Source organism: Sphaerodactylus townsendi, linkage group LG06, assembly GCF_021028975.2.
Source record: "Sphaerodactylus townsendi isolate TG3544 linkage group LG06, MPM_Stown_v2.3, whole genome shotgun sequence".
NCBI classification, from domain to species: Eukaryota; Metazoa; Chordata; class Lepidosauria; order Squamata; family Sphaerodactylidae; genus Sphaerodactylus; species Sphaerodactylus townsendi.
The window spans coordinates 18,347,483-18,491,661 of NC_059430.1; the positions used below are offsets into that span (position 1 = coordinate 18,347,483).

The 144,179-nt window shown below is 45.4% G+C and overlaps 1 protein-coding gene across 8 annotated transcripts; it reads right to left on the bottom strand.

Moving 5' to 3' along the window:
* Positions 1-10,749: 10,749 nt before the first annotated feature.
* Positions 10,750-118,717, bottom strand: LMO3 (LIM domain only 3). Of its 8 annotated transcripts, XM_048500731.1 has the most exons (5): positions 114,792-114,916; positions 106,907-107,038; positions 99,088-99,301; positions 27,018-27,143; positions 10,750-11,230 (listed from the first exon to the last, which is right to left on the bottom strand). In XM_048500731.1, exons 3-5 carry the CDS (start codon positions 99,291-99,293, stop codon positions 11,125-11,127), a joined length of 438 nt encoding a protein of 145 aa, XP_048356688.1. In that variant the 5' UTR covers positions 99,294-99,301; positions 106,907-107,038; positions 114,792-114,916; the 3' UTR covers positions 10,750-11,124. The 8 variants fall into 8 exon arrangements, with proteins under 8 accessions (XP_048356688.1, XP_048356687.1, XP_048356690.1 ...); XM_048500730.1 differs by lacking the exons at positions 106,907-107,038; positions 114,792-114,916 and adding an exon at positions 118,313-118,717; XM_048500733.1 differs by lacking the exons at positions 106,907-107,038; positions 114,792-114,916 and adding an exon at positions 115,874-115,895.
* Between the last annotated feature and the right edge of the window lie 25,462 nt (positions 118,718-144,179).

The window sequence follows — 144,179 nt, forward strand, 5'->3', positions numbered from 1 at the left end:
CTATTTGCTTGGGAGTGCTCCTGCAAAGACTCTGGGTAATGCCTAGCCTGTAGCCTCTGTTTGCTTACTCGGACTACTCTTAGAACAGGAAGAGGAGCAGCAGTAGCAGTTTGGATTTATACTTTCTCCTGTAAGGAGACTCAAGGTGGCTTACAAGCTCCTTTCCCTTCCTCTCCCCACATCAGACACCTTGTGAAGTAGGTGGGGCTGAGAGAGCTCTGAAGAACTGTGACTAGCCCATAGTCACCCAGCAGGAATGTAGGAGTGCGGAAAAACATCTGGTTCACCAGATAAGCCTTTGCCACTCAGGTGGAAGAGTGGGGAATCAAACCCGGTTCTCCAGATTAGATGCCACCTGCTCTAAACTACTACACTGTGCTGGCTCTCTTTACCATGCTTACTGCTCCAGCCAGCCCAGGGGCGTAACAAGGCAGCCCTGGGCAAACTGTAGCCCTGGGCAAAACCTGAGTTGGATGCCCCCCCCCCCAATGGGCGGCCACTCTACCACGACCAAAAATTTTTTTGAACCAGGACATTGGTGCCTACAGGGGGTGAGGTTTGTAGACATATCAGCACCAAAATTTCAGCATGTCATCAGAAGACTGTCCTTATGCTACTCCCCAAGTTTGGTGAGGTTTGGTTCAAGGAGTCCAAAGTTATGGACTCCCAAAGGGGGTGCCCCATCCCCCATTGTTTCCAATGGGAGCTAATAGGAGACGGGGGCTACAGTTTTGAGGATCCATAACTTTGGCCCCCCTGAACCACACTGCACCAAACCTGGGGGGTATCATTAGGGCAGTCTCCTGATAAGACCCTGAAAGTTTTGAGACTGTGCCTTCAGAAATGTGCCCCCCCCCAGTTTTCCCCTGCAACCCCATGGACAGTAATACAGAATAACTTCAATGCAGAACAAAAGATTCTTGGGCAAATCTTCTGGGATGTTCCTGCAGAGGGCGGCATTTTGATGGGAGTCGGCACTCATATTCAATCAGGGTATCATCTGGAAACTGTCCTTATGGTACCCCCAAAGTTTGGTGCAGTTTGGTTCATGGGGTCCAAAATTATGGACCCTCAGAAGGGGTACCCCATCTTTGCTAAGATGGGGCTACCCTTTTGAGGGTCCATAACTTTGGACCCCCTGAACCAAACTGCACCAAACCTTGGGGGTGCCATCATGACAGTCTCCAGATGATACCCTGAAATTTTGGTGCTGATATGTCCAGGAATGCCCTCCCTGCAAGAACATCCCGAAATTTGCCCAAGGATCTTTGTTCTGCATTGAGTTTTCTGCATTGCTGTCAATGGGGGTTGCAGGCTGGGGGGGCACATTTTTGAAGGCACAGTCTCAAAACTTTCAGGGTCTCATCAGGAGACTGCCCTAATGATTCCCCCCAAGTTTGGTGCAGTTTGGTTCAGGGGGGACAAAGTTATGGACCCTCAAAACTGTAGCCCCCAACTCCTATTAGCTCCCATTGGAAACAATGGGGGATAGGGGCACCCCTTTTGGGAGTCCATAACTTTGGACTCCCTGAACCAAACCTCACCAAACTGGGGGGGTAGCATAAGGACAGTCTCCTGATGATACGCTGAAATTATGGTGCCACTAGCCTAAAAACAGCGCCCCCTGCAGGCCAAAAATGGAAAACCACTAAAATACCCAAAAACGAACCCAGCATTTTGATGCCTCAGCATTTACGCCACCCAGCATTTACGCCAGTGAGCCAGCCATCAGCCAAGCCGTGACAGTCACTTATGTTGGTGCTGGGGAGTTGTGCAGCGGCACGATGCCTGGGCGCCATTGCAGCCACAGTGTTGCAGGAGGTCATGTCGGCATCCAACAAGGCATTGACGGAGATAGAGCCAGCTTCAGTTGACTTCCTGAGCTTTGTTGGGGTGGGAAGTGAAGGATATGAGCAATGAAATGGGTGGGAAAGTAATTGCAGCCCAAGCCTCATCTTGAAACCAACCGAATGCAACTCAAGGCAAGATTAGAAAATACATCTCGGATGCCATCAACATTTTCTCTGTGGAATGCCAAGTGGTGTCTGGGTAATTAATACTACTTATAGGCCAGTGGTGGCGAACCTATGGCACAGGTGCCAGAGGTGGCACTCAGAGTCCTCTCTGTGGGCACGCGCAAACAGAGTTGCCCCCCCCCCCACATCTAGGCTGGGCTGGGCTGCTGGGCTCAATTATTAGCATTAAACCTAAGACCTAGTTTTGGGGAAGCAGTGTAGGTAACCCTGTTAAGCACTGTTAAACCCCACTGATTTTCATGCGAAGAACTAAAGCGCGATCCTTTACCTGGGAGTAAGCTTGGTTGCTGGCAATGGGGCTTGTTCTGAGTAAACACTCCTAGGGTTGTGATTCACCCATTGGAAGAGTTGCACAGTTGCTTCAAAGCAAAGCCACCAACTACCACCAAGCTTACTCCTGAGTAACACACGCTTCGGAGCCAACCGTTTTTTTCTAAACTAAAACCTCAGTATTCAGGTTAAATTGCCGTGTTGGCACTTCGCGATAAATAAGTGGGTTTTGGGTTGCAATTTGGGCACTCGGTCTTGAAAAGGTTCGCCATCACTGTTATAGGCTATCCAGTCAGTAACTCAGTGCAACAAGTTTGCAAGGGATTGGCTGGGATGAAACCACTCACTGTTAGTCTGACCTGAGCACAGATGGCAAGTGGGCTCACGAGGAGTCTCTTCCCCCATTGTCCTGAATCCTATTCAATCATTCGTTTCTTCAGCTGTTACTTGGAATTCAGGCACAAGTCCCCAAAACTATGAGGAGGAGGTTCGAGGAAAGGGTCATAAAAGCTTGGTTGAAAAAAATGGCAAGATATTTCAAGACGGACACATCTGGCATGCTGAGAGGAGGGGCTGGAAACCGATCATATCCACAAACAAGGGACTCTACAACCGTGTGGTTAAACTGAATATTTCAAACCTTTCTTTGACCAAGATTTTCAAGGGACTGCTAGGTTTAACGGTGTAGCAGGAGTGTTACAGTCAATCACCACCTTTTAAGTGGCGTTCTGCCCAGCTTCTAGTTATTTGAATAATTCTTTCAGCAGATCAAAGAAGCCTGGTGAGGAAAACGGCGAGCAAAGACATATCAGGGAACAAGCGACGGCATCCTGCGTAAAAATGAAGCACAATATTCCATCGCATTTTTCACATTTCTCTGTGAAACTTACTTCACTTGTGCTCTACCCATTCCATTGTTGTTGGTTGAAAATTTTTGCCTTTTGCTCACCGTTCTTTGTCACGAGCTACTATGAGAAGATGATGATCTCCAAGCAATAGTTTGGGGATCAGACAAGCTTGTAGTGCCCTTCTGAGTTACTGCCTTTGTGGAAGAAGGGAGTGGATTCTGAAAAGAGCTGGCGCTTTAACATGGTTTATGTGATACAACTTGTTATGTTTCTGACTGGTGTCATGTTGAGAATTGATCACTGCATACCATGATATGGTGAAAAGGATTTTTTTTAAAAAACCTTTCTGTCACAATGTGCTTCCCCATCCTTGGCGTTCTAGAGCACAGGTGTCAAATTCACGGCCCTCCAGATGTTATGGACTACAGCTTCCATCATCCCTTGCCAGCATCATGCTGGCAGGGGATGATGGGAACGGTAGTCCATAGCATCTGGAGGGCCAGCGAAGCTTGTGCACCTAGCAAGTTCTAGGAGCTTCGAGTATCCCACATGAATCATTTTCGGCCCTTTCCCCCACTTTTTTTACCTTAAGCTCCCGCGCTTACTTCCTCGAGGAGAGTAGCTGGGTTCCTCGGCACTCCCCACTCAGTAGGGACGGGCGACAGCGCAGCTGGCTGCTGCCAGCTGTTATACAAGCTTCTCAGCGCACTGCATCCCAGACACTCTCTCTGAACGGCGCTTGACGACTCCGCAAGACAGAGCTGCTGGGTCGCGGGGACGCCATCAAGGCTAAGCGCTGGTTAGATGCCGCTGCAAGACTGAGAGCAGCTGCCACAGTATAGGGGATGGAAGCGAGTGGGGAAAGGCCCATTGCTAACTGCCTACAAGAAGTTGTGGAAGGCATTATTTTGAAGAACCCTTGATAAACACACTGCCGTGATCCTTCAGTTCTTTCAGCTTCAAACCAGAAATCTCTGGCCAAGGCATGTGGTGGGCTTGTAAAAAAATCAAGAAGTATTGGATGGAAGTCATATGAAAATACAAAAAAACAACAACTTAAAACAAAAATTTCCTTTCACTGCTAAAACTGCACTATCAGGCATTTTGCCTGGAAATCTTTCAAAGAAGCTGAATTAACCATGTTCGAACTTATTGACAGCTGCAAGAGTAGTAGCTGCATCCCGTTGGAAAACTGAAAGAAATTTTAACACAGGACTCTGGGAAGATAAAAGTTAGAGAATATGCCATAATGGTCAAATTAACAAATCTTGTAAACAGTCAAAACAAGAATGTAATGAGAAATGGGAATTGTATTTTTTTATATGAGGCTAAATCGACTATGTAAGAACAATAATAGTAAGAATATTAATTTGTTATGAAGATATAAGTATCTGATTACTAGATACTTATTGCTGTTTTGGAATTAAAGGTAACAAATCTTAAAACTATGTAATGTTCTCTCTGAATGATATTAGAGTTGTCATTTTAAGATCCAATGTTCTAGAGTTAATAGATATATAGTTCATGGGTAACTGTCTTTTCTTTTTTCTCTTTCTGTTCTTTTCTGTTTTTGAATTATGTTTGAGAAAATTAACTTAAAACGCTTTTTAAAAAAGAACTCTTTGGCCAACAAATACCGAGTCTCTTTACTGAGAGCTGAATGCAAATGTTCAAACTGCCCAGGGCAAAAAGATCACGTGAAAGGGTTCCAGAATTCTCAAGGCATCAAGCTACTAAACTTTACATGTCAATTACATGTTGTAACTCACATCGATGAATGAGAAAACAAATATTTCCATGATAACTGTTTCATCTAGGCCAGGGGTCGGCAACCTTTACCACCCAAAGAGCCATTTGGACCCGTTTTCCACAGCCCCAAAGATCTACCGAGCCGGAGAGGCGGCTCTGCACGGAGCCGCCTCCGGTTCGGCACCTCCACTCACCTTTCCTTCCAGTGCTGGGAGGCAGAGGCGCTGAGCAGGGAAACCCCCTCTGCCGCCTGCTCCCTGGGGCAGAGGGGGGATGGCGGTTGCAGGGATGGCAGAGAGAGGATGGCAGCTGCTCTGGAGGGACACACCCACGCTACCCTCCAGGGGTCGGAGGGCAGCGTGGGCATGTCCCTCTAGAGCAGTGCTGGAAGGAGAGGTGAGGGGGGGGGGACTCAAAAAGCAATACCCTCACGCACGAAGCTGCCTCCGGTTCGGCCCCTCCACTCACCTTTCCTTTCAGCTCTGTTCTGGAGGGCTGGAGGGACATGCCCACGTTATCCTCCAACCTCCAGGCCACGCGGAGCCACAGTATAAGGCTGAAAGAGCCGCATGCGGCTCTGGAGCCGCAGGTTGCAGACCCCTGATCTAGGCTACATGTAAGTGTGCCAGGGGTCACTTCTGACTCAGCCACCCACCCACCCATTTTAAAGTCCCTGGCCTCGGAGAGCTCCACTCACGCTGCTGGCTGCATGGCTACTTAGGACTTTTAAGGGAAGGGCACATATGGGGTGCTTATATTTGGGATAGTTCACAAACTGGCGGCTGGATGGGGGAAAGGACCACATAGGAAAGTGGCAGAGCAAGTGGTAGGTAATGTGCATATTTGTTGCCCGCTGTAAGCAGCATTGTGTAGTGGTTAAGAGCAGGTGGATTCTAATCTGGAGAACTGGGTTTGATTCCCCACTCCCTTCACCTGAGTGGCAGAGGCTTATCTGGTGAACCAGATATTCCTGCTGGGTGACCTTGGGCTAGTCAGTTTTTGAAACTCTCTTAGCCCCTCCTACCTCACAAGGTGTCTGATGTGGGGAGAGGAAGGGAAAGGAGCTTGTAAGCCTCCTGGAGTCTCCTTACAGGAGAGAAAGATGGTATATAAATCCAAACTCTTCTAAAGGGTGTCATAAAGACATGGGGACAGGGACATAGGTATAGATTTTTATGGGGGGGGGGTTCAGGGGGCGGGGCCAGGCACCTACCTGCCCCTGGTGGTGTGGCCACGCCTCCCCAAGCCCCGCCCCTGGCCTCAGTGCTTATAAAGGCAGCTCTCCGAGGCCAGGGACAGCAGACCCTGCCCGGCCCCCCACCAGCTGGGCTCCCAGCTGGCAGCCCTGTCTGCCCTCACCTCTGGGCAGAGGCATAGCTAGGAAAAATGGAGCCCGGTGCAAAATCTGAGTTTTGCGCCACCCCTCCCCCTATGGACAGCCGCAGTGATGCTGGAATACACCTCCCACAGCATCACTTTCAATAGAGAGCCCAAATTCTTCTTTTAAATCCACCTTAAAGGGAGAATAAAATAAAATTGTAAGTTAAAAAAAATTGAAAGTGATGCTGTTTTGGGGTGGATTGTCCCCCACCCTGAAACAGCATCACTTTCAATGTTTAAACTGGGGACCTCAGATTCTCCCTTTAAATCCATGTCGAAGGGGGTGGATTTAAAAGGAGAATCTGGGGAAATATGGGGGTGCCTGCTGTCAGGGGTGCAATTGTTAAGCTAGCAGCACCAAACTTTCAGGGTATCTTTAGGAGACTCTCCTAATGATACCACCCAGGTTTGGTGAAGTTTGTCTAGGGGTTCCAAAGGGTCCAACCTTATAGACCCTCCAAAATGTAGCCCCATCTTCTTAATAGCCCCATTGCCAGGCTCACCAATGGGATGGGGCACCCCTTTGGGGAGTCCATACTTTGGATCCCCTGGACCAAACTTCACAAAAGCCCTGGAGTGGTATCAGTAAGAGACTTTCCATGATACCACTACCATTTGTTAAAGTTTAATTGTGGGGGTCCAAAGTTATAGACCCTCAAATGTGTAGCCCCATCTTCTAATAGCTCCCATTGGAAACAATGGGGGATGGGGCACCCCCTTTGGGAGTCCATAGCTTTGGATCCCCTGGACCAAACTTCACAAAACCTGGGTGGTATCAGTAAGAGACTATTCTGATGATGCCTCCCAGGTTTGGTGAAGTTTGGTTCAGGGGGTCCAAAGTTATGCATCCTCAAAGGTGTAGCCCCCATCTTCTATTGGCTCCCATTGGAAACAATGGGAGATGGGGACACCCACTTTATGAGTCCATAACTTTGGACACCCTGAACCAAACCTCAGTAGTATCATCAGGAGAGTCTCCCAACAAATCCCTGAAATTTTGGTGTTGCTAGCCTAAAAAATGCGCCCCCTGCAGGCCAAAAACAAAAAAAACACTAAAAATACAAAAAACCAAAAGGGGGCGGAGCTTCGAACATGCAATGGGGGGGGGTTTGAACCCGAGAAACCCCCCCTCACATATGTCCTTGATGGGGACCAAAGATTGACAGACGAGCAAGACACTGCTCCACACAAAATGGATGCCTCAGAGAATCTTGGGCAGGAAGATGGTTGGCAGATGAACGTTCATCCTGGCCCTAAGGTGTACCTAGCTGGACAATGGGGCAAGCTAATCTCCGCTGTGTCCCCATAAGGTGATTTAATCAGTGTTCCAAGCAGACCATTAATTATCCTATCTGCATCCACCCAGTAAACCACTCATCACACCTCTCCTATCTTATCATTGGAACCTTAAAAAAGCACACACTTCTTTGGCTTTCCTGCCAGCTTAATTCATACTGCCGTAAGATCCATTTCTGGTGATAAATATTGGTCCTTTGGCCATTCATAGTGTGTGTTTTCTGGACCTGATCGCTCCACTTCTGTGTGGGTTCTTTCCATAGTTCCTGGAGATGTGGGTCCTTTCGTTGGACATCCCTTTAAGTCTGATAACTATCATCCATCCCTGAATCCCTACCCAACTTCCACCCTTTTTTGATCTTAGCCCTTGTATGCTTTGTGTGCGTGTGTGTGCACACTGCCTACAATATATTCTTTGCTTTCGATAATTCTTATTATTAATGAAACACACTTTGTTAATTCTACAACTGACTGTTCATTTGAGAGTTTATACTGAGGATCACTCTGGCATACATAGATTGTCAATCTCTGTGACGCCTCTTGCTCTGTCTCCACAGCTAATTCCCCTAAAGACGGCTAATCTAGGATAACACCAGGGCCATCCAAACCCTAGAACAGTGATGGCGAACCTTTTTGAGACCGAGTGCCCAAATTGCAACCCAAACCCCACTTATTTATTGCCAAGTGCCAACCCGGCAATTTAACCTGAATGCTGAGGTTTTAGTTTAGAAAAAAACGGTTGGCTCCCTCTTCCTCCGCACCCACCGCTCAAGCAGGGGCCAGCCTGCTCTAGCCTCCAGCGAGTCCCACGCGCACCGCTCTGTGCCTCTCTAGCATCTCTGCCTCCTCTGCGCCCCCCCCACCCCGGAAGCAGCCACCTGGCGCACAAGCACCAGACCCGCCAGCCGAGTCCTCCCTGCTCACCGTGGTGCACGCATGTCATGCTCAGTGGCCCAGGCCAGCCTAGAGGTGTGTGTGTGTGTGGGGGGGGGGGTGATTTTCTGCCCCCCCATGATGAACTCTGTGTGTGATGCCCACAGAGAGGGCTCCGAGTGCCACCTCTGGCACCCGTGCCATAGGTTCGCCATCACTGCCCTAGAACCAGCCCTGAGTATAGGCTCCAGAGTTTGAAAACTAGGTTTCTTGTAACAGGCCAGACCACAGACCCATCATGAAACAGTAAACCCCTGAGTAGCCAACCAGGAAAAAATAACCACAAAGGACTGCTCAGTCTGGGACACCTTGATGTACGGCCACCAAAATGGCAGAAAGGGTTGTAGAAACTGGCTAGGCAGTAACGAGTGAAAAAGAACATAAAAAACATCTGGTTAAATGCCTGTGAGAAAGCACACGAGATAGTTGTCCCCTATGTACTGGCATTGGATTTATTGACATCAATAAATAAAAACGGAAAAGCACTAATTTGAGATATTGCCATCCAATCCTTAGATTTTATTTATTTTAAAACTGCCCCACCCCCGACAACTCGAAATTAAGAACAATAAATTAAGAAACAAAGAATACAATATCCAGTTGATTTTTGATTCAAACATCTACAGTGTAAAAGATGCTAAAACCTTTACGCGGTTTCTTTTCAAGGGGGAGGGGAGCCTTCATTTCCCATCCCCCAAAATGAACAGCCAAATGATGGTGATTATTTTTAAAAGGTCATACAATCTTTCTAAAAGCTGTATGCAGCTTTGGACAAGTCTCCAGCATGAAGCAATTTCCATAATTGTGGGGCAGTCCCTAGGGACGGCCTCTCTTTCAGCCCCAAATTGGTACAAGGATGGTGGCCTCTAGAGGACATTCTCACGCAATCTTTTAGGACTTTGCCAGCTGAGGGGAGGAAAGCAATTTCTTAGGTATGCTGGACCCAAACCTCTTCAAAGTTTAGGCAAGACCGTGATTTTTTCTTTTCTTTTAAATAATGTTTCTGTACAGGAGCAGAAACTGCTATCCTACATTAAAATAACTTCAGAAATATACATATAAATATATTACAATGACACCCAAAGGCACTGATTTGCATTGGGATTCAGCTCCTCATTCCCCATTATATTGGAAACAAGCGATTTGGGGAGGGAGGGAGGAGGAGTCTACACAACACAATAGCCCCCAAATCAATGCCTGCTTCATAAAGCCAAAAATGCCGATTGATCAAAGCTGACCTGGTCATGTGGATCCCAAATTCCACAGTAAAACAAATACTGATGAATTAAGTAAGGGGTGGGAGCCTATGGGGTGTCTACTGAAAAACCTGGAATATCAGTCAGCATTGGCCGCTGCTACACTTAAGAGTCCAAAGTTAAGTACCGTATATAATCATGTATAAGCTGACCTGTGTATAAACCGAGGCACCTAGTTTTGCTGCCCAAACCTGGGAAAACTTATTGACTAGCGCAGGGGTAGGGAACCTGCGGCTCTCCAATTGGCCATGCTGGTAGGGGCTGATGGGAATTGTAGTTCCTGAACATCTGGAGAGCCACAGGTTCCCTACCCCTGGACTAGCGTATAAACTGAGGGTGGGAAGCCGGGAGGCAAAGGGAGCTCCTTATTTGGGCAGTGACTCCCCCTGATGTCACTGCCCAAATAAGGAGCTCCCTCTGCCTGCCGGCTGGGTTTGACCAAGCCCAGCCAGCCAGGGAGCCTCGGGGTTCCCCCTTTACCCTCCGAGGAGGGCAGCAACAAGTGGCTTGTGGAGCCGCAGGGAGGTTGTCCTGGCCACGCCCCCAGCCCCGGCAGAGGCCCGAAGAGCCAGCTGGTAAGTGGTGACTCGTGTATAAGCCGAGGGGGCATTTTTCAGCCTTAAAACAGGGCTGAAAAACTCGGCTTATACGCGAGTATATACGGTACCAAGCCTAAATTTTATATTTTCACTGCAGAGTTAAACAATGCATTTAAATAGTTCCTGTTTACATCACTGGGGTTTAGGAATACTTAACTTTGGCTGGATCTAATCCAAGAGTCTAATTGTCGACAACGTCTGAGAAGCGTCATCGGTGGAGAATGATGGATGGAACTGGCTCTGATTTTTTTTTCTTTTTACTAGAAAGATACAGCTCTTTCAAAATAGCTGGTAGATACAGAAAGCATAAATATACAATAAGTTTAGACACAGATTGTACTAAATGCAACAATACAAATAAGCAAACGGAAAACACAAATGGTAACACAATAAAACTGTATTACATTTGTGCTTCGAATATTACAATACATTATATACATTGGTCCGAAATAAGCATCTCATGCCAAATGACACAAAAAGGGGGAAACGGAAAGAAACGAAACCCCAAGCAACAAGCCAAAAGGAAAAGAACCCCCAAAACTCCAGCAGTATGTACATTATCTTTTAATAAACATTCAACTGTGAACGGGTGCAATTTCCACGACATACATTTGCAGTCCGCCTCCTATTCCACATGACCCTCCTGTCTCTCTATATCTACGCTATTCAGTAGGTTCCGCCATTGTTTCGTATACATGTTGAGCAAAAAAAGAAAGAAAAAGTAGTGCTTCTATGTTCTTTGCGTCGTGGAACCGGATCAGCGAACTTGCGGCGCGTAACCTTCTTTCATTAAACCCTCCTCATAGTCCGTCTGGCAGAGAATCATGTTGTTCTTTAGGAAAAATTTGTCTCCCACACAAAATCTGAAAAGGGGAACAAAAAAAATGGTAATTTTAATTTATTTTTTAATGTTTTTTTATTGTATAGAATGTTTATATAACCGTTACATACAATATATTTATTCCAACTATACATTTCCCCTTTTTTCCCCTCCCTCCCCCTTCTTTTTCCCAATTGTTCAAGCAAGCAGCAGAAGGTTCATTCTCCGTGTTCTCTTCTCCCAGATTTCTTCGTTAAATCCGGCTTCTCTCATCCAGGTCTCAAACGTTGTCCGTATCTTCACAATGTCTCTTAATTTCTCTTGCCATAGCATATTTTTTGCCATCATCTCAAAATTTTCTAACTGTATTTGTTCCCATGCATATTCCAACCATTTTGAGATTGTCCATTTCTTATTATCTTTCCAGCCCAATGTTATCACTGCATGTGCGGCTCTGATCATAATTTTATACATTGGTCCCAGAGTTCTATTTACCCTTTTATCTTCTATTATTCCTACCATTAATAAATCATTATTTATATCAATGTTCACTTTAACTAATTGTTCTATATACTTCAAAAAAATTTCCCAAAACTTTTTTATCACTTTACATTCTATCCACATATGGATGTAGTACGCTCCCTGTTCACCACAATGCCAACATCTTGGGTTCAATCCCTGAATCATATAGGCTAGCTGTATTGGGGTTCTATACCATTTAAGTATTACCTATCTTTCCAGTTCCACATATTTTTCAATCTTTATCTTATTCACACTATCCATGATTCTTTCTATTTTTTTCATCATCAAATAGTTTTTCTTTCTCCCATTTCTGCTTCAACATTCTCAACATAAAATCCTTCTCTTGTTTAGCAAAGTCAGGGGTCTTCCTTTGACAGGACCGTGATGTCATGTTACTTCCTGTCTCAGGGTACCACCTGGGGATTAAAGGTGGGTCCTGAGTCTGGGAAGGAAGAGTGTGTAGAGAGCAGAGGGCCTATAACATCCAGATGTAAAGTTATGTTGTGCACTGCCCAGAGCCCTCCGGGGGTAGGGTGGTATACAAAAAGTAGATTGAAAGTGAATTATTCTGCACTTTGGGAGGGTTTTAATTAGGGTTTTTATTGCTGGACGCTGTATTATTATTATATCGACCACTGTGTTTTAGTTTAATGGGTTTTGAGCTGGTATACAAAACCCAATACCAAACAAACAAACAAACAAACATCCTCTAGATCCTCTGAAGATGCCAGCCACAGACGCAGGCGAAACGTCAGGAGAGAATGCTGCTAGAACACGGCCATACAGCCCGGAAACCACACAGCACCCAAACAAACAAACAAACAAACAAACAAACAAACAAACAAACAAACAAACAAACATACATACATGCAGAAGGGGCCACAGAGGTTTTTTTAACTTTGGCTTGACAAATATTGTTGAAACAATTAACTCAGGCTAGAAATGAGGAATGCCCTGAATCTGGATATGTAAAACTCAATATTTTACTGGGCCATCTCTGAGGCAATGCCGGATAACATTAGGCACCGCACCACCACACCCCTTAACGGAGCCCACCCAGATCCTCACCCTGTTGGGCTTCTTTCAGGGTCATGTGAACCATCCCCCTTACCTGCAGACTTAAACAAGTTGCACATTAAGTCTTGTATGTAAGTATAAAGGGTCTGTTTTGACAATGGTTACTTCAAAAAAGAGAGAGTCCTTTCTAAACATAGGTTGAAGGAAAAGAAAGAAAGGGGTCTCTCTCTGGTATGCAGAAAAGTTCCATTAATTAATGATTTTGCACAGTGCGTGGTGGGGGGTGATGGGGTGGATGTCATATTGTGCTTGTGGCGAAGGTTCTCTTTGGGAAAAAAAGGGCCATATTGGATGGAACTCCTCTCTGCATGCCAATAAAACCAATGAGAGTAACCCAAATGAACCACTTAGCATTGATGCGGATAGATGAAAACTAGTTCCCGTCAGCTAATTACCTGTTTTGCTCTGGAAAAGTATTGTTTAATTCGGTAATGGATTGCAACGTTCTTTTTCACCATATAACTTCCAAGCGCCGACATCTTGGACAAAATTAGGAGCCGAAATAAATGTGCGCGTTGTTTACGGTAGATTTAACAACAGGGGAATAGGCTGTATATGTATTTAATTGTAACAATTTAACCTTCAAATAGCAATGTCTGGTGTAGTTGACCCAGTAAAACGACACGTAATTACACACGTTGCCCCCCCCCCGACCTTTGATAGGCAGTCCCCCCACTCCCGTTTTTTTTTATCAGGCGGTTTCTAATGATGTTTGAAGCAGAAATCTGAGGGAATTGTCACAGAGTAAATTGTGTATTGAAAGGAGGCCTTTAATGTTTTGTGAAGTTGTGAGGTTTTAAATGGAGCAGCAGTCGGACTGATTTACATTTGTAAAGATGGGAATGCTAGACAAACGGCAAACCCATTTATTTTCCAACTGGGTAGCTTTGGAAATTTATCCTTATGCTCGCTAAATAGAGTGAGGGGAAAATGGCGCAATAAAAAAGTGGATTGAAAGGAATTAGCTTTGGTCCTGAAGGAAAATTGGGTTGTTCATTTGTGGAGCGCCGCCCCCCCTCCCCCCCCCCCGGTCTTTCCTTCAGCCAGGGATTAATGCCCACTGACAGTCTTTGACTGAAAATACAGACGACGGAATAGTCCTGAAACCCTCAAGTTATTTACGGTCAAATTAGCTTCATATAAACACAAGTTACCACTCTGAAGCAACCCCCCCCCCCCCAGTTTATATTTATATTTCATTATATTCCGCCTACATCTTAACTGAACAGAGCATATGGAAATGGATGGTGGCTGGGGAAAATCCCAGTTCTCTTTCAAGCTATTTTAGCATCTGAATATTTTTTTGCTTTCCGACTGCGAGAGAACATGAAGACTCAACAGCCTTTTGCTCAGTATTTGCATCATGCTTCCTCTAACAAATTTCTATATCACTAGTGGTGTGCAACTAAGCTAAAATACCAAAAAAACAAAACAAAAACAAAAACCCCAACCCCAAAACCTCCCCAGAACCCAGTATATTGATTTGGAGAAAAGAAGTCAGTTTTGGTTCTGTCTCCATCTCAATTCCTATGGGCTTTTTTTTGGCTGTCAAGTCACAGACGACTTATGGCGACCCTGTAGGGTTTTCAAAGCAAAAGACAATTTGGAAGCGGTTTGCAATTGCCTGCTTCTGCATCTCATCCCTGGTATCTCATCCCTGATGGACTACAATTCCCATAAGCCCCTGCCAGCATGGCCAATTGGCCATGCTGGCAGGAGCTAATGGGAATTGTAGTCCATGAACATCTGGAGAGCCACAGGTTGCAGACCCCTGAGCTATACCATGCTGCCTCTTATGATCTATATTGGTTGTTCACATTAAGATCTGGGGGTCACTTGGAGGCCACTGAGCGTACGGGGGGGGGGGGCAGTCCTTTTTAAAGACAGAAGATGAGCTCCTCTAATATTATTTGGCTAAGAAGAAAACAAAGACTTCAGCTTTCTAGGAGTGGGGCAGGGATTTTCTATCTCAGGGGAATGGGTCAGAACGGGCTCCCACCTCTTCTGAAACTACGGCCGAACTCCCACGGCCGAAAATTCAATCTAGACACAACCAAGTTTCTAAAGAAACGGCACCTTTTCATCCAGGTTCCAACATCCTCACTGCAGCATGTTTCTAGTGAAGACGGGGATGTGCCTGCTGTCAGAGGTGCAATTGTTAAGCTAGCAGCATCAAAATTTCAGAGTATCTTTAGAAGACCCTCCTGATGATACCACCCAGGTTTGGTGAAGTTTGGTTCATGGGGGCCAAAGTTACGGACCCTCAAATGTGTAGCCCCATCTCCTATTAGCTCCCATTGGAGTGTTTTTTCAAAAAGGTGCATTTACAAGCAGGTCCAGGAAAATCCCGTTTGGGGGGGGGGGGGGGGGCGCCAGAAATGGGACTGATCTGTGTTCCGTGAGGAGATCTCAAAGGAACCTGGATATTTCGGGTGACTATCCCAAGATTAATCGTCAGTGAGGAAATCACCCACTACTGCTGCATGAGACAACAGATGCTTCTCCCTAAACAGAAAAAGGTAGTAATGCGAATCCATTTGAAGATCATTTGCTGAATGAAATGATCGAAGAAAGAAAGGAGGTTCTTTGTTATGGCTTTCATGGGAACAGTGACCACATGCCTTCCTTAAGAGTATCATCTCTAAGCATCACCTTTCTACTTCCATGGAACTCTTCAACATATATACTTCTTACATCTTCATATCGGCTCCTTCCGCACATGCAGAATAATCCACTTTCAATCCACTTTGCAGCTGGATTACTGTGCGGAATAGTAAAATCCACTTGCAAACAATTGTGAAAGTGGATTAAAAGTGCATTATTCTACAAGTACGGAAGGGGCCAGCGGTGGGATTCAGCAGGTTCGCACCGCTTCGGCAGAACCGGTTGTTAGAATGGTGATTGCAAACAACCAGTTGTTAAATTATTTGAATCCCACCACCGGAACCGGTTGTTAAATTATATGAATCCCACCACTGGAAGGGGCCATTGTCCCTCCTCCGAGAAGCTCAGGGTGGCATATATGGTTCACCTTTTTCAACTTTTATCTTGAAAAGGTGATGCATTAAGTTAGGCTGGGTAGACTTCGCCTAAGGTCACCCTGGGAGCTTCGAAGCATAGATGAGTTTTCATTCCATATCCCTCAAGTCATATACCAACACTGGAAACTGTCATGCCAACCCACTGAGGAACCCCTGAACATCTGGTATGGAACCTCTGCATGGTGCAGAGGATTATAACATGTGTGCTGGAGACTCGCTCAGATGCACCATCCAAGCCTGCGGGACCTCACCTGCCTCAAATGAGACAAATTAATGAAGACGAGGTCTATCAACAACTCTCAGCCATCACAGCTAAACAGAAACTATGTCAGATTAAATATCCATTGTGGCAGGCAAGAGGAGCAGGGAGAGACACAACAGCAACGAAAAGCTTCTGAGTTCTTCCTTGGGACCTCTCAGTGGTCCACATTTTTACCAGCATTTTTGTGGTTTAAAAGACACGGAGATTTTCAAAAAAGCTGAACCCTCATGGGGCCTTTCCCCACTTTTCCCTCGGCTGCCGTCGCTGCACGCAATTCCCAGCGCGAGGCATCCCTGGCGCGCACCCAGGCGTCTCCACGACCCCGCGAAGTGCGGGGTCATCAAAAGGTGCCCTTTGTAAGAGCGCCAGGGATGCCTCGCGCTGAGGGGGCGCGACAGCGGCAGCGTCGGGGTGGCTGCGCTGTCACTGCCCCTCTCATGGGGAGTGCCGGGGGACCCCGCGCTACTCTCCTCAAGTAGCGCGGGGCTTAAGGTAAGTGGGGAAAGGCCCATAGAGGTATGGGGACTTTCCCCAGCTTTTTAAAAAATTTCTTGAACTTTTTCAGGTTTATTAAATCTGATTCTGAAAAATTCCAAGCCACCTCCAAAGTTACTGCAGGTCTTGGAGATGGTGGGCAGTGCAGGGATTAATGCTGAACTTCAGATGCAACAGCAGCAGGGAAGAGCCAAAGGGGGACTTTGGTGGCAGTGGGGCAGAGTTGATCTTCTTTTTGACTCGCCTAAACTGCTGGCGTTTTCTAGGAGGGAAAATCTTTGCTTGTATTTTTCGCTTCGGCTTTGAAGGACCCTTGGTGTGATTCAAACAGGGTCTTGCGTTCTTAAAGCGATTCATTTTCTAACTTAACCTGCATCTTTGACATGCTAAAAAGGGGCCAAAACAGGCCAGAGAAAATATCTCTGGTTTGCCTACATGCTATGTTTGATGTGCAAGGAATTATTCAGCATGCAAATTCCTTCAGTCATACCAGTCTTGATTTCCAGGCTAAAAAGACATTGCCCAGAAACGGGTTTACATATTCACCGGCTGGTTCAAAGACCTGATCTAGACATGCAGAAAAATGAGGTAGGAATGCAGTGGCAGAATAGACTGCACTACATTAGGCAGATGATGAAAGACTGTGGGAAATTCACATTTGGGAATCCCCCACCCGCAATTTGCTGCACATAGAAAACCAGCAGACTGCAGAACGAGGGGAGACGGAAGCTTTCTCCCTGTTCTATGTATGCACAGAGGCTTCTTCCCAAAGCAAAGGAACATTTAAAGTTGCAATCTACCCCTACTCTCTGAAGTGGTACATTCCATTCTACGATGCCAACATTTTGGTATGTTATTTGAATGAAGCCATTCCACGAAGACAGAAGCAGATTAAAATACAGTTATATGCAATGATGCTTTCTAAACATTCAAGACATACAAAATAACTACCGACTTGTGTGTGTGTTAAGTGCTTTCAAGTTGCTTCCGACGAATTTCGACCCTATGAATCGATGTCCTCCAAAATGCTCTCTGGTGAACAGCCTTGCTCAAGTCTTCCAAATGTAGGGCCGTAGTTTCCTTTATAGAGTCATCAACCATATACATTTGGGATCCTCAATACGGTGCTTGTGGGCACCTGCCAATCATTTTTAGAAAGTGGGCACCCCCACCTCGGGCATGCGGAAGAGTTTCACTAATTAATGATTTTTCATCGGGGAGGGGAGAATGTCATATTCTGTGGCTAATGTTCTCTCTGGGGACAAAAACACATATTGGATGGAGCACCTCTCAGATTCCAATTAAACCAATGAGAGTAACCCAAATGAACCGCTTAGCATTGATGCGGATAGATGAAAACTAGTTCCCGTCAGCTAATTACCCATTTTGCTCGAGAAAGTATTGTTTAATTCAGTAATGGATTACAATGTTCTTTTTTGCCATCTAACTTCCAAGCAATGTCATCTTGGTTGCAATTAGGAGCCGAAATACATGTGCGTGTTGTTTACGGTAGATTTAACAACAGGGTACGTAGGGGAATAGGCTGTATATGTATTTAATTGCAACAATTTAACCTCCAAATAGCAATGTCTGGTGTAGCTGACCCAGTTTAACTACATATAGTTACACACGTTGACCCCCTGACTTAGACAGGCATTCCCCCCTATTTCCCTTTTTAATCAGTCAGTTTGTAATGATGTTTGAAGAAGAAATCTGAGGGAATTGTCACAAATTGTCAACTGAAAAGAAGACTAAAGTTTTGTGAAGTTGTTTCAAATGGAACCGCAGTTGGAGTGATTTACATTTGTAAGGATGGGAATGCTATCTCCCTTCTTCATATCTTACTTATCACCTATCTGTAGCATGCAGAAAGGAAAGATCTCAGAACCACCATCATTCAAGGCGGAAGACTAAGTCAGTGAAGAAGAGGAGGAGTTTGGATTGATATCCCACCTTTCTCTCCTGTAAGGAGACTCAAGGTGGCCTAACAAACTCCTTTCCCTTCCTGTTCCCACAACAGACACCTTGTGAGGTAGGTGGGGCTGAGAGAGCGCCGAAGAACCCTGACTAGCCCAAGGTCACACAGCAGGAATGTAGGAGTGCGGAAACACATCTGGTTCACCAGACAGGCCTCAGCCACTCATGTGGAGGAGTGGGAAATCAAACCCAGTTTTCCAGATTAGAATCCACCTGCTCTTAACCACTACACCACAGAAGATATCTCCAAACCCCAGGATGTTCAACTATGGTATGTTCAAGCCAAAACAGATATGCCTGTTGAATGTCTTCAGCTGACTAGATTTGCAAAACTACCTACCGTGTTTCCCCGAATATAAGACAGTGTCTTATATTAATTTTTGCTCCCAAAGATGTGCTATGTCTTATTTTCAGATGTGCTATGTCTTATTTTTCTGTGCTCTATTTGTCAGGCATGCTTCCAAACAAAAACTTTGCTACGTCTTACTTTTGGGGGATGCCTTATATTTTGCACTTCAGCAAAACCTCTACTACGTCTTATTTTCCGGGAATGTCTTATATTCAGGGAAACAGGGTAGTACAATAGGCCTTTCTTTCTGTTCCTTTTTTATTTACCATAAATAATCAAAATAGGAAAAAAAGAAGTCAAAACAGCTATAATAGTTAACAACGAAGACTAAGAGAAAAAAATGTTCATATAATATATGCAATGATCTAATAGACAATTAATACAGGTATCTTATTGAAAGTAGAATGTTGACTGTATTGAATGTTTTTGGGGAAAGTCAGCGTCCTGTTCTTTGCAGAATAAAAAGTGATTTCCATGTCACACTTTTTACAAAGCACGAACAAGTTGACACTTCTGTATTTTAAAAAAGGCCAGCTGGGAAACATCAAGATCATATTATTTCTGGAATAAGGCACGGGAGTCTGCTTTCTTGTATAATATTGCTCGTAACAAAACAAGTGTGTGTGTGTGTGTCTGTGGTGGGAAAGGAATGGAATCTGACTCAAAATTTGCCAAACAGGCACAGTGCAAATACAACCTGTTCATACAATGAATATCTGGAAATCAGTTCCTCAAAGACCTAAGCCGGTTGACAAAGATTTTGGAGCTCACATTTTTAATTTGATTGAATAATCTGAATTTAATTGCAGTACCACATGTTTGGACTTAAAAGCCTGGGCAGGTTTTGATTTGGAATCAGCAACAGCATACACTATCCAGTAGCAAACTGTCATACTGCATTAGAAACCTAAGATCAGAAGAAAGGAAGCTGTAGTAAAGTATTTGACACTCCTATGTTGCAGACACTCCTATGTTGCAGACTAGCTTCTCTTCGCTTCTGAAAAGCAAGGGAGACATCACTTGATCTTAACTTATTGGAAAACATTCAGAATCTTTTTTTATACTATTTTTAAAAGCTCATTATGAATATTCAATCTGGGTGCACTGTTTTGGAACTTTTCCATTGCATTTCCTGTCATGAAACATCTACCACGATTTAGGAAACTCTCTGGCTGCATTTCTACTTTTGCTCTCCTTCTATACACTAAAGGAAGATCAGATGTTACATAATTCTTCTCTCCTCCATTTTATCCGCACAGAGGCCCCTCCCGCACACGCAAAATAATGCATTTTCAAACCACTTTCACAACTGTTTGCAAGTGGTTTTTGCTATTCCGCACAGCTTCAAACAGCACTGAAAGCAGTTTGAAAGTGCATTATTCTGCATGTGCGGAATGAGCCTATAACTCTGTGAGGTAGGTTAGACTGAGATGTGTGACTGGCCCAATTCCACCCAGCAAGTTTCCATGGCAGCCCTAAATGGTTTGGGACAGTTGTGCTTGCGGAATCGCCTCTCCCAATGCAACCCCCGGAGGGCTCTACATTCTGGTGGATTCTAATCTGGAGAACCGGGTTTGATTCCCCGCTCTGCCACTTGAGATGTGGAGGCTTATTTGGGGAACCAGATTAGTGTGTGCACTCCAACACATGCCAGCTGGGTGACCTTGGGCTAGTCACAGTTCTTCAGAGCTCTCTCAGCCCCACCCACCTCACAGGGTGCTTATTGTTGGCAGGGGGGAGGGAAAGGTGATTGTAAGCCCCTTTGAGTCTCCTTACAGGAGAGAAAGGGGGGATACAAATCTAACTCTTCTTCTGCTGGAAACAACTTGCTGGTGGTCCCTGGTCCCGGAAGTTTCTGGCTGCCCTCAACCAGAGCCACAGCTGTTTTGGCTCTGGCACCAGCTTGGGGGGTCTCTAGCAACAAACAACTGGGCCTATGGGATCTGGCCCAATTCCACAGGGTCTGTAAGAGAGGGAGGGGTGGCATGCAAGGGAAGAGAGGGAGGGAGAGGAAAGGGATGGAGTGGGAGGCATGCAAGGGAAGAGAAGTGAGAGAGGGGAGAGAGTGAGGGGAGGCATGCAAGGGAGGGGAGGCAGGGGCCCCAGCATCTTGATATGACCTGCCAGGCCCACAGTTGAGGCAGAAATGCTGGTCTCTCTACCCCTATTTTTATTTATCTTACTTTTATTTCCTTAGTTGTTTGGCTTCTCATCTCTTGGTTCTACTGTCTTCGTTATGTCCCTCCCCCTTTGATTGTCATTCTTGATGGGAATGAATTAGTTGAAACGACAACAGTATTTTGATGGATGGGTTTTTTATTGTATGGTGTATTTCAATTGATTGCTTGTTTTTTTGCTGTTCGCCACCCTCAGCCTGACCCCAAGTTGGGAAAGGACGGGATATAAACCTAATAAAAGAAATAAAAATAAAGAAGTGGGGGTTTGGAAAAAAAAAACCTGTTTGAAAACACTTTTTTTAGTAGGAGGAAATATGTCGAAGCGAGTCTTCCTATGACTGAAATATCTGAATGGCTTTTCCACGGTTCCTTCTCCTGCGGTAACTAAAAGCAATATCAATGTACGAATACTTTTTAAAAATTTAAACTGTACTTCCTTCCCTCCAATTACAGATGCTGATCTGCCAAAATTATTTTGCTTTTAAAACATTCCTAGACTACCCTTTAACTGAAGTTCCCAAGGCAGCTCATGCCAAGACAAACAGTACAAACAGATATGCCTTGGGACGGTTTGTGGCTTTCAAAAACCACCCTGAAATTCAGCAAACCCATCTGTTTATTTCTGACAAATCGCTGTTAATAAGTCTGCTGATTTCAAAACTTCTGGATCTCAGGAAAATTGAGGACTGAAATATCCTATATCACTGCAAATCCTGAGCAGAACTTTCTTCACGGGAGCAAAGCATTATATTGAAAAGGCAGCTATTTGGCCCCTTCCGCACATGCAAGATAATGCACTTTCAATCCACTTTCAATGCACTTTGCATCTAGATTTTACTGTGCAAAATAGCAAAATCCACTTGCAAACAATTGTGAAAGTGCATTGAAAGTGCATTGTTCTTTATGTGCGAAAAGGACCTTTGTCACCAAAGATGGCACCCACATTTGTGTATCTCCTCCTTCCTCTCTCCAGTGTCCACTACAACTTGCCTAATCCATTCAACATCACTGGCTATCACTGATAACAGCAGGTTGTGACATCGCAACACGAGCCAAAGTGTGCTACACTGAAGTGGCGTGTTTACCGTCAGTGGTAACACCCAGTTTTGCCTTGACAAAGCAATCTCTACTGGTTATGTGGTTGTTACCCGTGCTTCGATATACTGAACCATGATTTTGTCCACATTCCGGGTCTGTGCGTAGGAGTGTATGTAGAAGAAAATCTTCACCCATCAGACCACGTTTTGCTGCCATCTCCTGTTCTGCGGTTGGGGGCGGGCGGGCGAGGGAACCAAAACAAAATCATCTGCTTTGCTTGACTGATAAAGATTAGCTGACTTCTTGCATTAAAGAAGTTTGTCTTGTATGGAATGAAGTGACAAGACAATAACTAAGTGCTAATTGTGCATAACCGGCGCTTAAAGATATGCAGCCCCATTACGGCACGCAACAAATGAAGCGAGCAACAAGAACGTATTACGGCACTTTTAATGATGACACCAGAACAACGGTTTGGCGCAAAAGGGATGGGAAAGGCTTTCGAGTTTCAATTCGGGAGCCTGTAATTATTTCTTACTTGAATGGATTCTACTGGTAGGGAAATAAGACTGACCTTATTTTGCATGCAGCCTCTTTAGTTCTGCACCAAAACAAGGCTGATGTATAGGAACTGTAAATGGCCCTGTAACTTCTAATTGCTTTGCATTATTACATAGCTTAAACAGTGGTTATTACTTGTCTGATATTTTAATTTTCTGCGCAACGCGATGAAAAAGGTCAATTTGGCTTTGTTTTAGAATGTAATTGTAGAGAGCTATAATTATGACAGCTGCGCAAATCACATCGCGTGAGGGATACTCTCAACTGTAAAAAAAAAAAAGGAAAGCAAAAAAGTTACTGTGATGCTATCAAGGAAGGCAAAGACTGCTTCTCCCAACCTATTCGCAAGACCTTCTAAATCAGGGGTTTCGAACTCATTGGTTACGAGCGCCAGTTTTGACACGCGATTTGGTCGGGCTGGGCCACGCCTGGGCAGGGAGTGGGCGCCTTGGCTGGAAAGTCCCCAGAAGGTTCTCCAGGCCAGATTAGCACTGGGGACACAGGGTAGCTACCTTGGCTACCAAGCCCCCAGCGAGCTTGCCAGATGGGATCAGGAGCAAGGGGAGGGGTAGTGTTGTCTCAACTGGTTTGCAGGCCTGATAAGCCCTCTCAAGGGGCTGGATCCAGCCCACGGGCCACATGTTTGACATCCCTGCTCTAAAGGACCTTTACAGCCCTGGCCCCTGCCTGGTGGAACACTCTTCCTCCAGCTGTCCGGGCCCTGCGGGATCTTGGCGATTTCTGCAGGGTTTGAAAGACGGAGTTGTTCTGCCGGGATTTTGGAGTGTCCAGCTGCTGAAAGTGCCCCCCTTCCTCTTCCATTTTTATGGAATTAGGGTCCATTACCATCTGTTGGACCCACCCTTTCTTTTCTCCTCTCGGGAGGGTTTAAGAGGGATTTTGCGGGCATTGTTATGTTATGTATTAATTGCTGCATTTTAATTTATATTATCTAGAGATTAACTTATATTTGATTTTATGTTTATCTGTATTTGAATTTTATGTTGTTCACTGCCCAGAGCCCTTCGGGGGTGGGGCGGTATATAAATTTGAAAAATAAATAATAAATAAATAAATTTTAAAAAATGTCATGGATGCCAAGGAAACACTGTAGAAAGTTGCATCCTATCCACCTGGCATCAGACAAAAGGTGTTGGGGATGACACCTGGGCCACAGAGTATTATTTCCGTTTGAGTGGGGGCTCCAGCACTGATTTTCCATGTAGCCACACCTGTCATGTGTCCATGGGCCTTTTCTTTGTTTAATCTATTTCTGCGCGCTTAGACATGTAGATAACTTGGCTGACCCTGCTTGATACTCCGGATGGGAGGAGGGAGTAGTGGAGGCCACGGGCGCAGCCCAGCAGGAGACTATCGCTGTCCTGGCCTTGGAATACTTGTCTTCAAAAAACTAAGTTTTTCACACCTTGTTTTCTCCCATTCTCTAGGAAGTTGGGAGGGGGAAGTTCAGGGGAGACAAAGGGGAATAAATATGACTGTAAAAGGCAGGATCGCCAGAACTGGCTTTCTGAAGCTGAGTCCTTGTTGCCAACCCAATAAAGACTACTGATTCATTAAGAACATAAGAACAAGCCAGCTGGATCAGGCCAAAAGTCCATCTAGTCCAGCTCTCTGCTACTCACAGTGGCCCACCAGGTGCCTTTGGGAGCTCACATGCAGGAGGTGAAAGCAATGGCCTTCTGCTGCTGAGCACCTGGTCTGCTAGGGCATTTGCAATCTGAGATCAAGGAGGATCAAGATTGGTAGCCATAGATCGACTTCTCCATAAATCTGTCCAAGCCCCTTTTAAAGCTATCCAGGTTAGTGGCCATCACCACCTCCTGTGGCAGCATATTCTAAACACCAATCACACGTTGCGTGAAGCAGTGTTTCCTTTTATTAGTCCTAACTCTTCCCCCCAGCATTTTCAATGAATGCCCCCTGGTTCTAGCCATTACCCAGGGTCCGCTTATTGATTGTTAGTCCAAGACCTGACACATCTCTGTACAGTGACAGCTGATGGATCAAATGGCCAGTCAACTACTGTCAGTTTTTAAACTGGAAGAATTTTGTTTAAACAATATTAAAAAAGAAAATATTTTAATCACCTGCAGGCTTGATGCTTGTGCTGTTTACATGGTACGTGAAGTTGCCTTATATTTAATCAGATCATGGTCTATCAACCAGTGCTGTCACTGTCTCAGCCTGCCAGTGGCTTTCTAGGGTTTTCCACTACTGCCTGATCCTTTTGACTGGAGATGCTGGGAACTTCTGTGACTCTGCCGCTGACCCACAGCCTCTCCCTGAAAGGGAGCTCATGAGAGGCCATGTACTTATGTATGTGAAGTGCTGTCAAGTCACAGCTGACTTATGGCAACCCAGTAGGGTTTTCAAGGCAAGATACGAATAGAAGAGGTTTGATATTGTCTTCTTCTGGATATTGGACTACCGCTACCTTGGTGGTCTCCCATCCTAGTACTAGCCAGGACTAATCCTGCTCAGCTTCTGAGATTTGACATTATCAGGCTAATCTGGGCCATCCAAGTCAGGGCATTCACAGCCAGCGTGGGATAGTGGTTAAGAGCAGGTGGATTCTAATCTGGAGAACCGGGTTTGATTTCCCCACTCCTCCACCTGAGTGGCAGAGGCTTATCTGGTGAACCAGATGTGTTTCCGCACTCCTACATTCCTGCTGGGTGACCCTGGGCTAGTCGTAGTTCTCCAGAACTCTCTCAGCCCCACCTGCCTCACAAGGTGTCTGTTGTGGGGAGAGGAAGGGAAAGGAGCTTGTAGGCCACCTTGAGTCTCCTTACAGGAGAGAAAGATGGGGTATAAATCCAAACTCTTGTTCTTTTCCATGTACTCAGAAACAAAAATAAATTAAATGCCAATCTGAAACAATAACATTGACATGGGACAAGACTGTAATGGATTCACAATGCAAGGACATTGGCACAGACACCCTTAGACCTTCACCCTGATTTGGAGATTCTGACAATCAGAGCACCTGACTCATTCTTTGTTGGGCTCATAGGGGAAGGGGGCTACAGCTTGCTGTCGAAGACCTTGCTTGCATGCAGAAGATCCCAAGTTCGATCCCACTTCTAACTGAGCCCCATTTCGTACATGCATAATAATGCACTTTCAAGCCACTGCTCAAAGGGGGTACTCTGTGCTCTGCCAAGGAAACAGTACGCTACCTCCTAGGCGATCAGTACCTGCAAACAACAGTGGGAGGTAGCTAGGTTCCTCTCAATAGCCATGAGGATATGTGAGGTTAAATGCAATACTCTGTAAGTTCTCATTTTCAATGCCAATAAAGGTTGTAATGATGATATGGTAACTTGTATGTGCAGCGGCTTCACTCTGATAGTTCCAGAGCTAAGGGAGAAGCTGCCCTTTTCTTTGACCTTGCTAACAAATGATGCCACTGCCAAACAAGAAACGTTTCTACCTACATTATGCCATTCTCGGCTTTCCAGCGTATTTGACTAAGATACAAAGAATGGTGATCAGCAGTCAATGTTTGCCTAGACAACTGACCAGAAAGCTATTCCTTGGTGGAATTCACTCTCACTACCTTTTAGCATCTAAAACATCCACCCCCATCCCTTGAGATGTCCCATTCTATTATGGGATTTCCTGGCCCTCATTATTAGCTGTTCGGGAAAAAAACACAGTTATCACAATGTGGCAATTTGTAACCAATATTTACACACATTACAGACGATACTGGTTTTAACCAATCATAACAAATAAAATAAGGAAGATGTCTCATGTGTGCTAGTGTATAATTTTGACCTGTCCATTGGGCTCTTGGGAGAAAAATATCAACCCTTCTGGGACCTCATGGAGTACAGGTGAGGTGAATCTGGTTAAATTAAATTCATTGATCCTTTGTTTTGCAAATCATGCCAAATATTATTCTCCATGGCTGGCCCCAAACTATGGAACAGCCTCCCTATGGAAACTGGTCAGGTGCCAACACTTTACGGGTTTCAGCAACGAACGAAGAAGTTCCTATTCACCTGGGACTTAGGTCCCCTTGATGCCCTTTCTGGAGGCTGCCAGTCTGGGGTGGTGAAAGGTATATAGGCAGATCTATGGGTTTTAGGATTGTCTTATATGATTTGATTGTTTTTAATTTTGTAAGCTGTTCTGAGATTTCTGTATAAGGCAGGGTATAAATTCCTTAAATACTTAAATAAGTGCCAACATCATAAACTCTGCCCAGAAGACTATAGGAAGGCGCTGTGGCTGCAGCCCTCCTGTTCCCCACCTGTGGCATACTTGGCTTCAGAACATGGGAGGAGACCAAGAAACCCTCTTACCTCTGATTACAAAGTTGACATGCAAAGCAGTCCAGGTGGTAAACATTTTCCTTGGCTCTCATCACCATTTCAAAAGCAGGGATGAGTTTGCTGCAGGCAGCGCAGTTTCCTGTCACGCCAAATAACCTGGAGAAATATAAAGTGGGCGGGGAGGTGGGTTGAGAAGTCCAGAAGAAGCTAAGTTTAACAACAACAACAAAATTTAGAACTTAACAATTCTACTACCTACATTTGTATCTACCCGCACTTTCCAACCCTGTAACGAAATGCCCTTTTGCAAATTCACCTTGTGAGGCAAAAAGACTAGGATTAACACTTTCGCACCCACAACAAGGAAGTTCCCTTCCCTGCACACCATCACCCATGCTTGAGCAACAGAGGAGAGCGAGGGGGAAACAGCGTAGGTGTTCACCCGGTGGTGATCTGGGTAATAATCCAGAAGTAATGTCACAGCTTTAGAGATTCCTAGAGTGTCCACCTGGGAACTGGAAAAGAGAGAGACACATACTGTAACAATATTTCCTGGGGATTTCTCGGAAAGGATGTCACAGCATTCACAATACTTCTCCCCACTCCCTGGGATTGCCGGGCGCAGAATTAGTAACTGTTAAGGTTGCCAGTTCCAGATTGAGAAATATCTGGAGATTCTGTGGGAGGAGCCTAGTCTGAGTTGGGGAGGGAGTGGACGTCAGCAGGGTATAATGCCATAGAGTCCGGCTTCAGGTGGGGGCGGGGGAGCTAGTGTCCATATAACACCGAGTGGAGGGTCCAGAGATAAACTGGAGCGAATTTCTTTGGCCGTGCAGGTTCGAGGGTAGAGTTGTTGAGGATGGAGAGATAGTTCCCAAATTGGCCGTCACTGGAAAATTATCAGAAGCAGCATTCGAAGGGGATTTAACCAGATGTTGGGATCCATTTTCTCCAGGTAAACTGATCTCTGACCCCTGCAGTTCATTTGCAATTCTGGGATATCTCCAGACACAACCTGGAGGTTGGCAACCGTAAGGAAAAGTGAGCCCTATTCGAACAGTGCTTTTGGATAAACCTTGTAGAGTCAGAAAATTTCCTATTAAGCTGCAGAATTTGGTCCTCCCCTTCAAAATAATTCACCGTTGACACCTCCCCTTCCTTTTCCTACAAATATACACAACTCGTTTTCTGTGCATAAAAATATTTAGCCCTTGACAGGGCTGTGGGTGCGGTGGCAAACTTGCAACACAACAAAAACACAGAACTGCAACCACAGTGGCAAAATATTACGCAGCCGTGTGGATTTGAGGGCTAGTCTCTTTTGAAAGAGCACTGAGAAAACGGCTTTGCACATCTCACAGCAAATACGAGAGCCATAAAACCTTGCCCTTGATGCTATTTGTTTATAATGCACTTACTTTAGCACAAGAGAAAATGATACTACTGGGGGTGGGGAGACGCTACTCTTCCAGTCATTTCTGACACCTAGTGCTAAAAGCTTTACCATTATTAAAGAACATTTTATGAAGAAGTCATTTAAAGCGTCAGAAAGCATTAGAGGTTCAGGCACCTTACAACCCTACACCATGCTTATAGCTATGATTATGTTATTCAAGTAGCCCATTAAAGTAAATGAGGCAGTCAACTATATATAGCCACATTAGGAAGGCAGGTATATTATACTGCAGGAACAATTTTAAATCTCTTCTAGAATGTTTTAACTTTTTAACTTCAAAGTTTCTCGTTAAAACACACACACGTGCACACACACACAACGTGCCACATACTGTTTGTTCAAGACTGTTGTTATTTTCACGAAGGTAGGTTGCAAACAGCAAATTCACAGTAATAACCGTGTACAGACCCAGATGAGATTTTCATTTTAAATATCGAAGGGATTATAACTTTTTTTTTTTGGGGGGGGGGGGGGGTTCGCCACCCATCTTTGAAATTAGCTTTAATGCAAAGCTACTTGATATATGCAAATAAGAGGGGCTGTTTTAAAAAAGCATTCCTCTTTCTCTGCATAGAGCCGTTAATGCCATTTTTAAGGATGATACAAAATAGATGAAAATGCCACATCTGCCACTTTCTTTCTTGCTCTTCAACATCAGGCTGACAGCAGAAAAATATAATGGCTCTCAAGGGAAACACCAAATTAAAAGCAGTTCTGAGCTAATGAATTCAAAGGTGCTACTGTAGAAAATTCAGTTTGGCAACACACACAAAAATAAGAAAAAACGAATGCAACCCCCTTTCTGTTTCAGAGAAAGGCACTGGCTATGCCTTCTGAGCCCAGGTACCTTTTACCTCTCGCCCCCCTCAATGCGCACATTTTGCAAAGTACATGTGGCATGTTTATTTTTCAAGTTCTGAAGCATTCTCTACCGACTGTCTGATGAGCTGGTTCGTCCTGATTTTGAAAAAAAAAATATGTTCCAAGATAAAAACAACAGCAAAGAAGCCTTAATCATCAGCATTGTGGTGTTCGTGAACTCCTGTTAGATTTATTATTCAAGCTGGTGTCAACTTTGTTTTGCTAATTGTGAAGACCGATGATTAAAATTATATGTGCACGCACGTGCACACGCACGTGCACACGCACGCACGCAGGGTTGTCTCTTCAGCGGCTTTTCTTTCTGTAAGCATTCTGGAGGTTCTCAGAAATACCGTTTTGTTGGGCGTTCCCAAAACAGTTTTGAGTCACCTGAAGAAGCTGCTTGTAAGAACCTTCATGGCAGCAGTGAAAGTTCAATTTGTGCCCTGCGCTGCGGCCCCAACCCAATACGGCCATCAAGGCACAGAAATTGAAAAATTTTGACATCCAAGCCACGCTGCTCAATATAAATGCTGCTGTGCGAAAAAAGGCCCTAGTACTCAACTTCTACTTGGAATCAGATCAAATGCCACTCTCCGAAAGTTCACCAGACGCACATGCCGATTCACACGTGCTTTCAACATGCGCACTCACAGAGAATGTAGTAAGGAACAGCACTACAATAAATTATTTTCTACTTCTAGGGCAGCGGTTCTCAACCTGTGGGTTGCGACCCCTTTGGGGGTCGAACGACCCTTTCACAGGGGTCGCCTAAGACCACATATTTCCGATGGTCTTAGGAACCAAGACACAAATAATGTTATTGTTGGAGGTCACCACAACATGAGGAACTATATTAAAGGGTCGCGGCATTAGGAAGGTTGAGAACCACTGATTTACTCTGATAGCCCATGGCCATTGACAGATGAACTGAATGGATTTGGCTTGTATTACACATTGCGCAGCCATAAAATTTTTGGAAAACTCAAAGGGCCGAGAGACCTTTATTAACCAACGTGCAAGAAAAGACAGTCTAATCTCTGCTTCTTTGTACAGGTCAACTGTGCCCTATGTGAGTTGTGGACTCTGATCTGGGTTTGATTCCCCACTCCACCTGAGTGGCAGAATCTTATCTGGTGAACCAGATGTGTTTCTGCACTCCTACACTCCTGCTGGGTGACCTTGGGCTAGTCACAGTTCTTTGGAGCTCTCTCAGCCCCACCCACCTCAGAGGGTTGGGGGGAAGGGAAAGGAGATTGTAAATCCCTTTGAGTCTCCTTACAGGAGAGAAAGGGGGATATAAGTCCAACTCTTCTTCTCTGAGTATACCAAGATGACGGTTTAAGTATCAGACTCCCATATGAAGCATCTTCATAGCCAAACAATGGAAGAAGTGGTGGCACATACCTGTACTTGTTGTTCATTGAGTGATCAGATATGCACAAACAAGGCAATTGGCCAATGCCTGCACAGAATCCATGGTGAGAAGGACAATGAACCCCAATTTCAGGAGGTTGCTTAGCTGCTAATTTGAACTACCCTTCACTTTATACAGTCTATACAGCATCCTGTCTTTCAATGTGGTGTAATAGATTGAGGATTGGGCCGATCAGAGTTGAAACACCTATACTCTGTCCCACTGAAAGGTTAAAGTGCGGTCAGTTGCGGTCCGTCGGCAGAGAAAATAGTATGCCTCCACATTAGCAAATACTCCCAAATGAATATGAGGATTAACATTCATTTGCAAGTATTGCCTTTTGTCAAAACCCTTATTCTGTGCATTATTAAACATGGTACTTTGTTACAAGAGCATGGATAGTGCACTGAATGACTATCGGTAATATTTGCCTTTTGTAAACTTTGCAAACTTTTGTAAAACTTTGCAAACTTTTGTAAATCCTCTGTTCCACAGAGAGAGAGAGAGAGAGAGATGGGGGGGAGAGGGGGGGAGAGAGAGGGGGGGGGGAGAGAGAGAGAGAGAGAGAGAGAGAGAGAGAGAGAGAGAGAGAGAGAGAGAGAGAGATTGCCTATTCCTGGGCTAGTCTTCAATCACCAATAAAGTTATTTTTGCATTAGCATGGGGGGGGTGGGGGTGGGGTGGAGGCAGAACTAGGTAGCCACTAGGACCTAAGCGGAAAATTATACACCAAAGAAGGTCCAGCATATGATGGGTAAATACACAATTCTACTTTGATCTTTCAGTGGAAAAGAGTATAGCCCTCATGGACTTCTTCAATTCTCTCTCAAAGCTATGTAAATTAGATGCAACATGGCAACCCCACTCAGTGGCGTAGCACCAAGGGGGCGGGGGCGTGCGCACAATGCAACGGGCGTGCGTCCCTGCAGAGGCGTTCCGGGGGTGTGGCGAGGGCTTGGAGGGCGCAGGGCACACATCGGGTGCATTCCCCCTCGCTCGGTCCCTGACCCCACTTTATTCACTGGGAACAGGAAGGATACTCAGTTAGATGACTGGATGTGCCTGAGGTTTGATATCAGGGTCTAGCTAGTGCTTTAGGTTGGGGTACCTTCTGTAAATCAGAGGCTAGTTGACTCAGACACAATAAGAGAAGAAGGGTGGAATCCAAAATGCAATAAGTCAATATTTTGGCCATTGCTGAACACATGAATCCACCTTATTCCGAATTCAACCATCAGACCCTCTAGATCAGTGGTTCTCAACCTTCCTAATGCCGCGACCCTTTAATACAGTTCCTCATGTTGTGGTGACCCCCAACCCTAACCTTTATCCATTTTACAGATGGAGAACACTGATGCAGACAATCTTAGGCGACCCCTAAGAAAGGGTTGTTCCACCCCCAAAGGGGTCCCGACCCACAGGTTGAGAACCACTCCTCTAGATTAGATTGCTGCAATTTCATCTACATAGGGCATCCCTTTGGAGCTATTCCAGAAACTCCAACAAATGCAAAATATAGCAGCACGGGTCCTCACCAGGACCTTATGGCTGATACATGTACAACCAGTGCTCCACCAACTACACTGGCTCTGGATGGAGTACCAGATTAGGTTCAAGGTTGTTTACCTTTAAAGCCCTAAATGGTCAGAGGCCATCGTACCTGAGGGACCATCTCTCCCATTATGTCCCCGGAACAGAGCTCAGATCAGCAAGCAGCAATCCACTGGTGGTTCTTGGGCCAAATGAACTCTGCTTGGCCTTGACCAGAACCAGAGGGTTTTTTTTGGCCCTGAGCCCTGGTGGAATGCTCTGTCTGCAGAGACCACGGTCCTTTGGGTTCTAATGCAATTCTGCAGGGCCTATAAGCTGGAGCTGTTCCACCAGGTCTATAGTTGAAGCAAAGGTAAGATCTACAAGGACCTCCTAGTATTCTGGCCTCTCTCTTTGCCCCTCCTCCCTCATCCTGATTCAACATGTCCATCAGTTTAGGTATTTCTGAGCTCAGAAGGGCAACATAGGAATATAATATAATAATAATATGTCAGTATTGTCTACTTAAGACTGGCAGCAGCTCTCCAGTGTCTCAGGCTGAGATCTTTCACATCACCCATGACTTGGTGCTTGCAAAATAGATGCTCTATTGAACAACACCCCCACCCCCGATGCCCACATACTGCCCCAATGCCCGATACTGCCTGACTTATACACCAGGGATAGACTTGGGGGAGAAATTCCAGACCCCACGCACTCTGGTTCACTCAGCAAGGCTCTACCAATAGCTGCATCCAGGAGAATGACCCCAGTTTTTATTCCGCCATTATGTGTCTCCCCAATGCATTCTGGGAGCTGTAGTTCTTGGAATACCTGCTGTTAAGAAACAAGGGTGGCCCCGAAGACCATCAAGTCTAGAGTCTAAGATTACTCTCAACTGCACCTCTGATGCATCTTGCTTAAAACTTTACGGCTATACAAACAAAGGGTGCTCTTTTCTACAAGCACACATTTTTGCACCCTCCTGTTAATTCGGAAGAATGTGGTACATTTCCATGAACATTGTTTTCCCTCCGTTGTTATTATTATTATTATTATTATTAATAAGCCCCCTCTCCCCAACACACAAGGCTATGCTGAAATTCCAGACCCGGTTCGCCTCTTTTTTCCCCCCTTACCTTCCTCAATTTCAATTGCTTTCTTTCCCTAAGCATTTATCAGCTACCTGATTAGAATTTGTTTCCACACAAACCATTGATCATCAGCCTATTACTAGGCAAATGACAGTTAATTACCCACTACATTAACCACTGGGACCCGGGACCTGCTTCTCCTGCCATCAGTCAACATGATAAATGTGGCAAGTGCAGTAATGCATGGCCAGCCCCGAGCTGCCTGGTATGGTGTGAACAACCCTCAATCTCACTCGCAGGCCCGGGAAAATCTATGGCAATCTGCATAATTACAAGCTCTGGGTTAATAACAGACAAATGATTTGTTGCATCTAAACAAAGTCCTTGGAAAGGGACCCGGTCTCTCGTGGCTTCCCGGGGCTGGTTACGGTTTGCCACGAGTGCGTATTTCAGTATAATGCGTGCCTTTAAAAAAGAGGAAAAAAACCACACCAGAAGAATAAAGAGACACCGAGAAACGCGTCTCCCAACGCTATACGTTCCCCCAATTTGTTGCCCTCCAATTTATGGATTCTGCATATGTGATTTTTAATCATTAAAGAACTCTTGGAGCAATATTATCTTAATTATTCTCTGCTGTAACCAGGGAATTAGGCTTCAGATAAAATTTTCTTCTTCTGCACACTTCCCCGGCCTCACTGGAGGCTCCATCAGTTTTCATCTGCACCTGGACTCTGAAATTCTAATGATGAATTATTGCCCCTTTTCCTAAGAGGGCGAACCTTACAAGGGAACATTTTACCGAACTGTCAAGCTCGCAGACCGAGTGTGGAGATGCGGAAATCTGATCTAATTTACTGCAAAACGATGCACTTGTTAGACTTTCTCCCTCAGTTTCGGTCCCAAGGATCAAGAGATCAGTCAGCAGCCGCTACTGCCGACTCCTTCGCAGGAGAGGAAGCGGAGCGCGAGGAACGGCATCTCTTGCGATCTCCTGGAGGCTCAAGATAGATGGAAATTGAAATCAAGTTTTTGTTTTGTGGTACAGAAAGAACAATCCTGCTTTCTTCTTTGAAAAAGCTGTAGTTTTCCTGACACTTGGAACTCTGATGCACAGATATAGCCCTGTTCCTACCACCTCCTAACTCTGCCGCACTATGGCTCTGTTGGACTTCCTTTCTGTCTCCACCTCCACGTTTATTGTCAGAGTCAGGTTTTGCAAATGCAGGGGCCAGGGGAGATACACCCAGGGCAAAATCTAAGGTAGACAAGTCTGGCAGGTCAGGGCTGGGGCCTGAACAGAATTTGGCAAGGATCAAATCATGATCCAGCTGCTTGGGGCGAAACTGGCAATCTGGAAAGTCAAGGGCAAAACTCGCCAGAATGGGGAATTCGCTGGTTTTCCCATATTCTAGTGCCGAATTAAACCCTGAATTATGCCTTGACCTGAATGGGCCTGGTTAGCCTGCTTGTCAGGAGATCTTGGAAGCTAAGCAGGGTTGGGCTTGAATGGGAGACCACCAAGGAAGTCCAGGGAGGTAGGCCATGGCAAATTATCTCTATGTCCCTCTTGCCTTCAAAACTCTATGGCAGTGATGGCGAACCTTTTTGAGACCGAGTGCCCAACTTGCAACCCAAACCCCACTTATTTATCACAAAGTGCCAACCTGGCAATTTAGTCTGAATGCTGAGGTTTTAGTTTAGAAAAAACCGGTTGGCTCCCTCTTCCTCCGCCCCACCCGCTCGAGCAGGGGCCAGCCTGATCTAGCCTCCAGCAAGTCCCGCGTGCACCGCTCTGTGCCTCTCTAGCATCTCTGGCTTTTCTGTGCCCCCCCCCCCTCCCCAGGTAGCAGCCACCCGGAGCACAGGCACCAGGCCCGCCAGCTGAGTCCTCTCTGCTCAGTGGCCCAGGTCAATCTAGGTGTGTGTGTGTGATTTTCTGCCCCCCACATGATGAACTCTGTGTGCATGTGCCCACAGAGAGGGCTCCGAGTGCCACCTCTGGCACCCGTGCCATAGGTTCGCCATCACTGCTCTATGGGGTTAGTGTAAATTGGTTGCAACGTGATGGAAAGAAAGAGGGAAGTACTGTATTGCCTGAAAGCAACTTCATACTAAAATATTGGTTGAAAATGTTTTCCTCGTCCTTGCCCACGCACGCCTACTGCAATAATTAGTTCTCATGGATGCTAAAGGAACATACATAGAGGAGCCTTCTAGCCCTCTAAATGACTATGATTGCATAAAACAATTATCTACATCGGGGGTCTCCTATGTGGTGACTGTGGGCATCAGAGTACCTGCTGATTCCTTTCTCGTGTCCAACAAGTGTTCTTCTAAAGTGGGCGGGACCAGGTAGGGCTTTTCTTCAGCAAGGCTTCTGATTGACTACTGGAGATTTGACTGGTTGTGCGGCTAATTTCAAACGTTGCTTTGGCAGCAGCTGCCACCACAGCGCAAGGATCTGCCCTGTGTTACTGAAATTAAGCTGGGGCAATAATTTTGTAGCTGGCTCCGCCTCCTGGGGCAGCCATTTTGTGGCAGCCATTTTGTTGATGCACCTGCCATGCCACGTCAGAATTCCAAATGTGCCTGCAGGCTCAGAAAGGTTAGGAACCCTTGATCTAGACCATACTAAGGCAGGGCTGGAGGGAATAAAGCACATGTTTTGCATGCAGAAAACATCACATTCAATCTTTGATATCTTCAATTAAAAGTTCTCAAGTTTTAGGAAAGACTGTGACCTAACAGACCGTGGATAGCCATTGCCGGTGAGGTACGGAGATGGATAAACATATGAACCCATGTTGTTTGAAAGTTCTAATCTGGGGGATACCTTTGTATAAATGTGTTTTACTGATATGTACACCGCCCAGAGCCCTTAGGGGAAGGGGCGGTATATCCAAACTAACTAACTAGCAAACAAATAAATAAATACAATCATTTGCCATGGTTATTCACTAATATGGGAAGCTGTACTTGTACATACAAAAGGCCCTTATTTCATCCTGAGTTCCACCGGAGAGTACTGGCTTTCACAGTAAGTTCTGGGAGTGGAAGAGAAGACTCACTACGCTAGAAAACAGCATGCAGCACACCCAAGACAAATAAACGCTTTCGCTTTTCATTTTAAGAAAAATCAAGAGTTGTTCAGTAGATACCATCAGACCCCAATGAGAGATAACTGGGTTCAAATTACTACTCTGCCCTGAATCTTTCTGGTTAATCTTCGGCCAGTCACAAAACAAATACCTTAATCTATTGCTGTAAACATACAACAGGGATAGGAGAACCATACATGCCACCTTGAGCTTTTTTGAGAAACAGCAGGATTCCAAATACAGGAAAAAGTTTTCCACACCACTCAGCAATATTGTATCCTGCCCCAATACAATCTCAGCATGCAGCTGTGACAACCGACAGTAGTTTCACAAGCCTCCACCGCATCTCCAAATTAAAGTCTACATTCAATAGGGAATGTTCAATATTTTTCATCAATACTGGTTAACTGCCACCATGCATTCTTGGCCCATAATAAGTAGGAGCATGGCCTGGGTTTAACACTTCACTGGGACCCAATATTCTAATTACAAAATGTGTGGATTCCAACCCCCCCCCCCCACCCCACACACAGTAAACATGCTGGTGGGGAATAATATCAGTTAGGGAGTGCCAAACAGAGAAAAGGGGGGGGGGGCACACAGTACTTTAGCACAAAGTTAAAACCAGGATGGCAACTTGGAATAATCTAGACCAGGGGCCAGGGGCCTAAAATCTTCCTAAAATCCCCACCCCGCCCCCCCACAGGCAGGGCACAGCTGAAGAAGAGAAGAAGAAGAGTTTGGATTTATATCCCCCCTTTCTCTCCTGCAGGAGACTCAAAGGGGCTGACAATCTCCTTGCCCTTCCCCCCTCACAACAAACACCCTGTGAGGTAGGTGGGGCTGAGAGAGCTCCGAGAAGCTGTGACTAGCCCAAGGTCACCCAGCTGGCGTGTGTGGGAGTGCACAGGCTAATCTGAATTCCCCAGATAAGCCTCCACAGCTCAGGCGGCCGAGCGGAGAATCAAGCCCAGTTCCTCCAGATTAGATACACGAGCTCTTAACCTCCTACGCCACTGCTGCTCCTGAAGGCTCTGAAGGCTCACCCCCCACCCCATGGAGATCGCAAACTGGGATGAGCCAGCTGTCCATGGAGGTCGGGTGGGGCTGGCCCCGCACCTGACCTCCTCATAGAGGGGACAGCAGGAGGGGTCTGTTCGAGCCTGGCCCCAGCAATGGTTGGACGGAGACTGGACGCTCTGGAGTACCGAGGTGGGGCATAGGGGGTGGATCCAACAGTATAAACCTAGGGCCGTGGTGGCAAACCTTTGGCACTCCAGATGTTATGGACTACAATTCCCAACAGCCCCTGCCAGCATGGCCAATTGGCCATTCTGGCAGGGGCTGATGGGAATTGTAGTCCATAACCATCTGGAGTGCCAAAGGTTTGCCACCACAGACCTAGGGGGATTGAGAGCAGCTGGCTTCAGTCTGAGCTTGGTTGAAGCCAGGTTGCAGCTTAGAGCTGGGTCCAAGTCTGGACTTAGTCAGGCTCAAATGGGCTTCTGCTGCTTCCATCTCAATGTGGAGACTGGGCGAGAGTGAGACCCACTGGCCTTCAACTGTGCTCCAAAACAGAAAGTTCCCGACCAGGGTACAATTTTGGGCACGGGGCATGGCCGCAAAATGCACCCCTCAGAAGTGGCACATGGGGCTCAAGACCCCCCACCCCCTAGATACACTACTGAGAATGTCCCCAACCTTTTGAGCCTGCAGGTACTTTTGGAATTCTGACACAGCATGGTGGGCAATGCTACAAAAGAGTTGACACAAAATGGCTGCCACAGGAGGTGGAGCCCACCACAAAATGGCTGCCCCACCTTATCTATTCATACTGTGAAGATTATTGCGCTCTGGTGACAGCTGCTGTTTTTTAAAAAATCTGTACAATGAATCAAATCTCAATGCATGATGAGAAGCCTTGGGCGAAACCTCCACCCACATTCTCAAAAAAATTGCTGAGCACCAGAAAAGGTGACAATAGGCACCAAGGAGCCCACTTGCACCACGATGCCGACCCCTGATTTAGACTGAACCTGTCAGATGTTCCTTAATCCATGGACCTGCTCATTTTCATGTGGTAACCATGTTTGTGAAAATGCTTTCTGCCATATATAATCTTTTGAAATAACTGGCTTCTACTCATATCAGTTCATCTCTCTAGAGCAAGGTGAAAAAGGAACAGTTCCATATCAATTGTTTTTTTTAAAAAACATTTCTAATTGTACAGTCTTTACTGACCAAAGTTAAGACAACTGCTAAAAGAGAAAGTGGGAACAGACCATGATTGGCAGGTGAAAAGAAGGGAACAGAATACAAGAGGAAGGAATAGCACAAAATATCTAAACAACCTGTCACATGAGACAGATCCACAGGGGAATACATGTGGGACTAACAGTATGAAATGAATGTGTAAAGTGACATACTGTGCAATCCTATGGGGAGTTAATCCAGTCTAAGTCCAATCAATGGATTTAGACAGGAATAACTTGGGATGGGGAGGCACTATTACACCTTCCAACTCCAAACATCGCTGCCCAGGGCTCTGGAATTTTAGACAAGACCATTGTAGCCAGCAAATGTGGCAAAATAAATACTACTGGGAGCATGAACAAGATGTTGCTCTGGACGGAACCACACCTGGCACTATGCTGAGTTCCGTGTTGGCCTCATGTGATCTATCTGGGGTACAAGAGCTCTACTGGAGTAAGGAGTTAGCTGTATGTCAAACAAAAGACACAGAGTCCTTCTCCTCAGGTTTATAATCTAAAAAAGTAGTCCCACAAGGGAAGGGGCGAGACAAAAGAGGAACAGGATGGAGAAGAAACCCAGTGCAAAGACAGGTATTTCTGAATAGCAGAATTCTCTTCAGGAGGGATGAAGAAAGCATCTCTTTGCAGCTGCTGGGTAGGGCTCAGCTGAAGGCATCTGGTATTGCCCTGAGAAATGCTGCCACCTTTACAAATCTTTTTTGTTTTCTTCATTCCCTAATATTTTACTCACCCAGAAACTCCAGAGCGACCCTTTTAGGCAAAATGTCAATGAGAGAGTGGAGAAAAAAGTTAACCAGAGCAACACAATGAGACAGATTTTTATTTTAAAAGATTTGCACATGAGTGTTATGCACATACAATGATGCAATAACAATGACTGCTTTTTTTCAAAAGAAGAAGTTACAAATGGTTTCTAGATGCCTAAGGCTTGGCTTTGCTCTGTTGCTCATGCGCTAAAGTATCTTTAAAACCTCTGCAGCAAAGGTCAATATCAATATTCCATCAATTTCCATGCATTCCCCATACAGGCTTTCCTCTAGAGCAGGGGTCTGCAACCTGTGGCTCTCCAGATGTTCATGGACTACAATTCCCAATTGGCCATGCTGGCAGGGGCTGATGGGAATTGTAGTCCATGAACATCTGGAGAGCCACAGGTTGCAGACCCCTGCTCTAGACACAGAAATTGAACACGATCAAGATCTTGGCCATGTCCTTCACATGAAGAACAATCGGATCCCAAAGCCGGCAATGAGGTGGATACCTCCTGATGCCAAATGACAGCGAGAATGCCCCTAAAACACTTGGAGGAGACCATTCGAGCAAGACCTGAAGGCACTGAATATTGCATGGGATGAGGCTGAAACACTCGCCCAAGACCAGAAGTGATGGAGAACACATGTTGCCCAATATGTTACTTAGCATGATGAATTTGATGATGATGATGATGATGATGATGATGATGATGATGATGATGATGATGATCAATCTATCTATCTATGGAAAGAGAACCAATTTCAGGAGCAGAAAACATTTGGTGTATTTAAAAAAACTGAAACAGAGTTATGAGAACTCTATGGTCCAGGAGCCATTGGCCAGCTATGATATGAATATCAAATACCCAGGAACAACTGTTATGCCAAATTAGCGTTGTCAACTCTGGATTCAGAAATTTGGGGAGGGTTTAGAGTGAGAGCAGGGTTTAGAGTGGGGAAGGGTCTCCACAGGGTAGGATGTCCCCCCTCCAAAGCTGCCATTTTCTCCAGGGTAATTACAGATTAGGAACCCAATCCCAAAGTCTTGAAAGATGGTTCACTCAGCACTTTGAGCCAGCTGCCACACTGCAAAGGACTCCCCACCACTTAGAAAGCTGTGTAAACCAACATGGTACTATAAACCGGAGTGACAAGACAAAGGTTCAAATTCCAATTCAGCCATCAACCTCAATCGACTGGCCTTCAGCCAGTCACTGTGTCATAAAATCATAGAATCGTAGAGTTGGAAGAGACCCCAAAGGCCATCAACTCCAACCCCCTGCAATGCATGAGCATATGATCATAAGAACATAAGAACGAGCCAGCTGGATCAGACCAGAGTCCATCTAGTCCAGCTCTCTGCTACTCGCAGTGGCCCACCAGGTGCCTTTGGGAGCTCACATGTAGGATGTGAACGCAATGGCCTTCTGCGGCTGTTGCTCCCGATCACCTGGTCTGTTAAGGCATTTGGAATCTCAGATCAAAGAGGATCAAGATTGGTAGCCATAAATCGACTTCTCCTCCATAAATCTGTCCAAGCCCCTTTTAAAGCTATCCAGGTTAGTGGCCATCGCCACCTCCTGTGGCAGCATATTCCAAACACCAATCACACGTTGCGTGAAGAAGTGTTTTCTTTTATTAGTCCTAATTCTTCCCCCCAGCATTTTCAATGAATGCCCCCTGGTTCTAGTATTGTGAGAGAAGAGAAAAATGTCTCTCTGGCAACATTTTCTACCCCATGCATAATTTTGTAGACTTCAATCATATCCCCCCCTCAGCGCCTCCTCTCCAAACTAAAGAGTCCCAAACGCTGCAGCCTCTCCTCATAGGGAAGGTGCTCCAGTCCCTCAATCATCCTTGTTGCCCTTCTCTGCACTTTTCTATCTCCCTCAATATCCTTTTTTTGAGATCTTGGCTGACCAGAACTGGACACAGTACTCCAAGTCGGAATTGCACCACTGCTTTATATAAGGGCATGACAATCTTTGCAGTTTTATTCTCAATTCCTTTTCTAATGATCCCCAGCATAGAGTTTGCCTTTTTCACAGCTGCCAGGCATTGAGTTGACATTCCCATGGAACTATCAACTAAGACGCCTAAATCCCTTTCCTGGTCTGTGACTGATAGCACTGACCCCTGTAGCATGTATGTGAAGTTTGGATTTTTTGCCCCTATGTGCATCACTTTACATTTTGCTACATTGAACTGCATTTGCCATTTCTGAGCCCACTCACCTAATTTATCAAGGTCCGCTTGGAGCTCTTCGCAATCCTTTGTGGTTCTCACCACCCCACATAATTTGGTATCATCTGCAAACTTGGCCACCACGCTACCCACCCCTACTTCCAGGTCATTTATGAATAGGTTAAAGAGCACTGGTCCCAAAACGGATCCTTGGGGACACCACTCCCCACATCTCTCCATTGTGAGAACTTCCCATTTACACCCACTCGGTGTTTCCTGTTTCTCAACCATTTTTTAATCCATAGGAGGACTTCCCCTCTTATTCCTTCATTGCTGAGTTTTCTCAACAGTCTCTGGTGAGGAACTTTGTCAAAAGCCTTTTGGAAATCCAAGTAGACAATGTCCACCGGTTCACCCCTGTCCACATGCCTGTTTACACCCTCAAAGAACTCTAGTAAGTTTGTAAGACAGGATTTGCCTCTGCAAAAGCCATGCTGACTCTTTCTCAGCAGGTCTTGCTTTTCTACATGTTTTATAATTTTATCTTTAATGATAGATTCTACTAATTTACCAGGAACAGATGTCAAACTGACTGGCCTGTAATTTCCCGGGTCCCCCCTAGATCCTTTCTTAAAGATTGGTGTGACATTGGCCATCTTCCAGTCTTCAGGGATGGAGCCTGATTTCAGGGATAAGTTGCATATTAAAGTGAGAAGATCAGCAATTTCATGCTTGAGCTCTTTAAGAACTCTTGGGTGAATGCAATCTGGGCCAGGGGATTTGGTAACATTTAGTTTATCAATGGCTGCCAGAACTTCTTCCTTGTCTACCACTATCTTCGCTAGTTCCTCGGATTCGCCTCCTAAGAAGCTTGGTTCAGGTGCAGGAATGTTCCTCAAAGCACTTTTGACAGATGGCCATCCAGCCTCTCTTAAAAAACCTCCAAAGAAGGAGATGCCACCATACTCCGAGGTAGTGCATTCCACTGTCGAACAGCCCTTCCTGTCAGGAAGCGTTTCCTGATGTTTAGGTGGAATCTCTTTTCCGTCACCTTGAACCCATTACTGCTGGTCCTAGTCTCTAGAGCAGCAGAAAACAAGCTTGCTCCCTCACCAACATGACATCTAAATATGGATGTCATGTCACCTCTTAACCTTCTCTTCCCCAAACTAAACATACCCAGCTCCCTAAGTCTCTCTTTGTAGGGCATGGGTTCCAGACCTTTTTTTACCATTTTGGTTGACCTCCTCTGGACCCGTTCCAGCTTGTCAATAGCCTTCTTGAACTGCGGTGCCCAGAACTGTACACAATATTCCTGGTGAGGTCTAACCAATGCAAAATACAGAGATACAATTACCCTGTTTCTCCAAAAATAAGACATCCCCTGAGAATAAGACGTAGTAGAGGTTTTGCTGAAGTGCTAAATATAAAACACCCCCCGAAAGTAAGATGTAGCAAAGTTTTTGTTTGGAAGCATGCCCATTGAACAGAACACCAGAGCATGCAGCTGTGGAGTGAAAAAATAAGACATCCCCTGAAAATAAGACATAGCGCATCTTTGGGAGCAAAAATTAATGTAAGACACTGTCTTATTTTCGGAGAAACACGGTACATCCCTCAATCTTGACACCATACTCCTATTGATATAGCCCTGAATCGCATTGGCTTTCTTGGCAGTCAAGGTTTTAGCTTAACCTCCTTCATTGGGTTAACATCCTTCATTGGGTTGTTGTGAGGATAAGATAGAACAGCCCAGGTATACCAGCACCGGCTTCTTACACCAAATGATGGGTGCAAATATGATAAATTGCACAACTACATTGTTCTTCATCTCCCTGAGTATAGAAGCCTTAAGAACCCACTGCTGGAAGTGGGGGTGGGGAGGAATAAAATTAAGATAAATTACTTACTCAATTAGCCAAATGAGGAACGGAAGAGGAAGGCAATTTTTCATGCAGTCCAGAAACCAGAGGGAAAGCTGGAGGAGAAGGGAGGGGAACGCTGGAATGGCTATGGGATGGATGCCAATTGAAATGCGGGGAAATGAGGAAGGTTAAATCCTACTCATGAGTCTGAGCTGAACACCAGTCGTGACTGCAACAATACTGCGGCTGAACCTCCCCCCTTGGTGTAACAGCCGGGTCGACTGCTAGGCTTGGAAATAAATTATGCCTTGCTTTATTAAACGGTAAACAGCTGTTTCAGCCACAATACAGCACATGCTAATTGAAGAATGCCTGCAGCACTTTGCCTGTAATAAACAGCTTTTAAAGAGAGGGAAGAAAATATGCACCATGTACAGCATTACCAGCACAGGTGCCATTTCCTTTGAATTCAGACACTCAAGCCATACCAGGTGAGCATATTCTGAGAGACTATTGCCAGCCACCAGAATAGTCAAATGATTATTAGTTTCTGGTTTCATTGCCCATGGCATTGTGGGTAAAGGAATACTCCTGTATGACTAGCACTGTCCAGATCCTGTGGGGTTTCCGGGATATGGCTCTGCTAGGAGGGATTTGTCTGTAAGAAAGAAGCACCAAGGTAGAGCCACAAAGTAGCAGGCAACACACTTCCTGCTTAATCACAAGCACCATAAAGAGAGTTCTTACCAGAGAAACGTAATTAACAAGCAACTGTCCGGGGCAAAATTCTAGCTCAGTTGTACTTGTTGGGCAAAATGTATAAATACATGGTTCTAGATTTCCCCTTCTCTTGGGACAGTCTCACCTGCTCTTTATTAAATGATGTTCTCAAAGCAGAATCAACTTACTACATACTAGCTTTCCTTCTTTAAAAGAAAAAAAAAGCATTTAGTGTACAAAAAGCCCCACAAATCTGCACTGTGTTGCCACTGGTGTGTACAACAGCCCTTACAATGTTTTGGGTTGGGGGGGAACTTTTGATCCCCCCTCCAGAACATAATGATCCAAGGAAGTATTTTTAAAGATTCTGGAGAGATACAGAAGGGTGCTTCTATTCATAGAAAGATGACCTCATAACATTCCACAGATAAGGTCTCTTTGAACATAAATTTGGGCCAGCCAAATCTGCCTACAGTTTGAAGACAGTCTCAAAATGATGTTGAACAGCGGCGAAGACACCGTAACGGAAAACGGCACCGAGGCTGTTGGCATTTTGTTTGGAACGACCACTGTGGCAATAAAGTGAAGTATCATGGTTGTCACCAACTATGTTTGCATTGAAGAACATTTACCTCACGCTTTGAGTTTTTGAGGCCAACAATGATCCTTCGGGGATCGGGCGGTATATAAATTGAAAAAATAAATAAAATAAAATAAATAAACAATGTTAGAGATTACTAATGTCAGATTATTATTTTTTCTTCTAAATTCAGGACAGCTTTTTGATTTGTGTGCAAAACACAGCTTTCGTCATTTCAAATTTAAAACAAGAGTAGCAAGAAAAGGCAGCTTTGTAAAGAACCTGGAGTGAATTCTTCAGTATGGTAGATCTAGTCCAGGGGTAGGGAACCTGCGGCTCGAGAGCCGCACGCGGCTCTTCTGCCCTTGCACTGTGGCTCCACAAGCCGAGCGGCCAGCCCCATCCTTGCCCACCCTGCAGGCAGCAGGGCGGGTGCACCAACTGCCCGCGGTCGGCCACGTCGCGCTGCGGGCTTCCCCTCTCGCCCGCCCCGTTGGAGCGGGGTGGGCACTTTCCCAGTGGCCAGCAAGGCCGAGCCGCCGGCTTCATCCGAGCCGCAGGCAGCAGGGCGGGCGCATCCATGCGCTTCTCAGAATGAGCGGAGTAGAAGGTTAAAAAAACCCAATATATAGTGTTTATTTCAAAATGTCAAAAAATTTTCACGGCTGCAAGTGTTTTCTTTTCCCATGGAAAACGGGTCCAAATGGCTCTGAGTGTTAAAGGTTCCCTACCCCTGATCTAGTCAAAAGAAACATTCCACTGCCTAGTCCTGGGGCAAATGTAATTGCGTAGGACTTTGAATGAACGGAATGAATGACAACAGATACATTACTAATATACTGTACTATCATGTACTACAAGGTGTCTTGCCTGCATTTGTGATGTGGCATCATACATTTGAAGATGGCGCCCCCCCCCCCCCCGACAATAATTTACATTCCAGGCTATAACTTATTTCAGCACGGACCCATGAATTTTTTTACTAAGGACCTTGTTTGTTAAACATAAAAAGGAACAAAATAGATTATCAACAACATTTTGATACTGTTAACTGTTTTGGAGATATAGGCTGTTGTTATGATGCTGATCCCCTTTTTCCAGTTACATGAAATAATGTGTAACTTCCACATTTATCAAAACTGTAGTATTTATTTACAATGAATGATCACTTAGCAGGTTTTACAAGGTGCTATCTGATTCCTGGGAAAGTGTGTTTTCAGGCTCTGGGCGTACATATTATGAAACATAACTTCTGCCATCACAAACAAGATGCTCTGGTGCACAGGTGTCAAACTCGCGGCCCTCCAGATGTTATGGACTACAGCTCCCATCATCCCCTGCCAGCATGATGCTGGCAGGGGATGATGGGAGCTGTAGTCCATAACATCTGGAGGGCCGCGAGTTTGACACCCGTGCTCTGGTGGGACATTTTTCTACGCCAAGATGCATTAGAATTTGTTTGAGGTAAAAAAATATTCCTCACCCTGACCTGGATAGCCCAAGCTAGCCCGATCTCATCAGATCTCAGAAGCTAAGAAGTGTCAGCCCTGATCAATATTTGGATAGGAGACGACCAAGGAAGTCCAGGGTCATGATGCGGAGGCAGCCAACGGCAATCCACCTCTGAACGTAAACCACCCTGAGCACGACTTTGACCAGGAACTGAGTAGGGTATAAATTTAATAAAATAAATAAAAATAAACGTCTCTTGCCTTGAAAACCCTATGGGGTTGCCACAAGTTGGCTACGACTTGACAGCAAAATACACACACACACATCACAGAATTTGTGTGATTTTTTTGTAGTGCTGTTATAAGAGTGGAGACAAAGAGGAGATACAAGACAGGAGAGTGTCATGGAGTCAGGGAAGCCTTCTACTCAGAGGTGAGATCCAACCAGTTCTCACCACTTCTCTAGAAGTGGTTACTAATTTTTTTTTGAGTGCCAAGAAGGAGTTACTATAGCAACCTCCCTGCCCAATAGGGACTGGAGGTGCGTTTGTGCGGCGGCGCCACTGTTATTAAAATTTTTGGATCCCACCACTGCTTCTACTCCTCTAGCAACAGTTACAGCCTTCATTCAGTTTAAGGAGCCTTTCTCCAACGGAAGAGAACCTTCTGCCAGTAAGTGTAGCAGGTATTTCTGCCTTTTACACCCATTCCTAGCACAAGGGCCACATAATGATTACAGGGAGGAGAAGTAATGAGTGGGCTACAGATATACAGACTTGTGAAAAATAATGCTTGTGGGCTGACCAGGAAGAGAAGGTTCCTGCCCTTCCTGAATGGTGCTCCTGTGGGCAAAGCTGTTAACCTAATGGATGCTAACCAATCAGCTTTCTGCTTAAAAATGGGCTGGCCTCCAGTGTTGGTGAGGCTACAGCTCAAGCATTAGGTCCCAGGTTCAAGCACAGGCATCTCCAGTTAAAAGGATCAGATAAGAAGTGATGTGAAAGACCTCAGCTGGAGACTCTTATACCTGTGGTCTGATTTGATAATTTCATTTAATGTCACAACCAATGAATGTGCAACCAACATGTGCAAGAAAGAGCCAACACGCTCACTGTACAAAAGAAACTAGGGACTAGTTCCTGGGTAGAGACCAGGTGCTCAGGAGAAGCAGCAGCAGAAGGCCATTGCTTTCACATCCTGCATGTGAGCTCCCAAAGGCACCTGGTGGGCCTCTGCGAGTAGCAGAGTGCTGGACTAGATGGACTCTGGTCTGATCCAGTTGGTTGGTTCTTATGTTCTGGGTAAATGGGTAGAATGTATGTGTAGAATTATTCAATGGAGGTATAAAGAAAATTCGAGTGCATAGTGTAAAAGGAAATTCGAGTGTACGTTGCAGTTTGTGAACAGAAATTCATGAATTCAAAGAATTCTGAACGAATCTGTGAGCAAGAACCCACTTCACCGTTGCGCGAAGTCTTCCAAGTCGTCACGGGACTGGCTGCAACAGGCTCATAAGGCTCTAACATCCCTTTGGAAATTACGATTAAAAATGTACTTCTGAACACATCGTAACATTCCGTTTTCGGGGAAAGAAAAAGGACTTCTCAACGCTTCCGGCAATGCAGTCTGCGACCCCAAGCAACCACTCTGGCCCTCAGTTTACCTCTCAGTAAAAGGAAACATTAAACTGCCTTAGAAAGATGTTGAAAGGTTAAGCTTATAAAGACGGCGCCAATTGTGAAGTACTTTAGAAGACTAAACCTTCTTTAGGAGCGCGAGAGAGAAATTTTTGTCAGATCTCCCTTTCAGGCAGAGTGGTAAAGATTCAAAACAACCTGAGTAATAGATGTTATTTGCAGAGTTAGAAACAGGGCACCGCTTGGCAAGAGATGTCGGGAAATCTCGCGCAGAATTAAAAATAGATTCGAGGGAGAAGCGTTTGTTGCCGCACCCCGTAATTACATTCAGAACAATCGGAAGCGTCACCCCTGTGCGGTAATTTTAAAGCAAATGAGGTTCTTAAATTTTTCTTTGCGACAGAACAAAAACCTGCAGAAATAAAAAAAAATCTCTTTGGACTGCTTTGCAAAATTCATCTGGCAAAGCCGTCTCTTAATACAACCTGCTTGCTTCACAGAAAGAGAAGTGAGTTAAGTCCCCCTCCTACCCCTTCCTTTGGACTATATGCTTCCTTTTATAAATTAAAGCTGCAGTATCCAAGGTATTTTCTTTGTTGTGTCACCTTTAGGACTGGCTGTTTGAAGTACTGCATTGGAACAGTTATGCTAGACAGGTGTACAGAATTTTAAGCAAAATCTAAATCAGTTACAGAAAAATATCAAAGCACTGGACTATTCCGAAGAAATAGGGTTGTTATGCATCTAGCATATGGAATGCACAGAAATGCAAGATCCATTTGTCAATAGGTTCATTGCTTTAAAGACAGATTCGGTGGTGTTAACCATGGAATGCAGCAATTCTCAGAAAGAAACCATGCAGATGTGGAATCTGAACGTTATTGTTGAACAACTACTAATAAAGCAAAAGCATTTAGGCTTTTTTTATTAACAAAATGCTCCTTAAGTGAAGCAAATATTTCAACACAGACTGGAAAAAAACTAGTCATGAGTTTGCGACTGATTTATTGGGGAATGAACGTGAAAACGACTAGTAAATCTGCCATCTTCAGAAGTGTGACATTTTGCACTGAGAAGAACTATATGAAGTTGCATCGATGTTTCTGAAAACGATGAAGACGGTGATAGCACTGAAATGATTTTATTTGCAACATTTGCAAACTGAACATTTGGTTATGACTGAAAATCACTGCAGAAAGGAGTGATCGGTTGTCAGCAGTTCCAGTAACTGAATTAAATATGGTCTAAGATATAAAAGTACTGTTTCTTTGGCTAATAAAGTTGGAAAACCACAGAGGTTCTGAAGTACCTTTGCTTATATATATACACTAGGCAAGATTCCCATTCGCCACTGTTAGGGCAAATAAACTAAAGACAGTCAAACATTTTCAGTCAAAGTAGTTAAATATCTTCTTTCCAAGAAACAGTTACTTTCAGAAAAATTCTCAGCGTTGTATGTCGAGTAAATTCAAGCAAATGAAGTCTCTCTCTCTCTCTCTCTCTCTCTCTCTCTCTCTCACACACACACACACACACACACACACACACACACACACAACCCTCTGACTACATACATTAGTGAACATCTCAATTACTACATCCATAAAGGCACAACCTAAAAAAAGAAAAGAAAAAACCCAGGTGTCATGTTGACATATATTGCTCATTAAAAAAAAGGTGCTATTTGTATGCGGGCTGCAATTCTTCACATGTATGAATATTTGTAACACACTGTAGGAAGGAAAAAGCCCTCGAGATTTAGTGCTGTTTGAATATTTAATGCAACAATAGTTGACTTCCTAACAAACAGGAGAGAGGAAATTTGGGAGCGCAAGATATACATGTGCGTGCGCCTACCTTGGATGGTTAGCTTTTTTCCTTTTTTTTAAAAAGACTAGTAATATCTCTGCAGCACTGTTGGTTTGCAAATTCAAGAGTAACAGGCAACACAAGCTAAGAGGAGGCAAGATTACCACCTCCCCTTCCCCACAATAGTAGTAAGATGTACTATTATTTATACCGTAGCAGCACGTGCGACACTTCACAGGGCAGAACAGAGGGGGAAAATGATCCAAAGTTGAGAATCCAAAGGGTTGGGTGAAATAAAGTCAAATTAAACAATGGAATATATATATGCAGCAAATGAATGATTGATAATCTAAAACTACATGCCAAATGTGTTTCGGCCCTCATGGCTTCTGCATTGGTCTAATATCATGCACTCATACACACAGATTAGACAAATTATTTGAATTTTGTATTACCCTGGGTATGTGTATTCCAAATGCAGTTTGTGCCCATATAACAGGTTTGTAATTAAAGTATGTTTAGACTTGTACAGACACACATCTGAGAAATGTAGTCTTAATACTGCCTTCTGATATGGGATAACTTTACATTCAAAGTGTGCATGTCAGTATCGACCAGACACAGTCTGTTTGGGGGCACATGGTTATAGATTATGAGTCCTGCATTTGCTTCCATGAGGGCTAAGTGTGCCCTTGTTTTATTTGTATTTGTGTGTGTGTTTAATAATAAATACATTTCACTGTTTAATTTGATTTGGTTTCACCCAAATATTTTGGTACTGCACTTTGCATGAGAACATATTTTAACTGGTTTTACTGTTCTATTTACGGCTTTTGTTTCTATTTCATTTGTATTTATTACATTTCAAATGCGTTTTAAAATGTTGTGAGCTGCCCCAAGTTCCTTCAAGGGGGAGAATGTTAAACAAACAAACCTAAGCAAAAAAGAAAGATATTAACCAGACAGGTTTAACCTTCTGATTCCCTCTTACATTCAAATGCTTAAAGAGGACACCCCCCCCCCCCAAATATGCAACCTGTGGAAGCCCAAGATGATGAGAAATTTATAAAGAACGTGTAGACATCTGAAGTGCCAAGCATGAAACCCCCAGAAACAAAAAATGGGTTATGTAAAGTTGCTAAAATCCTGCCCCTGGTGTTCGAGTTCTCTTACTCTAGCAATCCCAACCGGCCCAGAGGGATGGTGGAACAAGGCTGTTGCGCAAAGTGGCTGGTTAATTGAGAAACTGATCAGGGCCGAGGGATGCGGCTTTACTATGTTTAGCATCAAAATCAAGCATGACTGGATTGACGCAACCGAACGGCTGTCTGGAGGGCACTCCAAGCCAGGAGCAGCAGGGCTCTTCACACCTGAGAGACCCGCACTCTATCTACATCAAGTCACATTAAGAAAGGAATGGATTATAGCCCTGCAGTCCCTGCCCCATACGAGCATCAAATGGACAGGCTTAATTGCTCCTCCAGTTCCTCAGAAGTTATCACACCCTACTCAAGCATCAGGGTGACACCGCCATGATCTACACACTCCACTAACTGGTTCCACCTTGGTCCCTGGTCCATAGCAAGGAGAACCTCACAGCTCGAAGAAGAAAAGTGAGAATGTGTTATGAATGTATGCATGTTCCAAAACAGAGACACAATCAACTGCAACCCCAGTTCATCTTGATTTCATCGATGAACAGGGATGCTTCTGTACTTGGGCCCTTGTTCCACCTCTCAGGTCAAAATTTTTTGTTGAACCACTTCCCAAACATGCCTACAAACTACTAAAGTGTATCTGCCTGGTGTTTCTTTCCCTTGCTAACTACAACTATAGCTGGTCCTTTCCAGCTGTATTTTTCTATGTCTCTGTTTTAATTGAAAAGTTCCATCTTTTTAGGTGTTTTTTTGTGGTCTGCCTCTAACCTAAGGAGCAGCAGTGGTGTAGTGGTTAAGAGCAGGTGCATTCTAATCTGGAGGAACCGGGTTTGATTCCCCGCTCTGCCGCTTGAGCTGTGGAGGTTTATCTGGGGAATTCAGATTAGCCTGTGCACTCCCACACACGCCAGCTGGGTGACCTTGGGCTAGTCACAGCTTTTCGGAGCTCTCTCAGCCCCACCCACCTCACAGGGTGTTTGTTGTGAGGGGGGAAGGGCAAGGAGATTGTAAGCCCCTTTGAGTCTCCTACAGGAAAGAAAAGGGGGATATAAATCCAAACTCCTCCTCCTCCTCCTTCTTCATGGCTTGTTTTAATATGAATAATTTTTGTCTGCTGTTTTTATGGTTTATTGTCCTGTTTTCATTGAGAGCCACCAGTACCAGTTTTAGTATCTGCGTCAACCACTACACTGGGCTCACTGTTGCTACTCTAGAGGCACTAGCAGATAAGCAGCCAGTGAGGAGTGAACTAGAATTAAATCAATTTGAGAGACAGGCTGAGATTGGAGATCATTTTAATATTCCATGAAAAGTGGTTCCTCCTTTTGGTGGGTAGCTGTACCAGTAGAATAAAACTTTTCCTGTATTTGCCCCCCCCCCCCCCCAAATTCAGGGAACAAAACTAAGAAGAAAAGGGATACTTATTGGTTATTTACACAGGTTAGCCTGATTTCATCAGATCTTGGAATCTCAACAGGAACAACCCTTGGATAGGGGACCATCAAACAAGTCCAGGGGTGCTATGAAGACAGGCAATGGCAAACAACTTCTCTTGCCTTGAAAACCTTATGGGGTTGTCATAAGTTGACATGGGTTGTTCAGAGGAAACAACATGAGTTGTTCAGCGCAACGATTGAACCCCCCCAGACCCAAACTTTTCATAGGGAAGAGTTGTACACAGCACTAATCACTAGAAACAGTAGATTTCAACCTCCCTAAAACAAGTACTTCTTCTATGAGGTTCTTATACTTTCATTTTCAGGTCTGTTTGAACTCCAAAGTCTGGAAGCACTGAAACATTTCCATAATGGGATTCATGACAAGTCTGACTTTTAGTGCCCATTTCATTACAGCTAACGATTTACACTGCACTTTATCCAAGGGAAATTCTTTCTATAATCACTCAAACATGGTATTTACAAGAAGAGGCCAACTCCTGCCCTTTTGTGCTAGAACTATGACGACAGCTTTGCACTTATTCTCAAACTGCTGTCATTTGTGCTTCCTGCGTGTTGTAGTTGGCAAGTTCCGAGAACAAACACTGGAACTTACCCGTGAAGAGTCCTTCTCCTTTGAGCAGAAGAGGACATCTGGGTGATTCCCAGCAACCAATCGGGGAAGCAGGATTAGTTTAATCTTCAACTCCCGGGTCTGCTGGGATCCACCTACTTCTCCTCCAGTTCAGGAACTCCTATAAACAGTCTTGTAACTCCGCTTAGACCCACACAAACTCTCCCCTGAAACATCCCTTTGAGAAACTTAGGAGAGAGAGGGGAAATACAAAAGGTTTAAAGAACAAACTCGGGCAAGCCCAACAGAACAAACGTGAATTAGGAAATTGAACAAACACGTGGAGTTGCCTGGCCTACTAGAGAGGAAACAATGAGCCGGGAAGGCAGATGTCCTCTTCTGCTCAAAGGAGAAGGACCCTTCGTGGGTAAGTTCCAATGGTCATTCGCCATTTGAGCTAGAGGACATCTGGGTGTCACTGCAGAACAAGGGTGGGATCATTTTCCTCCTCCAGAATCTGCCAAAGGACCTCGCGGCCAAACCTAGCATCGGCAGAACTAAAAATATTGAGTCTGTAGTGCAAGAGGAATATGGATATTTGGAGATTTTCAAATGCAATAAAAGGCAGCAATTTTTCACTAAGTCTGTGTTTATGTCGATACATCAATGTACCAATATAATAAATAACAACATTTGAAGTAATAACAAATCTGAAAAGGGGGAGGGGGAGAGATGTGCACATGAGTGGGTGGGGTGAGGGGTTGGTGGAGTGTAGATGTCTGGGGCAAAGCTGTGCTCACTGGCAAACCTCCCCCGCTCTGCTGGCAAAGTAAATTAAAATTGTGCGGAGAGAGAATGGAAATTGAAAGCGGGGCTTGTCCAAGAAATCTTGCTGTGATGGACATTCGTCCCTGCCACACCTTATGCATAACCGGCCTCAGATGCAGAAGTAGCTCCTTGACCTGAAGACACCAAACATGCGCAACTAATCACAGTTCTCTCAGAACTCTCTCAGGCCCCCCAACCTCACAAGGTGTCTATTGTGTGGAGAGGTAGGGAAAGCAGCTTGAAAGCAGCTTTGAGACTCCTTAAAGGCGGCGGGGGGGGGGGGGGAAAGCAGGGTATAAAACCCAACTATTCTTCTTCCCTGCCTGACAACAATTCCGACTTGCTACCCTGTTTCCCCGAATATAAGACATCCTCTGAAAATAAGACGTAGTCGAGGTTTTGCTGAAGTGCGAAATATAAGGCATCCCCCGAAAGTAAGACATAGCAAAGTTTTTGTTTGGAAGCATGCCCGACGAACAGAACACAGAAAAAATAAGACATCCCCTGAAAATAAGACATAGCGCATCTTGGGGAGCAAAAATTAATATAAGACACTGTCTTATTTTCGGGGAAACACGGTATTTAGAAGCCTACATTAACCCATGAAGTTTTCCAAATGTAATTCAATACAAGTCTGTAATCCCACCTTGCCCTCAAAGAACAGCCATCAGCAAAGATTACGCAAACTTTCCTAAGGAAAAAGGGACAAATCAGTCATGTCACTAACAGGGCCGAATCCATGAAGTACTAATTGCTTTCAAGATGTAAGACATCGGGGAGGAAAAGGGGAGGAGGGAGAAGGAAGCCTATCAAATTTCTCTCCCTTCCCTGTCCAATTTGGTTCTTATTAAAAGCAAAGTTAATTTTAGTGCCTCGATTGGGTTTGATTTCCAAGATGAAAAGCGGATCACATTCATCACAGGCAAGTCGAACAAAGGGAGAAGAGACAGAGAGATGCAGAATCCGCTCATGCTACATTTTAATTGACACTCAAGAGGTTCTAATCAAGGGGCAGACAAGCATTTAGGACAATCAGCTCCCATTGAAAACCATGAGGCATGCAGACGTTCTGAAGTACTCAAGCCAACTGCGACCGAACAAGCGCTTCGGAGATGCTGATGTGAACCAAACGACTGGTCTGCTCCAAGAAAACCAATGAACCAACATCTCTCTCTACAATGATAGAGTTGCTGAAAGGGTGGTTACTGGTGAACAGTTCAAAGGCCTCGCTTCAAGCGGCATGCCTAGAGGGACCAGAACTCAAGACAAAAGGAACAGGAGCCCATTTAAGCGACGGTAGACATTCTTTCAACAGTCCTTAATTGTTTGGAAATTGTTTTTACTCAAGTGCTCATCATACTGGAAGAGGTAAATGTCCTGCCCAGTTGCAGGGAGGGGGCCAGTGGGTATGCAAAGGAGAGGCTCTATTTCTGAGTGCTGCGTTTGTTGCTGCACTGTGAAGAGAATGTGCAGTTATGCCCGTTGGAATAGGTAAGGATGATGCCTTGTAAGCCTCTATCACACAAGCTTTCAATGTGGAACTTATTGTCGCTTTTGACATTTGGCCGCCTATGTTAGGTGGGTCGCATTGATAAACAAGCTATCAGTCTTACATATATCCTCAGTACATATGATAAACGCCTTAAGACATAGGTGTCAAACTCGCCCCCCCCAGATGTTAGGGACTACAGTTCCCATCATCCCCTGCCAGGACATTGCTGGCATGGATGATGGGAACTGTAGTCCATAACATCTGGAGGGCCGCGAGTTTGACACCTATGCCTTAAGAGATTGACGGACGTTTAAATTGTGCCAGAGAATATCTTTTGGGTGTTTTGGGTTCAGGCAGAAGTTGGGGACCACTATCTCCTGTCAGCGATGGAAGCTGGAACGTACTTTTGGGAGAAATGTAGGATCAATACGAAGTACCACTCTGTCTTTGTGAAAAATGCATAGTTCCGAGTTGACACAGACTGCTCTTAGTTCCAAAACTGTTCTGGCTGATGTGATTGGCACCAAAAAGAGGACCTTCATGTGAAGCCATTTTAAGCTGAAGGTTTGCACTGACTCGAACGTAGCTTTGGTCAGAGCTGATAAGACAACATGCAGGCGCCATGAAGGGAACCTATGAGTGACTGCGTGTTGAGACAGTCGCACTCCCTTCAAGCAGCTGATGATGTCAGGGTGTCTGGTAACAGGGATGCCCTTGATTGTCGGACATACTGTAGCAGTCCTTGATTGTCGGACATACCCTATATTAAAGTAGTCAGTAGGCCTACATATCCCCAGTACCCTCTGGGCCTTGTGATTGGTGGAAAAGAGTTTGGAGGGAAAACGAGGACCAATCGGGTGGAAGGGGAGGTGCCTGAGAAGAATGCATAAAAGTCCTTGTACTAAAGGGAGGGTGGTTCACTCCAAGGAGCAAGGATGGAGAGAGGCTGCTGCAGATGAAGGGAATCCTCATCCAAAAAGGGTGAGTTCACCTGAAGTTTTATTCCAAGAGATAGCAAGGGACAGTAAAGATAAGATGTGTTAGGGTCCTTATTATTATATTTACTAGCCTTTACGTATTTCATCTATTTGAAGTGGCATACTGATACAAAATGACTTCCGGGCCTTACCTCCCCACCCCTTGCCCGGTACCTGGCCAAACTCCCCCCCCCCCCCCCCACTACACCACATAAAACATCTCCAGAAAAACCTAAGCTGTTTTCAGGAGAAAAATATAAGAGTTTTAAGCAAACATAGCACCATGGAACCTTCTTTGGGAAAGCTTTTGAATCAGTCAACAAATCCTATAAACCTTCAATCCAATAATAATGTTTAACTTCCTCTAAGTATCCGCAAAAGATTCATGGAGGTTTTTCAGCAGCTCGCACGCATTTTTTTAAAAAAAGTTATAATCTGTTCTTTGCTGCTTAAGAGAAAGAAACGGAAGCACTTCCATCTTATTTGTTACGAACCACTCTCCGCGCATTAACAATACTAGCATAGAAACGGCAAATACCAGCAAGTTGCTGAAATAAAATAAGTCTCGCCAGCTGCTTCGGCGAGGGCCGCCAGCAATCCTCCGCAATGCAGGTTACTGCCCAACATGACAAACACAGATGAGCTGTTCACACAGGCTGCTTCCAAGCGTGTCAGCAATATAATCCAACCAGTGGTTTTGACCTGCCTCTCATTCAGGTCAGGGGAAGTGGAACATGATTACAGCATCGCATTTCCCTTGACAAACATCAGCAGCGGGTCAAAACGGCTGCCTGGATTACATTGCTAATGCGCGAGGCAAAAGAGCCCGGGTGGCCGGTGTTTGCCGTGTCAGGAGGCAACCTCTATTACTTTAATATGAATTGTCAGAAGGATATGGAGCAGCACCTTTTTGATAGGGTCACAAGGACAAAGAATGCGGCTGCACCTTAAAGACTAAAAGGCTTATTAGAGCATGAGATTTCGACACCAACCATCTGCTTCAGCAGATCCATGAACTGGGCTGAAAATGTGGTGGGCGCATTTGTTTATTTATAACCTGAGCTAGACGGAAAAGGCCGCCACATTACTAAGGTATATTAAAGCTAAACATGAGCTAGATAGACATGCACTACTAAAGCCGCGCACACAAACACAACTGAGAAACCTACTAGGACTGGCCTCCAAACAAGGAGGTCTGACTCCCACTTGAAACTCAAAATTTATACAAGAACCACAATAGTTCTGAACAGCAACAAAGTCAAAATGGATTCTGGCACCCATACCAAGCCCTGATTTGGATGGCCTAGGCCAGTGATGGCGAACCTTTTTGAGACCGAGTGCCCAAACTGCAACTTAAAACCCACTTATTTATTGCAAAGTGCCAACATGGCACTTTAATCTGAATACTGAGGTTTTCGTTGAGAAAAAATGGTTGGCTCTGAGGCACGCGTTACTTGGGAGTAAGCTTGGTGGTAGTTGTTGGCTTTGATTTGAAGCAACCATGCAACTCTTCAAACGGGTGAATCATGACCCTAGGAGGGTTTACTCAGAAGCAAGCCCCATTGCCAGCAACCGAGCTTACTCCCAGGTAAAGGATTGCGCTTTAGTTCTTTGCATGAAAATCAGTGGTGTTTAACAGCGCTTAACAGGGTTACCTATACTGCTTCCACAAAACTAGGTCTTAGGTTTAATGCTAATAATCTAGCCCAGTGGCCCAGGCCAGCCTAGATGTATGTGTGTGTGGTGGGGGGCAATTCCCCCCCCCCCATGATGAACTCTGTTTGTGCGTGCCCACAGAGAGGGCTCTGAGTGCCATAGGTTTGCCATCACTGGCCTAGCTGATTTTGTCAGATTTCAGAAACAAAAAAGGGTAAGTAAGGGCTTGGTTCTTGGACAAGAGACCACAAAAGAAGTCCAGGGTTGATACGCAGAGGCAGTCAATGGAAAACCATCTCTTATCTCCTGCCCTGAAAACCCTACAGCAAGGGTCCCCAACTTTTTTGAGCCTGTGGACGTATTTGGAATTCGGACACGGCATGGTGAATGTAGCAACAAAATGGCTGCCGCGGGAGGCGAAGCCAATCACAAAATGGTCGCCACAGCTTAACTTCAGTAACACAGTTTGCTGAAGTGATGTGGTGGCTGCTGTTAAACATTTTTTAAAAATCTGCACAGCCAATCAAATCTCCACTAGTCAATGAGCAAAGCCCTGGCCCCAACCACTTCCTAAAAACACTTGGCGGGTGCAAGAAAAGGCATTGTTGGGTGCCATGGGAACCATGTTGGGACTCCGGCCCTACATAGGCTGTGAACACTTTTCACCATCCATTTACATAATGAAGGTAACACATGGAGCTGCCACACAGCTCCAAAAAGGAAAATGTTATACCATCTTCAAAGTGGGGAACTTGCTTCTTTAGCCGTGACATTAAAAAAGGGAATCAAAATGGAACCTTGTATAAAATACTTTGTCACTGAAACAGAGCCAGCGTGGTGTAGAGGTTAGAGTGTTGGACTATGATCTAGGAGACCCAGGTTTGAATTCCAGCCATGCCACGGAATCTCGCTGTGTGAACTTTGGGCCAGACACACGCTATCGCACAGGGCCGTTCTGAGAATAAAATGGAGGAGAGGAGCCCCTTTGGGTACCCCACTGGGGAGAAGGTGTGATAAAATAAATGAAGTAAATAAATTTTTCCGCGTCAGCATGGGGGTGAGATTCCCCTGGACAGATTAAAAACAGGATGCCTGTTCAGCAGAAACGTTTTGCTGCGGTTATTTTTATACCACGTAACTATCAAAGCAATGTCATTTACATTTTAAAAACTGAATGGATTATCCCCTTGCTGCTAAACCGTATTTACGTGATTTTTATAAACAAGAGCTACGCGTTCTAAAATCTTTTTGCTCCTATTCTGGTTAAAATAGTTTAAAAACTTTTTTTTCCAGCACTTACAAACAACAATAGATGCGATTAATGGTTATTGTTACAACACATCCATTTTGCCTAGTAACGAAAGAAAAGAATGCACAGGCATTTTACAGCTTTTGAATCCGTCCTGTTGATTAGTTTGGAAAGTGGAATTTTGCCATTGTGGTCACTGACAACCACTGAAAATCTGCTCGCTTTGCAAGCTTGCCAGAGATGGGAGAAATTGAAGGAAATATCCCAAAAACTGGGCAATGTGTAGGTCAGAACAACAGCTGACTGAAGCCTGCAGCCACCCGTGATGCACAACTGGTTTCACACTACATAGTCACTCATGAAACACAGAGTGTTGAAGTGGATGGCTTGGAGCAGGAGTCTGCAATCTGCAATTGGTTGCCAAGTGGCCATGGTGGCATGGGCTGATGGGAATTGTAGTCCATGAACATCTGGAGAGCTGCAGGTTGCAGACCCCTGGTTTGGAGGAACCCAGCTGCACAGGCTCATGGGTGAGAGAAAAGTCTCTACAGAATTCAAGATACCTCATGAAGACCATAGTGGAAAAGATCCAGGGGGAATAAAACAGAACACCAAAAATGCAGAAGGAAGTGAGACCAGGAAGCTTACTTGAGATATAAATGATTTTGAATGTGGAAATTGTGGAAAGAATAGATGGGAGCCATTCCAAATGGGTCCATATAAATTCAGTGGTGGTGAACCTTTGGCACTCCAGATGTTAAGGACTACCATTCCCATCAGCCCCTGACAGCATGGCCAATTGGGAATCTGGAGTGCCAAAGGTTCGCCACCACGGTCCTAGATAGAGCCTTCTTCAAGGTCTTTGACTTATGCTTAGGACAGGGAATGAGTTGGAAAGGATTGGGAATCAACAGGGGCAGGCTCCTCAACAGTCTGTGAGTCTAGTCTACTGTGATACATCCATGCATGTAAAACTCATGAGATACCGTTAAAGGACAATTTGACTGACAGTCTACTTGATTAGTACCCAGAAAGATGTCCAGAGACATCTTTGGAATTGGAGCAGGAAGGAAATCTTTTTAGGTAGCCCTGGAGCAAAGAAAACAAGAATTTAGACAGGGAACTGGGTTGGGTGATCACAAACATTTTCTGATGCTCTTTTGAATGGGATATGCTACAGCTTGCCCTGAATAGCCCAGGCTAGCCTGATCTTGTCAGATTTTGGTGACCCCTGGCTAGTGCTTGGATGAGAGACCACAAGGAAGTCCAGGGTCACTATGCAGGGGCAGGCAGTGGCAAACCACCTCTGAATGTCTCTTTTGCCTTAAAACTCCGGGGCACCATAAATCTGCAACAATCTGCAACAATTTGACTACAAAAAAGAAAATGTTACAGCCTACATATGCTTGGTATTAATTTCTAGAAATTCAGGACAATTGAAAATGACAGAAGATTTGAGGGGGGGGCCTGGGAGAAGTGGCTCCCCCCCCCCCAAAAAAGAGATTCTTCTTTAAGGAGGAGCATGATGAAGACTCACATACACCAACAAAGGATCATTTTTTCTTATATAAGGACACCTTATGTCTTGTGGGCATTTTCTTCTAGAATCAAGATGTAGGTTTTCAAGGTGATTTTTTTGTGGGCACAATTTCCTTCACTAGGGGATAGTTGAGATGTACAGGGATAGTTGAGATGTCTGAGGAAAAAACCCTTTTTAGCTGAGGGGGATTTTTTTTCTCTTTTGTCCACGTGTGTTTCTGGGCAGCAGAAAATGCCACTTGCTGACTGCAGCAAGAACTCTTTCAATTGTTGACACTAGGCTATGGGGCAAGCCAAGTTCTCTTTTACCCTTTCTTTTCCCTGTGCCCAAACTCTATTCGTAGCCAATAACTGGCTAAACCTGGGTAACCGCTGTCCAGGTGAAGGAAATCCTAGCTTGAGTTTGCAAGAAAAAAACACAAGAAAGCCAAAAGATACCTGCTGCCATGAAACAAGGCATATGCCTAGAACTGAGAACAGTGAGTTGGATCCAATCAACCCTTTCTGGCTAAGCTAAATACAACGATTCCTTCCATAAAGAGGAAGACCTAGCAGAAAGGAATCATTGGGTCCAATCCGTTAATCGTGTTCAAAGGTCAATACAGCCTATCGTTCAAGGGGGTTCAATGAACTTGTGCTTATTTCCCTAGATCAGTGGTGGCGAACCTTTGGCACTCCAAATGTTATGGACTACAATTCCCATCAGCCCCTGCCAGCATGGCCAATTGGCAGGGGCTGATGGGAATTGTAGTCCATAACATCTGGAGTGCCAAAGGTTCGCCACCACGGCCCTAGATTCTTGATACTACATGTGTGCAAGAACTATGCCCAAGAGTGACTTCAAGGGAGGGACGGGATAGTTATTTTCAAGAGGCCCTTCAATCTTTATCATTCTTTTTTGATACATAAGGACAACTTCCCACACTCTCATAATCCAGTAATATATACTGGAGGCAACACAGGCCGATTATGCACAAGGTGTCAGCCTTGCTGCAGGGGACAAAGGTCCAGCAGGGCAATATTTCTTGTACGGATGTATTTTCCTGAGCCCTGCTTTCAATTTTCATTCTCCCCATGCCAAGCGGCGCCACTTTAAGCACAACTTAACTTTTCTTCACCATCTGAGCAGGGGAGATATGCCAGTGAGCACATCTTCCCTTCGCCTACTACCAACCTACCCAGCTTCATCCCTCCCACTCCTCCATGCTGCCATATACGCCAACTCTTTCCCCTTGCTCTGTGGTGACAGACTCCCTCCTGTTTCCTCCCCATTTCTGCCAGATCGCATTTCTACCACCAGTTTACTGTCTCGACCTCTCCTGCTGACTTCTATGTGCTGGGACAAACGAGGCACAGGATAGTTTGCATATAACAGCCCAGGAAAGTGACGAATGGGTATCAGGAGAGGGTTCCAAAAAGCAGATCACACTGATCCAGGTGGACTGCCCCCCGCCATGACTGCCCCCCTTCCTTCCCCCAGAATTGGAAACAGAGGGCAGGCAGTAGGCAGGGAATCTTTTTAGATTTATTGTTTCAACGTTTGCTTTTTTATATTGTAATGTCAATATATCAATATACAAAGATAAATCATTGTAAAAATGATGCTTTTTTGTGCATTTTCAAACTGGATTTTCGTCTTTCCGCTAAAAAGGCACCAACATAATTGCGAGGGGATTTCTCCAGTCGCAGTTGGGTAAGCACTTGCATTGTAGCCCCCTCCCCCCCGCCCTTGGTGTAGAGTACTCATCCCTGAAATCTCCAAGCGATATAAATTGTGATATACACTGCATAAGATATTTGAATTATTATTGCCTTTGGACTAGATTTAGATATTTAGATATTTGAAGGGATGTCATGTTGGTGAGGGAGCAAGCTTGTTTTCTGCTGCTCCAGAGACTAAGACCAGGAGTAATGGGTTCAAGGTGTCGGAAAAGAGATTCCACCTAAACATCAGGAAAATTTTCCTGACAGTAAGGGCTGTTTGACAGTGGAACGCACTACCTCAGAGTGTGGTGGAGTCTCCTTCTTTGGAGGTTTTTAAAGAGAGGCTGGATGGCCATCTGTCAGGAGTGCTTTGATTGGGTGTTCCTGCACTGCAGGGGGTTGAACTTGATGGCTCTTGGGGTCTCTTCCAAGTCTTATGATTCTATGACTAGCAAGATGAGGGTTTTTTTCTGGGGAGAGAGGGGATGTCGGATCACATCTGATAGGAACACCCATGTGTGCTGAACATTGGATCGCTGTTTAAATGGGGTTTTTATACTTTTAATGTGAATAGAGCCTATTTTTATGATTGTATGTTGGCTGTGTTTAAATTGCTCTATCTATTATTCTATACACTGTACACTGCCCTGAGCCCTCCGAGGGAGGGCGGTATATAAATTCAATAAACAACAAAACAACAACAACAGAGCAGAGATGCAAATTCAATTAGCATGATGCTGCTCAGCCCCTCAACAAGAAACTGAGCCCCAGGGTAAAGGGTAATGACTGGGCCCAGACTAGGAAAGGGATTTGGGCGTCTTAGTTGATAGTTCCATGGGAATGTATCAACTCAATGCATGGCAGCTGTGAAAAAGGCAAACTCTATGCTGGGGATAATTAGGAAAGGAGTTGATAATAAAACTGCAAAGATTGTCATGCCCTTATATAAAACTGCGGTGAAGATGCGACTCAGCACTTGGAGTACTGTGTTCAGTTCTAATTTTGGTCGCCACATCCTCAAAAAAAGGATATTGAAGAGATAGAAAAAGTGCAGAGAAGGGCAACGAGGATGATTTTGGAAGGATTGGAGCACACCTTCCTTATGAGGGAGAGGCTGCAAGTGTTTGGGACTCTTTCGTTTGGAGTTTGGAGGAGACGTGCCTGAGGGGATATGATTGAAGTCTATAAAATTATGCATGGGGTAGAAAATGTTGACAGAGAATTTTTTCTCTCTTTCTCACAATACTAGAACCAGGGGGCATCCATTGAAAATGCTGGGGGGAAGAATTAGGACTAATAAAAGGAAACACTTCTTCACACAACGTGTGATTGGTGTTTGGAATATGCTGCCACAGGAGGTGGTGATGGCCACTAATCTGGATAACTTTAAAAAGGGCTTGGACAGATTTATGGAGGAGAAGTCTATCTCTGGCTGCCAATCTTGATCCTTCTTGATCTCAGATTGCAAATGCCTTAGCAGACCAGGTGCTGCATGTGAGCTCCCAAAGGCACCTGGTGGGCCACTGCGAATAGCAGAATGCTGGACTAGATGGACTCTGGTCTGATCCAGCAGGCTCTTTCTTATGTTCTTAATTGTTAACAAAAATGTTCCTTTCTACATAACTACGATATTGCTGCCAGGGGCTGATGGGAATTGTAGTCCAAGAACATCAGGAGTGCCATAGGTTCGCCACCATGGCCCTAAGCTCTTTGGTGCCAGGATACAGATGTGAACAATTACTTTAACTCATAGGTGTCAAACTCGTGGCCCTCCAGATGTTACGGACTACAGTTCCCATCATCCTCTGCCAGCATCATGCTGGCAGGGGACGATGGGAACTGTAGTCCATAGCATCTGGAGGGCCACGAGTTTGACACCTGTGCTTTAACGGGTTCAATGTACATGATCAGCCAAGGTATCTCTTGGCCCTGCCATCTGAGATTCTCTAACTCAAGAAATCACAGACTGCACCTAGAAAGCTCAACCACCAAGCCTTGGCCTGGCTCAGTTCTCTCTACCCGTCCGAATCAGAGTACTGCATGAGCCTGGTGTTCAAACAGTTATCCGCTAAACCCCTGGAACAACCTATTTCTTTAAACCACAGCCATTAAAAATAGCAGAACATTTCAGTGAAAGGTTCCTGAAATAAATCCTTACAGAACCACCGCTGCTTTCACTAATTTGCTACAGGTAAAAGGGCGAAGCTCTCTGTTCTTTTTATTTTAAAGAAGTTTTCCAGCTAGCAGCAATGTTCACTCTCTTTTCAATACAACCCCCCTCCAAAAAAAACCTTGGCCTTGAGTTTTTGGCCCCTTAATAGTAGCCTACATGGTTGACTACCCTTGGCGTTAAATTTTCTTAAATTGTGTTTTCTGTCAGTATATCATTTTTTTTTAAGGCAATAGACCCTATCGCAGCAAGCACTGTTCTGTCAGGAGTACATTTTAACAGCATGACACAAGTATTTTTCACTACAGGAGACAAACAATGATATGTATTACATGCAGTAAACATTGCCTTCGGTACACAGGGTTCTCATAGCATTCATCTGTCTAAAAAATCGCATTGTGGTCCGGACAGGGTGGTGGGGAGGGGGACCGCGTCTCATTAACGGTTGCCGAAGGGTTGCAGCTTTGTAAAGTACCAACAATGCGCCGTCGCATTTTTCACAAAACAAGAGCTTAATTGACTATTATGCGAGACAGGGAAAAAAAAATCCTCCCCAAACTCAAGCAAATGTGGATTAGGGTATATTTAAATGCTGAGGAAAGGGGGGGGGGGGGATAAATCCCTTATGCACCTTCACAATGGGAAACATACCCAGTAATTTGTAAGAAATTTGTTTCTGCTGAAATACTGGGCGGTGGTGAATTTAAAATGTCAGATTGTTAAGGGGGGGGGGAGGTGATTGAAGGCCTATTGTTAAGGCCTTTACCTTTGACCTCTCTAGCCCTTCTTTGTGATCCAATACACCAATTTTCCTTTTAAAAAGTTTCTGTGAATAGATAAATAGGAGCAGCAGTGGTGTAGGAGGTTAAGAGCTCATGTATCTAATCTGGAGGAACCGGGTTTGATTCCCAGCTCTGCTGCCTGAGTTGTGGAGGCTTATCTGGGGAATTCAGACTAGCCTGTACACTCCCACTCATGCCAGCTGGGTGACCTTGGGCTAGTCACAGCTTCTCAGAGCTCTCTCAGCCCCACCTACCTCACAGGGTGTTTGTTGTCAGGGGGGAAGGGCAAGGAGATTGTAAGCCCCTTTGAGTCTCCTGACGGAGAGAAAGGGGGGATATAAATCCAAACTCTTCTTCTTCTAAATACCACAGCTATTCCAATAAACCTGCAGACGTTTATTTGGGAGACTCAACCAGCTACTCCTGTGAATTGCCTCAAGGTGTAAACCTCATGCCACGTTTGGACATGAATGTCCCTCTTTTGGTTAATGGTAACAGCGAATGTGGCTATCTACAAGCTGCAGGGTCAGTACCACTGATGTATACGGACCGTGCGAATCGGGAACTTTTCAAAACTGCTCCCGAGTTCCCGGCAAAGCTCACGAGCGACGTCTTTTCAAACAGCTGCCCACATGGCACTCCTCGATCCGCATTACGCAGCTGCAAGGATCAAAGTAACCTCTTCTCTACTGCACCTTGGGCTTCTTCCTGCTACACTGTCGGGTCTTTTTATTCGAAGGCATGAAGCGAAATGCCACCACATTTTGAGGCATTACGCAGGCAACCTAATCCCCGATCCCTTGGTCCTGGAGGATAAGCCTATCAGTGGTTGACATATCTAAATAGAACTTCCCAGTGCAGCACATTCAAGCATACCTCTGAATATTTTACATTTAATCCCGCGCCGCAGACAGAAACTGCCACCCAGCGCAGCTCTCCAAAGCTAAAATTAAACACCACGCTGGTGGTATGAAAAACGAGACATCATCCTGGTCTTCATGTACACATACTAAAAGGATAAAAGACCAAGGCAGACATGATCTTCATCAAACGGCAAAGGGTAACTTGTACACCCGCCCAGACACAATTCGGATTGCAACGATACAGGAAAGGAGACAAGATTTAACTCTTCAGATACACACTCCCCTGCTCAGTTTTACTAATTGAAGCCACACTCGCCAAGCTCTTTGTGAGGAAAAGTTCCATCAAATTGCAGTTGACTTAAGAACATAAGAACTAGCTTGCTGGATCAGACCAGAGTCCATACAGTCCAGTACTCTGCTACTCGCAGTGGCCCACCAGGTGCCTTTGGAAGCTCACGTGCAGGATGTGAAAGCAATGGCCTTCTGCTGCTGCTGCTCCCAAGCACCTGGTCTGCTAAGGCATTTGCAATCTGAGATCAAGGAGGATCAAGATTGGTAGCCATAGATCGACTTCTCCTCCATAAATCTGTCCAAGCCCTTTTTAAAGCTATCCAGGTGAGTGGCCATCACCACCTCCTGTGGCAGCATATTCCAAACACCAATCACACGCTGCGTGAAGAAGTGTTTCCTTTTATTATGTTATCTTACGGCGATCCCCTACGTTGCCAAGGCAAAAGATGAGAGGTAGTTTTCCTATTCACTGCCCCTGCATAACAACCCTGGACTTCCTTGATGGTCTCCCCATCCACGTACTAACCGGGGCCGACCCTGATTAGCTTCCAAGATCTAACAAGATCAAGCTAGCCTTGGCCTTTGCTACCTTTTAGAAGGAAAATTTGGGTCCTTCAAAAGCCTATCCTTTTAAAATGCTAGTCAGTGCATGGGGAGCCCAGTTCTGATTTGTGAAATGGAGGATGGGTTTGGAAGGTTTAACTCCCTCGGCGTCTTGTTGCACAACCTCATCTTAACAGCATCTGCATATGCTTTACCTTTCACAGAGGGCTGGAGATCCACGATGATAATCGGGTCTGTCTTGGTCTCAAGACATACAAGAGCAGAGGGAAAAAATTGGAAAGTTAGAAGGGAGATCACCACGGTGATACCAAGTGGTGAGGGAGTAGCAGAAATTTATGTCCAGCAGGGGTCTGGTTTTCCTTTGCTGCTGCAAAATGATGGGTCAACTGCCCAGTGGATTTGATTCCTCTGGCTTGTAGCCCCCTATAACTCTAGAAGCATGGCAAATGGCCCTGGGGCAAGAGTTCCTTGCAGGAGACCCAAGCTCTCTTCAGCTACCTGTGCTCTAGCTTATGGCTGGAGCCAAAATGATCTATGAATACCAAAAACAGAGAGCAAGAGAATGGAAGGGTCACCAGGACCAACTCTCTTTTAACCTCTTTCTTTCTACCACATACTGCTTCTCAACTTGTTAGTTTTAAGGAGATAACATATATAGATAACACATAACGTAGACAACATAGAATGAGGATGATTGAGGGACTGGAGCACCTTCCTTATGAGGAGAGGCTGCAGCGTTTGGGACTCTTCATTTTGGAGAGCAGACGTCTGAGGGGGGATATGATTGAAGTCTATACAATTATGCATGGGGTAGAAAATGTCGACAGAGAATTTTTTTCTCTTTCTCACAATACTAAAACCAGGGGGCATCCATTGAAAATGCTGGGGGGAAGAATTAGGACTAAGAAAAGGAAACCTTTCTTCACGCAACGCGTTGATTGGTGTTTGGAATATGCTGCTACAGGAGGTGGTGATGGCCACTAACCTGGAGAGCTTTAAAAGAGGCTTATATATATATAAGCTAGACAATATATAAACATGGTTGAGTAAGGAAATCTTATGTTCTTATTCAACTGTAAAGCAAGGCCAGGCCAAAACACAATCGGTTTTATGATGTGCCATCTTTTTCTGCTCGCTCACACTGCACAGTGCTGATATTGTACCATACTATCATGGGTGTAGCCATGGAACATTAGGTTAAAGTGGGGGGTGGGGGTGGGGAGGGACGAACAGACAGACTGAGAAATGGCAGAATTTGGGGCAAAACAGCTCTGTATAGAATTTTGGGGTCCCTCCAGGTTTTGAGCACTGTATCCTCAAGTACCTTTCCTAAGGACCAAAGTACTTCTAGACAAATCTCTCCAGATTACAAACAAAATACTCTCAACTTGTCTAGCCTAAAAGGGGAACTATGCAGGAGGCAAAAACTCGATAGCACACGTCTTTTTAATAACTGACAAAATTTCCTGGCGCGAGCGTGGATTATTAGTATTAGTATTAATCATTCTAATTGGTCCCCAACTCCAGCTCTGCGGTATCATCACAGGAATTAAAACCATTTGACTTTGTTCCTCAGGAATTCAGGTAGTTAATATACAGAGGGTCAAAAGAATTAAGATAACCAGCAGTGTGCACCTCAGGAAAAAGAAAGCCTTAGAACTTTATAAAGAAAACTTTTTAAGATGACATGGGGGGCACAAAAAGAACTAGTCTTTGTCTCCTTCTAGAAGTTTCATGTGCGAAGATGGCAAAAGGCTACCTGTCCTAAAAGTGAGCTTATTTCGTTTTATCGGCTTCAGCTTCCCGCAAAGCTGCAAGAACATCTGCCAAAGTTTGGCCGATTCCACAAATAGGTCAATTATGTTTTTGAACTGATCCGGCTGGTTGAGAGCTTGGAGATGAGCCTGCTCCTTTCCTACTCATAAGGTCCAGATTTCCAGCAGCCGAGCATGAGACCGAAACACCTGCTGGTTTCCCAGTTCAAAGAAAGTTCCGTCTATTCACATCCCACTCCCACCAAGGAGCTCAGGAGGACATTCATCATTTTCCCCTCCTCCATTTCCCCTTAACAGCTCTGTCTAGTAGATTAATCTAGTAGTGAGTAACTTGCCCAAGGTTGCCCAGTTAAGCAACATCGGTCCTCATCTAGAGTTAACTACAAGCCATAATCAACCCCTTGCTAGTCTCTCACCCTGTGCAATTTGACAAGATACTGAAATACCTGAATCACTAGCCCATTTTGGGTTCCCCTTCCTTGCCAAGGTGGATTTCAGTGGCCAAAAGCAGAAGCGTTGGAATTATTAGGGAACGGAATAACCTGGCCTGACAACCAGAAGACTGCATAGGGCAGGGACACAATGGAAGGGGAGGGGGTTTGGCAACAGTATGATGTCACTTCCAGTAAAAAACAGGAAGTGTTGCTAGCACTCTCTCTAGGAACTGCTGAGTACTCTATGGTTATATAATGTAAGGCTCATTCCGCACATGCACTTTCAAACTGCTTTCAGTGCTCTTTGAAGCTGTGCGGAATAGCAAAATCTACTTGCAAACAGTTGTGAAAGTGGTTTGAAAACGCATTATTTTGTGTGTGTGGAAGGGGCCACAGTTTCTAGCAGTCTCTACAGAGAACTGACATCTCTTATGGATTTTTACAGTCATGGCATCACTTGAGTGGGAGAGAAATGCAGTGAGCAAAGTTTCTACAGGCTCACCCCAACAGACTGTTGGTACAGGAGTAGGACACGTTTTACAACGCTCCTCCACAATCCTGGTTTGTTTGTTTTTTAAAAGAACACTTTTGAGAAACCTGTTAAGAGGCTTTCAAGTATAAAATGTTAGCAAGAGCTGGCTGTGTGCTACAGAAAAGAGACGGCTGCTTTTAGAATAAAATCCACATGAAGCTTATTGCTTTGAGAAAGAAATGGATGTTCTTTGTTGCTAAAGAAATCCATAATATAGGAAAGGTACTACACACATTCCATAGTTGGAGAGAGATTCTAAGAGCACATGCTGCTCTCATGGAGAAGCAAGAGCGCATGAAAACAGGAAGAGGAAGAGACAGTCAGAAGGAAGTGAGTCCCTGAGACTAGCATTCAGGGTAAGCAAAGAGACAGCAGAACAGACAAGATGGATTCAGAGGAATGAGATCTGTCTACGCTGAACAGACCTTCACTGCCAACATAAACATACATATTCTGATTTTACAAACTTCTACAAATACTCAAGATGAGTCTGTGCCATGACAGTATTTAGCTGCAACATCCTTCATTGTCAGTCATCTGAGGCTGATATTTGCCCCTTTTCATGCCATAGAAATATAACAATCTAGAGAGGTTCTGCTACAGGATTTTTTCCCATAACGATTTGGTTTTTTTTTTTTAAAAAAATAGTAACTTTGCTTTCACACATTTAGTAACAGTAATAATATATCTGATTCACAAGAACCAATGATGATTTGGGCCCAGAGAATTCCATCCAAATCCAAAACCGTATGGGGGTAAGGGTTGTAAACAGCAAAAATCTGCAACCTAATGTTCTCACTGCTAGAAGCAGATTGGGGCTATGCCTTTGTACCAAGCTGTCCCATGCTGGCACTGGCAATCCTTCCTAACTGTGTCACCACCACACTCCTTACGGAAGCTGTTTTCAGTAGTAACCATGTTGAAATAACAAGCAAGGAGTGTGATATGCAACTGCAGACACAGTTTCCTGCCAGAAGAGGTCTGGAGCTCTGCATCACTTTCTGAGAAATTGCGAAGTCTATTCCAAAAGGGTTTTAGTCAGTATGTTTCATTTTTCTAGCCTTGACTCTCATTAAGAGCGAGAATCTCTGCTGCAGCTCTGTCTACAATGCAAGATCATCTCTGTGGTTTTTAATCTACTGCAGCTATTTTTTTATGCAAAGGCAAAAGATAAGAAGAGTCCTGCTGGATCAGACCAGTGGTCCTCCTAGTCTAGCATCCTGTCTCAGTGGCCCAACAGTTATTTTGGAGGGCCAGCTACAGGGCAGAGGCTGAGGCCTTCCCCTAATGTTGCCCCCTGGCACTAGTATTCAGATTTACTGCCTCTGTTTGGGGTGACTGGTCACAACACCTAGTAGCCACTAACACACCTGTCCTCCACACATTTGTCTAATCCCCTTTTAAAGCTGCTTATGTTTGTGATGATTACTACATCCTCTGACAGCAAATTCCACAGTTAAATCACATGAGTGTTTGATATAATCTACCCCAATATATTTTGAAAATGAGACATGCATACACCCCCATCACGCCTGTGAGTCACAAAAACACACAGTCTCTATCTCTGTGGCAAACTACTCCCTATAAATTCTCTGTGGCAAACTATTCCCTATAAACATAATCTTCACAGAAGTGTACGGCCAGACTCTCATGCAATTAATGCTCAACTCTACCAGAGAACCTCAGTTTAATTTTTATTAACAATATTTCCATTAGAGCCAAAAGTGCTACTTATCTTCATGCTTGCTAAGGTCTTTGCACTGATAAACACTGGATTTATTTTTGGCAAGCCAATCCCACCTGCTTTCACTACCACTGCTCTCCAACTGGACTGCTTTACAAGTAGACTTAGATTTACAGACATGGGGGCTTTCCCCACTTACCTTCTGCTGCGCGCTACTCCGGGAAAGTAGCGCGGGGTCCAGCGGTGCTCCCCACTTGCAAGGGCAGCAACCACGCAGCCGCCCCGACGCTACCGCTCTTGCACCACCTCAGTGCGCGTCATTCCTGGCGCTGAAGAAACGGCACCTTTTTATGACCCCTCCGGCGCAGAAGCTGGAAGTCGTGGGGAACCCCAAAGCAGCGCCAGGGTAATGACGCCAGGCTGAGGCAGCGATGAGCGGGCGCAGCAGAAAGGTACAGAGTGGGGAAAGCTCCCATTGGTGTTTTTTCGACTGAAGTTTGGTCCTATACTAACACCAAGTAGTTACAGCAGCCTGTCCAACCTTACACACGTGCATCAACTGCACACACTATTTTCACCCTACAATTTGACACTATTCAGCTCATTTGGAGTCAGACACTGAGTCTGGCATTGTATTTGCCAGATACATGGGAGTAAGAAATAGGGAAACAGCGTCATAAAAGCCTAAATTACTTGGAGAGGCGGGAAAAGAATGTTGCATTTAAATTATGCGATTGCCTTTCCCACACTGCAGAGGTTGGGGCCTGGCGCCCACCGCAATGTGGGAAATGGTGTAAAATTTTCTCCTCTTCCAGTCTAAGCCTGCCCCTTAGACAGGGCTTTTCCTCCAACTGGCCATTCTCCTCCCCAGCTGCTCTTTGCCTGTCCTGGCTTCTGAGGGTGGCATCGGAGAAGGAGGTACTGCTGGCCGGACTGTGCTCCCTCACCTTCCCCGGTGCCGCAGCCTCACACCAGCCATGGTCCATCCCAGGCTCTTGGCCTGCACTGCTCCTCCATGTCACCAGGCTGGTCTTGTTTGCCTCCATCAGCTCCTGGGTCCCACCTACCACTGGCTTTCTGCTCCCTGCCAGCTCAGCTTCCTCCTTGACGTCCCCTGCCCCGGGCCTTCAGTAACCATGGCTCCGGGGCTGTGTTTGTGGTGTGCTGGGAATGAGGCTGGGAGAGAAGACTGTAATCTGGAAAACCGTGATGCAGAAAATCCCGATGTGGGAGGGACAACTGTACATCATTCTGTATTTGTGGAAACTTTGTTTTCTGTATTTTGTGAGCTGGCTGAATGTTTTATTAAAAACATTTCTATCATTTAAATAATGTTATTGAAAAGACAGGCACTCACCTGAGTCCAAATTGCAAGTCCAGTTCCATGATCAGTCTCCCCTGTTGTGCCTAATCCAAAAAGAAGCTGAATTTATGAGCAAATTTGCAGTCGACCAAGCAACTTTGCTCTGTACCAGTTCGGATTCAGCAGCAACCAATAAGAACATATGAACAACATAAGAACAAGCCAGCTGGATCAGACCAGAGTCCATCTAGTCCAGCTCTCTGCTACTCGCAGTGGCCCACCAGGTGCTTTTGGGAGCTCAACATGCAGGATGTGAAAGCAATGGCCTTCTGCGGCTGTTGCTCCCGAGCACCTGGTCTGTTAAGGCATTTGCAATCTCAGATCAAAGAGGATCAAGATTGGTAGCCATAAATCGACTTCTCCCCCATAAATCTGTCCAAGCCCCCTTTAAAGCTATCCAGATTAGTGGCCATCACCACCTCCTGTGGCAGCATATTCCAAACACCAATCACACGTTGCATGAAGAAGTGTTTCCTTTTATTAGTCCTAATTCTTCCCCCCAGCATTTTCAATGTATGCCCCCTGGTTCTAGTATTGTGAGAAATGATTTACTTCACCCATTTAATAAAAAACTTTACCAATGATTTACTTCACCCATTTAATAAAAAACAAAAACAAAAGATTGCTGAGAATTTATAATTTGGTAGAAGCCACAAGTTTCAGCTAACATTTCTTAAGCAAAATAATTTGTTTCAGAAATGTGAATTATCTTCAATTTCAATTTAACCTTTCATAATGTGAATTATCTTTTATAACAATTTTCTTTTCAGTATGCGGGACAAGGCTTCATTGTACTGTACAACCACGCATACTATGGCACATTAAACTCAGTGTGTGTGTCTGTCTATACATAGATAGATATTCCACTTATATTTAACCCTCTGCCTGCATTTAAACCCAAGGATACCCTCTAAAACAGCCTCCTCTCTTCCCCTGCAGAGTCAGGTATCTCTACCAAGTGCCTGGCTGCTTAAAAGCTTCAACAATAGAACCACTCAAAGGGTGTAATGTTATTTTGGAAGCAATAAATCCATCAGTTTCTATGGCAGCTCATCTCCACCTTCTCCTGCCACCCTCAAAAGAAAAACAGATAACCACACGTACAAAACCTGAGACCAAAAGAACTACAGTTTAAGGAAAGAGATAGCAGCTTTAGCCGAGTCTTATAGAAATGCTAAGCAGGATAATAAGGTTCAGTTTCATTTACTTCCTTAAGTCAGATATTGAAATTTTTAAGAAGTTAATATTTGTCAAAATCTGGGACACAAGATCTCAGATCAATGATCTTGCAGAAGTCACTCTAGAATAGGAAATGTCATATAAACATTTTGAAGTTGAAGGTGGTCCAGAATGAAGCAGCGCGAGTTCTTATGGGTAGTTCATCGTGAGATCACATCTTGCCCGTGCTGCGCCGCCTGCACTGGCTTCCGCTAGAATTCCGAATCGACTCCAAGGTGTTGGTTTTAACCTTCAAGGCACTCCGCAGGCTGGGGCCTTCATATCTTAGGGAGCGTCTGTCCCCATATGTCCCTGTTCGACCTCTGTGTTTGGCAGAGCCCAATTTGCTGGTGGTCCCAGGACCCTCCATGATACGGCTGGCCTCTACCCGGGCAAGGGCCTTTAGTGTTCTGGCCCCAACCTGGTGGAACACTCTCCCCCCAGCTATCCAGACCCTGTGGGACCTAGAACAGTTCCACAGGGCCTGCAAGACGAAGTTATTCCGCCAGGCCTTTGGGGAGGTTGGACTTTGAAGGTGTCGTCCCCTGTGCCCCATATTCCACCTTGGGGGCTTGTCCATATTATGCCACCTGCCCGATGGGTCCATTGTTTATGTCATCATCTGATTTTAAAATAGAGGTTGAAGCTGATTGTTAATTGTGTTTAACTGACAATGTTGTTTTAGTGAACATGATTTAATGCAGTGGTGGCGAACCTTTGGCACTCCAGATGTTACGGACTACAATTCCCAACAGCCCCTGACAGCATGGCCAATTGGCTGATGGGAATTGTAGTCCATAACATCTGGAGTGCCAAAAGTTTGCCCCCGCGAATTTAATGTGATGGTTTTATTGGTTGTACACTGCCCAGAGCCCTTTGGGGATGAGGTGGTATATTAAATCTGATATATAAACAAACAAACGTTATAAACTAGGTAAATGAAGTAGTTGTGGTTTGTCAATACTGGGTAGGTTGTGATGTTAGATGTTCTTCTGAATTTCAGCCCATCTTGTAAATAAACTTAGCTGCATTCAGACTTGCTGAGATCCCTCTTAACAATTCCCTTCACAGAAGCAGTCATGGAGAAAGAAAAAGGGCCCTGGCAGGTTGGGCAATTAAATATCCAAGGGAAGTCCCCACATGTAAGACTTGAAGAGCCAGGAACAGGCCCAAGAAGCTGTCCTGTCAATTCTTCAAGAGGAGAAAGATGCAAGCGGGTGGTGGTGAAAGGCTTACCAAGGGGTTCCTAATCAGCATGGGGAGACCTGGTGCTCAGAATGTGGTGGTGGTGGTGAGGGGCATATTTGACCAAAATGAATTCAATTTGGGTCAATTTAGGACAACTCATTTCAGATCAACATAGGGTAATATGTTGTCCACCATCAGTTGGAAACATGATGGGTGGCCATCCTTCTTAACAATAATAACTGTGCATGACCTCAGCCCTATGGGGTTTTCAAGGCAAGAGATGGGTATTGTTTTGAAATTTCCTGTCTTTGACTAGCAATCTCTGTCTTCCTTAGTGGTCTCCCATCCAAGTACTAACTTGCCAAGCTTCCAACCTCTAATGAGCTTCAGCTAGGTTGAGAAAGTTACTTCAGACCTGGCCATGGGATCCTTAACTTGTCCTTGGAATGGCAGTCTTCTCGTTCATTTCCACTTGACAAACAGAGAGGAGGGGGCTCAATAGTAGTATGTGACTCCATATGCTGTGTGTGGGGCACAAAGATGTTACTGTTCAAGTCAGCTCATAGTTTTTTGCATCTAAAAACAATGGTTGGTTACCCACCCCAACTGAACTTAAGGGATATGACAACATGTAACATTCTTTAGCACTCACATGAAATTAATCTTCTTTTTGAATACAAATGTCTCTCATCTCAAAATTGTCAAAACGCCTTAGAATACTAAATCATCATCAGAGGGTAGATTCTAAAACAATGACAAACAGCGAAGTCCTATGAAGAGTTACACCAGTCAAAGACCATTAAAATGAATAGGCTTAGATGGGAGTAACTCTCCTTAGGACTGGACTGCAACACATCTAGTGGTGCCAGAGAAAACCTTGTGAGTATTGCTGAGTGAAAAAAAAATCTGCTTCCAAGGCTCCACATTCTTCCTAAGAAGGAGCAGCAGTGGCGTAGGAGGTTAAGAGCTCGTGTATCTAATCTGGAGGAACTGGGTTTGATTCCCCGCTCTGCCGCCTGAGCTGTGGAGGCTTATCTGGGGAATTCAGATTAGCCTGTGCACTCCCACACATGCCAGCTGGGTGACCTTGGGCTAGTCACAGCTTCTCGGAGCTCTCTCAGCCCCACCTACCTCACAGGGTGTTTGTTGTGAGGGGGGAAGGGCAAGGAGATTGTAAGCCCCTTTGAGTCTCCTGCAGGAGAGAAAGGGGGGATATAAATCCAAACTCTTCTTCTTCTCTTCTTCTAATTGAAACTTAAAATCGAGCCATATCGTCTACAACCGTCCCCCCCTCCCCCCCGGCAATGCTTCCATCTTTGATTATTTAAACTAGAGATTGCTGGAATGAAGCTTTAACACAGACTGCGCTTTTCACACACTAGCCATTGCTGGTTCATAAGAAAGCGAATACTAGTATGTTAAAATGTGCTTCCAAGTCTCCATATTTTCCATAGATGAAAATTGGAGGACTAGCCATGGTTCTGCAAAAGCCTCCCACCCCAGTCTTAGACTATTTAAACTAGAGATTGCTGGAATTAAGTTGTGACACAAACTGTGCTTTTCACACAACTGACCTACGTCAGTCACAGCTGCCTTCTTTCCAGTTAGTTTCATAGCGATACTCTTTCAGGGATGCACAGAACTCCTACCAAAAAGAGCCACTTCGGTTAAGTGAAACTTTGCTTCCCTGAAAATCCTCAGATGTTTTGCCTTAGCAGAGTTGCCTCCAAACTTCATTCCGGGCAAATTAAATAACTCTAGGGCTCGCCAGGGAATATAAATCAAGTTTCCCTTCTGGAAAGTCCTCCTAATTTTACCAGAAGGGTCACAAGAGAGAGAAGCACACAGGCAGTCTGATTTAAGTAATAGTTTTATAAAGCTATTGAACCAACTTTTACTTTTGTTTTTATTTTTCACATTTTGAGCTACTATGGCAATGTACCATAGCAGACCTGTTAATGAAAAGCATAAGACACTGAAGTAGAAATATTCCAGCACAATTAAACAAGCACCAGCAAGAAAATAATCAAATTTACAGTACAGCATTTAATGTTTTGCACAAAACAGAGCATTAAAATGTGGCACCTAAAGCTGTTCAAGTGAATTTGGGGGCAGCCCTTTCCATATCTGTGGTGTTACCTGCTCAAGCGTCTCAAAGGGCAAGAATTCATCTCTACAAAAGATACCCCAAATAGTACCAAAGCACAGGGGAATTCCTATGGGAACGGTCCATTGGTAGACTTACCCTGAAGAGGCCTTCTCCTGGACGGCGACGAGGGCATCCTGATTGGGTGATTTCCCAATCCATTATCAGGGAGGCAGGAACTACTTTTTTGTTGCAACTTCCTGTGATGGGTTGGGCATCCAATTTGCCCCCAGAATTTGACTAACATAGCAGTAACTAGTAGAAGAGAGAGTCAGTATACATGCAAAACAACAGGAAGTAACAACAGAGCAACTGTAGAACATAAACCTTAACCTGAGTTCCAATACTCATTAATGCTGGCTTATCGCTAACTATAACTTGATGAATATATCTAACTAAGTAAGCTCCAGGGGGGGCCAGGATGCCCTCGTCGCCGTCCAGGAGAAGGCCTCTTCAGGGTAAGTCTACCAATGGACCGTTCTCCTGGAGGCGACCTCGGGCATCCTGATTGGGACCTCCCTGAGCAGTGTCCCCTATAGGAGTGGAGCTTCTTAGTCCCCGAACCGTGCTCTAGCACTCTGTGCCAGCGACCTCGTTAGCTGCCAAGGTGTGCTTAACCTATAGTGTTTTGTGAGCGAGGTCGCGGGAAGACCAAGTGGCCGCTTTGCAAATGTCCTCTATAGGGATGTGGCGGCGGAGAGTCAAGATTGGCGGCCGCACTTCTAGTTGAGTCGCTGTGATGCCCGAGCAGGGAGTTTTGAGGCCCTATATGCCTCCGTTATGCAGGATCTTATGGCAGAACTGATGGACGCTTTTGACATGGGACAGCCTAGATTGGGTGTCGAGACGTTGACGAACAGGGTTTCAGTTTTCCTGATGGGTTCGGTTCTAATTATAAAGGCCTTGAGTGCTCTACGAACGTCCAGTTTGTGCCAGATTATTTCAACTAAGGTGAGAGGAAGAAAAGAATGTAGGAAGGACTACCCTGTTTCATGTGGAATAGGGATCGACCTTGCCAAGGAGCGAAGGACGGGTCTAGCCTTAGTACAACTCTGTCCTTGTTGGAAGGTGCATAACTGAGAGTTAATTGAAAGGCGTAGTTCCTGATACTCTTCTGGCGGACGTGACAGCCACCAGGAGGAGGAGTTTCATACGGAGCCATTTTAGTCCTATTGATTAAATTGGTTCAAATGGAGGTTTTGCTAGGGCATTGAGGACTGTACTCAGACGCCATGAGGGAAACCTATGAACTACTGGGGTTTGTTTCTGTCTAACTCCCTTCAGGAATTTAATCACGTCAGGGTGTCTAGAAGCCGGCATTTCCTGAAGGAGGGGCCAGACCGTAGACAGGGCTGCCACTTGTCTTCTTAGGGTTGAGCTTCTCAGGCCCCTGTCGAAGCAAATCTTGCTTAAGAACTTGCAGTACTTGAGGTATTGTGGGACGGAGCGGACTAGCCCGATGTTTGTCGGCCCACTGAACGAATGTCCTCCAAGAAGAGTTGTAGATTCTGATGGTAGAAAGGTCCTGCGAGGAAACAATGATGGTATCCAGCTACCTTCCTGGAATACCCTTGTTAATTAAGGATTCCGTTCAAGCTCCAGGCGGTCAAAGCAAAACCATTGAGGATCGGGATGATGAACTGGAGCCTTGTGTCAGAAAGCATGTTCTGCTGGTGTGGGGAAGAGGGGTAGAGGTGGGGCCGACGGATAGCTGCAGAATGGGAGGAGAACCATGGTCGCCTGGAGCCACCATGGCTTCACTAGGGGATGACCTTTCGCACTTCTCTCCTTCCAAATCTTTCGCAGAAGTTTGGGGATGACGGGGATAGGAGGGAAGGCAAGTTAGAGGGAGTGTGGGGTGGCCAAGCTGGAAGTCAGGGCTGCCTGTGCCCCCCTGGCCCGAGTCTGATGGGAGAGTACCTGGTGATGAATTGTGGAAGTTGATGAAGTTTTCGCCGATGCGGTATGCTAAGGAAGATCGATGTCTGGGTTGCCGAAGGTCTGACTTATGAGTTGGAAAATTGCCGGGTTCAGCTTCCATTCCGCTTCCAGAACAGTTTGTCTGCTTAGCCAGTCGGCTTCCACATTCAGGATTTCTGCTTACTGATTAGTGTTTCGCCTGTGAGGGACAGGAGGTGAGATTCTGCTTGGAGTGAGGGAGTCGGCTGCTTCCTGATGGAGGCGTGCACGACCCGAGGAGCCCTCCTTGATTGTTGACATGTGCCTTGGTCAGCAATGTTGTCTGTTCTAGATCAAGATGTGTTGGTTCTGTATGAACGGTATGCAATGGTGAGGAGGGAGCCAGGCCTTAGTGCGGCGATCATCTCCAGCAGGTTGATCGGTAGTTGGGCTTGATGTGGGGTCCAGGTGCCCTGCGCCTGGTGGCCCTGGCAGGTTGCTCCCCAGCCAGCTGAAGGCTAGCACGGCATCGTGAAAGATCTGAATCCCCGATTTTCTGGTAGGAGTAAAACCAGTTGCCTGAGCATAGATTCTTGTGGTGAGGACCACCATGTAAAGGCTGTTCTGGAGTTGAGAGGTGAGAACAATCCGAGAAGTCCTGTTTCTGCATTATTTATGTTGGTAAAGAGGTAGCACTTTCTAGAAGGGTCCGTGCATGCGCTTAGTCTCGCCCCATTGCAGCGATGCTCTATGACAGAGATGAAGAGGCCCATCGAAGTTTGCGTTAAGCTGTAGAATGGAGGCTCTTCTGGCTGCCCTGAACAGGGGAGACCATCATTCTCTGGATCTTTACTGTTTTGTAAGTAGAGGGATAAACAGGGCATTGTGTGTCGTATATCGATGAATTTTGAATGCCCAGATGGCGATATGCGTGTGCTTGAGGGCTCAGGGAGCTTTTCTGGAAGTTGATAAGAAAGCCGTTAGCCGTGGTCAAAATTGGATTGCATAGCGACGTTTGAAAGATCCTGTGAGTTCTGTCGCCTGGATGGGGACCTCACCAGGATAATAGATCCAAATATAGGATGGACGCGTGGATCCCTTTGTTCTCGGAGGGCTGCGTGATGGCAAGGAGTACCTTTATTGAAAACTCTGGGAGCTGTGGCCAGCCCGAAGGAGTGGGTAGAGCTTTCTAGTATTAGGAAATGAATCTTGGCTCGGCCACGGGTAGATCTGGACGGAAGGCCCTGTGGAGGGGGGTTGATACATTGCACGGAGATAGGCTCCTGTCAAGTCCAGAGAAGAAAAGGTGATCTCCGTAGGGCGAAAGGAGTTCTCGACAATGGATCTGAGGGTTCTTATCTTGAAGCGGGCGTAGAGGCCGGGATGTGTCTGTTCACAAATCCTCAAGGTTCAAGATGAAGGCTCTCCATTCTCCGCCTGCTTGGAACGGAACTGTAAAAGTGGGAGTAGACACCGCGAGAAACGTTAGCGAGGAAGGAACTGGATTTACGGTAGCACGATTTTTGAGGAGATGTTGGATAGCCGTCAAAGCGTCCTTTTCTTTATACGAGGTTTTTGTGGACCGGAGATGGATAGAATGGGGGGGTTTGGCGTGCAGAAAGAACTTCAAATTAAAAGGATAGTCTGGCCGATGCATTTCACACCTCCTGGTCCAGCCCGGTGCGACGGTAATCATACAGTCCAAAGGTGTTGGAAGGATTGAGAAGCTGACGCCGACGGAAGGTCCGGGTTGAGTCCAGGATCTAGCTGGACCGGATGCGGGTTGGAAAAAGGAGACTGGCCTCACTCCCTTCCTGGCTGTCTGAAGTTAGTGGGGGGGCGAAAGGAAGAATTGTGGAAGTATTGGCTATTGTAGCTGCCGTAAAGAGCGCCTCACGCGAAGAGAATGCGTTTGGACACCTTCTAAGACCACCTTCTACCCTCATTGGAGGTTTCTGGCCAGTGTAATGCGTTGTGACCTGAACGGTAGTGTAGGGTTTTGAATTAGGAAGACAGCCCTGGTCGGATCTGGCAACAAATCTGGGCATGAAGTCTTTTTTGCTGCCCTTTGACTCCACGAGCACCGCGTCTAGCTCTTTACTGAAAAGGCGGGTGCCGTGGTAGTCATAAGAGGCTACCACCTGTTTTGAATGGAAGTCTGCTCTGCCATTGGCGTGAGCCAGAAGCTTGCGCTCCTGGCCCACTACTCCGAGACCTAGGGATCGCGCGGAAACTGGGATGAGGGCATCAAAGGTGGAGTCAGCCCAAAGAAAGAAAACTGCCATATGGCAAGGCATTCTTTTCTACGCCCTCTCTGACTTCCCCCCCTGGAATTCAAGGTGGAATTATGTCCTGCAAGAATCTCTAAGTGGGACCCCAAACAATGGATACTCTTAAGCCATGAGTGGGAGGATGCAGGCTTAATGCTCCTGATGGTAAGAGCCGAAGTCTGTCGTGGACTCTCTTTTAGAAAGGTGTCAATTAAGCGGTCAGAGGGTCCCTCGATTGTGCCACCTCCTCCGTCTTTGAGTGGCGAGTCCACCTTGACTGGAGAGCAACTACTGGTGCGGGATCCACTGGTGGTGTAATGAATGAAGGAGGCATGGATGTGTTCTGCAGAGAACATACAATTTCTTGGAGAAAGGATTTGGGGAGGATCTACTGGCTTCTAATGAATTTAGCCACTTCTGCTTCATCCTTCTCGAAGCTATTCCGGGGCCGGAAAGGCCTGAGGGTATCCTCTGAAGCTGGGGAAAAATTCCCTTGCTCCCTTTGGGCAACCCCTTGACTGGATTTTTTTTTTGGAGAGTGGAGGCCGTGGAAGGGTCCTCCGCGTCTGCTGCATCGTGCAATTCAAGGGCAGCTATGGTTTTCGCCATCATAAGAGCTGCAATTCAAATTCTTGTTTGAAGAAGCCGATTTGCATTTCGCTCATTGGTTTCTATAGAGGCTGCCTCCCCTTCGGAGGAAATGGTCTGAGGAGTTTCCACGGATTCTCCGTCCACTGGGTGTTCCCTCATCAAAGGGGATGGCAAGGGGGTCCCTGTATCTGGAGGTGGAGGGACGGGGACTGTCTGAGCTGGAAGAGGAGCTGGGACTGTACCTTCTCCTTTTGTCTCTGAGTTGGGACCTATATCTGCCTAACTTAGTATAACGCTTTACCTCTATCTCCTCTCTATCCCAAGAGCAATGTGGCTAAAGGCTTTGGAAAACATTTTTTATTAGATGGGCTGAGGAGGCATTGGCCCAAGGGTTTGCATTAGCAGGAGAGAGGACCTTGCCAGCTGAGGAATGGCTCCTTCCCCCCCCCCCATTGCCCCGATCTTGCCTGGAGGTTGCAGGAGCGGATGCTTCTGAAGCGTCCCCTGGGTCTTCTGAAAAAGCCGCCGAGCCCACAATGTCGCGTTGAACGCTTCTCCCCCGCCTTCTTCTGGTTCCTTTCCCATCCGTTCGCGCCGGGAGGGAGTCACCCGCCGCGGCCCTGAGAGGGGCGCTTGGTGCTCCCGTCGGCGGACTGAGCAGCCATGTCGTCATGGCGCTTTTGCCGCTTGGCGCGCTGTTTTGGCGCCTTTTTTCCTTTTGGCGCCGCTTTCTTGCGCTGGGTTCCTTGTTACCGCGCCGCCCGGCCGGCGGTTGTAGTGGCGGACGCCTTCAGGCAGGCGTCCGATTAAGCCGAGCTTATATGCTTCACACCCAGCTTCGAGGTGGTTGCCCTGAGTCGCCCGCTCCATGCTGTGCTGGCGGAAGGTTGCCTTCGAGGGGAGAAAGATACGAAAGTGGGCGGCCATTCCCACGGCCCGGCCGGGCTCTGGCGAAGGAGCGTTCCACCGGAGAGGAGAAAGCTTAAGAGGGAAGACAGAAGAGCACTTAAGACAGAAGGGACTCCAGCAGACAGGGCACAATGAAGAAAACGAAGAAAAAAGCGTAAGAAAAAAAACCAAGCTGGAACTCCAGAAGTATTGGAGCCTAACTCCAAGATCTGCACTCCCTGCTAGGCAGGAAATGAAACTGGGGAACGGAATTGAAGGCCTGAACCCATCACAGGAAGTTGCAACAAAAAAGTAGTTCCTGCCTCCCTGATAATGGATTGGGAAATCACCCAATCAGGATGCCCGAGGTCGCCTCCAGGAGAAAAACCACTCCTGTAAGTATCTGAGATTAGGGAGGTGTAGGTGTTTAAAGGCAAGTCTGAAAGCTTGGAATCCAGATTAAAGCAAAACTAAAGCTGTGCATGACAGGTTACATCCCAAAAAACAGTGGCCAAAGGAACACAACACACAGGATTTTCAAAGATTTGCATACTTCTAGCATGGGGCTCATCAACTCCAGAAGGTGTCCAAATTCATGGGTTCTACTGCAAGACGTGGACGCTGGGTAAAACATAGAATTTTACTTGCGAAAGGCTGGAACGCCACTAGCTCAATGCACATGAATACAACTCCTTAAACTTGGTAGGCAACTTTGACGTCGGCTTCCAGTGACTGATCACTTATACCAACTTGGCTCTCCATTCCTTGTAATGGAGATGTGTGTGGTCAGCTATGCCCTTTTCAACAAAAGGGATTAAGCAGAATGGCTTTTTGTACTGGCCCTTGGAGCTTTTATACGTTGGGTGATAACTTCTTTTTTGCTATTTTTATAGTTTTGGTTTTTGTTTGTGGACTGCTTTAAGGATATCATTTTAGGTTACTAGTTCAATGCTGTTTTTCCGCCCTTGGCTTGCTTTTAATACTATTAAACAATATTAATCAAATGATTCTGTACTACTGTTTTTACTTGTGAATGGCTCCGGCAAAGTAGCATCTAAATTCTCCGAACAGTATTAAAAGAAGAGACACAGAAAACCCGCAAGAACATTTCCCAGCAATTGTCTTGACATTTGAAGAACTTGCTGTTAACTTCTCAACGTGTAACACATTGTAACTTTGACTTTTTCTGCCTATTGGACTTTTCCTGTTTTTCTTAGGAGATGATCCACAAGCGTTGGAATCAAGTTAGTCAAAGTTCCTCCGGTCTGCCCACCCCTGTGCATCTTTATAGCCGTGGAGTCAAGTTTATCTTCTTCTGCACATGGTTTAAATAGTAAAGATTTTAAAGGAAAGGTGCATCTGTTATTGGTATTATAATTGGTGTCACAGGGGCACCCCCTTATTTTTTTTAAAAAAGGCTTAAAATGACAATATAATATTATAGTGTTACACTGATCTCCTTGGGGAGATAGGATCCTGCCTCCCTGATTGGTGGATGGATTACCCGATGTCCTCGAGCTCAAATGGAGAAATAAGCAATGTGCAATTGGTCTAGAGAGTAAAACTGTTAACCTAAGTGATTGGCAGAGTAATGCTCACATTGCTGCTGCTGCATGTGCTAGTATAACAGAAGAAGGGAATGCGTTTCTTGCAGAAACAATTGATATGTCACAGGAAATGCTCATATAGGAATACTCTAAGGAAGTAGCAGCAAAGCTATAGGCCAAAAATTTTGAAACAAAAGAAAATTCAAATGTCTAGTACGCAGTTTAGTGACACACAATGCTGCGAATAAGAAGAAATTTAGAAGAGCATGAAGAGAATACAAGGCTAATGACATACAGTTGCAGTGTTCATTTGCTGCACTTCCTAGCCAAAGGCACAGGTGCTGAGACCTTAGGATGGCGTCGTTGGGGAATTACTTCTAAATACTTCTGTAACAATCATTTTGCAGCCTCAGCTCTGAAAGGAATGGGTGGAATGTCATGTGCTCTCAAACTGTGAGCTTGTGAAAGGATATCCCCAAGAAAAAACGAGACATGATTCAATTTTTTATTCAACTTTTAGGTCGTCCTTCCCGAAGACCTAAAAGTTGAATAAAAAATTGAATCATGTCTTGTAAACTACCCCAATGGGTTGGGGTGGTTTACAATAAAACACTATTAAAACAATAATACCATGCAATTTATTCTCTCTGGGGGACAAAACATTTGTAACTACTCCCACTGCCAGGTCTATCATTCATACATTCGGGAGGAGAAGAAAAGGAAAAAAGGGATGACAACAGGAAAGGGGAAAGACGAAAGGGAAGGTAGGACAGATTACTTGAGACCCACTGATGTCCTCAACCATGGACGTGGTGGAACAGCTCTGTCTTATAAGCCCTGGGGAACTGGGTCTCACTTGACAGAGCCTGGGGGCCTGGGTCTTACTTGACAGAGCATCCAGCATAGTGTAGTGGTTAAGAGCAGGTGCATTCTAATCTGGAGAACCGGGTTTGATTCCTTGCTCTACCACTTGAGCTGTGGAGGCTTATCTGGTGAACAAGATTAGCTTGTGACCTTGAGCTAATCACAGTTCTTCGGAGCTCTCTCAGCCTCGCCCACCTCACAGGGTGTTTGTGGTGGGAAAGGAAAGGGGTATATAAATCCCTTTGAGTCTCCTTGCAGGAGAGGAAGGGGTATATAAATCCAAACTCTTCTTCTTCATCCACCAGGCTGGGGGACAAAGCCGAAAAAGCCCTAGCCGAGGGCAGTCAAGACAGTCTTCTTGCCAGGGATCACCAGTAGGTTGTCATACTGGTTCAGGGACTTACTGGGAGAGGCGGTCCCAAAGATGCAAGAGTCCCAAACATTAAGGGCTTTGAAGCTCAGTACCAGAACCTTGGACTTGATCCAGTGTTCCACCTGAAGTCAATGCAGCTGGCAGCACCAGTTGAACATGCAGAGTGAGTTGCAGTAATCCAATCTGGAGGTGACGTTTCATGGATCACTGTAGTTAAGTCAGACTGCAATGGGTAAGGCACCAATTGTCTTGCCTGCGCTAGGTGATAAAGACAGTTATGGAGCTTAAGCCAAACCGCTTAATTTGCCATCAATAATATCTACCGGTATGTCACAGAACCACTAGTTCTAAAGCAGTTTTATAAATGGTTTGAAGCAGAAACTGATCCAAACAGGCTGAAAAAGGCACTGGGAAGGGGGAATGCTCAAGAGATGTGCGTGCTACTTGTAAGGTACCTGGCGCACGTCCCTGGAGAGGCAGCATATAAAATTGCATCTTCCACATAGGGAGGAATGTTTACAAGCTACCTCTAAGGGTGGAAGGTGCAATTTGGAAATGATTCAGACACAATGCTGAAAGAATGCCAGACCCGCATCATTTGGTCATTTGAGAATGGTACCCATATGGTTATACAGTATTTGCGCATGTTCAAACACAGTAGCTGTCAGGTAAGGGGTTACTGTTATGTGATGAGATCACTATCATTTCAATGAGACATTAAACAAATCGTAACCTGAATTCACTCAGAATTCTAACATTAGATGATTGCACTGCTTATGCAGACAGATGAGGAAGAAGAAGAGTTTGGATTTATATCCCCCCTTCCTCTCCTGTAGGAGACTCAAAGGGGCTTACAATCTCCTTGCCGTTCCCCCCTCGCAACAAACACCCTGTGAGGTAGGTGGGGCTGAGAGAGCTCAGAAGAACTGTGACCTTCTTAAAGTCACCCAGCTGGCATGTGTGTGAAGTACACATCTAGATCTGAATTCCCCAGAAAAGCCTCCCCACAGCTCAGAGGCTGACAGAGCTGAAGATCAAACCCAGTTCCTCCAGATTAGATACATGAGCTCTTAACCTCCTACGCCACTGCTGCTCCAGATGCAGCTAGCTGAGCCACCTGCCCCATAGATAGCTGGTCACCCTGCCTAATTTCCCCCATTGCTCTCAGCGGAGTGGCAGCACTTTCATTCTGCATCTGCTTGCTTACAAAAGGATAGGTTATGGGGCAGTGTGGGCTAGGGGAGAACCAGCCACTTGAACAAAGCAGCACAAACTGGGCTTCAAGGGAATTAAAAAAGTAGATGAAAAATACAAAGGATCGCTGAAAAGAACACTCATATATATGATACTGTTGGGGGGGGGGGTGTTTATAAAAGTAACAACGCATGCAGAGAACTGGAATTGCAAAGGAGATGTAGGAGACACACAGTTATTGAACTTTGGGTGAAATTCAGATACACGTACTAGTGGAAATACTATTTAACTCTGGGGTGGATCCAGCCAATAATACACTGTTTCCCAATATAAGTGGCCCTTTTCTCTGATGTAAAAGCCATTTTAATTGGCAGAAGGTTCCTTAAGTGGCCCTATCCAGACACCAAGGCTGTGGGATGCGGCACTACTACCGTGCTAGTCTGCTCCCTCCAGAGTGCTTTAGGTCAGTGTGGGGAGGAGGGGAAGACAACAAACCTCCCTGGACAGCCAAAAGCCCTCTATGGGGCTGAACAGATTTATGCCAATCTTGTGGGTGACATAAGACCAGGGTGCCACCTGAGGCCTGACTATTGTCAGCAACACCCCCAGGAACGTTCTGGTCCACCCCACCCCCATGCTGGCTTCCAATCAGACATCAATGCAAAGTGGAACGCCAGCAGCCCTTTCAGGTTGGGCGCCATGGATGTCCACGTGCCTGCTTCCCAGCCGCCTAGGTTGCCCATCTCACCGTGCATTTGCCAAATGAACCAGTGGGATGGGCAAATGCACCGGCCCCAAAGAGCCACTCACCTCTCCAACTTTGGATGGGGCTATTAGGAAGAGGAAAGAGAGGAAAAGCTGGTTTTTATACCGCACTTTTCTCTACCTTTAAGGAGTCTCAAAGCAGCTTACAATCGCCAACAGACACCTGCTGAGGTAGGTGGGGCTTAAAGAGTGCTTCTCATGTGGACGACTGGGGAATCAAACCTGGTTCTTCAGATTAGACTCTGCTGCTCTTAGTCACCACAACAAGCTGGAACATGGGCTACAAGTATTGTTTTTAAACTTTGCTTGGTGGAATGGTAGGATTCACACTCCAATTAACATAAAGGTGGTTAAGAAATAAAATGTGCTTGACTTGATTTAATAGAAACTGCTTGAGACGCATTCCTGAAGATCTTTTTTATTGAAGAGTTGGATTTTCTTTTTTGTTGTTTCCAAGGTAAGAGCACACACAGATTCACTGGATAAGGCTAGCTGCACAAGTATTGTTCTTGCTTGGAAATAACCAGGAAAGAGAATTCTGGGTTGGTATAAAAGTGGGACACAGTTCACTTGCACAGGCAGGCATACACCCTCTATTTTTTTCCTATAAGTTGCCTTTCATGCCTACAGAAGCAAATACAATACTACTTGGGGAATATTGTGATGATGAGGAAGGAGGGTTGAATTGAGATCCCCCCTTTCTCTCCTGTAAGGAAACTCAAAGGAATTTACAATCTCCTTTCCCTTCCCTCCCCCCCCCCACCCACAAAAACACCCTGTGAGGTGGGTGGGGCTGAAAGAGCCCCAAAGAACTATGACTAGCCCAGGGGTAGGGAACCTGCGGCTCTCCAGATGTTCAGGAACTACAATTCCCATCAGCCCCTACCAGCATGGCCAATTGGCCATGCTGACAGAGGCTGATGGGAATTGTAGTTCCTGAACATCTGGAGAGCCGCAGGTTCCCTACCCCTGGGCTAGCATCAAGGTCACCCAGATGGCTTGTGTTGGGAGTGCACAAGCTAATCTGGTTCACCAGATAAGCCTCCACAGCTCAAGTGGCAGAGTGGGGAATCAAACCCAGTTTTCCAGATTAGAGTGCACCTGCTCTCTGGGGTGGGACTACAACTTGCCCTTTGTCCAGGACCTTGATTTCCTACACAGACCCGTGTTAATTAGTACACTGGGGCCCCTCTGCAAACATCCCACCTATCAAAAAGTTGTTTATATCTGGACAGTTTGCAGAGAACGCAAGTGGACAAATTCATTCTATAGTATCCTGAAATGAAGCCACATGGCTGTACCCGTTATTTTTGATAAAGAATCTGAGATATCACCAAGCACGCTGATCTGCCTCTGCTTTCTCTCTTCCAGTTTAACACACCATCAGTCAAAGGGGAAATTCCTTCTGGCCAAATCCTTGAAGGCTGTAATAAATTTAGAAGTCCAATTATTATCAGACTGATAAAAGAGGGAAAAAATGAATTGAAAAGGAAAGGAAAAGATCGCTAAGCTTCTAGATACATTTAAAGGACTAAAGAACTTCTACATTCAACTTGATAATCCTTCTCCTAGAAAGCTTTTTTTTTCCCTGGCTGGAATATTTATTATGACAGTTGCATAAAATGGACTAATTCAATTTCAATGTGGAAAGGGATTTAAAATATATAAGAAGGAGCCATAATCTTTGTGTTTACTAAGATATGCACAGACCAACTTTCCAGCACCAAGAGTGGGATGTAGTTTAAAACAGCAAAGATAATTTAGCTGCGTGTGAATAGCTGCTCTTCAGTAAAACGCTGCCAAAATTAAATCGGAAATGAAACGGCACTTTGTAGTCATTGGCCGCCCAGCGGGGTACGCCTAGTTAAAAACCTGGAGTGAAAAGGGCGATTGACCTACATTGCTACGAGCTTCGTGCAGCTGCACTTTCATATTTTTCGCTGCATTCGATGAAGCTCATTAGTTAATGCAACCGAATTACCTACACTTGCCAGACATTCATTTATTTTCATACCACATGGTCTGATGCGAAGTTCAGCGGCAGAACTACACAGCTCCCCGCTAAGCAGCCGCCTGGAAAGTTATCTGCTCTTGTTATTCTCCTTGTGCGACAGAAAATAAGTGTGGGATGCCAGGACTCATTCCGATTCTGTAGGTAGACGAGGCAGCATGCTATATTTTGAACGCAAAGATCAGGCTCACGTGTTAGGAAGCCACGTTCCTATTTTAAGTAATACATTTTGAATCTGCAAGGGGGGGTAAAGTAAAAATCATACAGATCAGAGCTGACTTTTCATAGGACCTCTGCGACAGACTGCCATGATATAGCAGCAGGAAAACATACATAGAATCTGGGGTTACTCTTAATGGAAACTGTTGATAACAGCGAATGTTTCCCGCCCAGCCATTTCTGATCCCAGATAAGTTGATTTATGAGTCACAGGAGGCCAAGTAATAGCCACATGGAGTGGGCAACTGTAGGGACAAGAGGATGATGTTGCTCCTCCTTTCTTCTTCTGCCAACGGACTATCACTGATGAGTAAGGAAGAAGGGAGCGATTCTGCCCCATTCATACATCAGCCTTCCCATCCACATGGCTGCTATTCCATGTAGGTCCCACAACCCCTTGAATAAGCTTTTCCAGGTTTGGTAATGGCTGACAGGGGGACAGGAAAGCAAGGAAGATCCTTTCAGGTGGGTAGCAGTGTTGGTATGTGGAAGAAGAGCAAGATTTGAGTCCAGAAGCACTCTAGAGATCAAAAAGCTTTTGAGAACTGAAGCTCCCTTTGTCAGACAGGAGGACCGGAGATTCTTTAGTAGATTTCACCAGGTGCTTGTGCTGGGTCCAACCCAATGGCATTTACAATGTTGAGTAAAGTACGAAAAGATGGCTTTCCAAAAAATGCAGACATCTCTGATAAGCTGAAGGCAAACAAATATGGGACGATCACAGTTACTCAGTTCATCTACTAAATCTCTTATCCCTGAGTTTTGACATTCATGCCTTCGCATGCTATACCACCAGGAAGTATCCAGGTCTTTCTTTCCCTCTTCCACCCTTAAAATTCTCCCATGAGATAAGTTAGGCTGAGAGAGTCAAAGATTCAAGGGTACCCCGAGACCTTCACGACATAATGAACTTCTGAACCCCAGCCTCTCTGGCGTCTACACTTGTAACTACCGGGTCCAGAAGAGAGCAACCAATATGGTAAAAGATCTGGAATCCATGTCCTACAAAGAGAGACTTGGGGAGCTGGGGATGTTTGGTGAACAAAAGGTTAAGAGGTGACATGATAGCCATGTTTAGATATTTGAAGGGATGTCATGTTGGTGAGGGAGCAAGCTTGTTTTCTGTTGCTCCAGAGACTAGGACCAGGAGTAATGGGTTCAAGGTGAAGGAAAAGAGATTCCTGACAGTAAGGGCTGTTTGACAGTGGAATGCACTACCTCAGAGTGTGGCGGAGTCTCCTTCTTTGGAGGTTTTTTAAGAGAGGCTCGACGGCCATCTGTCAGGAATGCTTTGATTGTGTGTTCCTGCATTGCAGGGGGTTGGACTTGATGGCCCTTGGGGTCTCTTCCAACTCTATGATTCTACCGCATCATACTGATACACGCTCTCTCACACACAGAGAGGCCTCATAATGAGTAGGCCACTGGTCCATCCAACTCAGTATTTCCCCCACATAGCTATTCAAACTCCTTTTTAACTGGAGATAGCAGGGTTCAACCTGAGACCTTTTTGCCCAGAGAAGATACGCTTGCAATGACTCAAGGAGTCTCCTCTGAGTGTTGTGATGAAGAAGCCACCCTGAGCAACTGGCGAATCTCACAGGATGGAACCAGAGCCATTTCCACACACAGCGAAGCAATATACCCCTAGCTTAGCCATTGACGTACAGGGGGCTGTAGCCAACTCCAATGGAGACGTCCAATATATCTACTCATGACTTCCACACAGTGTCTATGCGCCCAAGATAATGCCCGAAGAAGTTCTATTCCTTTAAAGTAGTAAAGCAGCCCATATTAGTTCGAATACTTTTCCAGCTGATAATCTTGCTATGCGGTTACAACTGGTCATTAGTCAGGGTAACAGATTGTAAGGAAACTCGCTGCCAATCAGAATGGAGGGCAGATTGCAAGAGAGCAGGTCACAAAGGAGACATTTCCCACCTCGATCCGTGGGTGGGAGGTTAACTAGATTAATCAGGTACTCCATTTCTTTAAAAAGAGAGAGAGCCATGAGAAATCAATGAAGGATACTTCAAACACAGCTTGAAGTTTATAAACAAAAAGAGAGAAGGAAAGGTTCGACTATTAATTTAGCCACACAGCTATAAAATAATTGTAACTGCTACTCTACAGAGTGGATGGGCAATTTGATACTCTGTCTGCATTTTAGCTCCATCTCGAGAGTCTTATCAATTATACTTTGACAAGGAAAAATTCGACATTTCCAATTCATATACGCCAATACGGATATTCACTATATTCACCATATTTTCGCTTATCAGAATGATTCCAGATGGCTTTTTTGTGCTGGATTTTTGCAACGCGAGTTCTCTTTTGAAAGTAAATGCTCTTTAAATTAATGGGAGGAGAAGCCCATTCGGAAACAGAAACCAAAAAACATATTTAATAAAAGTGCCACTTTTAATATCGCAGTTGTCTATGCAAGCATATTTTCTTAAGCCGGTTTTAAAAAACTCCCTGTCAGATGCCAGTTTAGGAACACGTTTTCAAACTATATTCCGGAGACCCCTATGTTTTACCAAAAGCTTTAAAAGAGATGATCAGTGAGCACTGAGCAAGTTACAACCTGTAGTCACAACACGTACACCAAAAGGTGTGGCGTGGTGTGACACACTTTTAAAGGAAAATTCAAATGGGGTAGCAGCATGGACTAATCAGCCCAGACGAATGCTTCTTTTGAACCCATGGAGTTTTCTCAGTATTTCACCTGGAATCTTCTTTACCAAACTGAGGTTCTAGGGAACATGTAAATGTGTTTCTTTGGTAACAATATGGGGAAAAGGATTTCTTAATGTAGAAAATAAAAGAAGAAGAAAAAGATACAAAGAACAAAGATAGAAGACTACTCTACCTCACAAATACAATGCCACAATTTTTACCTCAGATTTCTTTTTTTGAATATGAATCTTTCTGAGCCTGACTTATTTTAGGCACATGGATTAGTGTTCTATTTAAACACACCAACACACACAAACTTTGGATTATAAAGGAATACTTCCTCCCCACACCTAAGTTCAGGCCCATAGATCCTGGAATCAAGAAGGTGTGTTTACTAGTTTACTGCAGTTCATTCTGAAGATTCCCAGAGGCTCAAAACACACTCCATAAAAAATGCTGGACTTTTTTTAAAAGCAAAAGTTATAAAAGCACTGAGTTTTTTATTTAAAGTTAAACCCACCAATACAAAAACTTCTAAAAACACCTCTCCAATTTCTGGAACAAAAGAGGCAATGAGACTTCATCCAAAAAAAGCTCCAAATTCAGGAAGACTTCTCCTAGGTCAGTGGTGGCGAACCTTTGGCACTCCAGATGTTATGGACTACATTTCCCATCAGCCCCTACCAGCATGGCCAATTGGCCATGCTGGCAGGGGCTGATGGGAAATGTAGTCCATAACATCTGGAGTGCCAAAGGTTCGCCACCACGGTCCTAGGTATAACATTCCAAAGAGGAGTTGCGGGTACCAGGAACATACCCATGAACGAATTAACCATCTGTGCAACCTCCTCTGGACCAAGGCAAGTGTTTGGTGTCACAGGGGTGAAGTTTCTCCCTTGAAGTACTACAAACTAGGACTAACTACATTTGCATTTCTTAAATATGCACCACTAGGAAACATTAAGACTAAGGGCACCTTTGCACATGCAGAATAATGCATTTTCAATCCACTTTCACAATGGTTTGCATGTGGATTTTGCTATTCTGCACAATAGAATCCAGCTGCAAAGTGGATTGAAAGTGAATTATTCTGTATGTGCCAAAGCGCCCTTACAAAGCACAAATTCAGAGAATATGACCACTTCTGTACAGCAGAGACAAGAAATGAAATCAAAATAGGGATCTTCAGGTTGAAACAGCAAGTCTGAGAAATGTGAAGTCATCTTATTCTTTGTCAACCATTAAGCTGGGCTGAAATCAGAATCAGGAGACACAATCTTTTTAAAGGAGTCATACTTGTGAGTGTCCACTTCTTTTTGAAGTCAAAAAACCGCTGTGCATAAAAGTTGTTCCTCTTGGCATAGAGAGTTGCTCTTTCTTCACTGCTCCACAATCCCACAGTTTAATATGGCTTCTCGTGCTGCCCATGTAGAAGATTCGGGTAACAGAGGGAAGAGAAGCCCACCCTTAAAGACTCAAATAGGCAATATTACTTTTTTTTTTATTTACTTTTCAAAATTTATACCCCACCCGTCTGCCCCCATAAATGCTTCCAAGGGAGCCAACAAAGTAGAATATGGATAATAAAATCAAATTACCCACACACTATATCTTTGCAACCATTCACTGTTACAATCTTGGTGGATTTAAGTACATCAAAAAGAACAGATTCCCCACAAGCTGAATTTTGTGCCTGAGATCCCATTACAAATCCTTCTGCATTTCTGCCAAATCACAGTACACACAAACCCCATTTTCAGACTCCGGAGAGGAGACCACCTAAGATGCGCGAGCAAAGTGTATATATGTGTGTGTGGGTCATTAATAATCTATTTTTATTCTTTCCCAGAAACCACACACCCTCGAGGATGCAACAAATTAAAACCAAGTAGACAGGGGTAATACACCGTTCTACGATTCTCAAATAAATGAACGGATTTTTAAAAAAAAGCCTATAAATGGGGTAGCTTGAAGCCGCAACCTATCCCTAATCTGATCATTAGCACATGTAATTTATTCTCCGTATCCCTATCAAGTCGGTTACTAAATATGAAAAGCTTATTTGCCTACAAAAGATAGAGCACGTTTAACCATCTCCGGAATTAGCATAAAAATGGAGCTCACTTTTACAGGTTCACTGCATAGTTAAGTACATACAGAGGCAATGAAGCAAATGACTGCCGGCAATTACGTTAAGTGCATCAACTCAAAGTTTAACATAAATAGCGCGTTTAAGTATAAGCAAGCAATCGTGATGGGGAAAGATGGTGAGAAACCATGCCTAGATCGTCTAGGATACCAGTCACCATTTTACAAATGTCGGCAACGACCCACACGCACAACCAACGCGGCGTGAGGTCTGAGAGTTTGTCAATTGCCGCAAATGATGTCTTTGCTGGCCCACATGTGATAAGGTTGGAGAGAAGCAACAGTTCTCAAGATGTGTTGAGACCTTCATCCCAAAAAGGATATTGAAGAGATAGAAAAATGCAGAGAAAGACAACGAGGATGATTAAGGGACTAGAGCACCTTCCTTATGAGGAGAGGCTGCAGTGTTTGGGACTCTTTAGTTTGGAGAGGAGACGGGAGGATATGATTGAAGTCTATAAAATTATGCATGGGACAGAAAATGTTGACAAAGAGACATTTTTCTCTCTTTCTCACAATACTAGAACCAGGGGGCATACATTGAAAATGCTGGGGGGGAAGAATTAGGACTAATAAAAGGAAACACTTCTTCACGCAACGTGTGATTGGTGTTTGGAATATGCTGCCACAGGAGGTGGTGATAGCCACTAACCTGGATAGCTTTAAAAGGGGCTTGGACAGATTTATGGGGGAGAAGTTGATTTATGGCTACCAATCTTGATCCTCCTTGATCTGAGATTGCAAATGCCTTAGCAGACCAGGTGCTCGGGAGCAATAGCCGCAGAAGGCCATTGCTTTCACATCCTGCACGTGAGCTCCCAATGGCACCTGGTGGGCCACTGCGAGTAGCAAAGAGCTGGACTAGATGGACTCTGGTCTGATCCAGCTGGCTTGTTCTTATGTTCTAACTGTATCCATTCACATTGCTTTCAGCCTAGTTTGGTTTGGGTCGAACTGAGTTATGAAGCTGTACAAAAAGCCCAGTCCAGGTGAAGTCAGACGAGCGTGTACACACTGTGAGGAAGGAACGCTTCCCCAACTGCCTTCAACTCTCTAAGGAGGTTATTCCCACCAACTGAACACAAGCAGAAAAGCTGCCATGGCTATGAATTATTGACTTGTAGTTACGATCCTTGAGTCTGCATTAGAGAAAGGTGGGTCAAAGGTGTCATAAATAAGACTGCAGAGAAAGTTGGCGGCAATGCTGGCATGCACATATCCAATACACAGTGCACAAACAGGCCAAAACACTGTTTCCGATTCCAGTTGTTACATTTGGAACAATGCTAAATGCATCTGCTCATGAAATAGGACAGAATTTAAAACCTGTCCCACCCCCCATTCCAATGGCACCCCTAACAACTGAGCTTTGACCAGCAGCTCAGTAAGCAATGCCCACTGAAGAATATAAGAACAAGCCAGCTGGATCAGACCGGAGTCCATCTAGTCCAGCTCTCTGCTACTTGCAGTGGCCCACCAGGTGCCTTTGGGAGCTCACATGCAGGATGTGAAAGCAATGGCCTTCTGCGGCTGTTGCTCCTGATCACTTGGTCTGTTAAGGCATTTGCAATCTCAGATCAAAGAGGATCAAGATTGGTAGCCACAAATCGACCTCTCCTCCATAAATCTGTCCAAGCCCCCTTTAAAGCTATCCAGGTTAGTGGCCATCACCACCTCCTGTGGCAGCATATTCCAAACACCAATCACACGTTGTGTGAAGAAGGGTTTCCTTTTATTAGTCCTAATTCTCCCCCCAGCATTTTCAATGAATGCCCCCTGGTTCTAGTATTGTGAGGTTCTAGTATTGTGAGTACCTCCAATTGTATTCTTGAAATACACGTGGTATATGCTGCACTGTAGCATATCTATTCGTGCAGTGTACCTTTGTACCTGTTTGGCCAACAGCAAGCCAACGTAAATGCTTCGCCACCACATCATATTCGCACTCAGCCTGGCACCTGAAGTTGATTCATGTTGTGTTGCGCAGTGAATGTAATACCCAAATCATGGTCTACTTTCTAGAAAGTATCTTCAAGCCAAACTCATTACTCTGCTGAATAAGCACCCACTATCCACCTCCCATGAAAATAACTTTTGGGGGTTTTACCCCCCTACTTCCTCTCTAGAAGAGGCAGCTTGGTGTAGTGGATTCTACTCTGGAGAACCGAGTTAGATTAACCACTCCTCCACCTGAGTGGTGGAGGTTTATCTGGTGAACCAGATGTGTTTCCACACGCCTACATATATTCCTGCTGGGTGACCTTGGGCTAGTCTCAGTTCTTTGGAACTCTCTCAGCCTCACATACTTCACAAGGTGCCTGTTGTGGGGAGAGGAAGGGAAAGGAGTTTGTAGGCCACCTGGAGTCTCCTTACAGGAGAAAAAGGTGGGGTATAAATCGAAACTCTTCTTCTTCTCCTAGTTCTATGGAAAAGGGTTCAAATACCTTTTATTTCAAAACTGAGAAATGGTTAGGAACGTGCCAGGATACACAAGCAAATGGGATTTGCTCTTGTCAAATTTAATACATATGCATTAGGAACGAAAGGTCATCGCTATTATTAGGCACTTGGAAGTTATTTTAGATACTCCTTAAGAAGAATTGGCTAAAAGTTTTCACAGGATGGTGGCCCTATAAAACGTGTCAACCGGCACCTCCATGACAACTATTTTGGCAATCCCCCAGTCATTACCACCTCCCACCTGATTACAGCTTCTTCTCCCACTGTGACTAGTAGAGGCGGCAGCAGGCAAGATCCTAGTCTCTTTTTAGCTGAATCCACACTGGCAGACCCAAAAAGCAAGGAAGTCACTGCGAAGTCACATGAGCCACCTGGGAGTGGTGCACAGAAGAGGTAGCACGGCACAATGTTCTTGATTTCAGCTTGGTTCACCATGAAATGAGACTAGTGGAGCATCTCCAGCTGGGGAAGCCATCAGTCAAGCTTGGGATCTCAGCAGGTTCCCCATCATGCCAAGCCCTAACACCAGCTTGACTATCCACCAAAGCTCGGAGGCGCCCAAGACAAGGTTGTGCCTTGAGAAGATGTGTGCTCTTCATCCAAACAGCTTTTCTTACAAAGCTATAGCAATGCATGTAGGGAATCTCAGAAGGATGGCACAGAAAATAATAAATGCAAGAGAACCCCATAAATATATAACCCCACTAGCTTCCACTTTGTCACAATAAGAAACTGGAGAGCTAAGTGGGAAACGCCAAGAAGCTACCTCTACAAATCAGCTACTACAAATCAGAGCAGCAGTGGCGTAGGAGGTTAAGAGCTCGTATATCTAATCTGGAGGAACCGGGTTTGATTCCCAGCTGTGCCACCTGAGCTGTGGAGGCTTATCTAGGTAATTCAGATTAGCCTGTGCACTCCCACACACGCCAGCTGGGTGACTTTGGGCTAGTCACAGCTTCTCGGAGCTCTCTCAGCCCCACCTACCTCACAGGGTGTTTGTTGTAAGGGGGGAAGGGCAAGGAGATTGTAAACCCCTTTGAGTCTCCTGCAGGAGAGAAAGGGGGGATATAAATCCAAAACTCTTCTTCTTCTACTTAAGGGTGAAGAGCTGATTTTGCTAAGCTTCAGAAACCAGCGCTATCACAGAATATTAACAATATTTCTTACAGGAAATTAGGTGAAAGAAACTGGAACCCATTTCTGAAGGTAGCCAAGATGGCTTCTGCGGCCCCTAACCAATATTAGTAGCATCACAGCCCTAAATGGACATATCTGCAACAAGAAGGCAGGAAGAGTTCTAGACCTGCCTTCCTCCCAGCAGGCAAGGGGTTTCTTTTTAAAAGGCATTGCAGGATTTCTTTCTCGTTATTGCTGAGTATTGGTTTTGCAATTCCCCACCTGTGGTGTGAATTGATGCAATCCAAGAACGGCTTTGCCATGAGATAATCTGGTCTATAAAGCCCATCAAAAGGGCAAGACCTTCAAGTCGAGTTGCTTACAATCCCGGTTTGCCTCCCTGCATTTGTAGCATAGCAAGGATGCGAGGAACAGTCCCACAAGAGATTATCTGCACCCACCACTGTGTGTTGGAAAGACACAAGCGTTTGTTGCAATGCGGACACGAGACAAGGACCGAGATTCTGTTTATAGACTATGTACTCCCCCCACCCCCAAAGACAATTTGCACGCCTGCCGTACTCATGACAGGGTATCCGTAGCAACAGTCAATATGGCCTGCCGTGTGTGGGTTATGCCGCACGTCGAACCAGAGCAGAGAGCCAGAAACGACGGTAGTGTTTTGTGTACCGCCAGCGCATGCAAGAAGAGAGAAGCGTCCTACCTCAGGTAGTCTCTGCGACACAGGATAAGGTTGGCTTTGGTGTACAAGGTCGAGCCCACCTCTCCTAATCGGCAGTCACAGCACGCACACTTCAGGCAGTCCTCATGCCAGTATTTGTCCAGGGCCTTTAGAAGATACCGGTCTTTGATCTTACGGTTGCAGCCAGCACAACCTTTCGGCTTGGTGTCTGGCTGAACTGAGAGCATTTGTATACCTGCCGGGAGAAGGAAGGGAGAAAAGAAGTCAACGCGCAGTCTGCAAGATGGTCCCCCAGAGAGATCTCCCTGGGTCTTGTCAAAGCTTCCCCTCCTGGAAAATTCTTCCAACATCTCAGCGGATCAGGAAGTGTCAAAACCACATCATTTTAGGTAACATTTGCTGTCGGGGGGGTTCCGTTGGCCATCTTGTACATCTTTTTTTCGCTCCCTGAGAACTCTCAAACGGGACAGCGGAGAACCCCCACTAGCGCAGCCTGATTAACAATCTGCTTTGATGCCTCTCGGCGAGAGAAGTGTTGCATTTCACAAACAGACTTATTTAAGGGGAAAAAAACACCTCAGAAAAGGGAAAAAAAACACCCCAGACGCTTCTCCCAATTTGCCTTGGATTTCTTCTAAAGCAGAATTCTGCCGGGGCCCTACAGATTTCGTTCAAACTTCGGCTTTTCCCAAGGTGTAAATCCTCTTCAGATGTGTGAGAGATGCGGTGTCGGCTCGCAAATGCATTAAGGCGCCTGCCGCTTTTAGTATGCACCTGATGTACAAATTTCTTTAAGGCAGTTTGCTGACTTCGATTTAACGCACTTATACAAAACGGCAACAATACTCACAACAAGAAAACGGTGAAATAGATGGCACATTTGAGTCTCTCGCAGACAAATTAGAAGTAATGTTTATTTTGTTATGGGGGAAGATTTCAGACAGAGGAAAGATGACTGTAATTAAGAACCATTGCTTTTATTTCTTTCAGCAAGAGCGACTGGGCTCCCCAAAGCCCTTTGTCTGTTGAAAATATCCACAGAATTAATAACTCAAAACCGAACAGTTATTCTCAAGTCTACTAATTTGCCAGGGACTTATTTATGTGTTGTGTAAATATAAAAGATGCACATACAAAACCTAACTAGTCAAACTCCAAGCTGAACAACACCTATTGTTTACGGTACCGGTAAAGGCATTAAAAATAAATGACGATTAGTTAAGTGTGGACATTACTATTATACAGGTTATCTGGGCTTTTCTGAACAATTCAATTAAAATGTTCAGAGGCAGGAAGTAAAAGGTTTCTTCAAGGAGTTCTGCACTGTGCTTACCCCAAAATGTTTTATTTCCAGTCTCAAAACATTTCCAAAGAATCCCCTTTTAAAACAATTTTCTGGCTGAAATGTTTTGAAAATGTCTTCAGTTGCTGTGCGATCTATTGCCTATGTTTCTCCCACTTCTCTGCTTCCCTGAACTTGCTCCTTGGTGCCATTTTCCGAGCTCTCTGAATTCCCATTACCTGTTTATTTGCAGCATTCTTTTGTTCTTTATTGGGGGGGAAATCTTCAGAGTACCGAGTATACAAGGAGTACCGAGTTCAGCACGAGGCTGTGAAGCATCCATTCAATATAGAAACCCACCACCAAAAAAGAGAGAAAACTCACACAATGGCAGCCAGGAATTGTTTCAAGGGGGTGAATGAGAACAAAAAGGGGAACTGAAAACATATTACAGAACTGTTGGGAGACTTGTGTGGAAAGGGCCCCTGTCATGCTTCTCACAACTACTCAAGCAATGACATGAAAGAGCGACTCAGCAGCCTATCAGGCACAGAAGGGGCATGTTCCTACCAGAGGATTTAGCAAATGTTCCTGCCGAAGAGGATCCCACTCATAGCCACCACATTTCTGCTCCTTGCTAATTACTGAACAAAGAGAGTTCGCTAATGTTTATAATATATAAGCCAAAGAAAGCCTAATCTCCTTGCCATTCAAGTGTGACTCATGCCTCTTGGGGGGAGGGGGGTAACATTTTATTTGGACTTTCTGGAAGACAGAAGGACTAACTGAGTGAAAGAAAGGAAGAAGATAGGGGGAGACTACACAGACAATAGAAGTGGGAAGAAAGTCTGATTATATCTTCTGGAATGCAAGAACAGAAGCACAGGCTAAGGTCTACAGCAGCCGTTCTCAACCAGGGTTCCGTGGTACCCTGGGGTGCCGTGAGCATGCCCCGGGGTACCGCGGCAATACTACCGCCCCCCCCCCCTAATTTTTGTGGTGTCTCCCACCGGCGCCAGCAAGGACATGGAGCTGGCCCATTGGGCATGGCCTGCCACAAGGTCAGCAGCCGCCACCACCCCCAGTGCTTCCCTTCACCCTGGGAGGGGAAGGTGGGAGGTGTGGCAAGCAGGGGCAATGGGAGGGGAAGGTGGAGGGTGGCGGCAGGGGTACTGTGAGATATGAAGAGTGAGGTCAAGGGTACCCTGACCTCGAAAAGGTTGGGAAACACCGGTCTACAGCATTCCATCAGCACACCCGCAGAAGAGACTCACATTCTATAGCAGGTGGACAACTGTTCCATCAGATTAAATGGGGGGGGCAGATGTTTCCCCTCTCTAAAGAAAGGCAAGGCCAACCCAGGTATGAAATATCTGTGAACAAAATAATTAAAAACCTTTCTAAGTGAAAGACCAATGAGGAGGGTAGCTTTGTGTGTATTGTCAAAACACAGCTGACATATGGAACCCCAAAGGGCTTTCGAGGCAAGGGACATTTAGGTTTGCTATTGCCTGCCTCCGTCATGACTCTAATGTTTCTTGGAAGTTGCCCATCCAAATACCCACCACGACTGATCCTGCTCAGCTGCTGAGTTCTGACAAAGTCAAGTTAGCCTGGAGCTAGTCAGGTCAAGGATTCATAATTTAATGGGAGTCTAACGGAGTAGTCTTTCCACCGGCACAAACCCCTCACCCACCTGCTACGGCGCCAAACAGGAAGGAGGTAGAGAGAAAGGTGCCACCTAAACCTTGTGTAAAGAAAGCTCTAAACAAGTGAGGCAGTGTGGTAAAGTGGGTAGAATACAAACTAGGTCTTATAAGACCAAAGTGCCAATCCCTGTCCTGCCACGGAGGCTCGCTGGGTGACCTTAGGAATAGTCCCTTCTTCCAGCCTAACTATATCTCAGTGTTGATGTTATGAAGATGGAGGGGGAAACCATGCTGTCCACACTGGGGAAAACACACAAGAATCTAAATAAAGATAACCTGAAGCAAGATTCATCTCCCCTTGTCAGTGTGTTCAGGCACTGTCAAAAGCTTACATGTTTGGAATCAACTGCCTGTTGTGAATTTTTTTTGGCTGTGTGGCTGTCTGTGGTCTGGTGGTTTTAGCTCCCACTACTATGCCTGCATCTGTGGCTGGCATGTCTCACCATGACATGCACCTGAAGATGCCAGCCACAGATATGGGCAAAGCATTAGGAGCTGAAACCACCAAACCATGGCTCTGCAGCCCAAAAAATCCACAACAGCCAGTTGAGTCTGGTAATGTAGGCTTTTGACCATGCATAATCTGAACATACATAAAAGGGGAGATAAATCCTTCTTCACCCACCATTGCTTGAAATGTGTCTCTTAAGCAGGCCTTGATACTGCAAATCAGCAGGGTTTCGGCACAGAAACGGACTTGGTCTCCCTGATGGACGACCTTTATGGGAGAGGGACGGGGGAATTCTTCCATTAATTCTTCTGGACCTCTCAGCCACTTTTGACACTATTAATCATGGTTTCCTCCTGGAGCAACTCTGTGGGCTGGGTTTGGGGGGCACTGTTCTTCAGTGGTTCTCGTACTTCCTTCGGGGCAGGCTCCGGAGAGTAGCAGTGGTGTGTGTGTGTGTTTCCTGCTCCCAGCCATGAGGGCTTCATTGAGGGGTTCCCCAGGCCTCAGTGTTTTCCCCTCTGTATTTTAATATCTGTATGAAGCTCCTGGGGGAGGTCATCAGAGGGTTTGGAGTTGTGTGCCATCAGTATGCACCCAGCTTTACCTCTTGATTCCAGCGAAGTCAGATGAGGCCTTTTAGGTGCTGGATACTTGCCTGGAAGCGGTGTTGAACTGGATGAGGACCAACAAACTGAGGCTGAGTCCTGATAAGACAGAAGGGCTGTGGGTAGCGTGTCCCCAAGTCCAAGAGATCAGAGGGTGCCTGGTGCTGGATGGAGCAATGTTGCCTCTGAAGGACTGGGTGCAAGATCTGGGGGTGCTCTTGGATTCTACCTTGTCCCTGGAATTCCAGGTGGCAGCGGTGGCCAGGAGTGCCTATCAGCAACTCTGATTGGTTCGCCAGCTTCGCCCTAATCTGGACAGAAGGGACCTAGCCACAGTACTGCATGCCCTAGTAACCTTCCACCTTGACTACTGCAATGCACTTTACTTGGGGCCTCCCTTGAAGACAGTCCGAAAGCTGGAGCTGGGGCAAAACGCAGCAGCTGGGCTGCTGATGGGTCAACCTAGCCAATTTAATATAATGCTAGCCTTGAAAGAACGGCGCTGGCTCCCCATTTGCTATCGGGCCCAATTCAAAAATACTGACAATCGTGCTTAAAATCTACCTACCAAAAGGAGAGCCTATGCCAGTGGTGGCAAACCTATGGCACGCGTGCCAGAGATGGCACTCAGAGCCCTCTTTGGGTACGCGCACGCCACCGCTCCAGTTTGGGCACTTGGCAGTGGCATAGCACCAAGGGGGTGAAGGGTGCATGATGCACTGGGCGCGCGCCCCTGTGGGGGCGAGGTGAGGGCATTCTGGGGGCATGGTGGGGTGTTTCAAGGCATTCTGGGGGCGTTCCAGGGCAGGATGGGGGCAAACAGGGGCATGGCAGGGGCGCAGGGCGCATGTGTGCACCAAGCGCAGTTTTCCCTTGCTCTGCCCCAGGCACTTGGCCTCGATAAGGTTCGCCATCACTGGCCTATGCCCATTTGAACTGGCTCATGCGCTGAGGTCAAGTGAAGAGGCCTTCCTGGTGATCCCTTCCGCTGCCGAGGTGCGGCAGGAGGGGGCTCACGGCAGATCTTTTTCTGTGGTAAGCCCCGAGCTGGGGAACAGTCTCCCTGCAGAAATTTGCTAGGTGCTGACACTTTATGTAATAAAACAACCAGAAGGAGTACACAGAAGAATACAACTAAGTAGAAAACAAAATCTTCTGTGCAAATCCCTGATGTCTCCCCAGCTGAGCAAGTGGGCAAGGACTCTACTTCAGTCCACAGCACAGGTGTCAAACTCGTAGCCCTCCATATGTTATGGACTACAGTTCCCATCATCCCCTGCCAGCATGGTGCTGGCAGGGGATGATGGGAACTGTAGTCCATAACACCTATGGCTCTACGGTGTGTGGTCTGGGATAGCTTGGTTTGGCCATGATGAACAACCACGGGCCCAACTGGCTGTTGGTGAAAGTAGAAAGCGCCAACAATTCACAGACTAGGGGTGTCAAACCCATTTGTTATGAGGGCAGAATATGACATACATGTGACTTGGTGGGAGCAGGCCTGAGGGCGAGGGCTGCCTCACCTGGTGAGCCATATATATATATTATTACGGCCTTTTGGCCAGCCAGCTGGTGAGCCAGATCAGCACTAGGATAGCTGGTCAGTGGTGGGGGTGGCTCAGTAGATTGTCCGGGAAAGGGGGGGCGTGGCTCACAAGGTCAAATCGGAAGCAAAGGGAATAGCTGCTTGCCCAGAACAGCACCGGGGGGGTGGGGGGTGGCTGCCCCATCTGGTGAACCCACAGCGGGCTTGCCAAGCCAGATCGGAAGTATGGTTCAGGGCAGTGGTGGTGAACCTTTGGCACTCCAGATGTTATGGACTACAATTCCCATCAGCCCCTACAATTGGCCATGCTGGCAGAGGCTGATGGGAATTGTAGTCCATAACATCTGGAGTGCCAAAGGTTCGCCACCACGGGTTCAGGGAGTATGATTAGCCCTCTCAAAAGGCCGTACGTGGTCCCTGGCTCATATGTTTGACACCCCTGTCCTAGAGCTTTCAATGCAAGAGACATTTAGAGGTGAATGTATTGTCGAAGGCTTTCACGGCCGGAATCACTGGGGTGCTGTGTGGTTTCCGGGCTGTATGGCCGTGTTCTAGCAGCATTCTCTCCTGACGTTTCGCCTGCATCTGTGGCTGGCATCTTCAGAGGATCTGAATTTAGAGGTGATTTCCCAAAGCCTGCATCCGTGTCACAACCCTGGACTTCCTTGATGGTCTCCCATCCAAGTCCTAACTAAGCCCGACCTTGCTTAGCTTCTGATAGCTTCCAAGTGCTGAGGGGGCTAGCCCGGTCCACGGCCCTTCTTCGCATGACAATTTGAGGCTAAAAAAGGTTGTGTGCGTTGGAGGAAGCTGACAGAGCCATCATGGAGAACTTATGGCTTACTGCTTTCAAATTGTTTTAGTGCCTTGTATGATTGGTTGCCCGCCTTGAACTTTTCAAAAGGTGGGATGTATATATTTTAACTGAATGGCCAACTGGGAAAGGAGGAAGAGTACAAGACAGAAGGCCAAGGACTGGAACTTATTGCTGCATCTCTTTTTGAGCAGATAGCAGGGCATACTGTGCCCCAGTTCGCAGAACAAAGATGCAGACACTCTATTTTAAAAAATCCAGGTCTGGCACAGCTATAAAAGGTTTGCTCCCTGCAAAGCAGAGAATCTGAGACGGCACGGTTCTCCGCAGCCCCAGCTCAGAGCAATTCCCCCACTTCTTGATATTAATCATATAGAGTCTTGCAAATCATGGTTTTGCGCAGTTATTTATGTGGATAAAGTTCTTAGCGTAAGAACTTAGTATAAGGTAAACAGTTATAGATTTAAGTTTCAGAGATTATCCCCTGAAGATGCCAGCCACAGATGCAGGCAGGAGAAAATGCTACTGGAACACGGCCCTACAGTCTAGAAACCCCACAACACCCCAGTGATTCCGGCCGTGAAAGCCTGTGACAATACATCGGAGTTTGTTAGCATCATCTCGGAGACAGAGTCTGTTAGCATCTCAGAGACCAGCAAGATCGTTGGGGTATAAATCTTTGAGTCACCGCTCCCTTCGTCAGATATAAACTGGAATGGAGATTCCCTAAGTCCTCGTATCCCAATCAGAGAGTGAGAGGGGTGTCGCAAAGAAAAATGCACATTAGATTAGCGCAGAGGAGAGAGGCTTGGGGTAGCGGCTTGAATCTAGATGTTCAACTGAAGACCAAAATGGCCACCCTGGGAAACGCTGAAAACTCATGTCTGTCACGTGTCTTATTTTATCCTTTCTCCAAGGAGAATAGGGTCACACTCAACTTTGTCTGTCCCCATTTTATCCTCACAACCATCCTGCGAGGTAAGGAAAGGAAGAAGAAGAGGAGTTCGGATTTATATCCCCCCTTTCTCTCCTGTAAGGAGACTCAAAGGGGCTTACAATCTCCTTGCCCTTCCCCACCCCCCCACCACTGTAAGGCGAGCGGGGCTGAGAGAGCTCCAAAAAGCTGTGACTAGCCCAAGGTCACCCAGCTGGCACGTATAGGAGTGCACAAGCTAATCTGGCTCCCCAGATAAATCTTCACAGCTCAAGTGGCAGAGCGGGGAATCAGACCCGGTTCTCCAGATTAGAGTGCACCTGCTCTTAACCACTACGCCACCGCTGCTCCCCAAGAACAGGTCCTAGACTCCCCAATGAGATTCACAGGAAAGGGAGGGTTTCACACAAGCATCTCTGATCCCAGACCAACCCTCTAAACACAAAGCAAAACCGGCCGGACTTAGAACTATTCCATCCTACACCGCCCAATTACTTACAGACAAATGTGAGACAGAGTATCCAAAAAGAAGGTCTATCCTGATTTCAAATGTAAGACACATCCACTGTTCCCATTCCTCAGGAAAAAGGCTTGGAAAAATAGATGAGCTCTGGAAAGGTCAGATTGGCATCTGTCAGAGCAAAGGAGGAGAAAAAAAATAGATTCTAGTCAAGAGCCATCTACTAAAAAAGAAAAAAAAGATGAAGCCTTCCCGCCCGCCGATAAATCTGGGGGCAGCTGTGATCTAAAGCAGAATAAGCTGTAGGTAGTTAGAACCTGCTAGGGCAAAATATCAAGCACTTAAAAATGGTATTGATGGGGCTGGATATGGGGTGGCATCAAGAACAGGAACTGCTCTGGTCTGCAGTAGATGTTACTTGCGTTGCTGCCAAGTAGTTTTCTTTTAAAGCGTGCATCTAAAATTACTAAGCACTGATGCAAAAGAAACATTTAAATACAGGTACAGGTGTTTTTTTTAAAAAAAAAACAGTCAGTGAATGAGTCTCTGTTAAGCGGGCAAGTTGTAGCCAATAAACCCAGCTAACCAGAAGTCTGTGACTCGTTCCAACCCAACAGCTGAGGAAGTAAGACATAAAGCAAACATGTTTGGGTAATGAACCGTACCATGCCAACCCCAAAGAAGCAATCCATTACGTATAGGCAGGACGTGTCTGCAGTTTATCTCGACAGGACCTTCAGTGGGGTGGGTGGTGGCATAGATCCAGGATTACTGCCTCTCCGCTGCATTGCTTAGCTTTCTGGCTTTTACTGCACTGAAGGCCAACCTATCGAAAGATCTGGAGGGGAGAAGCCACACGGTTACCTCAATATAGACTAGAACAGGGGTCTGCAACCTGCGGCTCTCCAGATGTCCATGAACTACAATTCCCATCAGCCCCTGACAGCATGCCAAGCTACACATCATAATCCACAGAGTTGGAAGGGGGCATACAGGCCATCCTGTTCATCCACCTTGCTCAATGCAGGATCAGAGCAGTGGTTCTCAGCCTTCCTAATGCTGCAACCCTTTAATACAGTTCCTCATGTTGTGGTGACCCCCCAACCCTAACATTTATCCATTTTACAGATGGAGAACACTGATGCAGAGAGTCTTAGGCGACCCCTGGGAAAGGGTCGTTCGACCCCCAAAGGGGTCCTGACCCCCAGGTTGAGAACCACTGGCTTAGAGAATCCCTAACAAACATTACTTCATCCATTGCTTGGAGATTCCCAGTGAGGGGGAGATCATCACCCCCAGAGGCTACCTATTCCACTGCTGAACTAATCTTACAGTAAAAAGAGGGGGGGAAATCCTAATAGCCAGTGTGGCGTAGTGGTTAAGAGGAGGGATTCTAATCTGGAGAACAGGGTTTGATTTCCCACTCCCCCACAAGCAGTTGACACTTATCTGGTGCACCGAGTGTGTTTTCGCACTCCTAAGTTCCTGCTGGGAGACCTTGGGCTAGTCGCAGTTCTTCAGAGCTCTCTCAGCCCCACCTACCTCACAAGGTGTCTGTTGTGGGGAAAGGAAGGGAAAGGAACTTGTAAGCCACCTTGAGTCTCCTTACAGGAGGGTGGGGTATAAATCCAAACTCTTCTTCTTCTAATATCTGACTGGTACCTTTCCCTCCCTTAATTTATCCTATTGAGTCCTAGCCTCTGCTGGCAACAGGAACAGCTCCCTGCCCTCCTCTTAAGTGGCAGCCATCCAAATACCTGAAGAGAGCAGACCTGTCCCCCCCGCAACCTCTTCGTTTCCACACTGAACATTCCCAAGTCTTTCAGCCACTCTTCATGGGCTTCATCCCAGGGCCACTAATGAGTCATTTATATATTGGATGACTTATGGCAGGCTTGATAAGAGGAGAGCCACCGTATGGACACGCTCACACATACACCTTCCCCACTGTGGTGTCTGCGTAGACTACAATCACGTGAACAAGGCCATTCACGTTGGGAACCCGACACAGAAGGACAGTGCAGATCAAAAGGGACTGATCCACACATGTGGTTCATACACATACTACCAAGTGCACGGGATAGTATTAGGCAGAAGCTACTTTTCACAAGGACGGAGGGCCAAGCGCACGGCCACAAGTCTCACCAACATGGGGTTATCTATTTCAATGTGAGGACAATCTGGCTGCGACATCTGTTTCAATAACTGTTGGCACCAGAACCCATGCAGAACAGACACTTTGCATGCAAAAGGGGACACGTGAAGGGTCATTGGAACGGGCAGGCTTTTAAGTCACGTTTCTGGTGCTGCAGAATACCTGACTCTCCCGGTTCAGAGGTCGGCGGGAAAGGATCATGCAAAACTTGTGCCAAGGACTAGCAGCTACCAGCTTTCTGTTTAAGAGCACTGTGAACTCCAGAGAATGTCTCGACAAGTGAAAGTACAAAGCAGAACCCTGGTGGTCCTAAACTGGGCCCTTTGAGCCGATGTTCAAAGGCAATTTGGATCCTGCAACTAAAAGAATTTGGTGTTTTTTTAAAAAAACAACAACAAAGAGAAAGTCGGCCAATAAACAATCAAGACTTCAGATGCATGCTGAGAATATGAGGTCATCAGAGAAGATACGAACGCAACGTGTACACCTTGAGTTTCCTAGCGCACCGATAACGTTGCCTTCTATTAAAGGCGACAGCTTCAAGAGGTTTGCTTCTATTTACTGCCGCCATACAAGCTGAGGGAAACTCCGCTTTAAGAATAAGCTGTTACCATTACACCTCTTTAAAGAACTGAACGCGCTCGCTGCCTGTTTGCATCATACCCACAGCGGGCTGACACTACTTATATCACCTCATTAGCAGTTCCTCAATAGAGTCACACAGCGAGCAGCATCAGAGAATCAAATGCGCCAGGAGTTGCGAGATCCTTTGGAGTGGCAACCTCCTCTTACTCCCAAAACCCCAGGTGGAAGGACACCATTTTGCTGAGGAACACAAAGGATATGTAGTTGAAGGCTTTCCCCGAGCTACTGCCAAAAGCTTCGTCAGGCAAAAACCCACAGATGTATCAAGGCGGGCAGGAGGAGAAATATGGGAGGGGTCATGATTTGCAATCATTACCAATGTTTCCCCTTCATAAAATGCTCTTTTTCATGCATCGAAAAGCCCACCCTCAAAAGGTCATGTGGTAAAGCGCAGTTGTGGACATTCACTTCGGTTTGCAAAATAGTTTTAACAAAACGCTATTGATACGTACACTCGTGTTATCTCTCCATATAAAATTGTTTGGCGTTCAGGAAGTACATTTCGCTTATTCAAGAAACTTCATTCATTCTGTCATCCTTAGAACTGTCCCAGTATTATCTTCGCAACACAAGACTCACCAGATTCCCAGAACCAAATACTACCAGCTACCTTAAGGCGCACAGTGAATTAGTGACCAAGATGGGATTGGAACCATAAACCTTCGGAGATCACACTCAGAGTGAAAGTATGCATCCTTACACCTGACCCCTAACACCTCAGACCTTTAGGCAGCCCTTTATCACAAATCAGACCAACGTAGCACAGCATGCTCAAGTTAAGCAAGCAGAAAAGGTAAACAGCTACATTTCCCCGAAAAGATGTCTGTAATGCACCGGCCAATTTTTTTCTAAACAGGTTTGTGGCTTTGACACTAATACAGTCACAACTCAACAGCCTGCCAAGTTTTCAAATGAGAAATGGTCACCTTAGACTTGCTTGACTTACGATTGAATTTTTGCAGATTAATCCAGTTTTGCTGTCCAGGACATGGGTTCCCCTGTACACTTTAATTTCAAATTCACAGAGCAGAAAAGTCTTGAAGTTCTTCAAGGCTTGAGATATGCTACACCAACATATGGCTAGAAGTGGGGGGGAGGGAGAGACCCTTCCAACAGATTGTCAAACTATGATGCTCAGCTACAGTTGCAGGCTTACAGATACACGAGCACACACATTTATAGATAGTTGCTGGAGGACACGACATCTTAACCTTTGCCCATGGAAATCAGTAGGGTTTAAATTCCTTAACCTTGTCTAGCTCGTAGCTTGACTTTCAAACCCGACATTAAAAAACAAACTATAAATAGTTAAAATAAACCCATCATCCAACATCAGGCCTTCAAACATCCTATATTGCCAGAACTTTTTAAATTCAACTAATACAGCTGCCTCTCTCCACAAGTTCAGCAATCTTTTATTTCAGTTTGGCAAAGGAAGGATTTGTTATTGTTTAGTTCCCTCGAATAATTTCCTTTCAGCTCGGCTGTATACATACAAATAAAGTTCCACGCAGAGTTTTGCCCTTGAGTACAGTTGGAACTCAACTGCTTAAGGGGGGTTTGATCCTTTGTCGGAAAGAGAAGCCTCCCGGGAAACCCACCCCACATACACCAACTCTGAGTTGTGATGGAAGAAAGACAGGTTGCAAACGTTGAATGCATGGTTCGCTACTATCCCAGCCCTCTCAAAGGCAGCGGTTATGTCTAAGCAGCTGGCTATTCCAAAGGCTTAAGGCTGCATTTACTTAGGCATAAATCCAGTGCAGCCAGTGGGAATTACTTCAGAATAAACAGGCATGGCATTGGGCTGTCAAGCTGGCTTTCTTTGGGGCCAAGCTTACATGGCCTCTTCCCAAGTTCACGAGTCTGTGTGCCAAGTCAGGAATATGAGTTCAAACTTAAAATCCATTCAGACTAGACACACAGACCAAAGGGGGGGGGAAAACCCAACAGATTCTTCTGCATTGCTGGAACCAGCGCAGTTGCTCCTGCCGTCCCGCCAAAACCCCCACATCGCCTTTATTATTGCAGAAGGGGGGGGGGGGAGAGAGAAGGCCCAGTCTGCAGAAAAGCCAACTTGATAAACTCTTGCAATTCTTCCCAGCACCTCAAGAGTCACGTTAAAGCCTGCGTGCAAATTATGGAGAGAGGGAGAGAGAGAGAGAAAAGAATTCCTCCTTGCCTCAGAGGCCCCTGCTACTTTGGAATTATTTGACAGTTTCGGGGAAATCATAATTAAATGTGAGACACACAAATAATAGCTTGTGCAGCGTGGCGGACAGAGGGAGGAGGGAGAAAACCAAGAACCATTTCATTTTTAAAACTCCGGTGAGCTTTTAATTGCCTGGATTGTATTGTAAACCAGCCCGACGGTCCACTGCCTCCATTATATTCTCTTGATCTGCGCCATTCATCTCCACACACACACACACAAACACACACACACACACACACTGTAGTTAACAAAAGTAAGCGCAACTCCGTAACACCCATGAGTTCGCGACAGCCACCTTAGAAAAAAAAAAAAGCTGTCTAGTTCAGAATATGGGATTTTTGTCCACTTGGCCTTGATTGCTTCCCGGACCCTTTGAATAATTGAAAAAATATCCACCTTTTTCCTTCACGCCACCATGCCATGAACGTGGGTGGGTTTGAAAACTGAAAGGATGTTGAAGAAATTCTATAAATGTTGTTTATGGGGGGGGGGGGGGGAAAAAGCCACACACAGCCCAGTCACACATACACACCCCCAGCTGCAACCACCCATTCCAAAGAATATATTTAGGGACAAAAGATATGAAGCCTCAATTTCTGAAAGCTGGTTTGGGTCTAAAAGCTAGTTTCTCTGTTCACTGGCCCACATCTTTCCCCAACACTCTCCAAGGAGCAAGTACAAGCATCCCTTCCTACCCACCCCCCATCCCTCTCAAGCCAAGATCTGAGAAGACGATCTTTTCTTTGCAAAGTCTTTTGCCCACACACTCTTTAAAAACAAAAAAAAACATCTTCTCTCCAGCTTCCCCCCACCTCAAAAAAAAAATTGGTGCTTCTGGAAGCCAATTCTATCCCCCCCCTTTCTTTCCAATGCAGCTGCAAGACTCCAAGAGATACTGACATTTTTCCACTCTTATCAGTTTAATTACAGTTGCCATGGTAGCAAAGTGCTAGTGGTTGGCAAAGGCCAACAAGAGATTTGCAAGACCGAGCTCCATTCTAATGCAGTTCACATGCAAAAAAAAAAGGAAAAAAATTAAAAAGAAAAACACCACGACAGGAAACGCACTCTTTGCAACAAAGAATCCCCCCGCTTTGTGCAGTTAGCACAAACCAGGCGCCACTAATTTTCTCTCCCCCCCCCCACACACACACCCCACCCCCTGGCAAAGCCACACAAGCACAGTGTAGCCTGGAGGTTGTTGTTTTGCAAAAAGGAACCAAAATAAAAAACCATGCACACACACAAAAACTGAGGAGAACGTGTTGTTGTACCTAATTGCCTTTAGCAATTAACCCGGCAGCCTTCCACGGATGCGTCTTTGGAGGTGCATCCAGAAACCATCGGTGAGATTCCCAGTCTCGCCTCCAACGCTGAGCCCCGAGCCCAAAACAAAAACACACACAACGCCGACGCGAAAGGGAACCTTACCAAAACTTTTCTCCTTTTTCTGCATGAGTCGGTTCCAGGCACTCTCTTCCCCCCCCGCCCCCTCAACAGCTCCTTCTCACCGAAGAAAGCCCGAAGTGGCCAGTGGGGGCCCCCCCTCAACGCAGTTTTTGGGTCCAAAAGAGGCTCGCAGGGCAAGCCGGCGAAGCGAGCCAGGGCTATTGTGCGGAGACCACTTTGCAAAAAGCGGGCGCGGGTGGAGGGCTGGGGGCTTTGCAAAAGCGACACCACACGTGCGCACGCACACACACACACACACACACACACAGCGCGCACGCCAAAGACGATGGCGAACGACAAAAGGCACACATGTTTTGCTTAACTGAGCGGCGGCGGCTTTGCAGCCATCCCAAGCGGGGTCTTTCTCGCTCTCTTTGATTCAACCGTCATACGCAGCGTTAGTATGAGAGCAATAAATAAAAGGGGGGGGGGATGCATCATTAAAAAAAAGAGAGAGTGGTACTTCCCCAATGCAAAGGGTTGGTCCCGACCCCTGCCCAATTATTCTACCCAAACGGCGCACGGATGCAAGACAAAAAGTGTCGGGGGAGAAGAAGGGTTGCAAAAGAAGAACCACCTTGTTTTGGGGGGGGGGGGTGATCTCCTAGAGGGGTGGGGGAGAAGAGAGCGAGATGAAGCAGGATTCTCACCATTGCGTTTTACGCGCAGTCGGGCGAGGAAGGAAAGCGCGGAGTGGATTCTGCACCCCCCCCCCCCGCCTCATTGTTATTAACTTTGCATGCGTGTTCTTGCAAGCTGTGCAATCGCGGGGGTGGGTGGAGGAGGGGGGGGGGCTCTCGCTTCTTGCAGCCCGACTTTGCACTCTCCGACGCCGGGCCCGTCTCTCCCTCTCTCGCCATCGTAAAAATAATGAAGCCTCGCCTGACTTAAACGCGCGCAGCAGAAGAGGCGCGGATCGCGGAGCCCGAAGTTGCCGGGTGTGCGTATGTTGGTGTGCAGAGTTTGGGCTCATTAGGAGGAGACGGCACCCAAGACCCGGCGAGCCCAGCTTTGCAAACCAGGACCCGGCGAGCCCGGCTGCGCCCCGCGCTGCCTCCACTTACCTGCGCAATTAAAGCCCAGCAAGGTGAGTTCGAGCAAGCCCCGAAAACTGCTTTGTACCTCTTCTCCTTGGGGGAGGTCAGAAGAAAGCATTGTTTGCAGGGAGGAAGGGGGGGGGGGGTAATAAAGGGAAGTGTATTGGGGCGGTGGAAAACAGAGACCTTGCCCTTCCTTTGGATCTTTTTTTGCAATAATGAGGTCCTCCAGGATCCGCCAAGTAATTGGGTTGCCCGCATCAGACCTACAGGTATTCCTGCTGTCTGTATTTTAAAACAGGGTGAATCCGGGCAGGCGGACGGCTGATCTTGTTCTTCCCCATGCAAGCACTCCTTCCCTGCCCCCTTCCCATTCCCCCCCCCCCTCCCAAGGCGGGGGTGCCCTGCCGGGAGACAACTTACCTAAAGCAGCGTGCTTGGAGCCGAGGTGGAGGAAGCGAGAGCCGGTAGCAATTGCAGCACAACGCAATCCCTTAACCAGCCAGACATAATACAGCAAAGGGGTCCCTCTTGTTATTGGGGAGACGGCAACCGGCTGGCTTGCAAACGCAGAGAGAGAAAGCGTGGCCGGTTGCAGGCTATTTACCGCTGCTCCCTCTCTCTCCCCCCTCCTGTCTTTCTCACCCCACCGCCCCCTTCCCCTCCTCCTCCCGTGCCCCCCCCCTTTCCTCCCCTCTTCTCCTCCCCCTCGCATCTGCAGCTCGCTTTAACTGCAGCCGCCCGGCTCCGGGAAAGTGCAAAGCAGCCGGGAGACAGATTGGGGCTTTGTGGCTAATTTCCCAGGGTGAAAATTTACAAGCTCGCTAGTTCAAGTCAGCAAAAAAAAAAAAAAAAAAAACCAACAAATGCACCCGCGAAACGCCAGCATGCAGGCGGCCGCGCTCTCTTCCTTGCTCTCTCCTGCACACGCACAATCGCGTGGCTGCAAAGCTCTGCGCGACTTTGCAAAGCACCACTTGGCCAGTGGCTTACTTTCGAGGAGTTGTGCATAAAGACCAGAGCTTTGAGATGCCTTCCGACCTGTGCTGCCCGACCGAAGCACTAGGCAGACCCCCCGCCCAGGCCCCCTTCCAGACGCCTCTTCTTCGCAGCCCGGCACTGGGCATGTTTACCGGGAGCTGCAGTGGGACTCGCTTATAAGAAATGGGGGGTAAATTCCCCGGGAAAATAAGTTTTTTGCAAGACACCTTTTGCAAAGGATAAAGCGGCAACTCGTGCAAGCGCACTCTCGAGATTGGAGAAGAATTGGGAAGGGAGGGGCGTGTGAAGGACAGACAACGACCACTCTTGGGACCCAAGAGAAGTTTTCTGAGCATTTTAAACTTTGCCAAAAAAAAAAAAATTCGGAGCACGTGGCTTGCTATCCAATGGCAGAGCCGGGATCTTTTGCACTTTTGAATGGTGGAAGAGATGTGTTAATCGACCCCCTCCCCCCCACCCAAAGCATGCTCTAGGTGAGCCCCACCGTTCTCCGCGGTGCTTACTCTCGAGGAGACGCGTTCAGAACGACGCTTGCACCAGATGAAAGGGCTCGCTGTAGTCCCATTCAGAGTCGGAGCCGTAGATTTCAATCGGATGTTGCCTGCCCCCCCCCCCCCCGCAATCAAAACATGCCGCATTTCCCAGTCTTTGCAAGGGGGCTGATGCCTTGCTTTTTGAGCACTGAGGCTACTTATTACGTAAATAACCCCCCCCCCCTTGGAAGAAGCCTGGGGGATTTTAAGAGTCAATCCACAGCTGGGAGCGAGAGAGAGAAAAGGAAGGCGGGGGGGGGGGGAGAGAGGGAAAAAACCGATTAAGAATTCGTGAATGCAGTTTGCAGACTTCAAAGTGATCCTTCTGTTGTCTGCCATTAGGAGCTTCACACCAAGATTTTTAAAATGTCAGCTTAGAATACCCCATCCTTTAAAAAAAAAAATTGAATGACACCCATTATGAGGAAGGGGGCTTTCAAGACCCCCAGGAAAAGCTTTTAAAGCTTTGAAGTGATTTGACATCTCTCCCTCACCCTCTCCCCAACCCTCCCCCCCCCTGCAAAATAATCCAGCAGTTCTGATCCGAATAGTAATGATAAATTGGGGGCGGGGGGGGGGGTGAGAGAGAGATGCAATGTCTCTGTTTGGAAAGGCTAAGCGCACATTTATCAGAAATTGCATCCCTTTTGGGGGCACTTCTGAAATTCTCTAACCCGCCATCCTTTTGATCCAGCCAAACAGCCATAAAGTTCAAGAATCTGAACAGCTGCAGGTGCGGAAACTTCCCCACTGCTTCCCCTTCCAACCACCCCACAAGTGACCCCCACCCACAAGTGACACCCCCCCCCCACCTCCCAACTGAAGCGTGCCTGTGTTGTCTCTCCCTGAACCAAAACATTCAAGGGATGGAGACAGAGAGAAGTTGCGTGCTGGTGAAAGGGAGAAAATAAAATCAGAACAAATGGTACAGCTAATGGGGACAATTAAATTAATTATGGCAAAGGAGATGAAATCCTCTCTCACGCTTTCTCTCCACACAGCCCCCCCCCCCCAATCACCCGCCTCCCCACCCCGCACGCACCGATCTGCTACCCCTCGCTGGCAAAACTGCGCCTCTGTAATTCATGGGAACTGATTAGGGTATCTATGCAAATCTTTGTTTAAATCATTCACCTAATTAAATGATGGGATTATTCCTCTGCCTACGGTGACATCATGCGCAGTAATTAGTGCTCTATTTGGACTGTGGCAATGAGATACCCCCGGTGTCTCAACACCAGCCTGCCAGAGACATTAAGCACTTTGTCACTCGGAAAGTGCGTGTGTGTGCATGTGTGTTTGCGTGTCTGGATCAGTGGGTGCCAGGCACAAACAGCTCCGCATCTAATGGCAATCCTTCCCTATCCCCCCCCCCAAACCACCAAGCAAGGGCTCTCTCTCTTTCAATAATAATAATAAGGGGGGGGGGGAGAACTTGGTGAGTAATATACCAAACCACATGTGTAAAGGAATAAAATAGAATGGTTAACATTCAGCTCCACGCCATTCATTTCCCCCTAAAATGTAATGATAATTAGATGGGTCATAAAATGCTCTTCTTTTCATTATGACTGATGAAATGCATTAAAGCTGACAGGGTATTACCTGACAGTAATTAGGTTTTGTCATGAATTAAATTATTTGAAAGCAGGCTCTCTCGGTCGCTGGCTCTCTCTCTCTCTCTTCCCCCCTCCCAGTGTAGAATGCTATAATGAAGTTTAAAAAATTAGGGAGGAAAATAGAGCTGTCCCTCCTTTCTTCCCTTCAGAAGCACAGGAATTATTTGCACAGGAATAGGGGGGGAGAAGGGTGGCTGGAAATGAGTGAAGGTGGAGAAGTTCCTACTTTCCAGTGCACTTTGCTCAGATGTGGTGTGGATGAAAATACCCTAGCCCCATGACCCTCCCCCCCACCCCCAGCAGAAAAGGGATTTGGTGAACAAGAGCAGGGATTTAATCATCTGCTAGCACTTTGCTACCACCGCTATTAACCCTCCGCAAACTCTACAGCGTATTTTGCTTCTCTCTGAACCCCCCACCCCCAATCCGCCATTCTAGGCAGCTGAACCCAAGATCTCACCCACCCCTCCGAAATTAAACATTATTTAGCATTATTGTTTGCTCAGGTCTCTCCCAGCCAAAACTTCATTTCCAGTGACAGGAGACGATGGGAGAGGGAGAAAATCAGATGTGGAGATTTTTTTTATTAAAAGCTTCCCAATGGGAGAGGGAGGGTCTCTTTTTTAAAAAAAAAAGAGTAAGAGCATGGCTTGTTAGAGCCCTCTCCCTTTTCCCTTTCTTCCCCTGCACTTGGCTCGAAACCCACTTCACATTTCTCTCCCCCTTAGATCTGCAAGTTCTTTTGAGTGTTATTCAAAAGTGAGGGAAACCAACAGAGATAGAATCTTACCTTTGTGCAGGAAAAGCCTTCTCCGGCAGAAAAAACAACAACAAAAAGTTTTTGGTTTTTTTTTTAAAAAAAAATCTTCAGCTTGGATGCTTGTCACTCTAACAAGAATGGTAACAATAAAAAAAAGACGCTTGCCAGTTTGGGGGAGTACACAACCCCACTGCCCCACTGATCAGGAATCTGTATAGTCCCAGAGAGATCGAGCAGAAGAGCAAAAATATTCAAAGGGGGTAAAATAGGAGGGGAAATCCCCTTTTCCTTTAAAAACAAAAACAAAGGCAAAACAAATCTTGGTTCAGCAGGAAAAACTGCACTGGAGGTTCATGTCCCCTTTTTACTCCCCCACCTGGAATTTCAGCCGCATCAGATAAGTCTAACCCTGCCTCGCTTTTCCGCCTTCCCCCCCCTTTCCAGCTTCTTTTTCCGCCTCCTTCCCCAGCCAAACGCACAAAAAACCTGAGTGGGCCAGCTCTCCTCCTCCAGTATTTAAACACCTCCACCAGGTCCCTAGTTAGCAGCTCTCTTCAGCTTATCCAAGAAACTGACAAGTACGGTTAGAGGAGGCTGTACATGTTGCTCTAATGGACCTCATTAAGTTCTACTTACAGATGTTCTCTTAACATAATTGATCTGCGGTGAGTTGAGAGGACGGCAACTTATTCCCTAGCCCCCAATTATGGTTGGGTAATTAGATCCCCAACCTCCAATTTTTCACATTCACCCTTCTAACATCCCAAAATATCAAAGTATCTCTTTCTCACCAAAGACTCCTCTCCCTCCCCTTACCGGACTGCACTCCGCTCACTCTATTGACAGTTAGATCCACGCTAACCTTTGTAGCGACGCCAGTTTTAATGGTGCATTCAGTCCATTGACAGAACTCCCGGTTTTTTTAAACCCCCCCTCCTTTCCTCCCCGCGTCTCCCTCCCCTTCTCCTTTCCCTTTCCCCTTCTTCTTCTTCTTTTTTAACCCTCAGAAACAAAAGGGTAGAGAGGGAAAAAAAACCCAGAAAAGAAAACCCTGGCTTGTATAGTTTGTACTTTTGATAAAAGGTTTTACTGATGGGCTTTGGCAGAAGAGGCTCTGTTCTAATGTCTTTTTATCTGAATTAATTCCTCAGATGAAAACTTTAAGGAACAATGAAGAAGAGAGCTGGTGCTCTGAACCGGTGAGGGGGGGGGGGAGGTAGAAAAATTACATAGCACACCTGGGACAGATGAAGCCAAACTAGTGCTTTTATAATGCCAATCAGCAGGGCTGTTATCATTCCTCTAATTAGGAAAGCAGCCGAAAACAGAGAGCACTTGGGGAAATGGTAATGTTATGGTTTTGCACTTAAAAGGGGAGACATTTCCCGCACTGTAAGAATCCAGGATTGGGGCTGACAAGTCTTTTAATTAATGGGCAGGATTCCCTGCGTGTGCACGTTGGAGAACATGTTTCAATTCATAAAAGTGGACAAAGGGGGCTATTTGGGTTGGAAGGGGCCCCCCGAGCGCGTGCATAAAAAAGGCAAACCGAGAGGAGGCGGGGAGGAAAAGGAGTCCATTAGTTTGAAGGAGTGCAGAGTTCACAAGCTACCTTTATTTTATCCCCCCAAGGATTCCACGCGTGGAGCTGCAGAGAGCTGTTTGCCAGCGGATTTGAAAGCTACAGCAGGAGGGGGAAAAAAAACCCCAAGGCTATCAGACAAACAAAAAGTTTGGGGAGCGTGCCTTTGGAATCTGAGAACGCTGCATTTCGCAGAAGGCTCTCCAACTTTCCTTTCAGCTGCAATCCTGCTCCTTCTGAAAACTGGACCCGGTAGAGGGGGCTCTTGGGAGCCACATTTGTGACGTCTGAAAAGCTCTCCTCCCGGCTGTGTAAACTCTTGATTCCTCTCTTGAAAGAAGGGCCGAAGTATGGCCATTTTGTGCAGGACCAGTGGCTGCCTGTTGTCCATCACTGGATATGGTTGTGCATGTTGGTTGGCCGGAGATTTTTCTTCACAGGGGTTGTGTAACAAACAAGCAGCCGAAAGCTGCATGGTTCCGTCATATTATGTGTTGTGGTGCAATCCCAACTGAAGAACCGAATTGGTTGCTGTTTGCAACTCGTGACCCATTTTTGCTCTTGCATTCCAACAACACCCTTCTTCCTACAGGCCCTCTTGGAATTGGAGCGCAAAAGTGAATATCCTCACATCTTTACCTGTGCTCAATCCAAGATGTGTTGACCCAGTCAGTGGCATCCTAATATCAATTATTTCTTATTGTGACTACCATAGGCACCTTTTGGCTTATAAGTCTCAGGTACCCTATTGACTCATGTCAACCTAGGAGTGGTGTAAATGGTTTGCACCCAGAAGATCCCAGGTTTTATCTTTGGCATCACCATTAAAAATATTTGGAATCTCAGGGGTAGGGAAAGACAGCACCAAGTATGATAGACCAATGTGGACTGCTTCATTTCCTTGTTCTTCACAGTGCCTATCATATTGTTGACATGAAATTATCATGATTTTGCAGATTAGGTCCCCAGATGATGCTGGCAAGAGATATGTTCTTTAACAGTGCAACTGGCAATCACTTAAAATACCAATGACTCTCATTTTTAAGCCAATTTAAACTACATGCCACAAACTACTTTAGCCATGCTTAATGTCAGTTGAGTAGAGAGCTGGTTCATACATGCCATTTGTCAGACCTAGCTCTGCTGTGGCCTGGCATCACGGGGCTGGAGCCAAGGTCACACAGACCCTTGCCTGAGTTCTCATCACTGTGTGTGTATAGTGCAGTCAAGTTTCAGATGACTTATGGTTTTTAAGGTAAGAGACTAATCGGCTTATGGTGCCCCCCTTATGGTTTTTAAGGTAAGAGACTAACTGGCTTATGGTGACCCCTTATGGTTTTTAAGGCAAGAGACTAACTGGCTTATGGTGACCCCTTATGGTTTTTAAGGAAAGAGACTAACCAGCTTATGGTGACTCCTTATGGTTTTTAAGGCAAGAGACTAACAGGCGTATGGTGACCCCCTAAAGATTTTTAGGGTAAGAGACTAACAGACGTATGGTGACCCCTTGTGGTTTTTAAGGTAAGAGACTAACAGATGTATGGTGACCCCTTATAGTTTTTAAGGCAAGAGACTAACAGATGTATGGTGACCCCTTATGGTTTTTAAGGCAAGAGACTAACAGATGTATGGTGATCCCTTATGGTTTTTAAGGCAAGAGACTAACCAGCTTATGGTGACCCCTTATGGTTTTTAAGGCAAGAGACTAACCAGCTTATGGTGACCCCTTATGGTTTTTAAGGCAAGAGACTAACAGACGTATGGTGACCCCTTATGGTTTTTAAGGCAAGAGACTAACAGACGTATGGTGACCCCTTATGGCTTTTAAGGCAAGAGACTAACCAGCTTATGGTGACGCCTTATGGTTTTTAAGGCAAGAGACTAACAGACGTATGGTGACCCCTTATGGCTTTTAAGGCAAGAGACTAACAGACGTATGGTGACCCCTTATGGCTTTTAAGGCAAGAGACTAACAGACCCCTTATGGCTTTTAAGGCAAGAGACTAACAGACGTATGGTGACCCCTTATGGTTTTTAAGGCAAGAGACTAACAGACGTATGGTGACCCCTTATGGCTTTTAAGGCAAGAGACTAACAGACGTATGGTGACCCCTTATGGTTTTTAAGGCAAGAGACTAACAGACGTATGGTGACCCCTTATGGCTTTTAAGGCAAGAGACTAACAGACGTATGGTGACCCCTTATGGTTTTTAAGGCAAGAGACTAACAGACGTATGGTGACCCCTTATGGTTTTTAAGGCAAAGAGACTAACAGACGATATGGTGACCCCTTATGGTTTTTAAGGCAAGAGACTAACAGACGTATGGTGACCCCTTATGGTTTTTAAGGCAAGAGACTAACAGACGTATGGTGACCCCTTATGGTTTTTAAGGCAAGAGACTAACAGACGTATGGTGACCCCTTATGGTTTTTAAGGCAAGAGACTAACAGACGTATGGTGACCCCTTATGGTTTTTAAGGCGAGAGACTAACAGAGGTATGGTGACCCCCTTATGGTTTTTAAGGCAAGAGACTAACCGGCTTATGGTGACCCCTTAAGGTTTTTAAGGTGAGAGACTAGCAGAGATGGTTTTCCACAGCCTTCCTGCACATAGCAACCCTGATATTCCTTGGTGATCTCCTATCCCAGGGGTAGGGAACCTGCGGCTCTCCAGATGTTCAGGAACTACAATTCCCATCAGCCTCTGTCAGCATGGCCAATTGGCCATGCTGGTAGGGGCTGATGGGAATTGTAGTTCCTGAACATCTGGAGAGCCGCAGGTTCCCTACCCCTGTCCTATCCAAATACTTCCCAGGGCTGACCCAGCTTAGCTTCTGAGATCTGATGAGATCGGGCCAGCCTGGGCCATCCAGGTCAAGGCTCCCTCTTATACAACACTTGATATCATAAAAGTCCTGACTGGCTCCATTTGAATGCTTGGCTTTTTAATCACAAAATGAGCATAAAGGTGTTGACCATTCCCAAATACTTCAGTTCAACCAGTATCCAATAATCCACCACCGATCATTCGAGGGAGAGTATTTGTTATTATACCAGTCTTCAGGACGCTTCAGATATCAGCCTTCAGATGTATGGGAACCCTTTTTTCATGTAAATGGCTTCTGAATAATGTGTAAACTAAATTTCACACATGGCAGCCGATTGCAGGGGGTGGGAAGTCATGGTACTGAAAACTCAAGGATTGGGTAGGGTGCTATTTCCATAAGCAAGATCCATGCAATTAGACCACACAGTTGGGTGATTAAACTGTTACCTCTGTTGGACGAGACATGCTTAGAACGTAATGGTTCCCATGGGGTATTTTCTCCTTATTTTTACCACAAGAAGAATCATGCCCAGTGAAATTAGGTATACTAATGTGCTCATATTTATCTGTTCAAATCACAGTCTGATCACAAATTGACAGCACTGCCCTTGAAGGCTTGAAATAAGTATTTTTTATCAAGCACTCTAAATTGTTCTAAATTGTATCACAAATGTTTTGCAGATGGACATTTTTACAGCATTCTTCATAGCTGCCCCAGTCCTTTTCCCTCACCTACCCAACCCATCTGACCAAAAGAAAAAAAATCCCTTAAAATGTGGGGTTTTAAGGAGTCTGTGCCCTAAGAACATGAGAAAAGTCAGAGATCCATCTACTTGTTAGATCACGGACCTTGAATCAATAAACAGACTCTGGATCGATGATCAGTAGTGTTTATTGGAAGGAAACGAAGTACCAAGCTTGGAAAAGTACGTTCTGGCGAACCTGGCTTTTGCTGCCCCCTTTATTCAGAACCAATCCCCCTTCCCGTTTTCCCAAAGAATGTGAGAGAGTTATTGCAGAGCCTAGGCGCCCCAAGGTTGGTGACATTTAGAAATAAAGCGACCTGGCCTCCTACCTTCGCAGAGTAACAGAAACATCTTGTTTTCCATAGAGCCAGAGATGTCAGGGATAAGCCTAGTTATCTACCAAGCATGTGAAACCATAAAAGAGCAAGATCAAGGAAAGAATGTCCCATCACCAAATGGTAACATAAAACAGGCTGGTTACATATATCTTTCAGCAGTTACATTGGTGTAGGAATGCATCTCAATCAACTAGATTTAATCATTGTCAGTATTTTGTATCAAGCCAGGAATGCCCCTCAATAACCTCGGTGTATCCCTGGCACTACTCCAGCAACCTGTTTCATATTGTCAGCCAATCAGTTGCCCTGCAGGACAAAATGAGCACATCATAAAGACCAAGCCCCTCCCTTGATGTGTCTTTCTCCCACTAGTATTCAGACATTTGCTTCGTCTGAATGTGGAGGTTCCCTTCTGTGATCATGGCGAGTAGCCACTGGTTGATGCATCTTCCATGGATCTATCTAAAGGCTGGTAAAGAAGTCTGTGTGGATGTTTTGTTACAGAGTTTGGAAACATCACTGTTTGGAAGCATGTTCTGCATGCAAAATGTTCAGTCCTTGTATTTAGAGGCTTGTTTGTATACGGAGGCATCTTTCAGGAGAACACTGTGGGAAGCAGAGGAGATACATGACTTCTCTGCCATCTTGCCTATGTTTGCATGCTTGATTCCTGAAATGGAGTGTTCATTGAATATTCAAAAATGGATCACAAATATTCTGTGTGTTCTCACACTACATTTTTGGAACAGTGTGTATGTATGTGTGTAAAGAGCCATCAAGTCATAGATGACTTATGGTGATCCCGTAGGGTTTCAAGGGCAGTGATTAAGAAGTGATGGTGTGTCATTGCTTTCCTCTGCAAAGTCTCTCTTGGTGGTCTCCTGTGAGCCTCCAGTATCACCAAGGCCAGGAATCCACTCACTGACTTAGCTTGTCAGATTTTCCTGCCTTTTTCTTGTCAGGGACTGAGCCGCTTCTAATAATGGTAGCATAAGGTAGAAAGCACTTTCCCTCAGCCCTGTTCACACCCAGAAGTCAGAGGATGCTTGTTGACTTTTATTTCTCTTTTCCACAGGCACACCCCTCACAAAGTCACAAATAAAATAAACACTAAAGGCAGATTTAAACCTAAATAAAATAACAGATTTATTTGACAGACAGGACATGGTAAAGGGAGAATAATAACTTGGAGATGGATGAGGTAAACAAGGCAGGATAAACATATATACACTATTAACAAGAGAGCTTGGCACAGGGACTTATAGATTTTGGTTTCTTCAGCACAGCACTTAAGATTACTTAGTTCAGTTTACCTTAGATTTTAGTTTCATAGATGGTTCACAGTTTGTACAGTTCTTTTGCTTAGATGTTCAAGCTTATGGCTATTCACGTACAGGATCCTAACATTGGCTGTGTACTTTTTCACTGTATCCTCACACAGCCCCCAGAGTTTGGTAAAACCCTCAAAAACAAAACATAATCTCTCTATTAAGGTAAACAAATCAAATTCCTGTACCCCAGACCTACTGGTACACTAGAACTCTCCTCTGTTTAGAAGCAGTTCTTATCCTGGTTTATATTGCCTTCAACTTGACTCTCCAATAAATTTAATCCCACCAGTATATGGTGTCTGTGTATGATTGCTTTCACGCAGCACTCAGACTGATAACCAGTAGAACCAGACATTCTTTTTGGCTGATCTACTCCCCTCAGAGTGTAGTTTATCACACAGGTAAGGCAGGCAGCACTTAACATCAAAACGTTTCAGACCAAAAGCCTCACAGAATGTACTGACTGAGATGCATGTTCCTTTAAATAGGATTGTTCCCCTAGCACACCTGATGTTTATTAAGCCTGGTGTTTTATCATGAGCCGGTTGTTGCTCTTTTATAGTTCTTGTTCTCTGTCTGTGTTGAGAGATTTTGTGTCTCCAGGCTTCTCTCTTTATTAAACTCCACTGCTGTTCTGTGAGCATGTCTGAGGATTGCTGTGTTTGCTGTGACTAAGAGACATCACACTGACAAGGAGTAACTTCCTGCATCTCTGCATCATGCAGTTACTTGCCAATCAGAATGCAGGAGGCCATAGCCAATCAGGTGGCTCCTCTGTTTTAAAGCCTTTCTGTGCATCACTCTGGAGGTAAACAATATTATACTTTGACAAAACTGCACTTTAAAAATACGCATTTCTCTGCAGTCCATCACATCTCCCATCCAAGTTGTGACCCTGCTTAGCTGACAAGATCAAGCTGTACAATACCACACCACATCCTCTCTAAATGGTAATTCTATGCAATAAGTATTTACAATTACAATTGCCTTTCCTTTCCCCATCACAACAGGCACCTTGTAGGGTAGGTGGGGCCGAAAGAGTTCTGAGAGGACTGTGACTGGCCCAAGGTCATCCAACTGGCTTAATGTGTGGGAGTGGGGAATCAAACCTGGTTCTCCAGATTAGAGTCAGCCACTCTTAACCGCTGCACCATAGTTGCTGGAGAAGTTCCATTTGTCTAGTTCTCACAAACAGTAAGCCTGTTTCTGAAACCTATCTATTGCAGGGAGTGGGGGCAGACAACACAACAAGACCCAGGTCCATAGTTGGAGGAGGGGAGCTATATTGGGACAAGAACACTTTAGGGGTTTCTCCATGTTGAAAATATACCCGATTTGGCTCGGTTCCATGAAATCCCATATCTTTTTATTCCGGTCTCTCCCTCCCCACCGCAGCCCGCGTCTGTAGAGGGGCCAAGTTAATGCCGGGATCAAAACCCGCACTTCCTTTTCCACGGGCCTGCTATCTGCTCTGCGGCTCATTTGTTCCTAGTTCCTGATTGGCTGTTGTTTTGGGGCGGGAACGTGAACGAGCGTCCCCTTCCCCTCTGCTTGAGGCAGCAATCTTTTTTTTAACCATTACGGCTGAACAGCTGTGTAGCCACATAGAACTGAATGCCCTCTCCCCTCCGCTTGAGGAGGCAGAAGCCACGCTGCGCAAGCACTTGTTTTGATTGGCTGTTGTGTTTTCAGTGGCAGCTTGAATGAACAGTCAGGCAAGTAGGCCTGGAAAAATAAACCCGATTGGTCTCCCCACGATACCGGCCTCAGCCTGGGATTCTCAAAAAGATCCACCTTTCTGGCGATTTTTGAAAATCCTTGGATGAGGGGGATAGCGTGGGGTAGGGGCGGAACAGACTCGATTTAGGGCCGAGCGCATTGGGGAGTCCTCACACAAACTGGGTTTTTTAAGGTGAGAATCCCGAGATATTTTCCCTGTGAGGATTCGGCCTTTGATAACCAACCATCTAATATTGGTGACCACCAGTGTGGCACCAATGGGTTTCCTGATGTCTGTCTGTTTCTTCAAAGCAAAGAGAAAACTCAGGTTTTCCTCCACCTCATTTAAGATGTAGAAATCAGAAACAGCTGACTTCATAGTAAGAAGATGCTTGGTTTGCATCTCTTCATCATTTTCTGATTGGTCCCAGGTTTCCATGGCAGCCATTTTCTGATTGGCTCAGCCTTCCATGGCAGTAGGGTTGCCTGGGGGGGTGGGGGGGGGAGGGAAGGGTTGCTAGGGAGATTCCTGGATATTTGGGTACAGAGTCTAGGAAGGACAGGGACTTCAGTAGGGTATAGGGCCACATAATCCATTCTCCAAAGCATGTGTTTTCTCCAGAGGAACTGATCTCTGTAGTCTGGGGATGAATTGTAATGACAAGGTATCCCCAGGCCCCACCTGGAGACTGGCATCCCTACATGGCAGCTATTTTGTGGTGGTACGCATTCCATGTTCTCAAAATGCTAAAAGTGCCCTGTGGCTCAATATGACTGGGGACCTAATGTAAGAATTGTCCCAATTGAAATTAATTGGTTTGAAAGGAATATTCTGCAGTGGTATGTGTGTGTGTATGAGAGAGAGAGATGACCCATTCATAAACCATTACTAAATTATCAGATGAGTAAACGTCTATCAAATGACATGTGGGCAAACCAAGCCACAGTTAATTTTAGGATATGGGATGTCCAGCCCTGTCCATGTTCCATTGTACTCAATGGAGTTCACTCCAGAGGACACATAGGTCGATTCCGCACTTGCGTTATCGACCTAAGTTCGAGGTGCGTTCGACCTAAGTGCTCCACACAACCACTGGGATCGACGTGGTTTTGTACCAGCTTCACCCCGTGTAACGGTCAAATTTCCGACTCCAGTTGGGAACTACTACTTTTTCAGGGAACCACGCTCGAGCTCAGCTCGATTCCAGTAAAGTGCGGAATCTCTGGTGCCAGGAGTCCCCCATTCAGCCAATCACAGCTGAGTGTTTCGGGCATGCATATAGCTGGCCAATCACAAAACGCCACCTTCGTCCCTCCATTCCTGTGGCAGTTTTAAAAATAATGTATGTGGGGATAGACAGAACATGGCCGTAAAACAGTAGCCAATCGGAACGGAGCGGCGAAGAGGCACAGGATGATTCTGCCCTCTGAGCTGGGATCAAGCTGGTTGCAGTGGGAAACAACAATGGCTTCGACCTAGGTCAGTATCTTTCTCAGGGAACTGGGTCGAACCTATTTTACTCATGTGCGGAATCACCCATAGTTCAGTAGCAAATTATATGACTGGCATGCAAAAAAAAAAAAAATCCACGAGTTGTGATTTCAGGTAGCAGATTTGGGTCTTTTCTCTGCGTGATGCTCCAGAGCTGCTACCAGCCAATGTAGGCGATACTTAGCTAGATGGGACTAGCTTGGTGCCAGGCAGGTTGATACACATATTGACACTTCTAGAAACCAGAGTCCCCATGAGGATTTATGACTAGGGAAAAACATCAACTCAGACCTACATTATCTCCATCACCTGCCAGTTTTGTTTCCATATGCAGTCCACAATGATCCTAAAAGTCCTGAACCAGCCGCTGAGGATGCCCCCCCCCCCCCCCCCCCCGCTCTACAGGGGTCCCCAACATTATCGGGACCCACTATTTTGCTCCTAGGAGGGTTACATATGGGTTTTTGTGGGGCATTGTTTTAGAATGTAATTGTTTTTAACTTACATGTATGTTTTTATATATGATATTCTATTGTTCACCGCCCTGAGCCCTTCGGGGATAGGGCGGTATATTAAATCAAATAATAAATAAATAAAATAAAATAAACAGTGTAGGGCATGAAGGACTATTTCCCTTTCTTAAATCTGAAATCCTGCTTTCAATGCTCACATGGATGGGAGGAAGGAGAGCTAGCAGGCTTTCTCAGACTGGAATGTTCTCTTTCATGAATGTTCTTTTTAAAAATAAATGTTATTCTTTTTTGTAATTAACAAAAGGAGAAAAATAAGTGCACGGATTGTTAACTAAAATGGGCCTTAATTTTAGCGATATTCTATACTTCAGAGAGCCTTTAAAGTTTTCCAGTAATTTTCCACAAAATTCTTAGACATTTTATTAATTTTAAATGTTAACGGTTATCTATGATAATATTAACTCAAGGGAATATTAGCATAACAATTTTAGAATTATTTCTAAGCTTCAACATTAAATCTCTATCAAACCTTTATAGTTGGTATCTGATCTGGAGTAGCAGGAATTCTTGACAAACCAGACACCATCTTGTCAGAGGCACGATTTATTGCTGATTTTCATCTTGGTCTTGTAGGATGATGGTTCTGTATTCGTTTTAAACACCCCCCAAAAAAGTGATTATCTCAAGTTAATAATATGATTGGGTTTTTTTTTAAGTATAGCATCATCCACCCACATCCACTAACTAGGCATAGTAGATTATGACTGTATTTAGACATCACAGTAAATTGTGGTTCGATCAAACCCTTGTTAGTTGAGATGCCCACAAGCAAATGTTCCAACAAACCGCGGTTGGCTGGCATCAAACTGGGATTTCAAATTAAGGGTTTTAGTAGTTTTATTAATTATTGTAATAATTATGTGGATCAGGAAAATATGTGATTTGTTTTGAAAGAAATGGATGTGTCACAATGTCTGATCGTTTTGATGCAGAATCTGTACTCCGAACAAGAGGCTACTTTAGGACTGAATATGAAGAAAAAGAAGGGTTTCCAGCTGGCAAAGGTGTCAAACAAAAATGTATTTTACCTCACTATCCGCTCAATCTGTATGCAGAACATGTCATAAGGAAGGTGGCTTTGATTTGGATGAAGATGGAGTGAAAATTGGTGGAGGTGACATTAACAATTTGAGATATTGTGAGGCTGAACACACTCAAAGTCGAGGTTGTAGGAAGGAACGAACTTGATTGAATTGTATCGCCCTAGCTACAGGGTGCTGGAACTGAGGGTTCTTGCCCTCAGTTCCAGTATATGCAGGGGGTGCAATGGACGGTCCTGAGTGGTGGCGTGAACGAGGGTTGTTGGGGAAAACGAAACTGAAACTTACAAACTGACGCTTACATCCTGACAGATATGCAGATGACACCGCATTGCTGGCAGAAAATATCAAAGACTAGAAACAGCTACTACTGAAGGAGCAGCAGTGGCGTAGGAGGTTAAGAGCTTGTGTATCTAATCTGGAGGAACCGGGTTTGATTCCCAGCTCTGCCGCCTGAGTTGTGGAGGCTTATCTGGGGAATTCAGGTTAGCCTGTACACTCCCACACACGCCAGCTGGGTGACCTTGGGCTAGTCACAGCTTCTCGGAGCTCTCTCAGCCCCACCTACCTCACAGGGTGTTTGTTGTGAGGGGGGAAGGGCAAGGAGATTGTAAGCCCCTTTGAGTCTCCTGCAGGAGAGAAAGGGGGGATATAAATCCAAACTACTACTACTACTACTACTACTACTACTACTACTTCTTCTTCTTCTTCTTCTTCTTCTTCTTCTTCTTCTTCTTCTTCTTCTTCTTCTTCTTCTTCTTCTTCTTCTTCTTCTTCTTCTTCTTCTTCTTCTTCTTCTTCTTCTTCTTCTTCTTCTTCTTCTTCTTCTTCAAGCAGAAAGTGCCAATGCAGGATTACAACTGAACAGCAAGAAGAATAACTGTCAAAGGATTATACAACTTTAAGCCTGAGCATGAAGAAACTGAAATTGTTTTAACATTTTCTGTTCTTTAGCTCCATCATCAACCAAAAGGGAGACTGCAACCAAGAAATCAGAAGGAGATTGAAACTGGCAAGGGCAACCATAAAGGAGCTAGAAAAGATTCTTAAGTGTAGGGGTATGTTGCTCATGACCAAAATCACACTAATTCATACCATAATATTCCCTGTTACTATGTATGCATGTGAAAGTTGGACAGTGAAGCAAGCTGACAGAAAGAAAATTGATTCATTTGAAATGTGGTGTTGGAGGAGAGTATAGTCCATTTATTCTGTTCTGTTACTTGTAACTAGTACTTCATGTGTACATGTATATACCCCTACATAAATCATATGTATTTAGCACTGATTACAAAAATACTTAATGAGCAGTTTGAAATGGGACCTATGTTTCCCATCTGGCCCTATTACCAGCTGTGCATGGGGTGATCTGGTAGCATGTCAGACACAGCAAGATTTTTAGGGTAGAAGAGTCAAAGTTCTTTCCATCAGATGCTGAAGCATCAAAGCATTCTTCCATGTGTTTGTGTTTTTGCATTTGTGTGTGTGTAGCACTGTGCCTGCTAAGCACATCTGGGCTGAAAAAAATCACATGCAACAAGCTTCATCCTCTGTTTTAGAAGCTGCCACTTTATAACAAACAGCTGAAGAAAGAACTGCCTGAGTTAAAACGGCAACAGCAAATGACCTCTTGCGGCAAGAAAACAGAGACAATAACAGTTTACAGAGCAGCTGAAAGCTACTCCTAATGAACTGAGCAAACTTCTCTTGAAGGAGGAGAGTTTAAGGGAGCTCACCAAGACACCATTCAAAGACTTGAAATCACAGTGTTTGACAACCGCATGAGTAAGGGAGGGGGATCTGCTTTAAAACACGGCCACTTTTCTAAAAGTCCGTTCACCCTTCTTTGTTGTGTATGGATATTAAAGTGGCTGTTGCTTGTTCTTTGCAAAAAGAAACCTGGAAAATCAAAAAAGCACCGGGCGCATTCTGGCCCACCTACGCCTCTGCTATTCTGTAATTGGTTGAGATGACTACTTTGATTAGAGAAAAGAACTTACCTAACATTGATTGCTTTCACTGCTGGAATCAATTGGCTGTTGTGGGTTTTCCAGGCTGTGTGACCATGGTCTGGTAGTTTTTGCTCGTCACGCTTCTCCCACAGCTATGGCTGCCAAACTGCAGAGGCATTCCTCAGAAGATGCCATAGATGCAGGTGAAGCACTAGGAGCAAAAACTACCAGATTACGGTCACACAGCCTGGAAAACCCACAACAGCCAGAACTTGTGCAAGTTTTTCAATAACGGGAAGCCCTCGATAGATTTTTTGCTCAAGACAGAAAAATGAACTGATGATTTGTGGATTTGTGGACCAGGAAAATTTGTGGATGATTTGTGGACCAGGATGATTTGTGGATTTGTGGACCAGGAGGGAGGGGTCCCGGCATCTGGACATAGCCCACCCACCATAGCGGAGGGAGGGGAGGCGGAGGGGTGGCATGCACAGGAGGGGAGGGAGGGGCAAGGGGGCCCGGCCCCTAGCAGAGGGAGGGGGGAGGGAGGGAGGGGGTGGCATGCAAAGCAATGGGGGGGAGTTACGGGTGGCATGCACCAGATAGCATTTCACCAGATGAGCCACAGCAACGCATGGCCGGGTACGGCTAGTTAGGAATAATAAGAATTAAGTGGATTATAATTTTATAATTGTAACTAGGGAGCAAGTGGTGAATTTTGAACTGTGTTTATTTTTGGCGCAGAGGAATTTAGGAATACTCCCTGTTGTTTCTGCTTGTCTTTTTTGTTTCTCTGTCTTATAAATTTATATGACCAAACAAATTCAGTCTGTGCTGCTTTGGAAGAAGCTCTGTGGAGTTCAATGGGACTCTCACCCCACGAAGTCGACAGTGGCCTAAGAAAACAATTCTAACTAAGCAGATACACCCTTCTAAGATGACGGAAGCACACTTTGCTTTGGAATCGCACTGCAAATCATTTTCCCGTCCTCCAAACAGTGCAACGTGGCCAAAAGAAATTTAATTTGAAGAAAAAACCCCATCAGAATGGTCTCCTCCTTATGAGATCATCTTCCCGTTGTTTCTTTCATCTAGAGTTGGCCTGCACAGTCCTGTTTTGGAAAAAAGCCAGCTATCCGTAGATTGGAGTCTTCTGGATGCTGAACATGCACACACGGCCCATTTCTGCTGCATCACGCAGGGGTGTGCGTAAAGAATTATTGCTTTTGAATTTCCAAGCCCAGATGTTTCGACTTGAAGACCGTCATTTTGATTTTGCCTCTCCCTTGGGCAAATTGGACTTGTGATTCTTTATTCTCGTGCCATTTTCTTTTTCCTCGTGCAGATCATGAGCGGGAGGGGTGACCCAGAGCTCAGCTCTTGCAGCCCAGTGTGAGGCCAATCGTCACATTGGGGTCAGGAAGAAATTTTCCTCCAGGCCAAATTGGCCAGGGATCTTGGAGGTTTTTTGCGTTCCTCTGGGCATAGAGCAGAGGTCACTGAGTGGGGGAGAGCTGTGAATTTCCTGTGTTGTGCAGGGGGACTGGACTAGATGTCCCATGGGGTCTCTTCTACCTCTTTGTTTATCTGTTTTTTGCCTGGTGGCAGCAGCTCTACAGCAGACGCCATGATGTAACATTCACCACTGAAGGGGGCAGACAGAAAGTCATGCTGGAGAAAGGAGGAGCTGGGACACATAGAGGTGCCAGATGCCCCGAGTTATCACATGTGACACGAAGACTGACCCAAGTTTGACCAGTGTGTTGGGTCATAGAACGAGCCTTTTTTCCCCATGAGGGCTGGATTCCGCAGGACAGACGCCGTGAATCGCCTCCTTTCTCTTATGCTTTGTTGTTTGATTTCTGTCATCGCTTTGTGTATTTGAGTCACTGTGGAGATTTACTCTTTCTTTGGTAATTGCATTTAGTGAATAGATTGCCTTTTATGTTTGCTGTTGAGTTTCATTTGAAGTGCACTCTCCTTTCTCTGGCGTATCAAAGAGAATCGGTGGGCTTTAATTTTCTGGCCTCCTCCTTGGGCCTCATGAGCTGAGCTCTGCCAGGACCCGCTTCCAGAGCTTCCTTCTTCACCTGTACTTCCAGAAGGCCGTAATTTTCCTGCTTATCATCTTCTGGCTGTGGTTGCAGTCTGCTCAGCCTTTCCACTGGCCTAGACCCATTCCTTGGCAAGAGAAACTAACAGTTCCACAAGGTCTGTGCTTTGCCAAAAGGGGCCAGGGAGCCCAAAAGATCCATTGTTTTTGCATAGGGTTGGAGCAGACCGGAGGATTTGTCTGGCGGCTTCTTTCGACTCCACATTGCCGGGGAACTTCACCTTCGATGTTTCAGCTTGAAGGGCAGCCTTTTTTAAAAAATTAGCAATGGGCTAGCCTGTGGTTGAGATGAAATGGCCTTCGAACTCAAAAACGCAACCAAAAATCAAATGAGGAAGCGTGAATATTTCTTGGTCATTTGAAACGGAACATCCAAATGGCATTTCCCTCCTACTTTGGATCAGTATGGGGGAGGGGAGAGAAGAAAAAGAAGAGGTGGTGTTTACACTATGCTTTTCTCTACCTTAAGGAATCTCAAAGCGACTTACAATCACCTTCCTTTCCCCTCCCACAAGAGACGCCTCCCACAAGAACTTCCTGGAGGAAATGTTTTATTTCCTGCCTCAAAATGTTTTAAAACTTTTGAGCAGGAAGGGCCAACATTCCTGTGGAAGCCATTTTGTTCCTTCCTTTGTGCAGGAAGGGCCAACATTCCTGCGGAAGGCAACATTCCTGCGGAAGCCATTTTGTTCCTTCCTTTGTGCAGGAAGGGCCAACATTCCTGCGGAAGCCATTTTGTTCCTTCCTTTGTGCAGGAAGGGCCAACATTCCTGCGGAAGCCATTTTGTTCCTTCCTTTGTGCAGGAAGGGCCAACATTCCTGCGGAAGCCATTTTGTTCCTTCCTTTGTGCAGGAAGGGCCAACATTCCTGCGGAAGCCATTTTGTTCCTTCCTTTGTGCAGGAAGGGCCAACATTCCTGTGGAAGCCATTTTGTTGTTGCACCCATCACTCTGTGTCAGAATTCAAAAGGTGCCTGCAAGCTCAAAAACAGCTGGGGCCTCTGCCCTATTTACATAGTATTTATTTTAAGTCCATTTCTTATCCCATTGAAGTTGTCCTCTATTTGGCTTTATACATCTTTCATTTGATGCCCCAGTTTAAAAACTTATAAAGATTATTTCCCTTCGGTGGTGTTCAAGATGTTTGGTGCCTCTTGTTTATTATTAATATACATGTAACTGCAGGGGAGGAAAGGCCTGTGTTGATTCATAAAATAGATATTTCTGCTAGAAATTCCACACCATCACCTGCATTTTCATAATTCTAAGTGCTTTGTTTATTTATTGAAATTTGCAAACCACCAAGGGCAGATTAATGTCTGGGAAAGGATGCAGGGGAGGGAAAGAGTCTGGAGTTGGGAGGGGAAAAGCACACCGTGGTTTGCAGATAAGAGAATGCTGATTTCAAACATACTTGGTAGAACCCTTGTATGATGAAACTGAATTCTGCTATGGAAACACCTTAGTCTGAGTGCATAATTCTCTATCTTGGATGCTACCAGAGCTCCTTCTCACCCTAAAGTTACGATATCACCCTTTTACAGACAATGATGTAAAACAGCTTTGATTCACAAATAGGAAAAGCATGTACATCTATGGCCACCAGCACATGGGAAGAATGTGTATACTTCTGTTTTATTGGATAGTCAAAACTGGCTGTAAATATTATGAAACTGCCTTATACTGGCCCCTTCCGCACATGCAGAATAATGCACTTTCAATCCACTTTCACAATTGTTTGCAAGTGGATTCTGCTATTCCACACAGTAAAATCCAGCTGCAAAGTGCATTGAAAATGGATTTATTTCTCTCGCTGCTCCTTATAATGTCCCATTAGCATTGCCAATCTCCAGGTGGACCTGGTATCTCCCAGAATTTCAGCTCATATCAAGGCTGCAGAAACCAGTTCCCCTGGAGAAAACGGTTGCTTTGGAGGGCGGACTGTATGGCATTGTACCTGGGGCCAGGTTTAAGCCAATTGGACCAATTGGGCCCCGTGTCTAAGGGGGCCCTGCACTAGGTTAATCTATTTTACTCTAATCTTGTCAGGTAAACACAACAACATATTGTAACATCCATGCACTTTTAAGCACAGATTTTGATTGCTTTTCATTCTACCATGGAGATATAAAGGCCATAATAGACTTTATTTATATCTCTATGATTCTATAGACCATGGCGTGAACCTGGGAGCCCACCTTAAATGTTCCCAGTTGGGCCCTGCAACTTCCAAGACCAGCCCTGATTGTGGTCCACTAAGGTCCCTGTCTAGGCCCCATCAGACTCCATCTCCAAATCTGCAGAAGTTTCCTAACTTGGATCTAGGAACCCTACCTTCTCATCCCCCTCCGGCAGCCAAGAAGGACTTAGCAACCCTGTGTCCCATCCAAATACTTCCATTTTATTAAACTACAGTTGATATGGACAGACCAGCTTCTTTGCCCTGCTCTCTGCATCCTCACCTGCAGAAGACAGGTGGCAACTAGAACAGAGCTTTTTCAGTGGTAGCACCTAGCTTCTGAAATGCCCCTCCCTTTGAGGCCTGCTTGGCATCTGCCCTACTCTAAAAGAACAAAATATTTCTTTTACTCAGCTTTTTATCTGTTCACTTCCTGTCGTTCTAACTGGGACTCAAGATGGAGTACAAAATTAAGGGATCTTGATATTATATATACATACATACATACACATATACACACATACACACACACATACACATACATACATACATACACATACATACATACATATACATACATACACACACACACATAAATACATACAGACAGACAGACATATATACACATACATATATACATACATATATACACATACATATATACATACATATATATACATGTATGTATGTATGTATGTATGTATGTATGTATGTATGTATGTATGTATGTATGTATGTATGTATGTATGTATATGTATATATGTTCCGCTTCTAGCGTTAAGATCATTTCACAAAGATCCTTTTTGGCTGCTAAACATTTCATACTGTTTTTTACAGATTGTTTGTTTTTTTATAGCTGGATTTTTTGTTAATTTTAGCTATTTTATGCTGTTTTATGACTATCCTGGCTTACTTTGTGAACTACCTCAAGCAGATTCTCCAGAGAGGTGGCATATGCATTTCCTAAATAAATAATAAAAATGTAGACAAATTCAATTTGGAAATCTGTGCAGATTTCACAAACTGCCCACTGGAATTTCTTCAACCATCAGGAGATTTTTAACATTGTAAGTAGGGGCATCAAGCACATACTACCAACTACTGACACTGAATCTCAGCCACTGAATATAAGCAACACATTTCTAATGTGTATTATGTAACAACTATGGCATGACATAGTACATAGCGATAGCATGACATAGCGATAGCAGCATTCCGTCACTGCAAACCAAGTATTAAATATTATTGACTGTCAAGTATCGCATCCGGTTGGAGGTCGAAAATGAAATACCGTAGCCTGTCAGTTGTCAAATGCTATTAGATAGCAAAACACTGGGTGCCAAACACTGTCAAGACGTAACGTTAAATGCCATCAACAATATAATACTCCATGTAAATCAAATGCTGTCAGGTGTCAAATATTAGGTATTAACTATTTGCAAATACAGGACATCGGAAGTCACGAGAGACAATATTGAGGAAGGGTTATGCAGGCAAATTTGAGGCAAAAGTTAGCATAAACCCACCCCGAGAAACCAAGTATACTAGAGTTTTACTAAATATTAAATCATTATTAAATCACGATTAAATCACTAAATATCACTATTAAATCACTAAATATTATAAATAATTAAAATTGTTAAAATGATAAATTATCAAAATTAACAAAGTAGGAAAAACACCAGTGGAGTAAGATACCCTTCTATCTTATAATCTGGTTCACCCAATTGCCCAATCCTATCAGCAAGCATCTTTTTGATACAGAAAAAGATGCAACAATGACTTTTGTGTATCTAGCATTTCTGAGTGAGTGTGTGTGTGTGGGGGGGGGGGGGAGAATTTACCCATCCATTTAACTCTACAGAGCCTTCTACAGTTAGCAGGGTGTCTCTGTGGTAAACACAACACTTATAACTTTTCATAATGCCCCTGTCAATTCAGCGTTAAACAGCAGAGGCTAACATATGGACCAGTCTCAGGAGGTAATTCCAGCATGTGTAATTAGCATGATTTGTCACCGTGTATATTTCAGATGGTACAGTTTAATTAAAACAGGTAACAGTGATGGGGCTATATATTCTAATCAGTGAAATATGTCCGCCTTTAAAAGCAGAAGGACTGGATTCTGAATTGGAGATAATGTAGACGGGCATACACAAGGGCTTTTCAGGTTCCTAGAGTTCGGCACTCTTCGTGTGCCTTTGAAAATGTAGACAATGGCAAAGGCCGTCGGCCAGATACTATAATAAATGGTGCTTTGTAAATGAACGTACTAGGCAGCCATATACAGAGTCAGACCACTGGTGAATCTAGCTTGGTGTCACACAGTGATACTCTCCAGGATTTCAAGCAGAGCAAGACCTTTCTCAATATCTGTTGCTTGAGAGATTGTAACTGGAGATGCAGAGGACTGAACCTTGGGGTTTCTGCATGCAAAGCAGATACTGGACTGCTACAGGACTGCCGGATCCTCCTCGGCAACTGGCAGGGATGCGGGGATGAGGTAGGGTTCCCAGCTCCAGTTTGGGAAATTCCTGGATATTTGAGCACAGAGTTTAGGGAGGACGGGGACGTCAGTGGGGTACTACAAGGTCATAGAGTCCACCCTCCAAAGCATCCGTTTTCTCCAGAGGAACTGATTGAGGTAGTCTGGAGATGGGATGTAATTCTGGGGGGTCCCCAGGTCCCATCTGGAGGCTGGCATCCCTAGACCACGGCCACCACCTCATCGCCATTCACATATGAATGCAGTTTATGTAACCAGACCAATGGTTCATTTAGTTCAGTACCACAGTGGCTGGAAGTTGGTCTCCAGGTTCTCAGGGAAAGAACACCTATTACTGAAGATCCTTTTGCTGCTACTCGCAAGTTAAATGAGATTTGATAGGCGCTGTGGTGGGAGCCTAGGCTGTAAGCCAGCGGTTTATTTCATTCTCTCCTGACGTTTTGCCTGCATCTGTGGCTGGCATCTTCAGAGGATCTGATTGATGCCCGCCATAGATGCAGGCAAAACGTCAGGAGAGAATGCTGCTAGAACACGGCCATACAGCCCGGAAACCACACAGCACCCCAGTGATTCCGGCCGTGAAAGCCTTCGACAAATAAGGCCTGTTTGACACTGCAGTTCAGGCTGCCGAAGATTTGAATTAAAATTAAAAATAACATTTAAAGTTATAAAATAATTCAATAAAATACACAAATAACACCATAATCAGGGAGGAGGGCCACTCATAGTTGTTGGGGATATGCCAAACAAAATAAAGAATAAGGCTGTATTGCTTTTTGAGAGTGCGGAATACCTCTCTCTGACTGTAAAATAATACCAGCCCTGGTCTTCTTTGGCATGAGTATTTTGATTGCAGTCACCTTGCATTATCTGCTTTGTAGTATTACAAGGCTCATATAAGCTTCCCCTCAGAGGATTCTAGAAATAATGGTCTGGCATCAGACTCCCTTCTGCTAAGTGAGCATTTTTTGAAGTGGTGCAAAAGTACAAAATTATGCCCCTCATATATTATACATTTTTTTCTTTACATATAAAATCAACAACTCTTTTAAATGATAGAATAAATTATGTTGATCTCTATGAACTGGTAATGAATTATTACCTTTTTACATCATTTTATCTCTTTATAACATTTGAATATTCCCTCAACCTCTCTGCACATATGAAAACCCAAGATAAGGAGAAAGTTTTTCAGTCTAGAATTTTCCAGGATAGTTTTAAAAACACACCACATGTAATTTTGCCATGGGAAACACCAAACATACCTCATACTCCTTCTTAGCCTGACAAAGTACAGCCTAGAAAAAGCTATATCTGGTAATGCTGCTAGAAACTAAAATGACTAAACTGAAGTTTCTGTACTTTAGTCACTGGATGGACTGACTGAATAAAGGAAGCCACAGACCTCAGTTTGCAAGACCTGGGTGAGGTTGTTAACAAGAGGACGTTTGGGAGGTCATTAATTCATAGAGGGCGATTCCGCACACGAGTAAAATAGGTTCGATCCAGTTCCTGAGAAGGGTACTAACCTAGGTCGAAGCCATTGTTGTTCCCCACTGCAACCAGCTTGATCCCAGCTCGGAGGGCGGAATCATCCTGTGCCTCTTCGCCGCTCCGTTCCAATTGGCTACTGTTCTACAGCCATGTTCCGTCTATCCCCACACACGTTATAAAAAAAACTGCCACAGGAATGGAGGGACGAAGGTGGCGTTTTTTGATTGGCCAGCTGTACGCATGCCCGAAACATTAAGCTGTGATTGGCTGAATGGGAGACTCCTGGCACCAGAGATTCCGCACTTTATTGGAATCGAACTGAGTTCAAGTGTGGTTCCCTGAAAAAGTAGTAGTTCCCAACTGGAGTTGGAAATTTGACCGTTACAAGGGGCGAAGCTGATACAAAACCACGTCAATCCCAGTGGTTGTGCGGAGCACTTAGGTCGAACGCAGCTCGAACTTAAGTTGATAACCCAAGTGCGGAATCAACCTGAGGCACCATAAGTTGGAACACCATAACACTCACACACAGCTAGAGAGAGACAAAGGGCTCCCTATCCCTGCAAACAGACATGTCTTCTTTCCCCACCCACCCATGCACCAGCATGTGCTTCAACATTATTCTCCTGCCCATCACAAGCTCTCCCACCACCTGCAGTAGCAGCTCTCCGCACTGCCTGAACAGTGGTGTGGGGACAGCTGGATGTGCCACTGACATGGCTACCAGGTAAGAACATAAGAACAAGCCTGCTGGATCAGACCAGAGTCCATCTAGTCCAGCTCTCTGCTACTCGCAGTGGCCCACCAGGTGCCTTTGGGAGCTCACATGCAGGAGGTGAAAGCAATAGCCTTCTGCTGCTGCTGCTCCTGAGCACCTGGTCTGCTAAGGCATTTGGAATCTCAGATCAAAGAGGATCAAGATTGGGAGCCATAGATCGACTTCTCCTCCATAAATCTGTCCAAGCCCTTTTTAAAGCTATCCAGGTTAGTGGCCATCACCACCTCCTGTGGCAGCATATTCCAAATACCAATCATGCATTGCGTGAAGAAATGTTACCATTTATTAGGCCTAATTCTACCCCCCAGCATTTTCAATGTATGTCCTCTGGTTCTAGTATTGTGAGAAAGAGAGAAAAATTTCTCTCTGTCAACATTTTCTACCCCACTCACATCCCTTCTTTAACAGCGCTAGGCAGCATACGCAGCTAGGATCACAAATGACAAAGCACTCACAAGCAGGTCAAGGAAGAATGTGAGTGCAGACATCTCAGGAAAGTTGTGAGTAGAGGATCAGCAGCAGTGGGCCTCCCCAGAAGCCATGGGGCCTGCCCCATTTCAGGATCTGCTGATGCCAGACCTGGAGTTTTTACATGGGCCAACATTTAGAAAGCCTGCGGGTGTACACAGCACAGCCCATTCTCCCAATTCAGAATTTTACCAGTCACGTGGGTAGACCAAGCACAAAGCTCTTTGGAACAGTTCTGTGCTTGAGATGAACTGGCCAGGAGATATCAAAAGAACTAGCAGCAGCAGTGGCGATATAGAGGTTAAGAGCTCGTGTATCTAATCTGGAGGAACCGGGTTTGATTCCCAGCTCTGCTGCCTGAGCTGTGGAGGCTTATCTGGGGAATTCAGATTAGCCTGTACACTCCCACACACCCCAGCTGGGTGACCTTGGGCTAGTCACAGCTTCTCAGAGCTCTCTCAGCCCCACCTACCTCACAGGGTGTTTGTTGTGAGGGGGGAAGGGCAAGGAGATTGTAAGCCCCTTTGAGTCTCCTGCAGGAGAGAAAGGTGGGATATACATCCAAACTCTTCTCTTCTTCTTCTTCAAATCCAACAAGGAGCTCATCTTGCACGTGATTCAGAGAGATCGAATAAGGAAAATCCACCTGTTGATCATGTTGGCGTCAAAGTTCTCAGCATGCCCCGCTTCCCTTCCAGAAACCTCAAAAGAAGTCAGAACCTGGATGGCACCAGTGCGTTTGAATCTGCCAGGAATCTCCGGTATATGTTTCTTTGGTGGCAGTCTAATTATCCACGCTGCACAGTTATCTGAGGATGCATGACATTATCATATCCTTGAAAATGGATGTCTTGACAGATCTGCATTTGATGGTTAAGAAAGCCTTTGAAAGGAGAGAAGGTAGGCTTAGGAGTCAAAAGCGATAATACCTATGTAAGACTCTTATCATGGTTTAAACGGAACTGAATTCGTCTCGGGAGTTGCTCACTCAACCAAAATATCAACGATTGTTTCAGTGATGCTCTAGGTGGATATTCTGTTGTCAGCTGCAGTCCGCTATATGCATGTAGAGAATCAAGATAGAGTATCCATCCCCATGATATTATCTCAGGTCCTTCACAGCATGGACCTTTTCCACATCTAGATAATGGCCATAGTAGTAACTAATAAGTCTGCTTACTATATCCAGAGGTGGGATCCAGCAGGTTCTCACAGGTTCCCGAGAGTAGGTTACTAATTATTTGTGTGTGCCGAGAGGGGGTTACTAATTGGTGATTTTGCCATGTGATTTTTGCCTTAGTTACGCCCCTCCTCTCAGCAGTAGCGCGCAGAACTTGAAGCAGTCTAGCAGGAGGTGCACCAGCGTGTGTGGCAGCCTGCGCCTGCGTGCATTCGTTTCCTGCCCAAGGACCAGCGCAGCGGCTGCATCCTTGCCACAGCCCTGCCCAGGAATGCCCTGCCCCCAGAATGCCCGGCCACGCCCCCGTCGTGCCCCATTGGCGCTACGCCACAGTTTGAATCCCACCACCATGAGAATCTGTTACTAAAATTTTTGGATCCCACCACTGACTATATCACATTGGTTCTTGGGGCTGGGCTAAAGGCTACATCATAAATTCTACCTATCTTCTAAAAAACTAAACTGTCCTCAGCGTGTTGCCTGTGGATGCCCTGGAACCCTTCAGTGCCTTTTCTGGCCCCTGTCAAGAGTTTTCATGAAGTGGATGGAGCCAGTTAGGGCTTTTGCCCAGGAAGGCTTTTGACTGGTTATTGGAGAGATTTGATAGGCTGTGCAGATTTTTTAAAATGTTACTTTAGCAGCAGTTGCCACCATAGTACAAGGATCTACACTGCACCACTGAAGCTAAGCTGTGGCAATAATTTGGTGGCTGGTTCTGCCTCCTGCAGCATCCATTTTGTAGCATCCATTTTGTTGCGGGCCCACCATGCCATGTCAGAATTCCAAATGTGTCCCGAGCTTAACAAAGTTGAGGACCCCTGAACTAGAAGTTAAAACATGAACATTACTGTTTTGCCCTCAGTACATTTTACTTAGTAGACATGTGGGCTCATTATGCATGTAAAGCTACCTCGGGACTCTTCTCTGCGCAATGGACTTGCAGAGGGCTCTCCTAGTGTTTCTCTATTTACATGGGAGGAGGTACTCCCTCTTTCTTCAGAGGTCTCCAGACCTGGTTCTCTTAACTCTGTCCATCAAGCAATTCTTACAGGCACATATTTCATTATACTGGGCAGTCAGAACTTAAAGACGTCAAGACTTGGCCCTTTAAGCTGCACTTATGTTGATATTCCTTCTAGAGGCAAAGAAATTCCCTGGACTACAGGGAAGGGGACCATCTTAGAGCAGATATTCTCTCCTTCTCCCCTCCCCTCAACACAGCACTTCCTGCTGCTGCTTGCTGCTGCTGCTGGAGGACAGAGGCTTGTTATTTCCCAGCTCTCTTTATATGGATAACTCAAAATATCAAGAGAATTAGAGGTTGGTATTGTGTGAGTGAGCTTCTTTTCTGTCACTTGAAGCAGCTGGCAGCATGGAAGGGGGTCAAGGGGGCACGCATGGAAAGTGGCGCTAGGCAGAGGGAAGGCTGGCCATGGGCAGTGGGAAGATCTCTGAGGCAAAACTGTGCTCACTGGCAAATCCGTCCCTCTCTGGTGGCGAAGCGAATTAAAAGTCATGCTAAAAGTGATCTCGCTTGCTGCACAGAAAATAAAACGTGAAAGTGGGGCTTGAGGAAACAGGTCTGTACAAGAAATCTTGCTGCAATGGAAACTCGCC

Coding starts and splice junctions, on each gene's coding strand:
- LMO3 (XM_048500729.1), bottom strand. CDS start 113,338: ATGCAGAAAAAGGAGAAAAGTTTTG. Junction 99,302..113,313: donor GAAAAAGGAGAAAAGTTTTG/GTAAGGTTCCCT, acceptor TTCTCCCGGCAG/GTATACAAATGCTCTCAGTT. Junction 27,144..99,087: donor TGTCGCAGAGACTACCTGAG/GTAGGACGCTTC, acceptor ATATTTCTCCAG/GTTATTTGGCGTGACAGGAA.